General features: G+C 35.3%; 2 protein-coding genes across 4 annotated transcripts; both read right to left on the bottom strand.

Moving 5' to 3' along the window:
- Positions 1-2783: 2783 nt before the first annotated feature.
- LOC131160359 (uncharacterized) lies at positions 2784-40000 on the bottom strand. Of its 2 annotated transcripts, XM_058115980.1 has the most exons (13): positions 39241-40000; positions 39012-39058; positions 38628-38698; positions 33206-33319; positions 32905-33080; positions 32704-32792; positions 24330-24447; positions 24009-24082; positions 23806-23853; positions 13489-13657; positions 4379-4504; positions 3893-3988; positions 2784-3297 (listed from the first exon to the last, which is right to left on the bottom strand). In XM_058115980.1, the coding sequence occupies exons 1-13, from the start codon at positions 39322-39324 to the stop codon at positions 3112-3114; spliced, it is 1398 nt and encodes a 465-aa protein (XP_057971963.1). In that variant the 5' UTR covers positions 39325-40000; the 3' UTR covers positions 2784-3111. The 2 variants fall into 2 exon arrangements, with proteins under 2 accessions (XP_057971963.1, XP_057971964.1); XM_058115981.1 differs by lacking the exon at positions 2784-3297 and having other exon boundaries at positions 3912-4019; positions 39241-39994.
- A 3492-nt stretch (positions 40001-43492) lies between these two features.
- Positions 43493-109844, bottom strand: LOC131159990 (protein CTR9 homolog). Of its 2 annotated transcripts, none has more exons than XM_058115252.1 (24): positions 109538-109844; positions 106972-107038; positions 106574-106768; positions 102894-102994; positions 80959-81012; positions 80649-80765; positions 80484-80547; positions 80124-80338; positions 76421-76505; positions 71163-71263; positions 70949-71041; positions 65478-65546; positions 61210-61302; positions 60771-61037; positions 50749-50829; positions 50486-50644; positions 49223-49318; positions 48680-48781; positions 48493-48600; positions 48164-48388; positions 45633-45899; positions 45436-45507; positions 44460-44780; positions 43493-44007 (listed from the first exon to the last, which is right to left on the bottom strand). In XM_058115252.1, the coding sequence occupies exons 1-24, from the start codon at positions 109676-109678 to the stop codon at positions 43816-43818; spliced, it is 3285 nt and encodes a 1094-aa protein (XP_057971235.1). In that variant the 5' UTR covers positions 109679-109844; the 3' UTR covers positions 43493-43815. The 2 variants fall into 2 exon arrangements, with proteins under 2 accessions (XP_057971235.1, XP_057971236.1); XM_058115253.1 differs by having other exon boundaries at positions 106972-107048; positions 109538-109755.
- Positions 109845-144179: the final 34335 nt, after the last annotated feature.

A 144179-nucleotide genomic window follows, 5' to 3' on the forward strand; every position in this document is an offset into this window, starting at 1 on the left:
GATGCAAACACAAACAATTCAAAATTCTATCCAGAAATTTGAAACTTAGGGGGGGACAATTGATATGCCCATAACAAATCACACTAATAAGGGCAGGTCAACGTCTGTCTCTCACTTTCTCCAGGTCTGACTTTCTGACGAGTGATTAGCTCCGATCTAAAGAGGAGGAGAGATCCACACCAACACCCATAATAACTAGTAATAGGTGCACGTACTTATGACAAGAGAGCGATTCACTCCCCCGTGCAATAAATCCAATCCAACCGGCGGTCAACTCAAGCCCCTATAAGAAGGGATTTGGAGTACAGGCAAAGGTAAGTGATACAACACTACTCTACTGTTGCATTTAGCCTCCCTAAAAGCCTTCCTCTTACTTAGGCATCGGAGAGATCCCCCGGAGTACACCCCGGGTCCTCCAAGCCTTTCTTCTCTTCCTTTTTCAGGTCAACGAGAGTCGAAGGAGCATCCCAACTACTTTTTACCCCGCAACACCAAATATAAAAATTAGGATTCTTTTGTATTTTTCTTTCTTTTTTCTAATATTTTTTGAGTTCCAAATGGAACCTAAATCTTCTTAAGTTGCCCCTGATCTTGTGTTGATAAGGGTTATCATATTCGAAACTAAAGCTAAAACAAAACCTTTTATATGCAATGAATTACGTGAAAATATTGTAAATGTCAAGTTATTTGATGATACTTTACACCCTCAATAAGGGATGAAGTCAATGGATGGGAACTAAGATGAGAATACCTTGTACTAACTAAATTTTTAATTTCATTTATCAAATTTATCATTTTATTATGAAAAAAATTATATTTTCACATATACATAACGTTAACTAATACGGTCAACTAGCGGAAGGTTCATTCTTTCAATAAATTTAAATCTCAAGAAGTAGTTAAATTGAACAATATTGGACCAATTTTGATGATTTCAAACATTGTGGTTAAAAGTTTTTAGTTTGAATCTAAAAAGTTGCCCAAATACAAAAGTCTTCTCTAGAGCCCCAAAAAAAAAATTTGTTTTTTTAAGAGAATGCATAAAATCTACTGACAGCCAATGAATTTTTTGAAAATGAAAACTTCATATAATAAAAACATCCAAGTGTGGGCCTCAGTTGCTCAGCTATTTAGTCAATAAAATGACCCTTTAAATTTAAATATACTACCGAAATATATTACATTACCATAATAAATTAAGATATAAATGTAATAATATGAAAGATATACCAAAAGGTAAGCAAACGAAACCTTGATCAGGAATTGAAACATGCACGAAACTCAAAAGCACCTAAATAATTTATTGTTTTATTGAGCTACTTAATAGTTTATGAATCAATACATTAATTAATTAATAGTTTACAAACAATAAATAGTATTAAAAAACGCATAAGATTTTGCATTTAAAGTTAAATTTTATTTTTTATAAAAAACAAAAGGTTACTGAGAAAGTGTCACGGTTTCACATCAAAGTGTACTAGGAAAATCTTAAGCTTATAAAGATGATTTGGACTCCAATTATGTGAGTTGTCTTTTATAGAATAAACCCATGAGACGAGTGGGCTAAAACGAACAATAGCTCACAGGAGTTGGGCTTAAGATCATTAAAATTGGTACCAAAGTTATCCAAAGAGTATTATCATGTGGTGGATCTTACACAAAGATGAAAGTCACTCTAACGACAGAGTCAGATATTAGATGGGAGAACGTGTTAGGGTCCCACATCAAATGTGTATTAGGAAAACCTTTGACTTTTAAAAATGATTTGAACTCCAACTATATGAGACGTCTTTTATAGGGCAAACTCATGGGGATAGTAGATCAAAGTGAATAATGCTTTATTAGAGTTGAACCAAAATCATTACTAAAAGACTTCTTAAGAAGTATAAACATTGGTAGTAAGGGGCAAGAAGAGGAGAAGAATATTCTTGTCCAAGGGTTTCCAATACCAAGCCATCTACTTGCTTGCATCTCCCCAATCTATCTACTCCTCTAGAAATACAATACTTCAGAGAGAGGGAATAGGAACCAAGTGGCAGCCGATAAATCAATACGCTTTTTTCATTAAAATTGTGTTACTTAAATGGCACACGTTTAGTAGAAGACACACCAAACTCACTGGGGTACAAGTCTTTTTCCCCAATGCACATGAGAGAGAGAGAGGCTAAAACCATAAAAACACTCATTGAATTCATTAAATAAAACAAATGGAAAAAATAATACGATTTAAACTCATAAATACACTATACCATTTGGCGATACCTAATAAAAATACTTATACCACTTACCACTTAGATTTGTTTTACTGTTTTTCGGCATGTTTTCAAAAAAGTATAATTGAACGTGTTAGAAGATTGCTTTCAACTTAAAAGTGGGCATTATTCAAGCATGATGGGAGTTTTGTAATATTAGAGTTAGCAGAACTTACAATAATATGTTATTTTATCATGTATTACGGTATATTAACAAGCAGACGATAACAATGGTAAATTTTATAAATTAGAAGATTTAAAATTTCTCAGTATATTAACATAAAAATTAACAATCATTTTTATTGCATAGAACCAGGACAAACTCAAACTAAGAATAAAGATAAAGCAAGTACAGGGCCAGTCAAGCTCGGGCAGTCTACGGGCAAAATTGACTCGCACTATAATGTAATATGCTTTATGATAATACGAGCCAAATAATAATTACTTAATTTTAAAATTTTACATAAATTTTTGCAATTCCTGTCTTATTATATGATTAGACAATGCCTCTATTAGTTTTAGTTAAAACTATTGCATGGAATGGTCAAAATTTTGGATATTGAAATAATATAGGATCTCATGCATTGTGATAACATGGATTTTTTTTCTAACTGTACAACAAAACCAAAAATAAAAATGATACCTAACAGCTCAATTTTTTAACAAAAAATAAAATAAACTTGGGAGGGAAACAAAGAAGGCTGGGAATCTTGCTTGACTGGTTATTGTGCTCGGTTGCTCCTTGTGTAACTCTCTGCCCATTTGACAAAAGGCATGCTGGGAGGTCCTCTTCACAATTGTTTCGGATTCGGCAAAGAACTTGATTGATGGCTCTTTATTACTGTGGTTAAGATTTGCATCACCAGTTGCTCATTTGCTTCTGGATCTTGGAATTGTGAGAGGACCTACCACCCTTGTCCTTGTATGAATTTCTGGAGGTTGGGGTTTTATGTCCCCGTTGGACTGCGGCTACAGCTCGACGTCTTTGCTTGTTCAGACGCTTCATTAGTACAGCAGTATCTTCACTCGGAGTCTGGTTATCCTCCTGGAGTGAAAAAAAAAAAAAAAAACAAAAATTTGTTAGGGCACTCCATTGAAAGAGAATAATCCTTAAACCTAAAAAAGAAAAAAATGATGCTCCACTGTTTGGGAAAAATGGCAGTGTAAGACCGTGAATGAATTTCCTAATATAGTTCTGGCTGACAAACAAATTTTCCAAACCAAAAATGGAATTCCATTTTTATTTCAAAGGCTAAAAAAATTATAGGACTAATATTGTTGCATTTCTCATCATCAAATGGCCTTTCCATAAAATCACCCATCCAAAGCATTTGCTATTCACAGCCACAATAATTGCAATTATATACTGGACATTTTAACTAATTTGAATGCATTGACATGAAGTCCCACCAAATTTTCGTCCACTGTCACTGAATAAGAAACAGCAGAACAGAAACCAGTTGCCCAGTAAAAATGCCCAAGTGGTCCAAGGTAATTAAACGCTGGATCCACAAGCTTGATACCAGTAGCCAGTGACTAATTCAGGCTTGCACAGACCTACCTGCATGTCTGAAGAACCGCCATATCTAACCAAGTATGAAAAATTTAAAATTCTCTTTTAAGTGTGCTGTGTAACTCACTTTTTTTATTTCATGTCCACTGCATTGACCGGCTTCATGATGTGGTTGATTCCCATCTACATCACTTCCCTCGTCACATTTCAGAGTTTGCTTTTTCTGAATTATGATAGCACCCAAAATAATTATACTGAAATGCAAGAGTGCACAAAACAGAAACATCTCATAATAGTGAAAGCCTAGTTGCAATGCCAAAGGCAAATCCAGAAATATCCTCAGCAAAGTTCAGAACACAAGTGTGCAACCCAGTTTTAGTCTTGTTTGACATCAAACCTTTAACCAAAGTGATGACAACACTATCCCACCTAGGATCCATCCCTCAAGCATGGACCAACCCAAACGATCATTCATATCATTAGTACTAGTCCATGCTATAACAAGGGTTTATAACATCAATGAAGTTGACGAAGCCATGGTTTCGAACAAACAATAAAAGAATCACAAGTACTACAATAACTGATGCTAAGGCAAGGCTACTAAAGAAACTACCTGCTCCAGCAAGCAGAGAGAATTAAAATGCACAATGTTTGCATCATTATTTTCATCAGACATGTCTCCATCTAGACTTTCTTCATCATCTGAAGCTTGATCTGCCTCAATTTCTCCTTCAATGAACTGCATACAACAGCAATATTGAAGAAATATCAATACTTCAACATGAATTGCATCTCCTGATTCTTATTGCAAATTCCGTCTAAAAATAAGTCTTGTCAAAAAAACCATACTCCTAACAACAGCCACAACTGGAACAGCAAATCCTAGTAGGAACAACCAAAACTAGTGACAATTCATTAATAATTCTAAGTTTCTAAAATCCATTAAATGCACTGCAACTACATCCTACACATGCATATAATATCAATGTACATGCATACATATATGCCTCTGAACTGGTTTTGCTAAGAAGGTGCCACATTCATAAAATCATAAATATGTTGCCATGCTGGCAAACTCAGTATGGTGGAAGCTCTTCAATGTTTTTGTTGAAAAGTCACATATGCTAAAATATATTCAATGCTTTCGCTCAAAAGTGAAGTTGCAAACAGTGAACAACCAACTTTTGTCTTCCAACAGCAACGCTTTGTCTTGCTTTTGCCACAAAACTCTAGACATTCTACATACAAGGTGTAGAAGTCCTTTTCCTCTCCCAATTTGTCCTATATCTATTATCTACAGATGAAGTCCCTCTCCTTTCATCATCTCATCCCCTACATATCTCCAATTACATTTCTTGCATTTAAAGGTATGTGGCTTTTCCTTATACCATAACATTCCTTTCTTTTAATAGGCACCATGAAAAATCCAATTACAGAGTTTGATTCTTAAATAAAAAAAGAAGCTATTTACAATTTTTTTTTTAAAAAAAATTCTCTTTCAAATTAACAATGCAGAAAGTTGACAATTTATATGATTGTAGAATATCTTCTCATTTGGAAGAAAATTTTATGAAATGGCAGCAAGACCAGCCATGTTATATCATATATTGATTAGAATACCAGGAAAATAACAAAAAAGCATGTTCGAAGAATAAGCAGAACTGAAATGCGAAGAACGAGTAGCAACAACTGAAGATAAGATGGGAGCACAACATTTGTGATGGTTTGGGCATGTGCAGCAACAACAATGAGATGCAACAATAAGGACATGAACTATGGCAGTCAAAAAGAAACGAAGAATTTTATTCAACAAAAAGAATGGTATTAAATCTAATGCATGGAGAAAAAGGACCCCCAAATAGCTAAGATTGAGGCCTAGTAGATGTATTCTCCTCATACTTACATGTTAATGTTTATGCATAGTTAGCATGTCATATTATTTTCAGTGAGGTAGGCTTTGGTCTCTTTCTATGTTCCTCGTCCATCTGTTGCCATTTTTTAATCTTTTATGAAAGTTTTAGTCCTCATACTTGCATGTTAGCATGTCATTTATTTTCAGTGAGGTAGGCTTTGGTCTCTTTCTCTGTTCCTTGTGCATCCGTAGCCATTTTTCATTTTTTAACATATGTTTCCGTTAGTTAAAGTGAGCTTTTGAGTTTATGCTATTGCAGTTGTATGAGATTGCTATGGTTTTTGAGTTTAAATTTGTACGGGCATGTGGTTCAGATTGAATCGGAGATTTTTTTTTTCTTACATCATCAATCCTATTAAGTGAATGAAAGAGGAGGGTAAGATGTCCTCAGCCTAAACGAAGACTAAACTTACAAAAAATGGCCTGATAAAAAATTCTAAGCAATAATATGTGGATGTAATAATATGTGGATAACTTTTTCCTACCATTCTAGGAGATCTCTGCAGCTCTTCCATGAATTGAATGGAAGAAATCTAACTTGAAGTATGATTTTGTTTTCGTTTTTTCTTCTTTTCCCTTGCTTAACCTAAGCTTAGCACTGGGAATTTTCTATCCTAGGTGACATACTTGCTCGGGAGCTGCAAGTTTACACTTTTTATGCCAAATTTTATATAACTTGCTATTTATTTTCAAAATGAAAATACATTAGCGATCTTAATTACCAAGAAAAGCACTTTATAAATATGAACTACAATTTCACATCCTTACTCATATTGTTAATTTTTTCTTTCCACAAGTGGACTTATCTTTTTGGCCCTTTCATTTAATTCATAACTCTAGAGAGAGAGCAAGAGAGAGAGAGAGAGATTAATGATCTTGTTTTTATGAAAATATATGATATTCAATGAGCTAAGGGAAATCTGCAAATGCACGCCAAAGAGAATCTGCTGATCACCATTGCAACTTTTGAAAGTATCAAGTGAAAATTTGGCTTATGAATTGCAGTTATAAAGATGAATCCCGATTAAGGAAAAATTTCACAAATGCTTACCTGAAAAGAAGAAGTGGTGGAAAAGGCAATTGGGGTGCAGGAAATTAGAGGAGAAAATGACAACCACTTCAGATTTCTAGTAATTTGAAAAGGAAAGCGCAGCTGCTTGAACTCTTGGATAGGTAAAAAGGAGCTCCTAAGGAGTGGTACCCAGATGTGCGAACCATTAAAGATAGCAGCTTGCACGTTGGTGAGAAATACCCAATCTTCACACTGAGAATCCCTTTCACTATGGTGCTTATCAGCTTGCAGTTTCATACGAACTTGAGCTGCAACAAGATTTTCCTTGAGTAAACTTTATGGAGGAATGATAAGTGGTATTATACCACCATGCAGTCCATGGAGCCATCACACTCAATCCTTTAGTTTGTTGCTAGCAAAGCAACAAAGATGAGTCTCTAAGCACCTATTAACAACTTCACTTTGCCCATCTGATTGTGGATGATATGCAGTGCTCATATCCAATTGTGTTACTTGCAAATGGAAAAGCTCCTTCCTAAAGTTGCTAATAAAGACAATCACAATCACTAACAATAGATTGAGCAATTCCATGCAATTTTTTGAGACGGTCCACAACAACAACAAAAATGGTCAAGTTACCATGAGAAGATTGTAGTCCTGCAATGAAATCCATGGAGATATCAGTCAAAGCTTCTTCTGGAATAGGAAGAGGTTGTAGAAATCCTAAACTCACCATGGTTTCCCCTTTCTGTCATTGACAAACATCACATTCTACCACAACCTTCTTGATTTCACCCTTCATCCCCTTCCAATAAAATTCTTAAGAAACGCGCTTATAGGTTCTAAGAAAACCAGAGTGACCTGCAGCCGATGCTAAGTGTAATTCTTGCAATATCGTTACGATTGTGCGCTGAATTAGGCACTAATGAAATCCTCCCTTTATACAAAAGTAAGGAGGGGCTGAAGTTGGCTCTTTTTGTAGCTTTTGGATATTACCTATAGCCTTCAGATTTTGTCATCACTCCTTCCTAATTTGTTTAGAAGCAGTACATGCAGGTACAGAAATAGCTACAAGTTCAACTTGTTCAGAAAATCGTGTGAGTGCATTTGCCACCATACTCTCGGTCCCTTTATTGTAAATAATCTTATAGTCATAGCCCAACAACTTAGGGGTTGTTTGGTATTGCTGCCAAAAATTATAGAAACGAAAACCAAAACCAAAAACAGAAACAGAAAACTACAAACCAGCAACCTGTTTGGTTACCATTTATAAAACAAGTAAAAATTTAAATTTTACTTAAAAAATGCTCATTTTCATTTTAAATCAAGTACTATCATAAAAATATAATTAAAATAATAAAATTACAAATAATAAAATTACAAATAATATACATTAAAAAAATTACAATAATTAAAATAAAATTTCTTATAATAGTTTTACTTAATTGTTCTAGTCTCAAAATTTATTTTACAATAAAAATTTTATTGTACATAACAATTGAAAAATAATAAAAGTATTTTGTAATTGGCTTTATTATTTTTGATTTGAAATTTATTTATATTTTCATTTAATTATATTCAAATTCTATGATCATTTAATTTTGATTTTAATTTAAAAGTGTATAAAATGAATAATTTAATCAAAAAACACTATTTCTTGATATTAAAATTTCTGGCAAGAGGTTGCCAAAACTAAAAACCATAAAATTTGGTTTTCAATTTTTTGAAAAATAACTGAAAACCGACAACAGAAACAGAAAACTGACAACATAAACAAATGCATTTTTATAATCTATTTCTTTACTGTAGAGAAATAGAGACAGAAAACAGAAAATAGCAATGGTACCAAACAGGCCCTTAGTGACCCACTTTTGTTGTTCCATGGAAGAGATTCATTGCTACAAAAAAAAAAAATACTCCATCCCTAACTTCTGAACATAGTATTAGAGTGTTAAACTCCACTAAATTTGATTTATCTGAGTTGTTTTTAGACACTCTGACTTTCATTCTTTTCCTCTTATCTTCCCTTAAATCAGTTCTCAAATCTGATCTTAAATCAAATCTCAAATCAGTTCTCATCACTCCTCAGTGACCTCCTATCCTCTCATTATTCAAGAAGATGATTGGTGGGGGGTTTGAGAAGGATGGCATGTATTAATTTCAAATTTTCAATGGTGGTGCGGTAGATCAAGTTCTTATCATTCAACTTCTTCAATTTCCACACATGGACTCTTGATGTATTTACTCAGTTCTACGAAGAAATAAAAACTCGATTTCGCATTATTGCTTGATCAAAGGAACTATTCATCAAACATCATGCGTACATACTTGAATGGAGTAGCTGAAGGGAAAAATAGGCATTTACCTGACAGAACATGGTCTATTTTGTTTCTATACATGTTCCTAAAACCCTTTAGACTGATTACAACATTTTTTCTACTTAATAGGATGTCATCCAGTGTTCTACAAGGACCAATTCCATTCTCTATTGTCTACCCATAAACATCCATGTTCTCTCTTGTGCCCTGTGTCTTTGGGTGCACATGTTTTGTTCATGCTCCACATAAAAGTCGAGACAAGTCCTCTCCTCGTGTTGTGAAATGTGCCTTTGTTGGGTATTTGAGAAGACAAAAAGGATACAGATGTTATGATCCCCACATTGAAAGGACATGACCTTTTTCTTAGGGGGCACCTTACTTCTCTAGTGTTGAGACCTCCTTGAATGAATACATTTTTAGTCCATCAATAATTATTGGTTCCTCATGCTAATCCTCATGTCCAACCCTTATCCCTTTAAAGAAAACTTATGCTCCTCTTTCAAACCCATTGACACAAATAAAGAATTGAATATTTATGAATTACCAAAAACATGTACAGACATCACTACTGCCATGCAGCTGCCTCTTCTACCCTTTGCTGCTTCGGCATCTGGATCCATCCTAGCATGACTTGAATTTTCCAACTGCATACAGGAAAGGTATCCAAGCAAGTAGTTGGCAGTCTTAGTTGCATATCCTATTGCTCATTTTGTTTCTTTTTTTTCACCTTCCATGTTCTATGTTTTCTTTTGCCTTATCTATGCCTTTTGTCTCTATCCCTTCCTCACATGTTGAAGCAGGTGCTAACCCTGGGTGAAAGCATGCAATGGATGTAGAAATTGATGCCTTGACCACTAGGTGAACATGTGATTTTTCTCCTTGCAAGAAGTTAGTTAGGTGCTCTCCATCAAATATCTTTGTGAAGGCTGTATTGAATGGCTTTAGGCTACATTGATTGCCAAAGGATACACTCAAAACATATGGTATTGATTATTTTAAGACTTCCTCTCTTGTTGCTGGACTAAACTCCATTCATATTAATCTTGCTGGCAGTTAATTTGATTAGCCCTTATACTAAGAATTTGAAGAATGCCTTGTAAGGAGATTTGTAGGAAGAGGTATTATATGGAGCAACCTCATTGTTGTGAAGGGGGGAGAATCGTAAGGCATTTAGGTTGTATAAGGCCATCAATGGTCCAAGTTAGACATTGAACATCGTGATTTCTGCCATTTTTTTTTTTTATTTCTATCCTGAGCATTTGGTTTTTGTCCACCTAAACTAGACATGAGAATACTTCTAGTAGTTTATGTTGATGACATCATCATTGCAGCGACCAAAGCGAGATTGCACATCATGCAATGACTTCAAGAAAAATTTCAAATCAAAGATTTGAGCACTCTGGGTTACATTCTTGATATTGAGACTATGCATTGTAAGAAAGATTTTAATCTACTCTATAACATACCGGACTTGCAAAGTGAGACTCGCATGTTAGGAGATAAACAGGTTAATACTCCTAAGGATCCAAATGTAACACTGTCAAGGTACGTTAAACCTGATTTTGAAGAGAAACACCAATATAAGGAGTTGGTTAGCACATTGATCTAGTTGACTATCCCTAGACCTGACTTGTGGGATGTTGAGTCAGTTTATAAAAAATCCCAAACAACCACACTAAGATGTTATTTGTAACAGATTCTAAAGTGTTTCAAAGGCTCTCCTTGTAGACATTTGGTATATAAGTGTAACAGAAACTGTGAGATCATGGGATACTCTTATGCATATTGGGTTGGCCTGATTGATGATTGAAGGTCCACTACTGGATAATGTATATTTGTGAGAGGTAATATTGTCACCTAGTGTAACAAGAAACAAACTACTGCACCAAGATCTATAGCTGAAGCAGAATACTGAGTTCTGGCATATACTATAATTCGGTGCATCTGATTGAGGTCTCTTATGTCAGAGATGGGATTCTAGGTTACTAAGCTGATATGTTTTGTGATAATCAAGTTTTCATTTATATTGCTAGCAATCCAATGTTTCATGAGTCATGAGAGGACAAAGATACCAAATGTAACGGCCTTTGCCCAACTACAATAAGGCATTGTCCGCTTTGGACCACTGGTTTATCTAAATCACTCTTCCTTTTTTAAAAAAGCCGATTGTATTGGAGAAATCAGTTCGTCCAACATCCCTTTTATCCCATTACCCAAAATATTGGTAAACTTTATAACTCAAATTACAGAGACTTAAGGGTCTAAACTGAGACTCATGGGTCTAAACTGACTTACAATATTTGCATTCTGTCCCTTTGGGATTAGGGCAATGTTTGTATGATACATTTCTCTAAGAAAGCTTCCCATACCTAAAAAAACTTTGAAACATTTTCCCAGGTCTTTTCCCACCATAACCCAATAATGTTTGAAATAATATACCGAACATACCATCCGGGCCAGGAGCTTACAGGGGATGCAAAGACATCATCATATTCCAAATTTCAGATTCCTCTGGAATTGCACTCATCATGGTTTTGTCTCTTGGGTAATAGAGGGAATCATTAGATGCTCTAGATATCGAGGCAACACAAGTCTGGATTGCCTGAAACCATTATTTTCTATCTTACAGAATGTGCCTTTGTTTGGCTTGGAGGCTAAAATCCCTTCTAAGATTAAAGTCATTAGCTTGGATTGTGGTCCTTAATAGAGTTGACATCAATAGTTTGCAGCTGAGTAGGAAGACATCATCATATTCCAAATTTCTGACTCCTCTGGAATTACACTCATCATGGTTTTGTCCCTTGGGTAATAGAGGGAATCATTAGATGCTCTAGATATTGAGGCAACACAAGTCTGGATTGCCTGAAACCATTATTTTTCTATATTACAGAATGTGCATTTGTTTGGCTTGGAGGCTAAAATCCTTTCTAATATTAAAGCCATTAGCTTGGATTGCTGTCCATAATAGAGTTGACATCAATAGTTTGCAGCTGAGTAGGAGGCTTTCTAAAGCTTCATCCCCAATTGTGTGCTCTTTGTGAGGCAGTAGCTCGAACGACCCCCATTTGTTTCTACACTGTTCATTTGCTTGGGATTCGTAGAATACATCTTTTTTTGGAGTACTTTGTGAAGTTTGGAGCATCCGAAATCAGGACTTTAGAGTATTTCTTTTGTTGGTTTGGGGAAGCGTAAGAATGTTGGGAGATTGTGTAGGACTGCTCTGTTTGCTTCTTTATGAGAAATTTAGTTACGTTGTATAGGACTGCTCTTTTTTCCCGTTTTCAGGGGAACTTGTTTGGAATGGAATGCTCAAATATTTTCTGGCAACAGATTGTCTCTAGATTTACCCTAGGGCAAAGCAGAGTATCAAGCATCTCTTTGGGTTTTTAATGCAAGTTGTTTCAAGGGCTGTTGCTTTGAGGAAATCAACCAATTGGGTGTCATTATTAAGCAAGGGCTCGCTTAGTTGTGGGAAAAAAAATTTCATTTTTCATTTTTCATTATTAGTTTAGTTTTACAAAAAGTTAGCTAAGCTTCAACTTCAAAACATTTGTATTAAAAATTAAAAACCAAAAAAAAACTTGACACTATTCGCTTGTGGAAATTCATTTATTTCCAATTTCAAAATTTTCAAATAATTACAAAAATGCCACATTGTTTTTATTTTCTAAACTTATATAGGCAACTTGGAATAACATCTTTTTATTATTTTCTAGATTTCTGATTTCTTACCCCATGTTTGGGAGCAAGGAACTTGGATTTGGATTCATGCGAATTTAGAAAGAATAACAACAACAACAACAACAAAACCAAGCCTTAATCCTACTAAGTGGGGTTGGCTATATGAATTTTTTTCCGCCACTTTATGCGATCATGGACCATTTCTCGGATTTAGACAGAATATAGAATAAAAATAGTATTCAGTGTTTTTCAAATCCAAATCCAGCCCCACAATCCACAAGTTCCCAAACACGGCCCCATATATAATTCTTGGAAAATTGAAAAGAAGTTGTATTTTTTGTTATTATTTTAAGATCTAGAAAAAAAAAATAAAAATTGTTTTGCATGACTAAATTAACCTGATATTTTCTACCATTTTAATACGAATTTTGAAAAACAAAAAGGTAAGCTGAGATTTTTATAATTCTTTAGAAAACTTAGGAAAATGGAAACAACTTTCCAATTCTAAATAGATCCAAAACTTCATTTTTTACCAAATCTTTTTAAAAAAAATTAATAATCTTTGGAATGAATGAGGTAACACCCTTTTCCATTTTCTAGCAGGTTTAAGTGTTTAATATTTGTCTCCAGCAGTGCTTTTATTGTTGTTTAAGGAACTGGACAACCCAGCCACTGCACCACAACCGAGTTGATTTAAATCCAGTTTACCATACCACATGACCCACACAAGGCTGTGCGCACACATAAAAAATTTATTTGTTGTACAAGAAAAAAACACATAATACATATATTCATGGTACCTTCACAATATCATCCTGGTCCTTTCGAGTAAACCCACTGGCAGCAAGTTCCTTATCTAGAGAATTAGCAGCTTTCACAATTGAAGAAAAGCAAGGCCTCCCATTCTCATCCATATCTACCTCTGAACCATCAAATTCTTCTGAATTTTCTTGAAAAGACAGGTTGAACCTGAGTAACAGAAACATTCTCCTTAGAAATAAGATCGTGCAAGCAATGATACAAAACCTTTAACACTATAACACGACAATCCATAGCAGAAGCAAGCTAAAATAAAGATTTACATTCTCTAGTAAGTTCCAAGAAATGAACTACTGATTTGGATAACAGGGGGAAAAAAGATTTAATATATAATTATAAAACAAATTTGAAAAGGTATAGAGAAGGCTCTCTGACACAGGAATGTGCTCAAAGAAATCTAGTGTATTTGGCTTGTTCAAAGGTGACTTAATGATGCAAACAAATTCAGTTCTTGAAGTTGTGGACCTGTTTTGTCCCAATTCTTAGCCAATTTTAAAAAAAAAAAAAAAAAATTCTAGAGAGTGGTGAACTTTATCCTTTAAACTCTGTATCTCTAACATAGTGAGTTACATTATCTTTAGAGTGGTGCCTTTTCTTGCATCTATATCGCTTTCGTGAATTCTGGTGGATTCCATCGAGTAATGAGCAAAGCTACCTTTGTGTGTTGAGAGTGTGTGTGTGTGTGTGATCTAGTTCCTCATTTTTAGCAACCCAATATCACTCTCACCCTATAATCTAAAATTTATTGAAACCTGGTAACTACTAACCTTTTAAGATGTCCTCCACTCAAAAAGGAGCCCCAGTGCACTAGAAACTATAATGGTAGCATCCTTAAAATTGAACCTCATTCATTTTTCTATTTTGTTCCTTCTTTTCGATAAGCAACACATTTTATTTTTGTGGAGATTCTCCATTTACACCTAAGCACCACCAGTTCAAGTCATGGAAACAGCATCTGTGCATGCAGGGCACCTGCATACATGGTACCACCCACCCTAGAACCCGCATCATAACTCCAAAGCTTCAAATCATACAGATCATGATTTGTGTGCAGTAACACTAATGACAACTGCATACAATCTTGAAGTTGAAAAGCACTAGCTGATCTAGTGGAGTCACCAGCAAGAAAGAAGGCTCAACCATCTTTTGACAAAGTAACAAGTCACTCTAAACAAAAAACTAATTTAATATCCAAATCTAATGGCAAATAAAATAAATATACAATTGATCCGTATTCAAAAATGATAGGAAAATCTTCACCAGATTTGTTTAAAAAACGTGCAGACAAAAAGAAGTCCTGCGATGGATTGCTCCAGGCATATGAACCTTTCCCAAACATTAGCAAGCAATTATAGGCAGCAAAACCGTCCTTCAAACCTCAGAAGAAAACCCTCAAATCCCTTATCTAAGCCACAATGACCAGACCATAAAAATAAAAAAAAAATTTAAATATTTTTTTTTTTAAAAAAGGATTATGTAACACACATTGAACTTCTTACTAGCTCAAAACCAGAGAATTTTTATGATATCCTAAAATTTTATGATTCAAACCGAACCCCAGTCCAATTTATCAAAATCATACGCTTTTCCATCAGCTTTAAAAGAATGATGAAAACCCACAACAAAGGGAGGGAGAAAAGGGAGACAGGGTAAAACAGAATAAGTGCAGAACAGAAGTTAGAAATAGGAAAGGAATTCAGAGCTCAGAAACAATGAGAGAGGAAAACAGCACAGAAGAAAAAAGGGGGGAAAGGGAAAAAAGAAAAGGAAAAAGAAGAAGAAGAAGAAGAAAATAAGGGAGGAAGATATATGAAGGAAAAAGAGAGGTAGGCTGCATCACATCAAAAGGTTCTCGGAATCACTCATGGGAAGTTTAGAGATAAATTTATATTTAAGTGCTGGACATGCAAGTGGATATACAGTTATTGTTTGAATCAGTATTTGTACTTATGTCTTTAATTGGGCCATAGTGGTTTAAGTGCTGGACATGCAAGTGGATGTGGATGTACAGTTATTCTTTGACTCAGATTGCAGCTTTAGTTGGGTTGGGTCATAGTCGTTTAACAGTTGTTGTGAATGAGATTCTTTGTACTTTTTCAGTGATTTCGTGAATGTACAATTATTGTTTGAATCAGATTGCAGTTTGCAATTTCACTCACTCCATGGTGGTCTAACAATTGTTTGAAGTGCTGGACATGCAAGTGGATGTACAGTTATTGTTTGAATCAGATTGCCGTTTCCCTCTCCATCTCTCACCTCCTCCTCCTCCTCCTCTTCTTCTTCTTTGGCACACATATTGTAGGCGTAGGCTTAAGAAGGTTTAGGTAATATGTGTATGGAGGACCTCTTTGTACTTTTTCAGTGACTTCGTGGATGTATAGTTATTGTTTGAATCAGATTGCAGTTTTTGTTGGGTTGGGTCATAGTAGTTTAACAATTGTTTGAATGAGATTCTTTGTACCATTTCAGTGATTTCATGGATGTACACTTATTGTTTGAATCAGATTGCAGTTCGCAGTATCACTCACTCACTCCATAGTGGTTTAACAGTTGTTTGAATGCGATTCTTGGTGCTTTTCCAGTGATCTCATGGATGTACAGAAATTGTGTCTCTCTGTCTCTCTCTTCTTCTTCTTCTTCTTTGGCACATGTATTTTAGGCGTAAGCTTAAGAAGGTTTAGGAAATATGTGTATGGAGGACCTCTTTGTACTTTTTTAGTGACTTCGTGGATGTACAGTTATTGTTTGAATCAAATTGCAGCTTTAATAATTGCATAATTCCGAAATTTTATTACCCTTTAAAAAAAGAAAGGGAAAAAAATCTGCCCTCTGTCATGTAAATTCCCCTAGTTAACTCATCATTGCATCCTTGTTCATACTCATACCTAGTCATTCCACGTTGCCATGTCATGTGAGAGAGTGAGACCATATCCATTCATATGCATTATGTTCTCTAGCTTCATGCATGTCAATTGCCGTAATTTTAGAATTCATATCATTACTAGTCAAGTTTAGTCTTCCTTAGCAACATTGCACCATATTGCATTAACCATGGTTACCAACAAAACCATTGACCCCAATCCCATTGAACTTAAACCAAATGATACCCAATCCTTGCCTATCCAATTAGACACTCTTCAGGAGCCTGTGGACCAAAGGTTTGAGCACCTCACATGACAGTTTGACCAAATCTTGAAGATATTAGGTAAACGTCATGTTGTAGAAGACAAAGAGCCATTAATTAGGCACCCTAACAACTCCCCATATTCAGCAGGGTCAGCCCAGGATATCTTTCCTGCTCCAAGGGTTCCTTTAGCACCTAACAACACAAGTCAAACTCCAATGCAGACCAGTAGGCCACACCAACCTCAGGTCAATCTAGAGTCTAGATTTGAGGAAGGTAACCTTGTGAGTCTAATTATATGTAGCGTACCAAGCTAACCCTAGGCATACTCCACATTCCCCAAGGCAAGGTTGGATTGACTATGAAGATGTTACAAAATAGGTCAAGGAGGATGTGCATGCAAAGAAGGATTGGCAAACTATGCAACAAACCCCTAAAACAGTTGGATGGACCTCCTATTACCCGATGAAAAGCCATGAGACTAACAATTGAAAGAAAAGTACATCCCTCCTTCCTTTAAGAGTCAGTTGTTTAGTGAGCTTTTAAACCATAAAAAGACCACTACTGCAGCCAGCTACATTGATTGATTTGAGGAGCTTATGCTTAGGAGTTAAGAGTGATAATGTGAAGGTCACACCTCACACTGTGGCTAGGCTTGTGAAAGTCTTAAGGAGGATGTCAGACGAGATGTTGAGTTGTTCTCTCCAGAGTTTTTAGAGACAGCCAGCTCTAAACATCAAAAAGTACCTCATGAGCTCCCATAGGTCTTCATCTCAAGTGAGTGAGTCATGTCATTTCAAATCCTTTCCTCAACCTAACCCTACCATCCCACAGTGTACCCTTAAAGAGAGTTCTAAGAAGCAAATAGAGACACATCATGTTGTTCACTCTAGTGGACCTAGTATTCCTTGAGCTAGCATCTCATCCATGTAGTGTCATCTTTGCCACACTAGAGGTCATATTGTGGCCCATTGTCCCCAATGAGCCTTAGCTTTAGAGCATGAGACTAATGATTTTCTTGATTGTGAGGATCAAATTGCAAATGTTTTTGAGTACTCTAGAGATGAGGGTGAGCTTGTAGGATTTTGAGGAAGACCGTCATGTTATTGTGGTTAGGTGCGTCTTATCCATTACCATGGAGAGAGAGAGGTGGAAACAGACCACTATTTTCTACACTTCCATTCGTTGTAGAGATGGGAAATGTGAGCTAGTTATTGATAAGGTGAATAAGATCTCCAAGGCTGCTCTCAGCCTTTAAAGGTGAACTGGGTAAATAGGGCAAATCTACCAGTTATCAAGGGGTGTCTCATACCCATCCAGATGGGAGATTATATGGATAGGGTTAGTTATGACATACCCCTTATGGATGTGGCAATTGTCTTGTTAGGGTGACCATGGTTATTTGATCATGATGTAACAAATCATGATAAGAATATTATTTTGACCCTTAGCAAGCCCTCCTAAAGATCCTAATTTGAGGAACAAGGTAGTCCCAGTTCAAAGAAACATTCACTTGCTTGATCATAGGTCTTTTGAGTGAGAAAGCATATAAAAAAACAGGTGCATTTTAGCAATCAACGCCCAAGAGGTTCCTTCTAAGGATCGATAGTTTTCATGAGTACCCACTTGAGGTAGGAGAGTTGTGAGTTGAGTTCTCTGTTGTTGTGCCCAGTGACTTGCCTAGCAAACTACCACCTACGCGAGAGATTCAAAATGCCATAGATCTCATTCCAAGTTCACAATGATGAACCCTAAAGGACGTAGTGTATTGAATAAGCACGTAGGAGATCTCCTTAATAGGAGCTTTGTGAGACGTAGCTTTAGTCCCTATGTTGTACCAGCTCTGCTAACTCCGAAAAAGGATGGATATTAGAGGATACGTGTGGATAGTAGAGCCATAAAAAAATCACCATCAGGTGTAGGTTCCCTATCCCTAGACTTGAGGATATGATTAACATGTTAGCTAGATCTAGTTGGCACTCCAAGATTGACCTATGTAGCAGGTATCATCAAATTACAATTAAACCAACTGATGAATGGAAAACGGCCCTTTAGACCCAAGATGATTTATTTGAGTGGCTAGTCATGCCCTTTGAACTTTCTAATGCCCCCAACACTTTTATGAGGGTTCTGACACATGTTGTACAGCCATTCATAGGATAGTTACTAGTGGCTTACTATTAGGACCTTGAGTAGCTTGACAAGATTGCTTATGGTGGCTGGGTTGGGTTGACATGGTTGGATGGTTAACTTGGTTATGTCAAGTACCTAATTGACATATGGTGTTGTTGGCACGTGGTGTAAGTCATGATTAAGGCAAAACCATGCTTGGCATAAAGTGTTGACTCATTGGTAGCAAGTAATGTCAATGTCAAGGACTACTATTTGAATTTTAAACTATCAAAATACTCAATAGTAGGGCATAAAAATGAATACTATAACACAAATTTTCAATAATATGCAATGTTCATGCCATAAGTTCCACAAAATAAAAGCGGCAATAGGCAGCAGGAAGTTAAAATAAAAAATAAAAAATAAAACAGCAAAAGCGGCAGCAGTGCAGCACTGACTAATGCCAGAAGTTCCAGGGGAAAAAATCTCACTTTCCCAATAAAATTGCAAAATAAACAAGAAAAAAAACCATAAATGAGGTGGCACAGAGCAGCAGAGCAGTTCATAAGAAGAAGAAAAAAACTGAGCAGCAGCAGTGCAGAGATTGCAGGAAAAAAAACAGAAATTTCAAAAGGGAAAAAAAAGGACAGCAAAAGAAAAAGAAAATTAAAAGGGGACTCGCAGCTTTGACTGAGAGCAGCACAGCAGGCCAAAAGAATAAGAAGAAAAGAAGAAAGAGATTTGAAAGCAGCAGAGTATATATGTCAGAAAAAAGTAGCACAAATTCCATAGAAACAGCAAAAAAGAAAGAAAGAAAAAAAAAGAAATAAAACAGATGCTTGAAATCAAAAGAGAAGGAAAAAAAAAAGTATAATCTGAACATTTGTGAGGTGTGCCTCACGCCTCAGTGCCCCTCTTAGAGGTCTCCTCGCCTCAGCCCCTGTGAGGCACAAGCCTCATCGCCTCAGTAGGCCCCACACCTAGGCACACCTCAGGCGCACTTTTGACTACCATGTGGGTGATGCTAAGTTATGGTGGCATACATGGACAAAGGATGATGCAAATGCAACTAGACCTCGAAATTGAGACGTGAGAGATCTTCAAGGAGTTGAATATTCCTTCCTTGCAACACAGCTTGGGTGTCAAGGGATGCCCTTAAAAGATTGAAGCAGACCATAACCGTGCAGGATTGTGTCAAGGATTAAGTTCCTTGATGTTGTACAAAAAGAATATGTCAAAGATAAGTTGCTCAACTTCCTTTCCGGTCTACAACCGTGGACATAGATGGAACTATGTAGGCAAGGAGTGAAAATCTCCCTGCAGCCATTGCAATAACAGATGGCTTGGTTGATTTTTGAATCAACACTAAGACCAAGGATCCTAAGATCAATAGAAAGAAAGTAAATGATAAGGATAAGGATAACGCTAAGACGAAGGAAGAGAAAGGGGAGAAGAAGGATAAACATGAGAAGCCTAAGGTGAACGCCATAACCAGAACAAAGGGAAGGATGCTTCCCAAATTTCCCAAAAGTCTAGTTGTTTCATCTGCAACGGTCCTCACCGTGCCCGTGATTGTCCTAAGAGGGATAAGTTGAATGCATTGGCAGCCTCAGATTTGAAATATTGTAATTCAGATGAAGAGGGGCCTTCACATGTAAACCCACTGCAATTGATGAATGCTATCACTGCTGCGAAACCCTTTTCTCAGAAAGGCCTAATGTACATTCAAGCAGTATTGAAGTTGATGCTATTGTAGATTCCTTGGCCATCCACAACTTTATTTCAGAGAAGGAGATGACAAAGTTTGGCCTCAAACTCACTCAAAATTCAAGTCAGATCAAGGCTGAAAATTCATAAGCAAGGTGTATTCTGGGAAAATGGCCACTGCTGTCCTAACAATGGGATCATGGGAAGGAAAATGCAGTTTAATGATGGTGCCCTTAGATGATTTTGACGTCATACTTGGCATGGAATTTTTTAAGACTAAAGTGATGCTAATGTCTCAAATTGCTAGAATCCTAATCTTCGATGAGAAGGCATCTTGCTTTATTCCTGTAGTGTATAAGGATCCAAGCAAGAAGTGCGGTAAGTAGAAGATAGGTGCCATCTCAATCATGCAATTGAACGATGAATTGAAGAAAGGGAATTCCACATTCTTAGCTGCCCTCGTGGAGATCAAACTAAACCAGAAGGTGCATGTTCCTGATGTGGTTGGAGAACTTTTGGGAAAATTTTTTGATGTCATGCCCATAGAACTCCCAAAATCACTCCCACCTAGATGTGCAACTAACATTCATTGGAAAAATTGAGAAAGCAGTTGGATGAGTTGCTTAGTGCAGGGCTTATTCAACCCTCCAAGGCTCATTATGGTGCTCCAGTGTTGTTCCAAGAAAAAAAACAAGCATGATGGTTCACTCCGTAGGGTTAGCTGGTCACTTGGGGAGGGATAAAACCATTGCCTTAGTTGAGGATAGATTTTATTGGACTTCGTTAAAGAGAGTTGCTAGGATATTGTCTCTGTTGCACTTGTTTGTTAGTAAAATCTAAGAGACACAACAATGGCCTTTATACCCCTTTGCCACTGCCACATATGCCTTGAAGAGACCTAAGTATGGAATTTGTTCTGGGACTCCCCAAAACAGCCCAAAGACATGACTCCCTATTTGTCGTTGTTGAATATCAAGTTCTCCAACTACTTTTGGAAGACACTTAAGAAAATGTGTGGGACTCGCTATTTGATGTCCTGAGTAGAATGCTACATGGCTTGCTTGCTTCTTCTTCTTCTTCTTCTTGTTGCTTTGGAAAACACTTTGGAAAAATGTGTGGGACTTGCTGTTTGTCAACTTGAGTCATATGCCACATGGCTTCCTTCTTCTTCTTCTTCTTGCTGTTTGTTGTCCCGAGTTAGATGCACTACATGGCTTTTCTTCTTCTTCTTCTTCTTCTTTCTTTGTAAGACAATTGGAAAAATGTGTGGCTCACTTGCTGTTTGCCGTCCCGAATCAGATGCAACCATGCTTCTTCTTCTTCTTCTTCTTCCTGATAGGGATGTCAAAGTTCTCCAGCTACTTTTGGAAGACACTTTGAAAATGTGTAGGACTCACTTGTTGTTTGTCATCCCAAGTCAGATGCTACATGGCTTGCTTCTTCTTCTTCTTCTTCCTCCTACTTTGGAAGACACTTGGGCAAAATGTGTGTGACCTTCTTCTTCTTCTTTTCTGTCATCCCAAGTCAAATGCTACTAGCTACTTTTGGAAGACACTTCGGGAAAATGTGTGGGACTCGCTGTTTGTCATCCCAAGTCAGATGCTACATTCTTATCCTTCTAATTCTCTCCAGTCTATATATATAAATTTCCATACATGTCCTACATCATAAAGCATATTGAAGTTGATTGTTATTTTGTGCGGGATGCTGTGATGGAAGGTTTTGATGGCACCATTAATTTCATGAAGGCTTTGTTTAAAATTCGTCTTGTCTAATTATTGTAACAAACTGGGATTATTTTAACAAACTGGAGGTGATATTTATACACCTCCAGCCCAAGGGAGGGTGCTGGACAGGAATATATTGACTTAGTACTAAAATAGTATGCGAGTATTCATGTACTGCACATCTTTCTGTTATTAATATAAGGAGGCTGACCACCTGTGTACAACTGTTTTTCCTATATCTAGCCATCGCTCATCTTTGTCCGTTCTAGGATACTCTCTACCATCAAATTTTCAGGTTCACAAAATAAACAGAGGAAAATTATTTACAGGTAAATAGGATGCTAATTGAAGAAAATCGAAAAATTATAGAATCAAAACCTAAAAGGGCGTCCCCGCTTCACAAGAGTAAGGGGAGGGTTGTCACAGTGTACACAACCTTACCCCTACTTTTATGTAAGGAGGTTGTTTCCTTGGACTCGAACCCTAACCAACCGGTCACAAAAGAACGACCTTACCATTGATTAGAGGCCTACCCTCAAAACCTAAAGCCAAAAATAAAATAATTCAAAATCAGAAATACTTTATAATGCTTATACAAACAATATTACAAAGAAGATAAACCCCTAAACCTTACTGATGTTTGATTTAGCCCTTATTTATAACCAATCTAGGCAATCCATTCATAACATAAAAAAAAGCACTGGACGCAAGGGGAGTTGTTTCATGCATTTTCAGTAGCTTATATAAATATAGAAGAAAAAAAAGACACTAATACTTCGGATGTCGGATAAACCCAGCAACAATACTACTCTACATAATAGGAACAACATAATGTGAACAAACCAATGAGCCACCACACCCAAAGTACTTTTTTACCCTTTCTTCAAATTCGAACAGAATTGCTCCCACAGCATAGACACTCTCAAAGAATCAAATGAGTGGGAAGCATATTAGAAGTGTTAAGGGCCTTAAGGCTTAATATACATTGTTGGCCCACAACATAACAACTTAAGCTTTAAGGTAGAGTGGTAATTTAACATGATATCAGAACTAAGGTCACTAAGAGGTCCTGGGTTCTAGTTTTGTTGCCTGCATTTATTGTAAGATTATTAAGAAATATTATCGTGTTCCAAGTATGGGTGGTCATTTGTTGTTTGTTTATCTCTCCACGTGCAATCAGGCTGCACGTATGGGGGAGTGTTAAACCTTGATGTACTCTGGCCCAACACCTAACATCTTAAACTTTTAAAGAAAGTGGTAATGTCACAAGAAGAATTATTTTTACGTGGGGAGTGCACTCCACAGATTAGTTCCTTTATGCTACACATATTCTTCTTAATTCTGAAGAAAACTAGAGAACGCTGGTTCAAGTTATTGCATGTGTTATCCATATCTTGTTTGCAAAATAGTAATAGGTTAATGATATTTACTTCAAGAATCATAGTATCGTCAGTGGCAAGGACCCCATTCCAGATTTATCCATCTTATAAGATGGAAGAACGTCCTCCATGTTCCCCAACAAAGTATATTTAAGAGTTGAAAAAACAAAATGACAGAAGGAACAAATAAGCATCTTGGGAACACATTTCTTGGAAAAAGCATGAACTCTTGGCAAATCAAGAACTGACCTCTTGCTGAAGAACTTAAAGATGCAATCAACATCACGGTCAAAGTACCTGAACATGGATATTACTAAGAAATGAGAGAATAATATAAAAGATGTATAATAAAATATTGTTGATTGATAAGAGTGGAGTTCTAAAATAACAGCCTACTATAAGAAGAGGGATGAAGAGCACAAAAAGTTGATAAAGCATCAAAAGAGGCATACATCTGTGCATTACGATGAGCTACAGATACCATTTGAGGAAAATCAATCATCGTGACTTTCTCATCATCATCAATCTACAACCAAAATGAAATTCAAAAACCAGTTTACAAATACAACAACACAAGCAAGTGAAAATATTCAGCAAGAGTGTGAAGACTTCTAAATTAGCAGAACTGCACAAATTTTATATGGTGGAAATAGTAGTAAAATGGGAACAAAAATTCATGCAATAGTCCAACCTAATGAGAACACAACTTCAAAGTTCTAAACAGCAAATAATAAGACTTGGTAAAAATAAAATAAAGAAGGCTGAATGCAAACCATTATGTTGAACTCGTTGAAATCGCAGTGAATAAGACCATATTCTGCCAGACGAACAACAAGTCCAATGATTGTTTCAAAAACAGTGTCCGGATTTTGCAATTGCTTCACTTGTACACTGCGTCAAACAAAACTGATTGATCATAACCTGTTACAAATTAATACAAATATTTGCAACAGAATTTAGCAATCAAACACAATAAGCTCTTCATTTCATTGGGTGGCAGGGGAGGGGGTTTGGACAGAATAAAAATGGGAAAAAGAAAAATGACTCAAAAACACATAAATAAAGAAAACTTACAAACATGGTTTTTTTCATCTGAAAAGATAAAATTTGTTATGAAGAGGCATCAAGGGGATGCCACCCAAGTACAAGGAAACAACAAGAGAGAAACATCCCTTGCTGAAAGAGAATCAAGAATCAAGGTTTAGAAAGAGTCCCTCCCAACCAGCTAGAGATCGTAGCAATCTAGCAGTCCATGACAGGATTGACAGCCTGAATGGGAGCATTAGTTCCTTTGAAAAAAGTCTTCTGTTCAATTTTCTCCACACAGCCCAAAAAATAGCAAGCACAATTGGGCGGGGGGGGGGGGGGGGGATCTGATCCCTTTCCAAGCCCAACGTTCACCTTCCACCGTAACTGTATTGACCCACTACTGTTTGACCATAGAGATGGCTAAGTTCCCCAATTTCTTGCTCCATGAACAATGCAGGAGGATGTGATAAACTGTTTTCTCCTGCTCCAAGCATAAAAAGCATCTATCGACAAGAGTTTGAAGATAGTCCATGGTAATTATCTTTCCAAGAGTAGCCTCCCATGTGAAAAAAGCAATGTTAGTAGGGGCTGCCATTTTCCAAAAATGTTCTTTCGGGAAGTTGGTGCTGCTCTGAGCCAGGGAGCTAAGGTGTTTGTGGAAAGAGCTGGCCATGAACTTCCCATCCTTGCACAAAACCCATTTAGGCACATCAGAATTCGCCTAACACTGAAGCTTAAAGAGATTGCTGAAAAAATCTGTAGAAACACAAATCTCCCAACCGAAAGCATTCCAAGTCAGGAATATCCCAAACAATCCCCAAATTGGTAAACTCCATGAATTGGCTAATGAGACATTTTTTCACAAGCTGGCCTAACAATGGAAGGGAAAGAGGAGCTGAATTGACCACACAAGATGTCATGTCAAAAGAACACATCCTCTCCATTCTCCACATGAAAGAACAAGGGGGAGAATAATTTCTTCCCTTCTCTTATGATAATCTCCAAACACCAGTATTGTGACCTTCCTTCGAACTTTTTGAGGTCCAACCACTATGATGCAGACCACACTTGATAGCAAAGACATTTCTTTAGAAAGGATATTTGAAAAGGGCTTATTTTAAAGATAATAAGGGATTTGAGGTCAAGACTGCCCTTTTGCAAGGGTTGTCAACAAACCCCCATTCAACAAGGTGACATTTGAAAACCTCGCCCATGTTCCCCCAAATGAATCTTCTTTGGATACCCTCCAAGCATTTGGAAACTGTGCTAGGATAAGGAAAAGAGACATGAAGTGAACTAGGAGATTGGATAGGATACTTCTGATGAGAGTGAGTCTACCACCTTTTGACAAAAAGTTCCTTTTCCCAAGGAGTTTCTTTTTGATCCTACCAACAACACGAACCCAAATACCCTTATCCTTAAACTTGGCTCCAAAGGGGAAGCCAAGGTAGGTATTAGTGAAGGATCTAAGCTTGCAGCCCAAAATTGAAAGCAAAGGTCAAAGATCACAAGTAACCATCAGAACAGTTTCACTTTTGCCCAAATTCATTTTTAAGCCTGAAGTTGCTTCAAAAATGAGGAGGATGCATCTAAGATTAAGAATTTTCTCAAGCTCATCCTCACAAAAGATGATTGTGCCATCTACAACAAAGGAGATGGGTGATTTCCATTTAGTCATTGTTCCTTCTAATGCTAAGACCCTTGAGTAGGTCGTGTTCATTTGCAATAGTTATCATAAGACTCAGAACTTCCATAACCATGATAAATAAAAAGGAGAATGGGGGTCAGCTTGCCTCAGATCATGAGATTACATGAAGAAATCAATAGGGCATCCATTTACCAAAACCCAGAAAGATGGGGTAGAGATACACCAATGGATCTATCTACATCAAGATTCCCCAAATCTCATTCTTCAAAGAATGGATAGCATAAAATTCCAATTTACATGGTCAAATGCCTTCTCCATACCCAGCTGCAGACGACTCCTATTTTCCCACCCTTAATATAGGCATTCACAACTTCATTGGCAATTAGAGCAGCACGCATGATTTGCCTACTTACAATGAAGGCATGCTAGTGCTTCTCGATAACTTCTGAAACGGCGTGTTTGAACCTAGCTACAAGGACTTTGGATAGGATTTTGTACAAACTGCCAACCAAGCTAGTTGGGCAAAAGTCCATAATGTTACAACTACTTACAAGCCCCCAAATTCCTACGAATCAAAGAGGAAAAGGTTGAGTTGATAATGGGCACAAACTTTCCAATTCAATGGAACTCTTCAAACTTCAAAGACCCAAATGATATCCTACTTGAGAAGGTTTCAATTTCTTTGGAAGAAAGCCATATTGAAAAAGGCCTCTCAAGCCACCAAGTTGTGGAGAGGCTCAGGTTTCTAAACATAATACCATCAACTATTAATCTCCACAACTGTAGCTCAATATACAAAGCTTTGAAAAAATTCCAGTTTTTTTTTTATTTCCCCCTCATCCACCAACATCTCTTCCTTCACTTCAACTTAGGGTATCATATTAGATCTACAGTGCACATTAGCTGCTCAAAGAAAGAAAGCAGTGTTTCTATCCCCCTCCTTCAACCAAAGAGCCCTATATTTTTGCCTCCAAGAAATTTCCTCTGAGGTGATAATTGGGGCAAGATCTTTTTTGATAGCAAGCCTTCTAGGCCTATTCTCCACATTTAGATCCTCACTAATTTTCTTTTCACCTAGATCCTAAACCTTATAAAAAAAAACTCCTTTTCCTCGAAGTAATGGTGCCGAAAACATTTTTCTTCCACCATTTCAATTTTTTTGAGCAATTTAAGGGAAGAAGTTAAACTTGTTGCGAGTCTGGGAAAGGATTCACTACTTCGCACTGTGGTACGTTGGTTTTGGGTATTTCAAACTTTCAATGGAGTGAGTTCTTTGGATGTTCAGTGAGATCGGCGCAACCTAATAGCCTTTCGTGGGAGTTGTGGTTTTGCTTGTTTATTTTTTCCTCCTTTTGTTTTTTTTTTTTTTTACTTTCTTTTTGGTTTCTCCCAAATTTTAAAAGGATATTTCTTATTCTCCCTTGTGTAAATTCTTAATCTCTTAACAAATCTTCTTTTTATATCAAAAATAAATAATGACACCCAATCCCGGATAACATTTTGAAAACAGCAATCCATAAACAGCCTGAACTATAAGCCAAAGAGATGCCAAATACCAAATTTTGTCCCAAAGGAGACCACTTGACATCTTCTTTCAAGAAAATATTCTAGCATTCGTTTCCCACAAAGTCCCAAGAGAGAGCACACCTCCACAGCTTCCCAACATACTGTTGATTAACTCTATGTATCATGTCCACTTTTATTAATATCTTGATTATCAAGTACAATCTTATTTCCTATACTCCTTTCATCATTGCATTGCATTTCATATATTATATCTAATTTCTACTTATCCTAAATCTTTAAACTCTAATGTGATTCTCCAGAGTTCTAACTTAGATTCCACTTCACAACTACCTTCATCAATCAAGACAATATCATATGCAAACAAAAAGTCAAAGGGATCTCGTTTTGGATATTCTTAGCCAATTCATGAATCACTAAAGCAAAAAGATAAGGACTCAAAGTAGATCCTTCATTTACACCTATTGTGATTGGAAATTTTCTCTAGACTCCCCTCCTATAGTCCTAACACTAGTAGTTACTCTCTCATACATATCCTTAATGATCTCCATATATTTACGGCACACTCCCTTCTTTTCTAAAGCCTACCAAGTTCCCTAGGTACTCTATCATAGGCTTTCTCTAGGTCAATAAAAACCATATGCAAATCCATCTTCTTTTTCCTAAACTTTTCCATTAATCTTCTTAAAAGATAAATAGCTTCTGGTGTCAATCCCTCAAGCATAAAACAAAATTGATTCTCTAAAACCCCTGTTTCTAGTCTTATTCTTCGTTCAATTACCCTTTCCCACAATTTCATTGTATGACTCATAATCCCGCAATAGTTATTACAATTTTATGCCTTTGCTTTTGTATAAAGGTAACAATGCGTTTTTCCTCCATTCCTCTAGCATTTTCTTGGAATTTGTTATAGTGTTAAATAGATTAGCTAACCACATACTTCCTTTATCTCCTAAACATTTCCAAATTTCAATTGGTATGTTATTTGGTCCTACAGATCTCCTATTAATCCTTTTTAAAGCCATCTTGGTTTCAAAGACTCTAGTTTTGCGAATAAATCTCCTATTTTTAGTCTTTTCCTCATTTCTCACTTCCAAGTTCAAACTTTTAGTTTGGTTTTCATTAAATAGCTTATCAAAGTATCTCCATCAGCTCTCTTTTATGTCTTCTTCTTTAGTTAAGACGTTATTATTCTCATCCTTTATACATTTTACATTGTCTAAATCTTCTATATTTAGCTTCACCAACAGCCTTTCTTGCATTTTCTTCTTGCCTCATTATACTTTTCAAGCATTTCTATATCCCTATAACTTTTTTTATGTTTCATACCAATTCCAAACAATGTTTGCAACTACCTCCCTTGTTGCCAATCACACTCATTGATCATTTTGTCTTTGAATTCTTCTATATTTTCTCCCTTCAATCTCCACCACCTAGTCCTCTTACGTTGATTTATGTTGTGTAGTCAAATTTTCACCAAGGATACTTTACAATCCTTACACGATAGACAATCCCCTTTCTAGTTAAAAGAATTCTATTTGGTTTTTATTAGCCCACTCTTGAAGAAGTGTTCTCCTCTTTTCAAAAACAAGTATCAATATAACCAAATCGTAGGACATGGCAAAATCTAAAATCATCTCACCGGCCTCATTTTTATCTCCATATCCATGGCCTCTATGTATCCTCTTATAAGCTACATTGTCCTTACCAATGTGTCCATTCAAAACAGCTCCTATGAATATCTTTTCAAAACCCAATATACCTTGTAAAATACAATCCATATCTTCCAAAATTGTCTTTTAAGGTTTTCTGCTAAGCCTAGTTAGATACACACTAATGACATTTACTATCTCTAGGCCTAGAGCTATCTTAATTTTTATGATCCTATGCCCTATTCTTTTAGCATCAAGATAAATTATCTTTTAGGCTTTTGTCTACAATATTAGCCCCCTCCTGTCTAGAATGACTATATCTAGTCCACCCTTGTCCATTTTTCACTGCACCCGAGTGGTATATGTGCAACGTGTGGCCTATAGGGGATGCCCCAATTAATTTTCTATAAGGATTCATATTATAAAGATTTGACAAGCTTTACATTGGCTATCAACTACCTAATGCAACCCTACTCCTTTATCCGAGCTTGGGATTATCTGGGTGTAAAGATTTAAAGCAATTCGTGTTACACATGTGAACTAAGTAAAAACCGTTTTGTTATTGATGAAAGTGAAAAAAAAAAATTCTTGAAAAATGTAAAGTGTTTTCATAAGATCAGCAAAACAAAAACAGAAAACAAAAAACCCACACAGCCTACCTATGTAATCTAAACTAATTAGTCTGCTAATTACTCTTTAAGTTTTTCTAACTTGGCAAAGGGAAATTACCTCCACGAGAAAACACCACAACCAGGTGTTTTTAGATACCAAAGGACTAAGACCAAACCTTCTTTCCCTCATTGACCTACACACCACCTCCAACTTAATTAAATAATCTCTCCTTATCCCCTTTACAGTGAATAATGTACAAGATAAAAAATAAAAAAAAGTAACAAAAAAATATTCACAACTTCATCAATATCAGTATTGTACAAATATTACATTTACAAGAAGTTTATCCATCTGTCAGTGTTTACTACTAGTAATTCCATACCCTCGAGTGACTCCTACTCTTTTCCCACCAAAAAATTGAAAATATGAAAAGATGAATTAAGATTGATTGTTTTTTTTCCCTTTCTTTGTTAGTCCTAATTCCTGCACACACCCAAAGTTACTTATAAGCTGTCTCCGTTGAATCACACCACTGCATCATGCCGTCATCATGCTCAAAGCATCCTGGCATGGAAAGCAACTTGGATTCTTGAAAATAGAAGCTAGTTCTGCAAGGAGTTGGAAACTGTTCAGCACTTATTCCTCATTGCTTGTGGGTTGATAGTCTTCCATATCATTCTCAAGAATTTAAGAGTGTTTACACAGACACACAGTCAATATTTCTAGATGTGTATATATATATATATATAAAGTTGAAAATACACACACAAATTAGTTTAAAATATTCCTTTCCATTCTTCCTTTGTCTCGCTCTATCACTCAATCATCTCCTTTAATTTTCAACTTAATGCTTGCTCACATTTGGTTGAAAAAAAAATATGCACACAAGCATATTTGGAACACATTAATTGCATCAATTATAGTTCAACTGAAACTTTTCATATCAATTTAACTATTTTATTCTTAATTAAAATTTTAATCGAATCACACAGCCCCACTCAACACCTTTTTTGTATTTGTTTGATTTGTTTGACTAGTAAAATTTATTGAGCATGTTTTGTTGGGGAAAACAATTTTCATTTTTCATTTTACTTTTTTAAAAAACTACAAAAAAAAATTAGCCAATTTTTCATTTTTACAACATTTGTATGAAATAAATTATCAAGAATAAAAAGTTTTGGCACAATTTGATTGTGGAAATAGTTTTATTTTCCATTTCTACTTTTTCAAATAATTACAAGAATGCCACCTAATATCTAAATTTATATAGAGAAATTGGAAAACACCTTTTTATATTTTCCAGATTTGAAGCACTCTTATCTTGTGTATGGGAGCATAGAATTTGAATCTTGACCTATGATTTGGGTAATTATGAATAGAGTTTCTTCCAATCTACACAAATCCAAATTAAAGCCCAAATCTATGATCCCATATATTTCCTTGTATAATTTTTAAGAAAACTGAAAAACAAGTTGTTTTTTTTCAATTATTTTGAAATATAGAAATAAAAAATAAAAAGCTATTTTGAACATTTAAACAAACTCTTTATTTTCTATCTTTGAATAGGAATCTTGGAAAACAAAATTTTTTATAATTCTTTGAAAAACTAAAAAAATGGAATACAGAAAATGTTCTCCAGAGCCAAAGGGGCACATAAGTTTTAAAAAAATTTTGTTTTGATAGTTTCACTGATAGAATAGGAATTTACAAACAAGAGAATAAGGCATCTCTTTTCAAAACTCTTGGTTACCAGAAGAAGTAAAAAGGGAAAACCAAAAACTATCACTAGAAACAACCCAAAATAATCAGCATGCCCTATCAATTCAACAAGGAAAGCCAATCACATTCTGAAAACCGCATCCCCTTAAAGTTAGCATTACCCACACACCAAAGAGAAGCCACATAGTGAATCTTCTCCCATGCCAGCAAAAATGGCAACTTCTTCCCTTCAAACATGCACGCGTTTTAAAAATATTTTGTTAACAATAAGGTGGTAAAAGAAATTATCTTAGTTGGGGATTAGCTAATCAGTTAGTATGATCATTTTGTATACACATGCACACCGATACCTATAGTTAATGTCATGAATCCAACCATTATCTGACCCACCAGCCTATTGATTCAGCCTCACTGGGCTGATCACCAGTCCAGGTCATAGATTTTTGTTTATATTAAATAAGAAACTGACAAAAAAAAGAATAACTAATATACTCAACTATTACAAACTCTCAATGCCCCCCCCCCCCCCCAAACCTCTCTCATTGTCCCCCCAAGAACAAATTGACACGCTGCATTCAAGCCTCAAGTTGCTCATAATAAATCTTAACATACTTATGATGAACACTTAAACTCCTCTTCAATTGGCAACAAACAGAGCAAGTTATAGAATAAAGTTAGAAGTGACGCTTGGCATCATGAAACCATAATTGCATCAACGAATTTATTCCATTTTTTGTAATTTTAGAATTCAACTAATCAACTTCCATTCTTCATCATGGCATGAACAAAAATCTCCATAATTAACTACTTTTATGAAAGAACTACCAAAGAACTTAAGTTTCATAGGGAAAGAATCAACCATAATTGCTTAGAAGCCAACAAGCAAATAGAAGATGCATTAAAAATTCAATCAGGAAGTATTAAACACAAATACATTCAGAAAAAGTAGAGAAGAACTCTTACAGTGGATAACCTTGGACAAGCGACATAACCACACAATGCCTATTACAATCTACAGCATTTGGGACTGGGAAACCATGTTCTCCTAAAGCCTACACAAGCAGACATAAGTGTCATCTGCCAGCTGCCAGCTGCCAACACAGTGTAACAAAGCATTCGCCTCATATAATTACATCAAAAGGGAAACGAAAGAATGAAAGAAACCTTCATAAAAGCAAACTCTTTAACCGCAGCAAGCCGCGACAAATAAAGCCAATTATAACTACTGCGATGCCTCAAATAATCACGCTTAGATTTTACAGCCCTAAAAGAAATTCTACCCAGCCTGTGCAGCTTCATTGCCAGAACTGCACCGTCTTCAGTCGCAACTTCAAAGATATCTTAAATAAAACAACATAATTGAAATCCCATAATTATAATACATAACAAGATAGAAAAAAAATAAAAAGTGAAAAATAAAAAATGATGATATCTATTGATTACTCAAAAAAAAAAAAAAAGATACCTGACTCTTTTCCCACGCCAATTTGACGACCAACAGCCATAAATACTCCACGATTAACCATGGTCTTAATAGCAAGAAAATCATAACCAAGGTAGGTGAGGCGAAAACCATCATCTAGATACACACAAAAAAAAAAAAAAACAAGGTTTAATACTCTTAGTTTTTGGGAAAATGATAAGAGTGCATTGCTTGGATAGAATATCAGAAATTTTTTTACATTGAAGAAAAAAAAACCTTGTTACATAGTAGAAGAAGAAAAATATACAGAAAAAGAAAAAAAGGAGAACAAGTAATTTGCAATCAAAAGAAAAAAGATAATAAAATTTCATCATCTTATGAAGCACTCTGGTCTCCGATGATATCCTGACAGCACCCGCTTAAAACAGCCAGCACAATAAGCCCAAAGAGAAGCCAGATATCAAAACTTATCCCAAATAAATCCCACTCAAGATCTATTTCCTAAAAAATTCTAGCATTACTTTCCGGAAAAATTCCCCACAACACAAGTACAAAGAAAGAGCACATATCCACAACCTTTCAGCATCCTCACCCTTTCCAAGCAAAAGAAATAGCCAACAGATCTTCCACTGATTTTGGACAAACCCTCATTTCTCCCAGCACCCCGAAATGTTGAGTCCACAAATTCCAACCAAAAGAACAATGAATAAACCATTGAGACACATCTCTTGAACTGTTTCCACACATGAGACACATGCAGAAACAGAGCATAATTACGTACTTCTCAAAACTGAATTGCATACATAGACATCGGAACATATTAACTAGTAAAAAATGCCCACGCTTTGCGGCAGGATAATAGAATAAAAAAAGAAAGGTCAAATACATATGAGGTAAGTTAAAAAAGAAAGATTAGAAGCTTGAATTATAAGTAAGTGACATTGGAATGATTAAGTTTGTCTTTAGGAGAATAAAAATTGCCTAAGGATAACAAACGAATTTAAATTTTGAATTTTGATAATGAACATTGATTATGAGAGAACCCAAATATTAAGATCAATCCTAACAATATAAAATTGCAATGATACTTCATTTTAGCATGAAACTTGAATGTAAATACAACCTCAATTATTAATAAAGGTGCATAAGAAAAGCATATTCGGAATATACTATTTCATTAAACATTACCTTTAAAACACATAATACAAATAATATTTAGGTATAACTTTTTTGTGTGTTTTTAGTGAGATTAATTGTCATATATATGTATTTTGATGTTAGTTTTATCAATAATATCATAATTTAACACATTATTTTTATATTATTTGTTCAACATAATTGACAAATAATGATAAATTCGTATGAATAATACAATATTTATAAAAATTGCATGTAGTAGGTAAAACTTTAAAAATATTATGGACATGTACATATCATATAAATTTATTTGGGGCGGATCAATAATAAAATAGAGATATAAACCATAATAATATTGAATGAGGATTTAAAATGTAAAATTTGAGTAAAATTTAAATATTTTATTTTATAATACATGGAAAGTAGAACAATTATTAAATTACATGCATTTATGTATTTATATATAAATATATATATTTATATATAATTATACTGTTTTGATATTAGATCTTTTTGGTGGAAGGCAAGTGAGAAAACAATCACTTATTGTAATTTTAATGTATATAATATATGTAAACAAAAATGTGACACAGTATATATATTTCTTCACGGTATATATATTTCTATATTTTTTAATAATATTAAAAATTAATTTTATAATTTTACATATATATATATATATATATAAATATACTGTGAAGAAATATATATACCGTGTCGCATTTCTGTTTACATATAGTATATACATTAAAATTAGAATAAGTGATTGTTTTCTCATTTGCCTTCCACCAAAAAGATCTAATATCAAAACAGTATAATTATATATAAATATATATATTTATATATAAATACATAAATGCATGTAATTTAATAATTGTTCTACTTTCCATGTATTATAAAATAAAATATTTAAATTTTACTCAGATTTTACATTTTAAATCCTCATTCAATATTATTATGGTTTATATTTCCATATTTTTTAATAATATTAATTAAAATTAATTTTATAATTTTAGTGGAGAAAAATTGTATTGTACTGTATATATTATATTGAATATTTTAAAAATATTTTCAATTATTTATGCGAATTTTAATGTATATAATGTATGTAAAAAAAAATGTAACACGGTACGTATATTTCAATATTTTCAAACAATATAAATTAAATTTAATTCTATACTTTAAGTAGATGTAAATATAAACAAATGATAAAGAAAGTAGGAAGTAAATTAAGTAATAATTGGAATTAATTTTATAATATAAAAGTATTGACAAAGAAAGTGATGAAAAATTGTTGAGTTGGGGCCACGTTGGATCAAAGAGAAAGAGAAGATTTTAAAAATTAAATTTAAATTGATTTTTAAAATTAGTGGGGCCCATGTGAGGCCCCATCTATCTCTGCGGAGAGAGGAGGGGGAAATTCAGAATGATAAACAAAAAATTGTGGGGCCCGCATGGGTCCTCCATCTGCCATAGAGAGAGAGAGTTCACTTTTTAAAAACAGTGGGAGCACATGGGGCCCCCTCTGCTGTATAAAAGACAGAAGCCAAAAATTTGGATAAAAAAAGAACTAAAAAAAAACCAGCGCCACATGTCAGCACTGGATTGAGTGCTAACATTCAGAAATTATATATATCGATTACATAATTACGCAATTACATAGTTCAAATTCAAATCTAGAGGCGAGTCAACAAAATAATTATGTATGCTTCTAAATAGAACCAATTACGTTATTACGTACATACAAATTAGTTAGTTTCGATAATCAAATCAAGTACATATGAACATAATTACATTATTCCATATTTCCATGCATATTTGAAATTGTCCATAAATTATTACGTAGTTTAGCTTAGAGGCATAGTCAATACTATAATTACATACATATCCTAACCAAAATGTACATAGTTACGTGATTACATACATAAATATCTGCATTATAGTATTAATTATGGAATTAATTTTGTAATTACATAATTTAGTTTCAACTGAGAGATGTAATCAATACGATAATTATTACATAATTGCGAACATATCTTAACCAAATCAATTACATGATGTTGTACATATAATTGCTTCAGATAACTCATCCAAAGCAATCATGAAAACACAAAATTACGGAATTACATGTATATTCAAACTAAACTGTACATAACTACGTAATCAAATAATTATATGCATAGATATCCAAATTTTAGAATTAACTTAATTACCTAATTAAGCTTAAATGGGAGGTATCAATATCATAATTACATACATATACAAGATGAACTATCCATAATTACTGAATTACAGACAGGTATCCAAATTATAGTATTATTGTGTAATTACATAATTCAATAGATAAGTTTCAAATAAGAGGTACAAACAATATCATAATTACATACATACATAATCACGTACATATTTTAATTGAACCAGTTATGTTATTATGTACGTGCATATTAATTCATTCTCATAATCTAGCCAGATCAATGATGTACATAAATAATTAAGTAATTACATACATATTTAGAACGAGCTCTCCATAACTACGTAATTGTGTCCTATATGAATTACAGTGTTAATCACGTAATCATAGTTCAACTTCAAAGACTGGGTGCATTAATCAATTACTATTACAAGTTGACCATGCAAGAAAGTAAAATGGGTTGATGGGTCAACACAATACCACCCCCTCTCACCCATTTAGTTTATGGGTCTAGATGGGTCATCCATTTATGACCTTATTGGCAAACCCTAAGCCATTTATTTATAGTGGTCATGGGTGAATTACGAACTTGGGTCATACTAGAACCTTTATGTTTAATTTTAACCAACCAAAAAATGATTTGAGATACCCAATTACCAAAACCCAACCCACATTCTTCCGAAGGCCCACACAGCGACTCCCACCACCAAATGATCTCTCCTCTCTCACACACCTAACTAAAGGAAATCCCTCAAAACCGTCCATCTCTTTTGAGACACCCCTCAGATCCTAAAATCAGAGGAAAAAATACTGCAGAATGGTAGAAGCGCTCGTTTAAATATGAGTAATTGTACCATCTAAAGGAAACAAAGCTCCTATCCAACCATCCAATGGCTTTGCAACCTTAAACCAAGGAATCCCAAAAAGGCAAATGAATAAAGCTTAACACCCAAAGGAACTCCTAAACAAATCAAAGTCAATCTTAAACACCACACCCAGGCACCCAGCTAGGGAGGTCAATTCCCAAAACCCTCTCAAGATTAACATTAATTTGCCCAACATCACTCTTCCCATATTAATTCTAAGACCAAAAAGACTCAAAGATCTAAAAAATACTGAAACATTGCAATAATGCAATCTAAGAAAATAAAGGGATCATCTTTGCTGCAAATGGGGCACTGCAATCTCCTCCTTACCCCACCTTAAAACCTCTCCAACATCAATTCCCACCCCCATCTACAACCCTATCCAACATTCTTCTCGATACATCCAGAAGAAGAAAAACAATCTTTAAACACAATGTCACTCTACTTCCTATATCAAACGTACTTTCTAATATATTTTAAATCAAAAATAGTAATATTTTAAAATTTTCTAATTAACAATTTAATTAATAGTTAAAATTAGAAAACTGTTTAATGCAATACACAAATACAGTTCCTTATACACCAACATTACGAATAAAACAAATAATTACAAAATAAACTAAAATTACTTAAAATACACAAAATAACCCTAAATTAACTAAACTTCTAAAGAACCAGAATTTTTTTCTAAGCTGAAATAAAAATCCTATTTTCTAAAGCTAAAGCAATATAAGCATCTAAAGTTTTGCACTGGTGGTCCTCCATCACATCCCCAAGATCAACCAAAGTGAACAAAAGCACCATCTCCAATTTTATACCATGTGCAAAGAAAAGATATGGAACCTAAGAAAGTTCCAAGGACTTGCGTAGCACAAACACCCACAACAGCTCCCACCCATCTCTATGCAACCTACTAACCCTTTATAACCTTGTGCTAGAGAAGTTTGTTATAAAGGAAACCAGGACAACCATTTCCATCGCAAGAGAAATGTTCTTAGAAACCAAATCCCCTTTATATCTAACGCCCTACCAACCACATTCCAACCAACCAAATGGTCCCTTTGAATATTACCAACCAGACAGTAAAAAAAAAAAAAAAATCCTCATCAATTTCTCTAACCTCTCTGTCACCTCAAAGAAACAATTTTTGCCGACTGAAATACCCAAACACCAAAAAAAAGTATAAGTATTTTTCTGAAGCATTTACAGGGAGACAAATGGAGGCTAAGAATTAATGTTTGTTCAAGAACTTATATTATAGACAACTTACATTTGGAAGAGTCGTGGTGCAGCAGCTTGTGCTTGAGCAAATTCTTCAACACCTTGTACGTTCCTCCATGCCTCCAAGCATATGCATATAATAGCCAATCAATATTAATAGAAACCACAATAAACACAACAATTGATAAAATATTTACCAAAAAAATGCAATAACTAACACAGTACCTTTACAAAGGAAAAAAAAAATGATTTAAGGAGTGAGGGCATGAGAGGAAATCCATAATTAATTGAAAGGAATAAGTATTCAAAGAAGATCAAAAAATGAAAACAGAGGTGGTAGATATAAGTGTTAGATATATGTAATAGATTTAAAGCAATGGATAATTATTTAGCATATGAATTTAAATCTTAAGCAAAAAGAAAAAAAAATTACTTGAGAGCTGCAATCCGGTCCACAAGTTCTGAAGGCACAATTTCATGCTGAAAGTATGCAGGTGGCAGAAGAAGAAATCATTAGCAACCACTAAACACGTATATGTAATTAAAAGGAAAGGTAGTCCAGAGATTAAACAATAAGAAATTCAATAATCAGTAGAATCCATGAGGCAAAACAAAAGCTGAAACAAATTTGGATATAAAGGGGCAAGGAGGGGAGTACACACATTCCTCATTCCCATTTCAACGGCTGTGAGAACCCTAAAATCATCTTTAGACAAGTATCTCAACACGTCAACATCCAGCTTCATCCTGTTTCGTGCTACTACTGACCAGTGCTGCGAAGATGAAATTAAGCAAATATGTTGCACTCAAAGAAAGACGGAAGGAGACGATTAAGCGAATGACATCGCAAAAAAATTTGTCAGTTTTGGGGGGCCCTTCAATCCTCTTTTCTATGTCGTTCCTCTCTCGTGCGAAGCGACTTCCCTCTCTCGAATCTCCCTATGGCTTTGAATGTAGCAGGTGATGTCCAGTTCACGATTCAGATCGAGAGGACGACCTTCGATTTGAATGCGGACTAGGGGAGAGATATTCAGTTTCTGTTCGTGCCCGAGCCCGAGAAAAATCCCGCTCAGAATAGGTGGATTAAACTTCCGAAAGAGGCAGTTCTCTGGTTTGCCAATGGTCTTCCAGATTTTGTTCCGTTGGTTAGGGGTTCTCGAAAGGTCTGTATGGGAAATATGCTGTTCTGGTTGTCGATTATGTGGACTAGGGTGGGGAAATTTTTGGAGTCAGGGTTGGATTGGAATGGTAAGATGTTCTCTGTTCTGGAGTTCTGCGAATTAGCCGAAGTTAGGGTTCAATCACGAGGCGCAGGTACCGGTAGGCTTTCAGCTCCGGCTAAGGCGGCTAGGGTTACAGTAGGGAAAGAGGAGAAAGGGGCCTCGTCTCTAACACTATAAAATGCTACAAAGGAATAAGTGGTAGACAAGTACTGACAATTAGTGTTGAACTAAAAAAATAATGAAAGTTATTAATATTTTTAAGTAATACTTTCGTTAATAATTATTTTAGTATTTTCAATTAAAATATAGATGTTTTCTATTTTATAAAATAATTAAGATCATTTATCTTGAATTAATAATAACCTTATTATTAATGTATATTTATAACATAATACTATCATATTAATTTATGATAAAAATAATACTATTAAGCATATTAAAATTTTTAATTTATTTAATATCAATTTAAATTGGTAGATAGTTCTTGTTCAATTTAGGGTTGAATTATAATAACTAACTTATCATAATACATAGTAAAATTATATATAATTATTTTTAAATATATTTTAAATAAAAATATTAATATCTAATAATTAAATTTTTAAATGATAATTATATTAACTTTATAATTAAAATTTAAGAATTTTATTAATTAAAATAATATAATCTTGTTATTAATGTATATTTATAATATATGATTATCATATTAATTTATGTTCAAAATAATATTAGCAACTAAATTAAAACTTTTAATTAATTGATGTTAATTTAAATTTATAGATGGATATTTTTATTCATTCAAAATTTTAATTATATTTTATGTTATAACATATAATAAAATAATATATGATTGTTTATATATTATATTATAAATTAAAAATAGAATATTTTTAACTAACAATTTAATTAATAATTATGTTAATTTTTATTTTTAATTAAAGTTCAAATATTTTTATTAAGTGAAAATAATATAACATTAATTTTTGATTGACAATAATCTTGTTCTTAATGTATATTGATAACATATGATTATCATATTAATTTATGTTAAAATAATATTATTAACTAAATTAGCATTTCTAGTATTTTTTAAGATTAATTTAAATTAATAGATGGTTCTTTTTCATTTTAAAATTGATTTTTTTATGAAAAATTATTGTGTTATAATATATAATTATCTTCTAAAATAATTTTTTAATTACAAATAGCCACTAAATTTTCTTTTATAAATGATTCTTGAAAAGAAAATTTTATAACAAGTGTTTGTTGAAATAAAAGTTAAGTGTCATTTTTTTTTCTTGTAAAAAGTAATTATTTATGTGTGCCTAAACGAAGGGAATTACTTTAATTTTTGAGTTTTTGAGATTGAAAGAGATGAATGAAAATAAGTAAGGTAAGTGAATAATATAATTAGGGATAAAAGACATTCACCTTTCTTGAAGTTTGTCAAAAAGATAAATATCTGTTTGAATTCTTAAAGATGCCACAAACCTCATCGAGGTTTCAAAAATGTCATAAACATTTCTTGAAGTTTGCTAAAAGGAGACAGACATTCCCTTTAAAAACTTGTCTTTTTGTAAGATATAATGGGAGGTTTGTGTTATTTTGGCAAATATACAGAGATGTCTTTGGAATTTTTGAAACCTTAAGGAAAGTCCTTGGAGATTTTGAAACGTTAAGGGAGGTCATTGTCTTGAAAATGTCAATGTCTTTTGCGTTATTATAAGTGAGAAGGTAAAAAAGTTAAATAGGGTGTCCATATTGCTTTATGAAATGAAAGAACTATTTTTGAAGAGGGTGTTCCACCTCTTACTTGGCTTTGTGTCTCTCAATTAGTTTGCATTCTACGATATTTTAATTATTAAAAAATAATTGCGAAGGATTGTTCATGGAACTATTATGGAGATTCTTTAAAACCATGGTTAGGCCTTCAACACTTTCTAGGCTAGGGTAGGAATCTCTAGGAATTCCTTTTTGATGGAGAGATCACCCCTACTCAAATAGAAAATTTTCTATTTTCTAATGATTCTTCCACATGCTATGTTGTAACCTTTTTGGGAAGCCAATGGTTAAATTCTAAAATTCACCTACCCTTAGTTGTTGTATCGAGGGAAGGAGAGCTTGCTTTCTTTTCTTTTTTTTGAATATCGCCGGGTGTCCACGTGCGTTTTACGCTTTATGACTATTCCCACGTCCTGTGGAATTAACCCCACAACACCACTAGGAAGGTAAATTCAGGAGCTCAGGGGTGAGAATCGAACCCGAGAGGCTTTTTACAAGCTGACCGTCAAGCGGCACTCCCAGGAAACGCCTTACCACCTGAACAATGCCCTGGGGGGCGTGAGCGCTTGCTTTCTTCAAGAAACTTGAGAGGGGCTACTCTAAAGATAGGGAAATGAATAATATTAAAGCACTAGCATGGTTAAATAAAGAAAACATGAATCCTTTTAAATATGATTAACATAAAAATATAGATACGAATGAGCAAACGATGTCAAACCAAGAACACCTTCAAATGACGAATAAAAAAAATTTATAATTGATCATGTCCTTCAAATCACAACGTATCTCTTTTTATTTCATTAAATTTTTGCAATATATCGGTTACCAATAATGTACTTTTACCTTAGCGTCTTCTGCTAGAGAGAGAGAGAGAGTTCGAGGGGGGATGTTCTTCATAAAAAAGGGGATGCTCTGCTATTTGTATAGTTGGGTTTGAATGTGGCAGCAGGTAACAGTACAGCCCTTGCTCTCTTTGCTACTTTTTCCTTCCATAGTCGCAATTAGTGGTGGTTTTTCAGCATCAATTCAAACGTTTAGGATTTCATTTCTCTTGAAATTAAATTTATATTTAAATGAATATCCAAAGTAGGAATTGTTGCAATGCCTGTCCTAATTAGTTAGTTTTTTTAATTGAATTCCTAGTTGTAAAAAAGAAATCTAGCCATCATTACGAGTTCAGTCATGATCTCAAAGATACATCTTTGCTAATAAAAAATATATCTTACTTAGATTACAATTGAATGTTTCAATCAGTACTGATCATGGTTCGACTAACCCAATTTGTTATAACATGCAAATCAAAATCGAACCATTTCAAGTGGTTAATCAAAATTTAATTACCATTTTTTCGGCCAATATCAATGATTCACCGAAACGGACCGAACCATCGAAGTGACTATTAATAAACATAGTTTATAAATAAAATGTAAATTTCAAAATCAAGCATTAATATAATTTATAAACTTTGAAGTAACTTCAGCATAAGCTTACAAACATCCAACCATGATTTGAACATAAACAAATTTTGTAATCCAAGATCTAATTCTTGAAAAATAAAAAAACAATTCAAGTTCTAAATTGTTGAAAGTTCTATTTAAATTATTAGATATTAATATATAACTATATATATATATATATATATATATATATATATATATTTATATGCCCTTTATCCATATGGAAAGCAGATATAATCATAATTGTTCATGATGATGATCATTCGTCTAATTCTGAAAGTCATTCTAACACAATTTTTTTTTTGGGTCTAATTCATTCGTCTAATTCATGTGTCATGCATAACATAGAACAACTATGTTCCTCAAAAGTCAAAACTCTATACAATGGGCTCCGCACTGACTTTAGTCAAACCCTACACAATGGGCGTGAAAGTTGCCCTCATTAAAGTGAATTTCAAAATAAGAAAACATAAATTACATTACGTATAACAGGATTCAGAGACGCGCAAACAGCATCACTGAACAATGTTATCAAGTTTAAGGCTTCAAAAATTTGATATTCTCAGACTACAGTGAAGCCTCCAATAATTTCTACAGCCATGATGTAACTTTAATTTTCTATTCATCAATATGTGGAAAATATTTACAATTTTTCTTACCAGATGTACTTCCCTCTTCTCCTCTCTCCATGGAAGAAATGAAGGGAAAAACTGAGGGATTGGGAATGCAGTTGTATATAGTTGGCTTTGAAAGGATTCATAAAGATTATTTGACCTCAATCATCATCAGAGGTAGCAGCATCCCCGTTCAGCTTGTCCCCGTTGTTTCTAACTTCTCCGTCACTTTCTTGCAGCTCGGCAGAGTTCTCTCTAATAGGACTCGCCACTTGTTGCCTGTCTAATATCTCATCATCATCAGAATCTGACCATGTCTGTTTCCGTCGACTTGCGTTCGATGGAGGTGCGGCCTTCACCAGAAAGTTACAAAAACATCACTAAAAAAAGGGAAATCTTAAGAAATTGCTGACGAAAAAGCAATCCTAATCACCCTTGTAAGAATATGACGTTACACCAGACCAGTTAGAAAACAATAATGGAATGACAATTGTTATTTTATTATTCCTAGGAATGAAGAAACTGACCAACATGCACCAGCAAGGGCAGGCTGCCAGTCAAATTAGAAACATAGATTTTCCTAACGACCAAGATGCGCAATCACATACGATAACTGGGAAAAACATATTATTCTGCCTAGTTATAAAGGAGAAGTCTTTGATTATTAATTCATTAAAGATCCAGAAGTATATGCAGCTACTTCTGAAAGACCCATTCATTCCCCAAATCCCCATGGAAAAGAAGAGTTCCTGTTTTGAGACATGTGGAGTCCAAGCCACATGCATCTTCAGCCAAAGAAACTTACCATGTCATCATCAGCATCTGAATCTTCAAGCCCAGCTGCTGCAAGAAGATCCTGAGCATTGTCTTGAGCATCATTATCCTGATCATTCATCTGATTAGAGGGCTCCCTATAGGTCATATTGACTTCATCATCTTCCATTTCTTCCTGATCTTCCATCATAGCTTCTGCATCCGCTGTCTCATAACGTGATCCTGTGTTCTTGTCCTTCTTTCTCCTCTTTCCACCTTTTCTCTTCCTCTTCTCACCATGCCCACCTTCCTCATCTTCAATCTGGGACCTCTCCTTCCGCTTAGAGGCAGGAGTGCTACTTTTCCATTGCTCCTGAAGCCAAAAACAAATTAGAAAGCAGATGTAAGAATTAAGGACGGATATGCTGGAAGTGTAAGCCGATTAACAGATTAGAATTTTTTCTTTAAAAAAAAAAAAAAGTAATTATAATAATGAATGGTACACATAAGTCCAAAACCACCCAAGAATGGCACTACAAGAATAGGATGCGAAAAATTTAAATGCAAAAACACATCACTCTATGCCATAGCAGTTAAATCTTCAGATGCTCCAAAGAAATTCCTTCTCTGAAACACTCCCACTACTCAGCCAGCCCCTCACCCCCATCCCAGAGAATAAAAATGTAAGAAGGGTTACCTCAGTTGAAATCAAAACATGTTAAATTCATCAAATACCATCATAAGTCCAAAAATGCTTGACAAACAACTTGAAACAAATTGTACATCCTGATATATGCATTCATAATCATATTAATAATTCAGATGTATTTTCAAAACCATAAAGTGAAGATGGAAACTAAAATAAATGTGGACATAAATAACAGTCCTTATAACTGAATCAGTACAGTAAGAGTATACCTCCCAACATGTGTAATCTTAGCCCAAAATTTGTAATAATATTTTAAAACCCCTGATTTAATGCCAGCAACTGAACACAGAATGCTGCATAAAACAAAATTAAGTCATACCTTTACACGTTCAAAATGTTCCTCCTGTTGCATCACCCGTTTCAGCTCGTCCTCCTGTTTTCTCCTCTCCAACTGTTTACCCAAAGTAAGACGAAGGACACAATGTTAGACATGATTTCAATATGGGGAAAAAAAAGAATTAGAAGAGACTGTTCAATTGCATATGTATGACAAGAAGAACTTTTATGACAGCCAACCTGAAATTTCTTCTGTTCTTCAGCTTTACGACGGGCTTCCTCAGCCAATGAGACCTGACGAGCAAGTTCAAGTCTCTGTCGGTTCTGCTGCTCCTCACGCTCAGCTGCTTCACAATGAACTTTTGCAGCTTCTAGCAAGTGCTTGCAATACCCCACATGAGTGTCAATTTTCTTCTCATCAAACCCATGAAAGTGAAGGTTGGAAGCTGCCGATAACTGACTAAATATGCGGACAGCATTCTTTAGCTCCGCAACTGTTGAACGCACCTATCAAATAACAGTAAAAAAAAATTCATATTGAGAGAGCATTTAACTCTTAAACTCGATGTGGTTTCTGACAGAGGAACTCACAAATGAGATTCTTGTGAGTTGTGATCACAATTTGTAAACGATGCCTATAAAGCAACTAAACCTACAAAGCATTTTAGCTTGGGGTGGAAAAAACTGCAATAAATAATTTGTTTAGAACAAACTAAACAGCCAGTTCAAATCAAAATAATTAAAGGTGAAACTCACATAACAGAATTATAAAACACTTCCTCTATAAGACTATAGCCCAAATTTTTATTGAGGTTTGTTTACAGTATTCTACAGAATAACTATACATAACACATTGTGTCCAGGAATAACAAAATATCAATCTCAGCATTACCGGCATCATGTCACAGTAATCATAGCAGGTATCTCCCATTAACAAATACCGTGTCAACTACAAATATATGGATTCCACAGTAACTAAAACCCAAAGGAACTATGATGTGCAAATGAAAATTATAGAACACAGCCTAATCCCAACAATTTAGGACCATCCATACAAATCTTTCTTTACCATTTGGTTCTATGTGCATCCATATCTTCCACTAACCCAAGCATCCTCTCCTCAAACTAAATCACCCTCATTAATAATTCCTCAAATGGCAATATCTACAGCTTTTTGTACCTAATATCATTCCTAGAAACTACTCCAACCATCTCTTGTTCTCCTGTCAATTCCCCAACAAGGGCTGCAAATGAATAGAGGTGGTCACAAATAGCTCAAGCTCGGCTCAGTTAGCTTTGTTCAATTTCAAATGACAGCAAGCTCAAACTAACCAGAAGCTCTACTTTAGGCCCCTCAATAGCTTGGATGAGCTTAGATATATGTATGTGTGTACTTAAAATAACACAATATAATATTTAAAATTTATGCTCAAATTGAGAGTTGAGACTGAGTTCGAGCTCAAGTTCATGAATTTTTATCCAAGCCCAGGCTCGAATACCCAAAAGATTGACTTAGCTCGACTCATTTGCAGATCCTTGGACCAGCAAAAAACACATTGCTTATCCCTAAAAATATGTTTCAATGCAATTCAATCTCTTACAACTGCACAATACTCCATAATCATTTCTCCTCCTAAAATAAGTCCACTTCAATCCAATAACCAATGTCATGTTTAGCATACCCCCACCACGAAGATCAATCAAAGATATTGAAAAGGATCATTCCTACGCATATCCAAGCAACCTGAATTCACTAGTTCATGCCTGCAGACTGATGTAAAGAAACTCTCATTCATAGAAAATATATATGACTAATTTCAAACTTCCAAGCAGTGATGTCACAACAGGCAAAAAGCAAGGAAACAAATAACTTACAAAATTCTTTACAAAATTAGTCTTGTTAACAGAAAAGACGCTTATGGAAAAAACTGTAAAAAGAAAATTTATAATATTAGATTAAGATTAAAATTGTTAACTTCCTCAAGATAAAATGAAAAGAAAAACCCAGGTTTTTGTCAGTTGGCCTCATCGGCAGTTTTCAAAGAATTGAGCTAGAAGTTTAACTGTATGTTTGTGTATGATATGAATATTTAAAAAGATAAAATGTAATATAATTTTGCACACATTTAAGACCCAGTTGAGACTAGCTCAAGCTCAAGCTCATGTCTTTTTAACCAAATCAGCTAAAACACCCAAAAGCTTGGATCAGCTAAATTTATTTGCAGCTGTAAAAGAGCATAGTTATATATACTAAAAATAAAATCACAAAATCATTCAATCGCTCTTCCAATCACAAAATACTCCATAATCACTTCTCCTGTCCAATCAACCATGCTTTAATCCTATAAGTAATGTCATCTTCATTAAGACCCTTACTATGAAAATCAATCAAAAATAGTGGAAAGGATTGCTCCATGACACACAAGCAACCAATTCACTAATTAATCATAATCCAGAGTACTGAACAGAAACCCAAAACCCAAAATCCACCGAAATATGTAGGCCTAATTTTAAATTTTGCAACCAGCCCTGTCACAACAGACACAAAGCAAGGAAATAAGTTTTATGGTCCTGGAAGATATGAAAAGTAAGAACAGTAACTATAATATCAGATTAAAAGTTAATTTCCTCAAGATAAAATATGAAGAGAATTGCAAGCAGGCCTGTCACAACAGGCACAAAGCAAGGAAATAAATTATATGGTCCTGGAAAATACAAAAAGTAAGAACAGTCACTATATCAGATTAAAAGTTAAGTTCTCATCAATTGACCTCATCAGCAGTCCTCTTTGTCTTTTGTAGTGTTGAAGCAGAGAACTTTTGCATTGTCACACCAGCATTAAATCTTAGGGTGTAGTTTGAAGGTGCCAAGTGGGTTGCTCTCAGTAAAGTTTTTTTACAATCCTGCCACTGTTCAGCTTCATACTGAGTACGAGCTTGATAAAGAAGAACTTGAGCATCCGCATTATGAAAGAATTTCCGCAAGCAATTTTGGTACTGAAAAAGAAGAAACACAATCAGGACATGCATGCAATACTTCAAGAAAAAAATTATAAACAAGAAGCAGAAGGGTGAGAGAAGAAAAGATCTGGTAGACTAACCATTTTGACAGCCAATGAGAAATTGCCTTGAGCATAATAAACATGTGCCAAATTTATCCACACGTCTGGCATCTGGACAAATATGCTTCCACTTGCAGCTTCTTGAACCTATCATTAGATTATGGCTAAATAGAACTCCAGCAGACACAAAATTTTCAATTTAACTGAAACAACAAATTCAGCTAACCTGTGCAAAGATATCTTTTGAAACATCAAATTGGCCTTTTTCTGCCAAAATCAATCCTGCACCATTGGCAGCATATAAATTCGAATTATGCTGCACCAGAACCTATATGGAAAATTAAAATTTGTATGTCAATGATCATGAATGTTTTGAAAGACCAGCGCATTAAGGAAAAGGACTGAACCTGAAAATGAGACTCAAAAAAACTCAATGAAAGAAGCACACGACTGATTAAATTCCTAGCCAAACTGTCCAATTGGGATGAATCACAGTTTGAAAAAAGGCGATGGTAGTCGATTAACATTGAATCTAGGTTAACCTTATAAAGCCAACAAAATTAAATGAAATTCAGTATTTCTCCTGAAGAACCTTGATTGCTTTTTTCTTTCCAAATCTACTCAGATATCAAAATGTTACTCCTCTCTGAAAAATTGAGAACATAAAGCATTCAAACTTCTGAAACAAAAGCTTCAAACAATAAGCATGTCACTAGTGTAAGACACCACCAGAAAGGAAAAATTAGAGATAAAAGATAAAGCATCATACTTTTGTGTAGAGTTCCTTAGCTTTTTCAAGATGGGTTGCTTCCAACTTGGGAGCTTTTTTTTCAGAGCGGACTGCAGCAAAGTAATTCCAGTTCCCCTTACCAATGCCAAATAGAAAGTATAAGATGCTTGTAGTAGTAATAATGACGACAAATTATGACAAGGAGAACAAGAGCAAAAATAACAAGCGAACAATAACTACCAATAAAATGCAACTTCCATCACAAGAAATGTATCTTCAGTAGGAATCTAAAACTCTCTCTGTTAACACACACACACACACACACACAAGTATATAACAAAGGGCACAACAGTAAGTTAGCAAGCTATTCTGAGCACCATAGTAATTCCGCACATTTCACCAGGTAAAACAAGCTACAAAACCTTAGGGTGGCCCTAAGCAGTCATTTACATCAAGCCAGATTCAAAACAGGAACCTATGGCCCTGTTCATTTAAGGGTTCATAAACAATGTATCATGTATTTTTTATGCTCAAGAACATATTTGGTTAAATGCTTTTGAAATTGTTTCTGGAAATGAAAATAGTGGAACTATGTCTGGTTAAGGTTGATCCAAGTGGCAATTTATCAATAAATAATAATTATTACTATTGGTATTATTGTCATATTACCATTTTACCTAAAAGCTTAAGCTATTAGGTTGCACACCAACAATTAACGTCAAGCTTTAAGACTTTCCTGCACGTGCAGCCCGACAGCGCGTGGAGAGATAAACGAGAGATAAATAACATCCATTACAAGGAAATAATAATTTTTAATCACTAGACAATAAACATGGTCAACAAGACTAGAAGCCAAAACCTCCGGGTAACCAGCTCTGATTTTATGTTAGATTACCACTTTACCTAAACGCTTAAAGTAGTAGGTTTTGCACCAACAATGTAGATCAAGCTTTAACAATTATTATTATCAATATTACTACTATTATTTTAAAGACTGGTTATACCCCACACCCATGTCCTCATTGCATCCAGGAAAATACGTCTGAAAACACCACAAACACCTTAAAATTGTTTCCTCAAAACCTTTTTTTTAGTGATGTTTTCAGATATGTTTCTGAAAATGATTTTTTGGAAACACTTAAACCAAATGGCCCTATGCCTTTCAAGATACTATCCTAGTTCTTCCCACTATGGGCTGCCCCATGGGGTTTCAAATTCAAGGAACTCAGCACCTATCACATTAATATCAAGATACCAATATACCATACAAAAAGGAAATTGAATATACAACAATGTACCCACCAAAGAAAGAGTAGCATAAGAATCCTTTCCATCAGACGCTTCCCGAGCAGCACGGAAGGTATCCTTTGCCTTAACCCAGTCATCGTTCTTAAGTTCCAGCTCACCAAGCATGGATAATGCATCTGGACACTTGTCATTCACCTTCAGGGCTTCACCAACCTACAACAAAAAACATCTTCTTATATGATACGCCACATATGCACACATTACACAAAAGTAGAAGAAGAAGAAGACGAGGTTGATGACATTGGAACAATAATAACCAGTTCAATGCTTAATTGAATATTATTTCGAGCTTTGGCAATGGCAGCCAGCCTCAGATAGGCATCTATATAGTCTGGATACTGTCAAGGAAAAACAAAGAGGTCAGACAAAATGCTCAGTCCTAGCTGAAATAATAAGAACCAAGCCACAAAACACTAAACAACATTCATGAAAAATTATGGAGCAATTTGATAAATAATGTGAAGCTTCCATCAATAGGGAAAATTATAATCAAGAATACTTCACATGATTTAAAACAAAACAATTTTTTTGTTTTAACTTCAGGTTTGTACTTGTACTGATGAATGATAACTTCAAAGTTGTTTTATCAGAAAAAAACTTGAAAAATAGTGAAAAATTAAGACATCTTTAGAAAATATTTTCATAGCAAAAGAAAACATAATAGCTTGTTGCAGCCTGAAGTACAAGAAAACTACATTGCATAATTTCATTAGAACTAAAAAGGCTGGGAGTTGGGACAGGTGCAATATGCCAAAAACTTTCAAAATTTTGCTTAGATATTGGTTGTGATTACTGCGTTTTATTATGATATTAAAACACAAATACAACTATTCAAAACAAAAGTTCAAGTGAACTAACTCACTTTGCATGTATAACTCAGACAAGGGGCATCTACAACTGAATAATATTGATATCTCACTAAGCATTTTTTTTTCTTCGAAGTCTGATCCAAAAAGAAGGTGCAACCCAGATTTTGGTTTCTGCGAGGACAGACTAATCCTTGTACTCCAATTGAGATACCTAACTCTGACCTTTTCTTTTCTTCAAATTGTTCTCCTTTTGTTGCTAATCCTCTATCCAAAATTGAATTGGCAGGAGCTCCAAAGATGGTTGTAAAACCTAATGTTGGTATTCTACCTTCTCTAGAATGAGTCTATTTACCTGAAGGTATATCTAAATTCCACGGGGATTCAAGTGAAAAGGCAATTTCATGAGTATTGAAATTCTTAAGGTTACATTTGGTTCTGCAATGCCTATTCCTAGGAATAGAATAGTTATAAGGGAAGAATCTAAGTTTGTATAAAAATAAATTATTACCAAAATAAAAATGGCAATCTAAATTTTTTTATGTATTTCAAGGAATACATAGACAAATCAACATTCCCAAATTTCACCATAGGAATGTCCAAATTTCTCATTTTTTTTCCCATATATATATATATATATAGCAAACCAAATGTGGCCTGTGGTTGGAAGGATTCAACGGAGCCATAAGCATTGTTAGGCGACTAGGGTATTAAATTGGTTTGTCCATCTGGTCAAGAGGTCCAAGTGGTGGTTTCCCCGGGGTTGAGGGAGGCGAAGAAAAAGTGAAGATGGAATTGCAGAGCATAAGCTCCGTCAACTATCGGGACAGTAATGGGATAGTAGGGGAAATAAAGCTACAGGTACCAAATTCTTAAAATAAAGATTTGGATTGGAATATCAGGAGTCTATGCTATCTTAGGAAGCACCTTAAGATTAAGCAGGTGGTTAGGAGTATTTGGGAGTTTACATTAAAAAATTCGGTTGCTCTATCTACTAGTAGTTCAAGGAGTATTTTTATTGTGTAAGATATTAGGGTAGGAGCAAGGTCTTAAATTTCGATTTCGACTCAAATTTCGAAGCTCCAAAAGTACGGAAATTTCAACGGAAATTTCGACGGAAATTTCGATTTCGATGTCAATTTCGATTTCGATTTGAAAAAATAACAAAAACTAGTAGTAAAGCATGGAATTTTTTGTGAAACTTTAGAAATGGTTAACAAACATAAAAATATAAGTTTTAAGACTAATATATTACAAATTAAATACATCTATGTTTTGTATGAGGTGGAAAAGTTGTAAAATAGTATGTGTATCAAACATGTTTGTAAGATAATGTACATTAAACATATTTAGTTAATGGAAACGAAATTCATAAATCATTTAAATATTATTTATTATACAAATATTGATAATTTAGACATGAATGGTTAAATAAAATATTACTATAAGTTTATTTTTTCATATAATTTAAAAAGCATTTGTGAAAACCTTTTGTTTCAATCAAATAAATAAAATAATTTAAAAGAGAAATTTCACTTCCCTCTCGAGATTTTGATAAATTTTGACAAATTTCGCAAAAATTTCGGGGTTCCAATAAATTTCGGATGATTCGTTGAGATTTCGACGGAAATTATGCAAGACGGAAATCGACTGCCATTTTGATTTCGAAGGTGACAGAAATCGGAAATTTCGACATTTTCGTGGAAATTTAAAACCATGGGTAGGAGTTACTGTTGATGGGCTTGTTGGATCTTTTTCTTTGCCCATTCATTTAGAAGTTAGGGGTGAGGTTGTTGGGGGTTCAAGTCTGTTTATGGGCCTAATTGTCCTGTTTTAGGTGTTGTCGTGGGAGTAACAGTCGGATTTTTTTATTTTTGTTCTCCTTTTTGGGTTGTGGAAATGATGTTAATGTTACTATATTTTCATATGAAAAGTTAGGGAGTCAAGGATAATTGCTAGTATAAGGGAATTTTATGAGTTTATCATGGATTGTGATTTAAGAGGCCACAGCTACAAATATTGATGGATTTTAGGCCTATTATTTGGGATTTTCAGCCTATTAGTGCATGATTTAAGCTAAAGCATTGGTGAATAGATTAAGTGAGGTTCGAAATGGAACCATTGGTTCTTAAAAGAGTTCCTTTGGTTACCGGGTTTTGGATGCAGCTTTAGTAGTTAATGACATTGTGGGAGATGTTAAGGGTAGTAAAAGCGAGTGGTTATCTTCAAGCTTGATTTGGAAAGGTTTATGAGAGGGTGTGCTGGAGATTTTTGGAGAAAGTGGATTAAGATTTGCCTCTTCTTCGTTGTTTCTGTACTGATTGTTACTAGTGAGCCAAAATGGTTTAATTCTTTGAGATGGTTCATTAAACTGATTTGTTGTTTCCTTCTCTACTCACTATTGTCATAGATGTTCTTAGTACGACAATTAGACATGGTCTTTATATGAGTGTGATGGAGGGTCTTAGGGTGGGGCTTGAGTAGGTGACTACTTCTCATTTATAGCTGTTGATGACACTATTTTCTCACTTACACAATTTAGATTGTTTTGTTAATATGTTCACTCTTTTGCAAGTCTTTGAAAAAATGCCAAGTATCATAGACGTGGAGTTCTCAATGGCCAAAAAGAAATCACCCTTGCCAAAATCCTCCTAAAGTGTCAAGCAGCCTCACTCGTGTGGTGGCAAGACTACACCAAGTCTAGCCTAGCTGTACTCATCCTTATCCAAAGAAACACTCAAGTATCCCGCCCAATAGTCAAGTCTCACAGTTCAACAGCCATTGAATCAAGGTCATCATTAATAAACTCAAACTTGAAAGGTAAGGAAAATAACTCACCTTCACCAATAATAAGGGTAACTCTCATCCCCTTAGCACAATTGAGGCCTAAATGATACCACCCAACTATATAGCTGACGGCTAAGTGCGTACACTCAAACCTCTAGAGTGAGAGTACCGTGCAATCTCATTCTCAAATGGATTGTCTCTGGGGATTCCAATCCCACACAGAAGCCTAGAACACCCCTCGAGGACGTCAAGAGCTCACCCCTGAGTGCTCCTTAGGACGCTTACTTACTACCAATCAGGATACCGAGTGAGGTAGGCTGCTCAGCTGGTGTACCCCATAAAGTACAAGTATCCGACGTATTCTTGGTCATATACGAGTAACCACCAAGGATCTAATGATCATACATCTTCAATTCAAGAACACCACCATCAGAACAAACTGGACCAACCACGTCATCGATACATATCGAAACCATACCCGTGACAATTACACAATTGCATCTAGGTTAGCCAACTTTTCCTCCAAGTCAATAAATACACCAAAACACCATGTGTTAGGGTCGTAAAACTCTTAAGACCCTAACATTTTCCCTCACTTTGTCCATCAATGTCCTCGTTTATAAACATACACAAAGCAAGTTTCAACAATATTAGCAGAACTCCAACATAGGAGGTTCCAACCAACCACAAACCGAAATGCTTCATAGTAGCCAATCTTGTCTCTAATCCCATTGTGACTGACACAGAGCCGTGCTCATGGCTCGAGGACATCTATCCAAGGTGCTCACAATTCATTCTTCCCTATAGATTTAAGGATGTCACCTCTCTCTATAAGTGCGAACTTCTCAAGTTCTGTAAAGACACCTTTAGGCAAACTCCTCTAACCATCCACTTCCACCAAATCTAAGAGTATCACCTCTGCTTGTGGAAGGAGAACACCACAATGTCGCAACAAATAACCCATTCGAGCTCCAATGCCACCCACAATAGGACGACTCACAAAGTGTGCCAACAATACCCGACTCAAAGTCGCAAGGTATCTCATCTTAGTTCCCATCCATTAACCCTTATCCTTTGTAAAAGGTATAAAGCACCATTAAGTATCTAGACATTCACAAGACATTCATTGAAGACCAGCATTCATTTCATTTACCAACCACAGGTTACCTGACAAGTAGGTTGCACAGGACAAGAACCTACTCAAAGATAACTTGCTCCTCCCCCTACTTAATGTCACAAATTGGATACCCACCATCGATTTGATGCCAACGGTTTCAATCTTAATCTCATTTGATCTGAGAGATACACTCTGATACCAATTATCACATACGTGGAGTTATCAATGGCCTCCTAAAATGTCAAGGAGTCACGCTCGTGTGGTGACAAGAATACACCAAGTCCAGCCCACCTATCCTCATCCAAGGAAACACTCAAGTGTCTAACCCAATGGTCAAGTCTCACAGCTTGAAAACCCTTGAACCAACTAAGATCATCACTATTGAACCCAAAATTTGAACAGTAATGAAAATAACTCACCTTCCACTAGTACTAAGGGTAATTATTTTCCCCTCAACAGAACAGGGGTCTAAGATAATACCACCCAACTATATAAAAAGACAACTAATAAGGACGTACACCCAAACTTTTGGAGCGAGAGTACTACACGATCTCATTCCCAAATGGATCATTCATGGGGCTTCTAACCCTATATGGAAGCCCACTACAACCCTCAAGGATGTCAAGAGCCCACCCTTAAGCGCTGCTTAGGGTGCTTATTTAGTACCCATCAGGATACTAGGGAAGGTAGGCCATTCACCTGGTGTACTCGCAAAAGTACAAGTCTTTGAAGTATTCTTGGTTCCACATGAGTAACCACCAGGGATCTAATGATCATACATCTTAGATTCAGGAACACCACTATCAGAATTATCTAGACCAACCACAACATCATTGAGACTACCTAAACCATCCCCGTGACAATTGAATAGTCGCATCTAGGTTAACTGACCTTTCCTTCAAGTCAATAATCATACACCAAAACCATGTGTTAGGGTCACAAAACTCTAAGACCCTAACACCTAGCTTAAACATTATCTTTCTTAAGAGTGGCCCGGTGGGTATTAGTAGGGTGTCTTATTCATAGCTAGCACAGTTCTTATGCATGTGTTCCTTTAGGTTGAATCCTAGGGTTGTGTCCTTCTGGAGTTGTTTGTCAAAAAGGCATCTAGGAAATTCAATGCACACAGAGAATCATTTTGTTATTATAGGAGTGTGTATTATTTAGTCACCTTTGACTCCTATTCCTCATTAGTTCTTATCTCTCTTCAAGCCCAAGACGTGTTGATCTTAAATCATTTTTTTAATATATATTTTAAATTTTATTTATTTATTTATTTTGTAGTTGGTGGTGAGGGTAAAAGGAATTAACTGGTTAGTTGGGATAGGGTTTGAAAGCCAAAGGGCGAGGGTAGTTTATGTTGGCAAATCTAGTTTCCAAGAGCATTGCCTCACTAGGTAAATTGTAATGGTGTTTTCCCTTGGAGCCTAGATACTTATTGCATAGGCTCATTCACAACAAATAATGAGAACCATCATAATTAGTGGAATGCTATAGTTAGTATTAATGCTTCACTCATACGAGTTTGCCAAGGTTATTTCTCAAATTTTTCTTTTCCTTTTTTTTTACCTTCCTTAGGCTATACTCCATTTTCATAAATGAGAGAGTTCATTTCTAGGAAGACCTTAAGATAGATAGATCCTTTTAGGATTGTGTATCCTCCCTCACCTTGATCGTCTTTCAAATTTCCACAGAGCTCCAAAATCTATATTCTTTGTTTTCATTTGGGCTAATGTTTCTTTACTTTTTTATTAAAAAGGAACTAGATTAAAAGGGAAGTTGTTGAGCTTGTCCTTTCATAGTGATTAATTCTTTTAGTTGTCCTTCATGTTGCGATTGTCGAGTTTGGATTTTGAATGGTTTTAGGGTGTTTTCTTGCCAAATCTTATATATATCACCTTCGATTCAATTGGTTCTCATTTTTCTTTATAACACATGATTAGGAAAGCTAAGGCTGCTTTTGTGCTTGAAAATGCATTTGGTTAAGCGTATTCAAAACTGTTTCAAAATGGGGTGATGGAAGGGGATATGGTGTTTTAACACCCCAACTCCTGAGTTTTTATTGTATCCAGGAATTTGTATCTAAAAGCATGGGAAACGCCTCCACGTCATTTCTTGAAAACCTGTACTTTTTAGTAGTGCTCTTGGATACATTTTGAAAAAGATTTTTTTGAAAACAAGTAAATTTTATTGATAGAAAAAGAAATTCATTGATAGATTAAGAATATACAATCAAGAGAAGAGACATCTCCTTATCAAACACTGGGAAACCCCAAAGGAAACAGAAAAAGAAAATCCGAAAGGCACAAAAACAATACAGGAAAATCAGCACGCCCTAATAAGTCAACATAGAACGCCAATCGCACTCAATATCATCCCTTGAAGCTTCCATTAACCACACCAAAGAGAAGCCAAATAATGAACCTTCTCCTATACTGTCAAAAACTATATCTTCTTCCCTGAAAAAAATCCCTTCCACAGACCCAAAATACTGCAACTACAACACAGTTCCATGAGGCTGTTACTTCCATATTACCACCAAAAACAACAAAATCACTGAATAGCTGAAATAAATGAATAGCACTGTCTCTGGGCAAACTCAACTTTCCTCCAAATAACTGAATAGTTTGTTCCAAACCCTCCATGCAAAATCACAATGCAAGAAAAGATGCAGGGCGGATTCTGAGCAATTAAAAAAAAGTGCAAAAATATCCAGAGAGAGAGCCTTTAAAGACCTCCTAATCTGCAGCAAATTATTAGTGTTGATCCTATGAAACAAATTATTAGTGTTGAAAACACATAATCAAATGTATATTCTTTGTATGCTGCATGCATGAATACTGTGTCCACAACCTAACCAAATGCACCCTAAAATTCTGTCCAAAATAAGGGCTTCTATTTGGTCTACTGATCTCAATAGGATCAATACCATTAAAATTAAAAGGAAAGTTCTATAGGATGGCTATAATACCTGCCATGTTATATGGTTCGGAATGCTAGGCAACTAAGAAACAACATATTCAAAAAGTTAGTTTCCAAAATGCAAATGCTAAGATGGATGAGTGGTACACCATTGAAGGATAAATTAAGGAATGAACATATTTGCAACAAATAAGGTATAGCACCGATAGAAGATAAGGGAGGGGAGGCTTAGATGATTTAGGCATTTGAAATGCAGGACAAGTAGGGCACCAATGAGGTACAAGCTAGTTACCGTCAATGGTGCTACAAGACGTATGGATAGACCTAAATTAACTTGAAATGAGGTAGTGAGGAAGGACTTAATAGCTCTTAAGTTAGTTGAGGAAAATGTCCTCGATCGTGTGAATTGGCAAAAAAAGATTCATCCCAAATAGTTGGACTTAAGGCTGGATGCTAGTGCTGATCACAATAGGATCAAATACTTATGATTGCTTTCACGTTAAATTACAAAATCCTCGCATTTCAATGGTTGTCACTTTAGTTACTTTGCTTTAGAGAAAAGTAGTGTTCCTTGCCTTCTCTTTGGTGCTACACATTTTTTTTCTAGGTGCTTTCAATTGATATGCAAACGGATTTGAGAGCTTTGCCTCATAGTTACATGAAGTTGTCTAGTTCTCTTGTTTGTTTTTCATTTTTTTCTTCTTGGCTAGCATATGCCTTGTTCTCCTTTTCTTATGTTCATATCTTTGTGTTTATATATTAAAAAAGGAAAAAAAAAAAACTGAATAGGAACCATTATATCTTGGGGAAGGAGATGATTAGGAGAAAGGAAGTCACTTACGGGGTGAAAACTAAACAGTTCAATGAATGATGATTTCTAATCTTTCAAAGAAAAATTGTTTAGATAAAAAAGAAAAAAGTAGAAAAGTGCTAACATAATCCTACATTCTATTTTGCCCCATTGAAGCAAAGACTTCAAAAACTTTGCTTCAACTAAGTATCTTCCTCTAGTTATCTGCATACCTTCTTTCATGAAGTGGAGTGATCTGGTGTAAAAATTGGTCGCAATTTTGATGAGTTTGTAGCATTCAAATTTTTGAATAAAACAAGTTACTCTTTTATCAAAACTGAACACATCACAGAATTGATTGTTAAACCTATATTTGTTTTAAAAGATAAAGAAGAAGTAGCATCAGAAGAAAATAGGAACTGTAATGAATCAAAGGACAAGCTGTATCCCAGGAAACAAGCCAAAATATAAGCACCATAAAGAAATCGAAAAAAAAAAAAAAAAAAAAACACCTACATGGCTACACCATACCAATCTGAAGCCATCATCCTTCCCTTAAAATTATAGAATTTCCCAACCAATATACCACACAACAGCAAAGTCGCACACCTTCAAAGCATTTTTTATTATGATCTCCAAAACCTTTAGGATAGTGTTTGGTGATATTTCTGGGAATCTCAGGAACAGGATGCTGGCTTCATGGGAACATTTTTGTTTGGTATGCATTACAAAACTCTCAAGAATGTACACATGATGCCCATGTTAGCATGTTAGTGTGTGGTTTAATATGGGAATTCTGGCAGGCATTGAAAAAAGATTACCATCATACTTTCAAATGTGTACAAATAATATATGAAGAGTAATTATATTTCTAGCACAAAAACCTATTATGAAAATCTACCAAATTAAATCCATAATCCAGAAATTTCAAACATGACAAAGAAAAAATTCAACGCATAATGATCCAATTAACCACAATAATGGAGGTCAGTATGATTTCTTTATTTTAACTACTATGTTATATCATTTTGTAATATTAATAATACTACTTTTAGCTTTTTCTTTATTAATATTTTTGTCAATTTATTATTATAAGTACTATTATAACTTGCAAAGTACTATAATACTATTTATGGGGGCATAATTTTACAACAAGCCAAAATAGTGGGGACAATTTAGTCCAAAACATAAGATTATCTTGGGAATAGAATTTCCATGATCTATGAGGATCTTTCACTCCTAAGGAATTTGAGATTCACAAGACATCAGATTTCAGCCCCAAAATTAATGTGAAAATGCAATGCACTGACATCACATTCCCAAGAATGTTGAAAGATGGTATGAACCAAATGCTCCCTTAAAGCTTCGTTTAGCTCACAGAATGAAATAATGTGGGAATAGAACAGAAATTGTATCGAGATATAATAATTTACCAGAAAGTTACTCATGCCAAAAAAAAAAAACCATCAAACATGCAATTGGATAGGAAGAGACATTTCAAGGGTAAACTTTGAGAATACTTATTCCTTGTCTATTCAATATGACGGATTGATAAAAGTTTTGCATTTCATGTGCTTTATGATGACAACAATTTATATTGTCTAAATCTCTGAAGAAAAATCCTTCCAAAGAAGAAGGGCACACTTGATTCTCTGCAAACAAACCAAAGCTCCAAGTATCCAAATAAAAGAACAATGCAAAAAAGTACATTCCTATTGCTGCTTTCCAATGTTTCCATTCCCCATGGCAACAGTAAAACCCTCTAGTAAAACAATGAAAAGGCTTGCTTTTCAATTCCTAAAATAGAACTAGCTAAATTTATTGGCATCAGTTATAACAACTAAAATAAACACATACCTTGAACAAGATCAGCTGATACAATATGCTTGCAGTTCCAGTGTTATGTAACTGCTCAAGCAATCTGGCCAGGTTAAATATTGCAGTGATTTTATTCCAACGTAGTTCCACAAAAACACCATCTTCCTCAAGTTGATGAAATATCTGCATGTTCTTGTATTGATGAATAGAAGCACTTGCATCAATTGCATGGGAATGTGCCTTACCATCAAGCCACATGTGCCAAATGCCATCACCTAAAGCCTCCTTAAAAGTTTGCTCAGCGAGCTGAAAAATAAGAAGACGCCAAGGCCAACAACACACTCAAATAATAGTTAGTTTCCAGAAAGAAGTCTAAAGAAATACAATGAGACTGGATGCACAAAAGTTACAATAAAGGTCAATTCTTTCATGCAATTCATTATAATGCAGCACTTAAAAAGTTAACAAATTAACAAACCTCAAATTCCCCCCTTTCGAAATGAAGAACCCCAATATTGTTGAGCAATTCTATAGGAACTTCTTCACTCCCTTTCTTTAGAAGACCATGTGCCTAAGAAAACACATGAAGTCTAAATTATAAAAAAGGATCAAAACCAAAGCAGCATTAGTGGAAATAAAACATATGATCTCTACTAAAGGGTAATTTGTGGATGCGAGAGCAATCTCCAATGGCTATTTGGTCACAAGTAGACCTGAGAAAACGGATCGGGTCGGATAATCCATGGTGGATTAGGCAGATTATCTGAGAAGGAAATTACAATCCATATCTGACTCAATTAAGTGGTGGATTTATAGTGGTTCAGATCGGATAATCTGTGGCAGATAGCAAATAATCTGTCATTCCCATCCCAAGTACAATTTTTTTTACCATCCAATAAACAATTTATTTTGTATCATAACAACATGAAGTTATTTTTAAAATTATAATTTGGTAAATTGCTAAACATTCAATAACCAATCACAAAATTATATATATATTTTTATTTTTTAAAATCATGAATTTAAGGCTTTTGTTTTGGTCATGAGAATTGGGTATTTGGACTTGAGTTTAAGTGGGGACGTGGGACAGACTTGAAGGCACATACAGTAGTGCTAGTGCAAGAGTTGGGAATGTGGGGTTGGACTTGAGCCAATTGGGCTTATATTGACTTGGTTGATATCTAATAAGCATCGGCATATGAAATTATCTATGGATTTTGGTTTTAGTTGTTAATGGATTGATGGATATCTATTAGATTAAACTTGGAATCCACCAACCGACTCGTTTACGAGCAGAATCAAAATTTTAAAACCATATCTAACTCATTTAATGTGTGGATCAATTATAAGTCAATTTAAGCGAGCCTGATTCAGTTTGGATAAACGAATATTTATCCGTTTTGCCAAGTCTAGCCACAAGGGCCACATGCAAAAATATACTAACTTCGAATATAAAGCTAGAAGAAAGAAATCTATACAATCTAAAGGCCCAAATATCATAAAATTAGCTCAAGTGTCTAGACATTCTCGGAGGGGCCATTTGGTACCACTATAAAAAATTACGAAAACAAAAACCATTTTTTTCTTAAACCTGATTAAACAAATGCTCATTTTTGTCCTTGAATAAAATAACAATTAAAAAATATGAATAAAATAATAAAAGTACAAAATAATACATGTTGAAGATATTGTAATAAAAAGAAAAATTATTATAACAATTTTACTTAATTATTATATTTCAAAGTTGATTTTAGAAGAACAATCTTATTGTACATGACAATTAAAAAATAGTAAAAATACTTTTGAAAATCACTTAAATTTTTAAAAAAAATTATGGAAATTTTATTTTAATTATAATTTTGATTCATATGATCATTTTATTTTTATTTTAATTTAAAATATGTATAAAATGAATGATTTAATCCAAAAAAGTTAATTTGAACATTAACAATAGGTTGCAAAACAACTAAAAACCATAAGATTTGACTTTCCTTCTTTTTTTTTTTTTGCAAATAGTTGAAAATTGACAACAGAAATAGAAAACCAACAATCTAAACAAGTTTTTTTATAGTCTATTTCTTTATTTTACAAAAACGATACCAAACAGGTTCTAAAGTTATCTTTCGTTAACAGGAAAGATAGGGAAAGCCTAAATAACAATAAAATTATAAAACCTATTGATTAAAACCTATAGAAAAAATATGTACAATTTTGTGCACATGGCAAGCTCTAAACACCCATCTAGGCTTGCCTGTGATAAAGATGTCCTTATTTTTCAGTACTTGGAGCTCGCTAATCATGGGGTCTTATGGAATGTTCCTTTGAGTAGAAATGTTTTTGATAGGGAGATTGATAATTTGATACAACAAAAACACAAAAAACAACAAAACCAAGCCTTAGTCCCACTAAGTGGGGTCGGCTATATGAATCATTTTCCGCCAATTTATGCAATCATGGACCATTTCTTTTGATAGATTCAAGGATATTAAATCCTTACTCACTATCTCCTCCCAAGTTATTTTAGGTCTACCCCTACCCCTTCTATTGCCCCCCACAGTAACTATGTCACTCTTCCTCATAGGTGCACTATAAGGCCTATGTTGCAAGTGTCCATACCATCTGAGTCATCCCTCCCTTATCTTATCTTCTATAGGAGCTACACCTAACTTACCACGAATATGTTCATTCCTTAATTTATCTTTCAATGTTATACCACTCATCCATCTAAGCATCCTCATCTCGGCAACTTTTACTTTCTGGATATTATGTTTCTTCGTCGCCCAACATTCTGATCCATATAGCATAGCTGGTCTTATACCTATCCTATAAACTTCCCTTTCAATTTTAAGGGTATTCTACAATCACATAGAACACTTGAAGCACTTCTCTATTTTACACAACCTGCTTTTACTCTATGCATTACATCATCTTCAATTTCTCCTTCAGCTTGCATAATAGATCCAAGGTATCGAAATCTACAAGTACTATTTATTTCTTCATCATCAAGTTTAACTGTCTCCAATATTCCTCCTATCATTACTAAAATTACATTTCATATATTCTGTTTTATTTCTATTTATCTTAAAGCCTCTAGATTCCAAAGCTTCTCTCCATAATTCTAACTCAGCTTCTACTCCATCCCTAGTTTCGTCACTTAATACAATATCATCTGCAAACAACATACACCATGGAACCTCCTTTTGAATACTCTTAGTCAATTGGTCCATCACTAAAGCAAAAAGATAAGGACTTAAAGCAGATCCTTGATGTACACCTATGGTAATTGGAAATTCTCTAGTTTCTCCATCTATAGTCTTTACACTAGTCATTACTCCATACTCTTCACAAATTTATACAATAGCCTTGGAAAAATTCAGTGCCAGGCCACCTCCAATAAGCCCAAGTGGTCTTTGAAGGAGGATTGAATTTTCACAACCAGATCTTATTAGAAACACCTTAGCAGCCAGTGGAGTACATCAACAATTTTCCTTGAAAGCCATCTGGAGAACAGCAGCCCTCTCGAATGTTGTTTTTTTTTTTTTTTTTTCACGTGGAGGCTACACTCTGGAAGATCCTCGCGAGACTCGCGATAATCTTTAGAAGAAGGCCTTGTCTCTTGTGAATAGGTGTTTTTTGTGCCTTGAGAGGGCTGGACGGAAGAAGCACATCCTTCTGCACTATTCTTGGAAGGAAACTTCTAGAGCTTTGGCCATTTCCATGGTCAAACAGAAGGTCACCCCAGCTTCAGTAGAGGGTGAGATTTGGGCTTGGGAAGGGATCTGCTCCAATAAGTTCAAAAGGGGCTTCTTCCCTCATTCCCTTTGTTAGTTTTTGGGCAGTTCGGAGAGAAAGGAATAGAAGGGCTTTTGATTGAATGGTTTCATCTTTGCAGGCTGTCATGGACAATTGGATATTTATGATCTCTATTAGGCAAACTGGGCTTCCTAGGAGGGACATTTGTATAATCCTTGACTCCTTAATGCCAGTGATGATTGTATTGTTTTTTTGTTGTACTTGACAGACATCCCCTTGATGCCCCGGTCCCTTTTTAATAATACATATCTTTGCTGATCAAAAAAGGGGGAAAAAGAAAAGAAAAAAAATGAGATAAAACTTAGATAAAAAAAAATTCTACATCAGAAATGCAGTTTATCCCAGCCATCAAACATTGATGTTTATGCATAGGTCTTTCTCATGGATGATATGGAACAAGTTATTTGGTATTTATTGAAAACAGGATTTGTCCAGACTGGCAACTCAGCAAAGGGTATGCTGGACATTTCACTTTTAGGTTTTGGCAGGCGTAAAGACAGGTTAGCCTTATGGAGATGTGGATTATATGCTGTATGGTGTGGGTATTTGGATGGAAAGGAACAGTTGCAACTCCTCATTTTTTGCTTTGGGATATATTTGGCTTCTTTATGGCTGTTGCAGCCGGTTGTTTCAAGGGGATGTGTTTTGTAAATGTACAGCATGATTGGTGGCTGCATTATTTTGACTGTTATTTTCTGTTTTATTCTTTATCTTATTTTCTGCGGGGGATTCCTTATCATCCTCATGTTTACATTCTTTCTTCCTTATTAATGTTTCTTCTTCTTCATCTATTAATATATATATATATATATATATGTAAACATTCTGCATTCATCCGCAAGGTAGTGAGAATGTAAGATACAAATTCTCTTCAATATAAAATAAAAATATATCAACTAGAAAAGAATCTATAGAAAAATGCAAAGTCCTTACTGTCTTGAAAGCATCTAAAGCAGCCCCTTCATCAGTTGAAATTAACAAATCCCCCAGATCCAGAAATGCCTGTATAGTCAAATAAGGAAACATATGTGAAACCAACAGTTGTATAACCAACAGATCGCCATAAAATTTAGTTCCTTGTTGAGAAGAAATCATGCATACTGGAGGATCAGATTATTGTGATTAAATTCTTAGAAAAATTATACAAATATATTACTAGACCAAAGGCACATGGTCACCAGGTGACAATGTAAGGGGATAACAGCGGAGATAATGACCCTACAAGTTACTCTCCAAGGATTTGCATTGTAAATTTAAACTCATTGAGTAAAAGAATGTACAGTTGCCTTGTTTGAATGGCATAAGTAGACCCTTCCATACATGTCTACTGTGATGCTTCTCTATTGCGTGTAACGTGTGCTGTTGTGGAATACCTTTTTGTTATGTGTATAACCCTTACCCTTATGTGCTAATGGTTGCATATGATATTACCCTTGCTATCATTGTGGCCTGGTTGCATATGGTATTACTCTTGCTATCATTGTGGCCCAAATGATTTATGTGATGATCGTGCATGCAGGCTGGAACATGTAAACATTGGGTAGGAACAAGCACAAAATGAAACACATAAGTGGAAAGAAACTTGAGAGTCCATGACACAAAGCAATTCTCGTGTCAAAAATGACAAACTGGTGGTATGAAATGAAAAGATAAAACAAAAAAGGGAAAGGGCCTCGACAAGTTAACACATTGAAGAAAGTAAGCCTCGTCATCTTAGATTAAACTACAAATTTTCATTTTGTGATGCCGCTCTATACTATATAAACAAATAATCGAAATCTATATGCATATATATATATATATATATATAGCAAAACTTTGCCAAAAAGTCAACCGATGCAAGACAAATGCACAACAACTTTAATTTTCAATTCAAGACTCCTTAAAACTAATATGTAGGGGCTTTTTATAGCCTAACAGATTCTTAGGCAATAACTATTTTCAGAAAAATAATAAAACCCTAGAATCTTAAAAATATAATCATAATAAAATAAAATAAAAAACTTTAAATAAAAAAATGAAGATACAATAAATAAATAAAAAAAGGTAGTTTTTCCTTGCATGCTGCATCATTATCCCCCAACCAAAAGAATTCAACCTTAAACTTTGAAAATCCAATACATGAACTCACATCATGATCAAGCTTCAAGGAAACCAACATAAGTGCTGGCTTCAAAATAAAATAGGACTGTATGACAGAAGAGTCCATGGAGGTGTAGCTGACAAGATTACTAGGAATGATGAATCCACCAGCTTGAGTCTCAAGCTCCCAATAAAGTGGTTCTTCAATCATAATAGTAGTTTCCCCAGCTAACTCTTCCTTATTGAGTGGAAAGGAAGGCCTCTCTTCGAATTATCTCAATGATTAGGATCAACAAATGATACATGAATGTAAAGCATAGAATGAAACTTTTTCAAAGCCAAGCTAATCACCATTTTTTTTTTTTAATATTATGTTCTTTTCTAAAAATTAGCTGTTTCACAACTTCAGTCTGGTGCAATCCGGTCCAGATTGACTGAACTAGTTCAGGTTGGACTGGTATGACTGTACTGAGGCCAACCGAAGTCATCCTGTTTTAAATTGCTTCTTTGTATGAAATTAGGGCCAGATTCATTGATCATGGTGAGGTTCAAGCTACTATAGTTATGCTTAAAGCTTGTACAGATCTGGCAGCAACAGAAACATCATGGAAACAGCTGCAATCAATGTAGCAGGCAGAACTCCGAGGAGACTGCAAGGTTTCAAGCTGCAATGTTATTCATGACGAGTACTTGACGATGGCAAGAACACTTAGTCAACGATGGAGGTTTTGTTGTCATTGAACCCCAACTCAATTTGGAAATCTAATAGAACTTGGGATTGAGCATTGATTCAACTTGGATTTGGCAGCTAATTGGACGAGGTGTAGGTCTGATTGGGCCTATAAAAAATTAACTTCAAGATTCCAATTAGAGAACACGAGGCTACTGCAAGCCTGCAACAAACAATTTCAGGGTAGAGGCAATATGGGCTGAAGTTTCATGCTCGGGATGATTTTTGTTACAACTTAAACTTTGGCTCGAAAGATTTTTTTTTCTTTTTTAATATTCCTACAACTATGATTAATAGATAGGCTAGAGAAAAGAGGAGAGCTGGAGGCAGCACAAGGCAATTCAAGATGAAATCACAAACTCTACGAGTATGAATTTCTAAACTCGCAAGCACCTCTCTCAAACACTGACAGGTTAAAATCAATGTCAAAAAATTCAACTAATGTAGCAAATCAAAGTCTTCTATAATACCCCTTGATGCAGGACCAATGTCTGACAGCCTGAACAATTCCAGTCCAAATAAAAATTAATATAGGAGCCATTTATAGGCTCGCAATGCTGGAAAAAATGAGGAAACTGTTTTTAGCAACCTAATAAATTAAAATAACAATATCCTAACTAATAATACCCAAGAATCTTGGTTCCTAAAGATATGATATAATAAAATTAGAAATTAAAATAGCTCTTGTCAGCATGTAACATCATTCTCACCCAACTAGAGACCCCAAACTCTAAGAATCCGAAGTAAAAACCAAATGATGACCAGGCTTGAAGGAGATCAAACGTAATGTGCTGACTTCAAAATGAAATATGATTGTATGATGAAAGAAATCACGGAGGTGTCGGTGGCAAGGTTACTTCAAATGATGAATTCAACAGGTTGGGGCTTGGGCTCCAGTTGCAATGGTTCTTCAATCTCAGGAGTAGCTACCACTACTAACTCTTCTTGCGGGGCTACCTCTTCATTAATGGGTGGCAAGGAAGACCGCCCTTCCAATTCACAAGAATTGGGATCAACCAATCAAGGATCAATATAAGAATGAAAGGCATAGAATGAAGCTTGCTTACCCTAGAATCAAACTTTTTCAAAGCTGAGTCAATGACTATTTTTCATTTTTTCCTGTTTGATTTTTCTCTAACAAGAATCTGCTCTCTGGTCGATTCAGTGTGCTTAAGACTGAACCAGTGCAGGTTGGATCAGTTTGACTGAACTGGTTCAAGTCTAAACTGAACCTGTTTTAAAGGTGCTTCTTTGAATGAAAGTAGGGCTGCTTCTGCAATTAAAGTGAATTTCCAGCAACTACTCTTTCTTTGCTTCAAGTCTCCACAGATCGGATAGCAATGCCCCATCAAGATGAACAACAACAATCAACAGTGGAGAATGGAACCTCTAGGGCATTGCAGGGTTTGGCAATCAATGAGCTCCAGCGAAGTGATGCAATATCATTTGCAATAAACCTTTGGATGCAGGACAAATGTCCAACAACTTTAATCCTCAATTCCATTCTTCATAAAACTAACACATAGGGGCCTTTACAATCTATGGAAGAAAAGGAAACCAATCAACGATTTCTTTAAGAAATCTAAAAAAAAACTAAAATTAAAGTTCTTAAATAATAATACCCTAGAATCTTCATTCCTAAATAGTAATACCCAAAAATTTTGAAGATATGATCTCAATAAAAATATCCTAAATCAGAAAAGGAAAATACAACAGAATTAGAAGAGTAAAATAGCTTTCACTTGCGTGCTGCATCATCAATAAACCAGGATAGATCCCTTGAGTCAAAGATAGGAAGTGGATTTCAATGGACTAAAAACCAAAAATCAACAACCTCCTTAGCTAATATTTTTAAGACAAAAAAAAAAAAGTAAAATTTGATTCAATAAAAGCTCTTTTTGTCCTAAATCAAATAAGAAACAAAAAATATATGATTAAATAATAAAGTAGAAATTAATAAAAAATTATAAATACAATACAACAATAACAAACCAAGCTTTAAGTCTCACTAGGTGGGGTCAGCAACATGAATCCTTTTCTGCTAATTTCTTTGACCATGGACAATTTTCCCAACAAATTCAGGGCTATTAAATCCTTAATCATTATTTCATTCTAAGATTTAAAATACTATAATAAAAGTAAATTTTTAAATAATTTTACTTAATTATTATGTTTCAAAAGTTACTTTACAAAAGTAATTGTATTGTACATGACAATTGGAAAATAGTAAAAATATTTTGTAAATGGCTTTTATGATGATTTTAATTTTTTTTGAAAATTTATGGACATTTATATTTTAAGGGTATTTAAATTCATGCGATTATTTTATTTTTATTTTAATTAAAAAGTATTTATAAAAAAAATATTAAATAAAAAAGTTAATTTTGGATATTAAAATATTTTGGCAATAGGTTGCCAAAACAATTGAATACCATAAAACCTAGTTTTCAATTTTTTTTACAAACAGCTGAAAACCGACAATTGAAATAGAAAATTAGCAACGTAAACAACCATGTTTTCATAATCCATGTTTCCACTGTTGAGAAAATAGAAAACAACAATTATACCAGTTAGACTGTTAGATTTTAGAAAATTTATGTTGTCCAAAGTTAGCAATAACAGTTCTCTCTCTCTCTCTCTCTCTCTCTCTCTCTCTCTCTCTCTCTCTCTCTCTCTCTCTCTCACACACACACATACACAACCCCCTGTATCTTTCTTATTCCTCTCTTCTACTTCTCCTTCTTCATCCATACCTTCTCTTTCCTCCCTTCCTTTCTGTTTTTATTTCCCTTTCTTCTGTCTCTTCCTTCTCTTCTCTCTTCACTGTCCTAAATCCCCATGGCTCAGACTCCATCTCCCAAATGTATTATAATTTCATTTACACTTTCACTACCAAAAAAATACAAAATATATATATATATATATATATATATTTAATTAAGCAGACAATTGCTGCTGAAATGCTTGGAGAGGCACAACTTCTTAGCACAGATAGACCTCAAAATTATAATTTCAAAAGCAGAAGTATTTTACAAATTGCTGCAGTCGCAAAATTATAAATTACTATTCATGAAAAAGTTCAACCCTTCAGTCTCACATTTTCAGCAATAATGCACTTCCTAAATGATTTTTTTGCTCTCAAAAATATTTTCAATATACCAGAGCGTATTTGGTTCCAGAATAAGAAATTTGCAATCATTAACATAGCTTTCCCTTAAATGATTTAACTGTAATATAGAAAAATTCATTGTCATATTATGCAACAGTGATTGAATGGATGTTAGTGCAAAACAATTTACATGAGCAGTACGCAGTCTATCAAGAAGAAATGCAGCTCAAGTGGAGTAAGGCAGGCATTTTGACATAAAGGGTGGGTCAACAAAATAAAGACAGGACAGATTCACAGTGAATTGCCCAGCATCTGGGCATCAGTTGGTTTCAAAGGCTTTTTATGTTCCTAGGTTATACTAGTACAGATGGGAATGACTGGAGATTGTTCCTTCAGCAAGCAGTCCCTATCCCTGTGCTGGGCCACAGTTATCTGATTTTATACATATAACCAAGCAAAGAATAAACTGACAGGATAAATTACCTCTGCATCACGTGGGTCAATTTTTGTAGCCTTCCTAAGGAATTCCACAGCCTTCTCAGTCTGTCCAAGTTGAACATAGATATGCCCAAGAGCCTATACCATGGGGGGGGGGGGGGGGGGAAATAAAACAATTCAAATAAAGTTGATAGAACTCCTCAGAACATAGATGATTAGATAGAAAACTAACTCTGTCTTCCTTATAATTTTAACTCACTTTTAATGCTTCACAACTTTCAGGGTAAACTTCCAAGACCTTTTCAAAGTTTGAAAGGGAACTTCTAAAATCTCCCAATTTCAGTTGTACTTGTCCCAGGCCTATTGCAAAACAAACACAGTTATGAAAAGAACAGAAAAAAAAAATTGGATCACGAGGAAAAAAAAGCATTAAATCCATGTCATAAAACTTCTATAATAGCATTGCCATAGAAAGTAACAGCAAAGACTAAGTTTAAACACAATAACAGAATGGTAGCCATGAAAGATAATGGGCTTGCATGTGTCTAGTGTTACTGGTTGACAATGTAAGGGGGTAACCAGGGGAAGATGATGACCCTATGTGTTACTCTCCAAGGATGTGTGCCCCTAATGTTCCCTCCAGGAATTTGCATTGCTGTTGCCTAAATGAATGATACAAGTACACCCTTTCAAATATGAGTATTGTGATGCTTGTTTGCTGTGTGCGCTATTGTGCGATGGTTATTTGCTATGTTGGTAACTCTCACCGCTTTTGCGCTATTGGATGTGTGATATTACTCTCTTGCTATCATTATTGCTCAGTGACTTATTGATGCTCGTGCATGCATGCTTGCTCGTGTAAATATTGGCTAACCTGGTTAGAAAGAATTCTCGACAAGTGTCACACAAATCAGATGAGAAGGATGAAACTTGGTTCCACGACAGTCAAAGCACGAGTCAGTCAACATGAATGCTCACATAAGAGCCGCGAAGTTAGCAAAGATAGAGCATATAGAGATATTCGAGGCAAGACTCGAGAGTGGCTGAACTTGAAACAGTGGAGACAATATTTGTTTAACTCTAAAAAATTGTGGCAAAGTTTTTCAACTTTGCCAACAGAGCTTGAGGCCACCAATGAGGACAATGGAGGAATCCTGAAGATGCTAATGCTCATGTGAAGGACTCCACAGATGCCACTGATGTGAGATTTGATGCAATAAGAGAAACTATAATGGAATCTAGCAAGATCAAGGACACCATGGCCCAATTGCAAAGCCAGATGCAAGAATGAATGCAACAATGAATGTGGCCATACAAAGTGTTAGCTGATATGGAATCAACTTTGTTGCTGCAAGATGCTACAGGGTCATTTGCTATACTGTCAAAAGTTATGAAAAAAAAAAAAAACTCGAAACAAAAACTAAGAACCAGAAATAAAACCTATAAAACCTCAAACAAGTAAAACAAAACAAATTAAAAACTTGATTGAAAAAATACTCTTGTCCTTGAATCAAATAGCAATTAAAAAATAAGATTATAAAAACAAAAATAAAAAAAATATACATTAAAATATCATAATAAGAATATAAATTATTACGATTACTTAATTACATATTTCAAAACTGAATTTTAAGTGCTACAAGAACAATGCTATTGAAATGACAATTGAAAAGTAGTAAAAATAACTTTTTAAATAACTTCTATTAACATTGTGTATAAAATGAATACTTAATGTATTTTGTTAACAAGTTGCCAAAATAATTGAAAACATAAAATCTGGTTTTTTTTTTTTTTCGAAAACAACAGATAACTAGTAATGTAAACAGACACATTATCATAATCTGTTTCTTCAATGTACAAAAATGAAAACAAAAAAAGATACCGAATAGGCCCTAAAGAATTGGCCAATTTTTTTTTTTGACCTGGAGCAGTACTTTAAAGCCTCTCAAATTGATTCATAGGAGACAAAAGTCATTGTAGTGACTATGCATCTCGTCAATGATGCAAAGTTCTAATGAAGAAAAAAATAAGGATACCCATTGTTGCACCATTGGCACATGGGAGGACTTGAAGTAGGCACTAGAGACCCAGTTTTATCCATAAAATGTGGAATACCTAGCTTGTCATAAATATATAATTTGAAATAAAATAGATCAATTCGGGATACATACAATAATTCCTTGTTGTGATGCTCAATGTCGAAGATATGACAGATAATGAAAAATTATTCCATTTCCTCAAATACTAAAAACCTGGCCAAAAAATGAAATAAGATGACAAGGGATCTGAGATCAATCTTTGGCCCTCGTCACTACTAAATGACCAGATGATTACACAAATAGTCCTTTAAAAAGTAAGAACTAAACTCCCAAAAACAATGAGTCAATGCCTAATAAAATGAAAAGCCTAAAAATTGGAAATGAGAGCATTAATTTTGGGAGAGAAAGAAGGCTCTTCTATTTTAGAGAAAAAGGCAGTCAAGAGGGTACCTCGATAGTTGAACCCCCCCCCCTCCCCTATTGTCAGTGTCCTTTGCAAGAGAATGCTCCAAAGGCATTGAGTGAGGAAAAGGAAGCCATAGCAGGATCTGATAGAAAATTAGAACATGGTGGGAGCTTTGAAATCTCTAGGAACACTGGAATGCCAATATGCCAGAACAAGACCCAAGAAAAGAGTCTCAAATGCATTGAATTATTTTTTAACGGCAACAGCAAGAAAGCTATGGGTCCAAAGGGCTCGTCGGTGGCTGGAGTTCCCACGTCATCGAAAAAAAAAAAAAAAAACAGCAAGAAAGCTATGAGCGACACTAGTGTTACCTACAACTTCATTGTCGATTCTTAAGCTTGCTAGTTAAAATTACAAGTCAATAAGTATTCAAGGAAACTCAAAGCAATCAATTTTGAAGCCTTGCCTGCAACAGGAGCTGCTTCAAGGGTATCATGTCAAATGGGACCTTAGGATAGGATCCTAGATTTCACAATAGCACCCCTACATGACTTTGATGTGGCATTATTAGGGATGGATTTTTCAAGCTTACTTGCACTACCCAATTCCTGCAGGAAATTGCCTCTTAATACTACATCGACTCTTCAACAATCGAGAGTTCAAGCCTCCAAAGTCCAGGCCCTCCACGGCTCCACCCTCCAGAGATCAGCCATCACTGGCTTGCTGTGACCGTCGCTTGAGCACTCTCAGACTCAAAGTCTTAGGTAGTTAGGTTGTTAAAAGTCATTAGATTTGAGATTTAAGCCATTTCGGCATTCTGTACAATTAATCTTTGTTGCATATGAATAACCTAAGAACTAGTAGTTGTGATTTGTGAATTTTGTGCTGATATTTTGTTTCTAGCTGCTTTAATATTTGTTATCCTGGATTCCTGGTTTGGTGATAACATTAAATTCATCTCTGAGTGAGGAATTGTTTATTTGATGTTCCATTCTCTGCTCAAACACATCACACATGAATCCCGTGCATGGTCTCATCTGCCTGTGTGTTTGTGTCAAGCTGTCAGCTAGTTTGCAAAAATGGTGTTGTAGAAACAGAGCTATTTTCCAAGAACAGCTTTGTAGCATTCAGTATTAAGCTGCAGAAACTTAAAATCCCTTTCCAAGTACATTGATCAAGATGACATAAATTTGAAATTGTGAAGAATTGTCTTTTCCATAGATGATAAAATTCATTAACACAACTGATAAAAAGAAGACTATTCAGCAATCAAAAGGGATAACAGGAATATGCAGAAAATTGAATACTAAAGCTTTAACTGCTACCAGACATTACTAACTTGGATAAGTGGTACAGCAATGACTCTTTATGCTTCTACTAGTCAGATTTTGTTTTTTTCGTTTTTTGCCCATTGAAGATCCTACTTATACGGTTACACCAATCCTTGAAGACAAAGATGGCACTCATTTTTCTCATCCCTGCAGCCTTTGAACTTAAAAGAAGAGAAACAGAGGACTCAGGATTGCAGGCGTAAACTCTGAATATCTTATTATCAAGAACATGTTAGCACCATGACTGTGGAATCACTTTGCAGTTATATAGGCTTGGAAAACCAGACCCGAATCACAATCCATTATATATAGCAAATCATATACTTTAACAAATGCAGGAATGCAAGTGTATGCTACTGAAAGAAACTGTAGATTGGTCTTTAAGCTTAGTTCCAAAACTTTTTTCCCAGAGATTGATCTTCTCTCGCTCTCTCTCTCTCTCTCTCTCTAGAAATGATTTTCAGAGACATAGCACAGTGCATGGGGTCAGGTTTCATTTGGATTTTCACCTTGACTAATAAATCAAGGTTTTTGTATGAATTGTCATTCTTATTGAGGTAAAAAATCTACCGTGAACTAAAAGGACTTAGTGCAGCTAAGTCAATTTGAATTTGTTTTAACCCATTTGAGAGTTCTTATTTATGATTGCACTTTACCTTTTCTTTTTCAGATATTAAAGTAAAAATGAGCAATGACTTGCCTATGGAGGTGAAGGTGTTGGAGGATGCAAAAACTACGCAAGTGGCTTCCCAACATCAACCTTCAAATCCAAGCATGACAAGTGAGAGTGGTACTAATCATCCCACTGAATCTCATAAAAAAAACGAGGAAGAGAATGAGACCAAGATCTGAAGTGTAGGATCATTTCACTAAATTTGTGACTTGAGTCCGGTGAAACTAAGGGTAAGTGTCATTATTGTCATATTGATTACTGTGCTGATCCTAAAAAGAATGGTACGGGCACATTTAGATATCAAATGGTTAGATGTCTACAAAATCCATATTTTGAAGAAACAAAACAGACACAACTAAATTATCAACCAGCCTCAAAAAATGTAGAGGGCCAAGAGGCAACTCTTACAAATTGGAAGTTTGACCAAGAAGCAATTCGAAAGGCATTATCTTATATGGTTATTGTTGATGAATTGCCATTTATATTTGTAGAGAAAATAGCATGCCCTCGTTTTTGAATTCCATCAAAATGGACAATTTCTAGGGATTATTATGACCTTTACATGGAAGAGAGGTTAAAGTTGAAATTTCTTTTGAAACCTCCTCTCAAAGGGTTAGTTTCACAACTGACACATGGACTTCCTTGCAAAAGGTGAATTATATGTATTTGACCACACACTTTATAGATGATGACTGGAAATTAAACAAAAAGATCCTTAACTTTTGTCCAATTTCTAGTCATAGAGGTGAGGAGACAGGTATGGCCATTGACAGGTGTTTTCTTGATTGGGGAGTTGACAATGTGTTTACTATGATAGTAGATAATGCAAGTTCAAATGATGGTGGAGTTGCCTAAATAAAAGGAAAATTTTCAAATTGGAGAAAGGACATTCTAGGGGGTAAATTCATTCACATGAGATGCATTGCACATATAAATTATATAATTAACATAGTTGTGCAAGCTGGTTTGAAAGAAATGGGGGATTCAATTGCTCGTGTTAGAGATGCAGTCAAATATGTTAGGCATTTGATCCAAGGCCCACCCTCAAAACTGAGATAAACTACTAACCATAATAAGGCAATATAAAATCACGAGGTTTACGGATTTCCTTGACAGATGCCATGTAATACAACCCAGCTTTTTCATAGTCTCCCTACAATCAAAATAAAAAATAGCGTCACATCAGCAGCAAATCCAAAGAAGCCAAATTTTATGGGGCCACACATGTTACACTCCTAACAGCTAAGTAGCATGAGCCACACAAAGTTAACATGATCATACCCAAGTTATCTATGATTATCAAGAGTATACTTAGTTGCACAATTAGAATTACTGTAACACACTTGGCCATAAAACATAAGTTATACCAGAAATGGTAATATATAAGAAATAGAATCACTTATAAGACGTCATCAGCAATGAGTTTTCTGCAAGGTCAACCAACAGATAAATGGGATAAAGGAAAAGGTTGTGACCACTGGCCAGCCTCATGTAAGATGACTGATAAGAACAGCCAAAAGGGGAAACTACTTTTTCTGAAAATAGTATTTGTCTTGAAAAGTCACAAGTATTGTTTGGTTGTGTATAAAAAAGTAGACTAAAGTATTTGGGTACTCACTTTTATATTATAGCATTGTGTGAACATAGACTATTATAATGTGAACATATTATTACATTTCAACATAGAATTAATATATTATAATACATAAAAAAATAATATTAAATTATTACATTACATTAAAATTTTTAATTAAAAACTTATATGTTGACATTTTCAATTAAAATTTTGAATTAAAAAATATAAAAAAAATTTGAAATATTTTCTAACTATTAAATTGTGTTAACAGTTTTAATTAATATTTTCTAATTAATATTAGTAATTAAACTTTTTTAAAAATTTTAAAATATAAAATTTAATTAATATTATGTTAATTTTTAATTTACATTTTAAAATTATCTAATTTTTTAAAAAATAATAAATTTTAAATATTTTTTAATTAGAAATTAATTCATATTTCAATTAATATATTCTAGGTAATAATTATTTTAATTAAAATTTTTCATTGACATTTTTAATATTCAGTTAACAAACTAATTAAAATTTATAAATAATTATTAAAATTAAAATTTTAGTATTGATTAATTGATAAATTAATTAAATTTTTAATTAAAATTTTATAATTAATATCTTTAATTAACATTTTAATATTTTCTAATTAAAAAATAATTCATATTTATCTAAATTTAATATTCAAACTTTAAATATTTTCTATTAACTAAAACAAATATATGATTACTATTTTCTAACTCAATATAATATTATTAACAATAATTTTTTATAATATTTTTATTTTAATAATATTTTTCAAATTGTCATTAATAATTTATTAACAAAATGACTGTCATGCTTGTAAATTGTTTAAATTTACAAGCATACACCACTTAGGAACAGCAACTACAGTAACTACTTATAAGCGGCCAAAACTAATCCCTAATTATTTCTATAAAAGTATTCATGTTTGCTCCAAAAAAGTGGTTTGAAAAGTACTTTTTGCAATAAATACTTATTTGAGTGCAAGCCAAATAGTACTTTTTTTACACAAGCACTTATTTTAAATACTATTTGTAGTAAGAACTTATTTTTTAAGTAGTTCCAAATGAGGACTAAATCCTCTCCTGCATTCCTAATTAGGACAACATCCTCCCAAAGTTGGAAATATTTTTTAGTTAGTACAATCTCAATCCAAGGCAATATATGTGTACCCCTCTTGACTCCTACTGCAACATCAACTAGCTCAGCCCTAACAGGTGTTATTCAGCATATGTTGCAAGTGCCGAAACAATCTTTATTGCCCTTCCCTTATATTTTGCAAGTGTTCAGGGCTACGTGTAACTTACCATGAATGCATTTATTCTTTAAATTACCTTTTAAAGCCATTCAGTCATCCACCATAACATTCTCATTTTAGCAACTTTTATATTTTGGATATGTTGCTTCTTAATTGCCCAACATTCTTATCCATATAACATAGCCCATCTATAGTTATCCTATATACTTTTCCTATTTAATTTTATTGATATTCTATGAGCACACAAGACATCAAAAGCATTTCTCCATTTTACCCAACCTACTTTAACTCTATGTATTACACCTTCAATTTCTCCTTCAACTAGCATAATATATCCAATGCACCGAAATCTACTAGCAATAAGAATTTCTTGACCATCAAATTTAATATTTTATCCAACATTCCTTCTAAAAAGACTACAGTCAAAATTCATGCATTATGTCTTATTCTAGCTATCTTAAAACCTCCATATTCTAAAGATTCCCTCCATGATTCCAACTTAGATTCTATTCCAGCTAGTTTCATTGATTAATACAATATCATCTTCAAATAACATGCATCATGGAACCTTGTTCTTGATCTTCCTAGTAAGTCCATCCATTACTAAAGCAAAAATATGAGGACTCATAGTCACCCTTGATATACACCTATCCTATGGGAAATTCCCTACTCTCTCCTCTTGTAGCTATAGCACTAGTCTCACTTCCCCAATCTTGTAAGTCTTTAATGACATCTATTTACCTACTGCACGCCCACTTTATTTCCATGACCCTCCATAGAACTTCCATACGTATCCTAGTTCTCTCAATCAATAAAATCGCAAGTCCCTCTTCTTTTCCTTAAACTCTTCTTTGATCTTCTTAATAAATATATAACTTCTGGAGTTGATCTCCTACACGTAAAACGAAATTGATTTTCTAAAACCTTGTTTCAAGACTTGGTCTTCGTTCAATTACCCCAACGGTCTACCCAAGCCCAAAAATTTAATTACACAATATTTACTATAATTTTGAAGATCTCCTTTATTTCTATAAAAGTATCTTTGTGTGTTTCCTCTATTTTATCCAGCATTTTCTTAGTCCTTATAAATTTGTTAATTGATTAGTCAACCGTTATCTCCTAAGAATTTTTTACTTCAACTGAGATGTCACCCATTTTAATAGCTTCACCATTTTTCTTCTTTTTAATGCATACTAAACTTCATTCCATTATCTCCCAAGAATTTTTCACTTCAATTGGGATGTCATCCGGCCCAACAACTTTTCCATTTTTGTTCTTCTTTAATGCATTCTAAACTTCATTCATTCTAATTTTTTTGGAAAAATCTCAAATTTTTAGCATTATCCTCATTCATCAGTTCTACGTTTAAGCCTTTGTACTTGATTTTCATAAAAATAGCTTACTAAACTAAGTTTGCCATCTTTCTTACATCTTTTTCCTAACTAAAACACTATCATCCTCATTTTATGAAAAATAAATAAATCATATAAGAGAAAAAAAAAAACCCCTTAATTCCCATATCCCTTCCCCTATTTTTTTCAATCCATCATAATAAAAGATAAATCCACATACAGACACATACAAACACACAGAAAAAGAGGGGATATTCTTCAAGTCATGGGCTAATAATATATATTTGAATCAAAACCACCACTTTCCAATGTGCAAGTGTTGCACATGGAGATGCAGAAACAAACAATAAAGACAACAGAGGACAAGTCGAGACCAAAAGGATTAAACATAAGAAGACATAGATCTTCTAACATGTTAAACTATCACTTAGCCCTAAAAGCATAAATTATTAGGGAATGAGCAACAAATAAAGGTGTATATGAGGCTAAAACTTCCGACATCGTGAAGCAGTTGACATGCTACATTAGAATGTTAGAAAGAAGAGGGAAAAAAGGGATGATGTTTCAAACCTTGCTATGGTAAGATCGTGCTAAATTGTAGTAAGAATGTGACTTTGTTGGTCCATGATTGGTAACATAGAGGGCAGTTTCAGTCAGTTGCTCAACCAAAAAATGCTGGCCAGTGAAGAAAAAGTGATTTGCAAGATAATTCAGTGACATTGCACTGTAGGGATATATATCAAAAGCTCTTTGCATTTTTTCCATTCCTTTTCTAATTCCAGCAGCTGTCCAGAAATAAAACAGGCATCAGAAATATAAAATTAGCATCACATTCTTCTCAGGATGCAAAATCAATAAAAACAGAATAAATAATTATAAAACTCAATGTGTTCACAATAAGAACAAGAGTTACATGCACAGACAACCCACCTTCATTTGTTTGTAGATCCATAATACCAAGTGCCACGAGAGCCTCAACATTTTCAGGATCCAGCTATAATTACAAAATCACATAGCAGATAAGCAATGACGTCAGCAGGCAGCACGTGCTGCAAAATTAATAATGCAAAATCAAGTAGTTACTAAACAACTTGCCTGCAGAACACGCTGGAAGCCCTTCCGAGCCTTTTCAAGCTTGCCCAGTTTGTAGTAACAGAGACTTAAGCCAAGCCTGACAGCTCCAGTACAACTCGGATACACTTGCAAGGCCCTCTTACCAAAGCTCATTCATTACAGATAAAGACAAACATCAAACCACCGTGCACGAATAAGATAATATCTAATAAATTACAATTTTATGCTGGCTGTTGGTTCAATTAGGACCCCTACCATATTTAATTACAACACAAGCTAAGAAAGTTTACATTACTTAATATCAACAAAAAAAAAAAACCACCTAACATACCTTATACAACTCCAAGGAATCAGCATAGCGCCCACGATTAAAATGAACACATGCCTACAGTAATACAGGGTTTCTTAGTTAAAGACAACATGTACAGCAGAAATGATAGAGAGCTTGGAAAACCCCTGCATAAAAATATATGCAGCATTGTACACATCCACAAGCAAACAAAATCACATATTTGCATAATTTGCAAAAAATCAATAGAGCATATTCTAATTTCTGAGACATCATAACAGACAGTAGAGTGATCAGAAATTCTTCTATGTTGTAAGCCACAAAATTAAAAAAACAAAAAATTTGTGGAATTTTTTTTTTTTTTTTGTAAACAAAGAATTTTATCAAGAGAAGGAATAAAGATATGTGGAGGACAAGCCATCCTTCCATGATCCATCAACCAAGGTAGCAAACAAAAAAAGAAAATGGGAGCCAAAAAATGGATGCCTCTAAAAGTCATATACTGAACAGCGAAGCAGTGCAAGAAAACCCACTCTACTCCAAATCAAAGTAGGAGAAGTAGCCAAAGTCTTGAAGATTCTAGCATTTCTCTCCAATCATATTGATGGAATTCTTCTTATGGATAATTCTACCACAATCATACACTAAAAGATGAGACTAAGGATTTTTCTTCATGTAATAAATCTGATATTTTAGGAATTTTAATTAATTTAATGTTGCTTTAGATATTTTAGTTATATTGCGGTTATATGTTGATATTTAATTATAATTATCACAACTATTTTATAATTTTTTATTGGTTTGGGTTATTTTGTACTGTTTGATTGTTTACTTTTCTTGGTTGTCTATAAATATAGGCTTATAATGTACTGGTCACCTATATAAATATATCCAATGAATTGATTTGGATGATTTGCCCTGGAGTTCTATCTCTTTCTTTCTCCTCGGCTTCTTTGCTTTTGCATTCGATTCTCCTCTAACTCATTATTCTCTCTCCATAGGTCTCTCTCTGACGTGCCTATTTCGCCATATCTTCTCTTTCTCCTTTGCTGTCCTACATCAATTGGTATCAGAGCCTCACTTCAATCTACCAACCCTCCACCATGGCCATCAGCCCATCACTGCTGCCTTTCAGCTTAACTGCTACAAGCCAAAACCCAAATCCTTTTGCCACCTTCAGCAACATCCCCAAATCTCAAAACCCTTTGATTTAAAAACAAATAAATAAATAATAGTTTTAAAAAAACACCTTGTTGCTACTGTGAAGAGGGTGGACCTTGGATCAACGGTAAGGTTGCTCCTTTGTGACTGGGTTGGTCATGGGTTCGAGTCCAAGGAAACAGTCTCTCTGCATAAAAGTAAGAGTAAGGCTGCGTACACTGTTACGACCCTCCCCTTACCCGTGCAATGTGGGGGCCTTATGGCCCAGAGACACCCTTTTTCAAGGGGAGCTTAGGCACAATGGTAAGGTTATTGCTGTGTGACCTGGAGGTCACAGGTTTAAGACGTGAAAACTGCCTATTGCAAAAATTCAAGGTCAGGCTGCGTACTATAGACCCATTGTGGTCTGCCCCTTCCCTGGACCCCGCATACGCAAGAGCTTTGTGCACCAGGCTGCCCCCCCTTTTTTTTTTCTACTGTGAAGCACTGAAAAAAAAAAAAAAAAGAAGCAGAAGGCAGCAAGAAAAACAAAAGAGGAAACCCCCCCCCCCCCCCGGGGCGGGGCAGAAAAGAAAAGAAGAAAAAAATTATTCCTGCCATTAAGCAAAGGTTCCAGGAAAAAAGGGCAAAACAAAAATGTGGCTGCCAGTCTGAAATCCAAAGTGAGCCCCAGCAGCAACCAAAAAAATAATAATAAGTTATGCTGCTTTGAAGCTCGTTGCAGGGAAAGGAACTTTTTTGACAGACCTCCACCAAAAATTTCTTGGACCTAAATCAGATTTTCTTGTTGCCAGAATCTCCTCCAGAACACTTTGCTGTGAGAAGCCCTTCTTCCATTGTTGCAACCCCTTAGTTGTTTCCTCCTATTGCTCCTATCGTAGAATCATCATCACAGCCCTAAGCACTCTTCGATTGTAAGTCTGCTTGAGACAGAACTGATTTGTGAGAGATTTTGTGTGAGAGAACTGATCTGTGAGAGATTCCTCTAAAAGCTCCCATCCCATTAGATTCCAAATAACCCAGCCAAGTTATTTGGACGAGAGAACAAAGATCTTGACTCCACCCTCGAGAGATTGAAACACCAGAGAAATTGATATTAGCCCATGACATATTGATTCTGGTCATGATAAATTGAACAATTGAAGCGAGACTTTCAGAATGCTTACAATAATTTGATCCTGCCAGCATCTGTTCCAAATTTGAAAAGGCTGAGGTGGAACCAAATGCATGATTGAAGGGAAGGTAAACAGGAGATACAGTAGCAGTTTGAGATATTGAGATTCTTTGTGTAGAATTCAGTCTCCATTAGCAACTTAAGGCCACTTTGTACACTACTTGGAGCTCCTAGAATTGCAAGAAAATTCAACGGTCCGTTCAGTTTTGGAAAACAGTTTCCATTTTCCAATTTAGTTTTCCAAAAATAATATTTTACTACATTTGTATGAAACAAATGAACAACAATAAACAATTTTCACACTATTTGCTTGTTGTAAAAATAGTATTGTTTTTCATTTGTAATTTTTCAAATAATTACAAAAAATGCCACCTTATTTTCCAATTTACAAATTTATATAGAAAAGTAGGAAAACATACTTTTTCTCTCCCATAAAGGGATCATGGAATTCGGATGTTAGACTTCAATTTGTGTAGACTGTATAAAATTTCTTCTAAATCCATATAAATCCAAATTCAAGCCCCAAAATCCATAATTCTAAGTATTACATTATTGCCTTATATAAATTTTGGAAAATTGGAAAACAAGTTGTCTTTTTGTGATTATTTTGAAATCTAGAAATTACAAAAAAAAATTCACATTTAAACAAACTCTATATTTTCTATCTTTTTAATATGAATACTGAAAAATTAAAAAATAAGCTAAAATTTTTATAATTCTTTGGAAAACTAAGAATTGAAAAACGGAAAATGTTTTACAAATCTAAACAGGCCCTTAAGTGTTTTTTTTATCAGCAAAGAGAATTTTTTTTAAATAGAGGCACCAAAGGGATGCCACCCAAATACAAATGAAACAACAATAGAGATACATCCCTTAATGAAAAGTATCAAGGATTACGAACGGAGTCCCTTCCAACCAGCCCTGTATTCCAGTTAGAGATCATAGAAATCAAACAGTCGATGATAGACTAAAAGGTAGAAACAGTTACTTTGAAGGCTCTTTTGTTCCTTTCCGTCCACACCACTCAAAATATAGCAAGGAAATGAGGGGAAGAGACTTTCTTCCTTGTTTGATCTGATCCCCTTCCGAGCCCACAGCTCCCCCTCCACTGGAGTTGCAGTGACCCACTTCTGCTTGACCATGAAAATGGCTCAAGTTCCACATTTTTCTCCAAACAATGTAAAAGGATGAGATCAACCATTTCCTCCTACTCCAAGCATAAAAAGCATCTATCAACAAGAGGTAAGTCCTTTTTTCTAAAGATTGTCCATGGTAAGGATCCTCTCAAGACTTGCTTCCCATGTGGGGAAAAAAAAAAAATCAACCTTGGAAGGGGCTGCCATTTACCATATTCATTTCCAAGGGAAGTTGGTGCCGCTCTCAGCTGGGGAGCTAAGGTGTTTATAGAATGATCTGACCGTGAAGTTTCCATCCTTGCTCAAAGCCCATTTGGGTTCATTAGAAGATGCATGACATTAGATCTTATAGAGATGTAAAAATATGTTATAGTATCAAGCTCCCAATCAAAAGCATTCCTATTCATGGGAATATTCCAACCCATCCCCTGATTGGTGAACTCTAAGTGTCTGCAAATGAGAGCATCTTTGTCATGGGCTAGCGTGAATATGGAGGGGAAAGAAGTGCTAAGTTGGTATTTACCACACCAGATATAATGCCAGAAGAACAAATACTCTATATTCCCCTCATGAAAGTAAATGAGGGAGAATTTCACCCATTCTCTCCTAATGTGTCTCCAAACACCTATACCATGAGCTTCCTTCAATTCTTTAAAGGCACAACCATCATAATGGTCTCCATACTTGGTACCAATGACATCCCTCCCGAAGTGACTTTTCTCTATCATGAATCTACGACACCATTTCCCCAAAATGGCCTTACTAAAGATAAGAAGGGACCTAAGGCCTAGACTACCCTTCTACAAAGGTTGTTTAACCACCTCCTACTTAACAAGATAATATTTAAAAACCTCGGGCGTGTTCCCACAAAAGAATCTTCTTCGGTACCTTCCAATCTATTGGCTACCACACTAGGAATAGGATAGGGAAAAAGAGAGATAAAGTAAACTAGGAAACTGGAGAAAGTACTTTTAATAAGCGTGAGTTTGCACCTTTTGACAAAAAGTTCATTTTCCAACCATCAAGTTTCTTTTCAAAGTGGCTAACAATGGGGTCGCAAACACCCCTATCCTTGAACTTGGCTCCTAAGGGGATACCAAGATAGGTAACAGTAAATGCTCAAAGCTTGCAGCATAAAAGACCTGCAAGCAAAGGCCCACAATCGCAAGTCCCCATCGAAATGATTTCACTTTTCCCACATTCACTTTTAAGCCTAATACCCAATTCAAAATCGAGAAGTATGCATCTAAGATTAAGAATTTTCTCAGGGTCATCCTTTCAAAATATGATAGTGTCATCTAAAAAAAGGGGATGGGAAATTTCCATTGAGTCATTGTTCCTTCTGATGCTAAGCCCCTAGAACAGGCGACCTTCATTGGCTTTAGTCATCATAAAACTCAAAACTTTCATCACCATGATAAACAAAAGGGGGGAGCGGGGATCACCTTGTCTCAAGCCACAAGACGATTTAAAGAAATCAATAAGCCAACCATTTACCAATACCCAGAAAGATGGGGTTGAGATACACTGATGGATTCGGCTGCACCAAGATTCCTCAAAATCTATTCTCTAGGAGTACACAATAGAAAATTCCAATTTACATGGTCAAATGCCTTCACCATATCCAGCCCACCCTTAATGCAAGCATCCACAATTTCATTGGCAACCATAGTAGCATCCATGATCTGTCTACTTGCAATGATGGCTTGCTGGTGCTTTTCAGAAACTTCTGAAATTGTGTATTTGACGCTAGTTGAACAATTTCAGAAAGGATTGCACAAACTGCCAAACAAGATGATTAGATGAAAGTCTTGAGGTTACAAACCCCTAGCCCATTGGTTTTTTAGGAATCAAGGAAAGGTTGAGTTGATACTAGACACAAAATTGCCAGTTCTATGTAGATCTTCAGAAACTCCAATGATATCATGCTTGAGAAGATCCCAGTTCCTCAGGAAGAAAACTATGATATCATACTTGAGAAGATCCCAGTTCATCAAGAATAAAACTATGTTAAAGCCATCAAGATCAAGAGCTTTGTCCCCGATGCAACTCTTTAGTGCTTGGACAATTTCCTCTTCCCCAAATAGCCTCTCAAGCCACTAAGCTATGGAGAGGTTCAATTTTCTAAACATATTGCTATCAACTGTTGGTCCCCAAGACACTAGTTTGGTATACAAGGTTTAAAGAAGTTGCAAATTCCCCTTCTGATTTTCTCTTCATCCACCAAAATCTCTCCCTCCACTCCCCACCAACTTCAACCAAAGAGCCCTGAATTTTTTCCTCCAAGCAATTTATCTGAGGAGATGACTTCAACAAGATCTTTTTTGACAGCAAGCTTTCTAGACCTGTTCTCAACATTTAGTCCCTCTCTAATTTCCTTATCTTCCAACTCCTTAATGTTGTCAAGAAACTCCTTTTTTCCTCAAAGTGATGCCGCCAAAAACATTTTTTTTCCATCTCTTCAATTTTTCTATCAGCATTTTCAGCTTTGAAGCAACCACGAAGCTAGCCGTCCCTTCACTTGAGTCACCAGTTCTTGATCACCTTTCATGTTTAAACCACATGTTCTCAAAGCATGAAGGGTTGGCCCCCCACTTGATTCCACTAGAAGCAATGGGGAAAGGAAAGTGATCTAAGATTGGGCAAGGGAGCAAGGATTGCATAACCCTCAAGAAGTGTTACTCCCAATCAAAGTAAACTAAGAATTTGTCAATTCTTAAGTGTGACATGTCTCCCTCGAGTTTGGCTACAATGGACCACCAATGAGGGGGAGGGCAATGAGAGCATAAGCATTCATGAAATGATGAGCTCTTGCATGCTAATAGACTTCAAGGATCTCCTAGTCTTTTCATCACGATATAAGATTTGTCAAATTCACCCTCAATAACCCATCCCATTTGTCTTTAATCTCCGTAAGCTCATTCCACAAAAGATGTCTGAAAGGCCCTTCACCAGGTCACCTAGACCATAAACCCCAGTGAAGTTCCAAACAAAATTGTCTTTCAGACTCTTGAACAAACAAAAGACCACGAAGGGATCAATTGAATGGTCCATCAATTCCACAATCAAATCATTCCACATAATAAGAATCCTCCCACATTATCTGCTGCATTCAACACACAATCCATTTACAATTCTTAATTCACCATAAACTGTTGACCAACCAGCTGTCAATGGAATTCACTTTTGTTTCTGGAAAACAGATGAAATCTCCTTTCCAGAAATCGAGCAACGACCTGATTACAGAAATTTTTCTGTCGTTAAGTCCCATCACACACTGCGAGATTAGTTTCCTCAACATAAGATCAACTCACCAAACCAGATGCTTCTAGGCCTCTCCCAAGTCAGAGAACCCTCCCATCTTGTCATAATTCAATGAGTATTCCGATCTCTTCAACTCCCTACTTGTGCCTTTCTTACGGCTGCTGCCTTGAGATTTTTTTTTCCCAGAAGTTGTGCCTTCTTCCCTTCTTTTCTTCTCAATTTCCTCAAATAACCACATCATTCTTTCCTCAAAGCCTTCAAAAGAGACCCCAATAGTCTTACTAACCAAGTTCATTTGCAAAGAAACCAATTCGACACTGCAGTTTAAAGTTGATACTATCAAGTTCCAGCTCATTAAACACCCTTAAAGACAAAGAGGGCAGGCAGTCTTCAGCATTCAGCATGCCTGTGATGACAGCAGGCATAATTGCCAGATTTACCACCACAGAAACTGGTTACAGAGGCTCCCCAATAGCCTGCTCCTCAGCCAAAACAGAGTATGCCTGGTCAATCTGGACTTGCTGGACCTGCTATAAGACGGAAGTTTCAAAATGAACCAGAGAGTCCATGAAAACAGAAGGCCCACAACTGAAAGGGAAGGGGGTGAAGGCAGCAGGCAATCCCAAGATGTTAAAGATATCTTAGTAAGGCCACATTGGCCTCAGTATGTGCTTGCACTCCCTTGAAGTCTAATTAATGTTTCTTATCTAATTCATAAGCTTGTGGATTTGCACTAGGCCCACAATTTTGTATGTTCCTTATTCTTAAAAAGAAAAATGGAAAAGAAAATAATTGTCTTGCTCCTTTGCATCAAGTCTTAATTTTGTTTCTTTTTTTTCCTCCCAAGAAAAATGAGCCAGCTTGACATATTTGGTTATCAAGTAGTTAATGATTCTCAACAAATAAATGAACCTAGGTACCCTTTTGATTTTGATGGTTGTGCAGACCCTCACTCTTCTTTGATTGTTTAGTCAATTTAGCAAGCTATTTTTATTGGTATGCGTTTTCTGATTGCTAGTGCCTCCAATTTGATAAATCCAGACTTATTGAATTGACTAGCAAATCTGTGAATATCAGCAAAAGACTGAAAACTACATAGGGCATAATTATCTAGACTGAAATAACCTTTTTAAAAGATAAGTATGTCCTGTGTTTTTTCCGGACCCAACTAGTAGACCAATTGTATAACCTTAAGCAGTTGTCATCTAGTGTGTCTTAATCTTTTTGCTAAATTTTACTGATTTTACGTTTAGGTATGATATGGATGAGAGAATAAAAGATTGCCCACATTCTCAAAAAAAAGGGTTAGACAAGAAAATTTTTTATAAGAAAAATAAGTACATTAACAGCAGAACCAGATGAACCTATGAAGAAAAAAAAAATGTCATCCCAAGAAGAGTGTGAAATACAGCCAAAAAATTACAAATAAAGCTAAAAGATATCAATAATCAAATTCCTTCAAAATTCAAAGAATCTATCACTTTGTCTGAAGTTTATCACATGCCTTTGGAAAATGCAGGATATCACAAGTTATCCAATCACAAAAGCATTAACTCTATAAGGAAGTTTCATCACACTAGCAAGTTCTAAGTGCTTTATAGTTGTCAAATTTGAGATTCAAATCATGAATCGAAATTCCAATTTTGGGAATCAAGCATTGAATTGAATTGTAAGACTCTGTTCAAATATCCAAAATCAATTATAAATGACATGCATACATTGATATACAAACAAGAAGCAAAATAGCATAAATTTAAATTTTGACAAAAACATATTTCATGTGTATGCTTTCCCTAAACAAATGAAAAGCACAGGAATGACTCAAGATATATTAATAGAAAAATGAACTTTATGCTGTTGAAGGGAAGGAATCAAGAAAAAAATAACAAAAAAGCTGAACTTCGGCATTTATCAACAATTGAAAAAAAATAATATTTCATGCATATTTTTTCTTGAGTTAAAAATAAAAAAAAAATAATTAACTTTCAAAAAATGATGATGATTGAACAAACTACTAAAAAAATAAAATCTTAACAAAAAAATGGAACATGAGTACCACCTTAGCCAATGAGTGTGAAGGTAACATAGGACCTAAAGTTCTATTTTCTTCTCTTAGCACAAAACTATTGTAGACAAGGAACGGAAGGTAGTCGTGAAAGAATAAAAGCAATTAAAAGAAAGAAAAAAACACTGTTTTTGGGGGTTTTAAACGAGTCCAATCTATCAAGATATGATAAGTCTAGAATCATCTGAATCAATGGATTCATATCAATTCTTTAGATTCAAAAGGTGAATCGATAGATTCGGCAATGATTCAATTAGTTTCAATCACTATTAAGATTCGAATTGATTCCGTGTGGAATTCATACGGATCATATGAATCGAATCATGAAACGTAAGATTCAAACAACCATGTCACTCAAAAGACAGCCATAAAATTGTCCAAATGTTCAAGAAAGGACTCAACTTGTCAGACAACGACTCCACATTCAAGTCCGCGCATAAATTATTGCACAGTGCACCCTTAGTATCATGATTACAATAATTATTTACTTCATGTTCGTGCACAATTTCCCAACCCTTCAATGGACACAAGATTTCTCATTACAATGAGTTCTTAGATTTGTCTTTAGTGACCCTAGACCCAGTTGATGCTTCTTCAAGGCTAGGCATTGACCATGGCTGCTAGGGCTGCAAACGAGTCGAGCCAAGCTTCAGCCTATTCAAAGCTAAGTTGAAAGAGGTAGATGTAGGCTTGGGCTCGAGCTCAACTCGATGCAAAATAAAAAAAATCGGGCTCAAGCTCGGCTTGGAATGTAAATAAACGGCTCGACCTCAGCTTGAGCTCGGCTCAATTTTAGGATAAACAAAAAACCGATTAAAGCAAATTAACACAATTTCTTACCTTTAAATAAAAAATCAAAATTTTTAAATTATACTCAAGCCCATCATTAGGACTTAGAAGAAATAAAACTAAACAAGCCCATTAGGACTTAAAGGAGCCTGCAAAGATGCTTGCCCACAAGGGAAGGCAAGAGGGCACAGTGGCTGGGAATATCCTTCTCATCGTGTGGGTATTGCTTTTGTAAGCAATAAAGGGACTAACCATTATATTGTTTTTTTTATGTGGGGCAACTATGCTCCTAGCAGCTTCCTAGCCTCTCTCCGCCACTTTTACCTCTTAAATTCCATTTCCCACATCAAAAGATGGAAATCTTCTTGGGTCTCCCTTCTTTCTATATAAGTTGAGCCCGCTTCCGCCAATGTGTTTAATTGACCAATATTATTACTCATGTGTTAGCTTGCTATTTTACAAATTCGTGAATGAAATCAATAGCTAAGTTAACTACTTGAATAAATAAAACATTTTTTAAGTACCAAAATTTAATTTGAGCCCACTACCAAGCTTAGTCGAGCTTGTTCACAAGCTCAAAACAAGCCAAGCCCTTACATGTTCAAGCTCGGCTTATTTTACAAACCTAAAAACTAGGTTTAGGAACCACTCATTTAAATAATAAACAAGCTCTTACTGAGTCAAGCCCCTGAGCCGCTCATGAGCAGCTTGGTTCATTTGTAGCCCTATTGGCTAGTCTACCATACTTAGCTATTGAGCATTCCAATGAGATTAAAGATGAGTTGCCAATCACAAGGACTGAAATTCTTGTCAATGACTCAACTTCTAAACTACAATTGCCCACTCCTAAGACAAGGAATGAGCCACAATTGGTTTCTCTAGAATTTATTGAAGAATACTTAGTTATTGAAACAGTTATTGAGAAATTAGAATACCCTTGAGAAGAGTTCTTCTCTATACATTGAATATGCACTCCCATCAACTAAATTTTTCCCTCCACATGTTCTTTAACCAAATCTAGCAAAACTTTTCCTATCATACTTGAATATGTGCCAAGTGCATATTGAATTGATTTGCATTTAGGTTTGAATGTTAAATTAATTTCTTGTTTGGACAGCATTTTACCATGTAGAAGGATTTTGGAGCCTTCTATGCTTGTAGGTGACTTCACTAGATCAGACAGTGCTTCTCAAGCTCAAAATTTTACGATACCGACATCAGTATCATCACAAACAGAACAATGATTTAAAGCTTTCAAGTGATGAGTCTTTATTCAAAGGACCCACTTGCTACTTTCCCATGCCAATTAATGATTCCATGAGCTCATGCTAGTTCCTCAGTTGTTGCTTGGTTGAAGTTGTTTGAGGCTATTAAGGTGTTGCTACGATACCATTTCAAAACTCAAGATCAAATTTTCTCTCCTTAAAATTCAAAAAAAAAAAAGTAAATAAATATATATATCAAAATTACGAATTTTTCTTTGTTTAGGAAATTTGATACAATAGGAATTTCAATTAATTCAAGGTTCATTTGAATATTTTAATTTTTTTTAGGCATTTATTTTGATATTTTAATTATTCAGGGCTATTTTATAATTTTCCTCTGAAACACTCACTCTCATCAAAAGCACCCTCTCCAACCTCCTAGCTTACTTCATGTCCTTCTTCCACATTCCTTGTATTATGACCAAAAGTTTGGAAGACATTCAAAAATGATTTCTTTGGGGAAACACATGAAAGGTTTTTAAACTCCATTTGGTCAGATGAGATGTTGTCCAACAACCAATCCCAAGAGGCAGTATGAGTCTCAAATCTCTCTCTCTTAAGAAAGGCCCTCTTGGGCAAGTGGATGTCGAGATCCATGAACGAGGAGTTACTTTGGGAAAATATTATTGCTTTAACATACAGCCTCAATTACAACATATGAATTTCCCATGAGCCCAAGCAGTGCTATAGGGTCAGTGGTTGGAAATGCATTAGAAAGGTGTTAGGGATCATTTGGAACCACTTGTGCAGAAGTACTTTTTAGAAGAAGTACTGAATTTAATAAGTGCTGATAATAATTAATAAGTGTTGAACTAGAAAAGTGCTGAAAGTTATAAGTGGTGTTTGTTTGTGTTTAAAATAAGTGGTATTTGGACAATTACTTTTATTATAGGGTACTATAAGATTATTTTTAAACATATTTTAAATTACAAATATTAATATTCTTCAATTAACAATTTCATTAATAATTATTTATAATTAAAATATAAATATTTTCTATTAAAAATAATATAAGATTATTATTTTTAATTAATAATAATATTGCCATTAATGTATATTTATAACATATTACTATCATATTAAATAATGATAAAAATAATATTATTAATTAAATTTAAAATCTTAATTTATTAAATGTTAATTTAAATTAATAAATAATTCTTGTTCAATCCAGAATTGAATTATAATAACTACTATGTATTTTTAAATATGTTTTTAACAAATATTAACATTTTTATGATTAAAAATTTAAATGCTAATTATATTATTTTTCTAATTAAAATTTAAATATTTTCTATTAACTAAAATAATATAATATTATTTATGAATTAACAATAATTTTTTTATGAATGTATATTTATAACATATGATTATTACATTAATTTATGTTAAAATAGTATTAATAACTAAATTAAAGCTCTTAATTTATTTAATATTGATTTAAATTTATAGATGGTTCTTTTATTCATTCTAGAATTTAATTATATTTTATCAATAATTAATATATTATAATGCATAATAAAATAATATATGATTAATTTTTAAACAACAATTTAATCAATAATTATTTTAACTATTATTTTTAATTAATATTTAAATTTTTTTATTAAGTAAAAAAAATATTCTTTTTTTGATTAATAATAATCTTGTTCTTAATATATATTTACAACATATGATTATCATATTAATTTATGTTAAAATAATATTATTAACTAAATTAGTATTTTTATTTTTAATATTAATTTAAATTAATAGATGGTTTTTCTTTTTTGTTCCAAAATTTAATTATGTTTCATTAATAATTAATATATTATAATGCATAATAAAATAATATATGATTATCTTCTAATGTATTTTTTAAAATATAAAATGGTAACTAAATTTTCTTATATTTACAAAATTGACCCCACCTATGAACAGTATCACTAATAAGTAGCCAAAAGCTATCCTGTATTGCTTCTCAAAATTCACTTAAATAGTTCTCAAAAAAGTGGTTCTAAAAAAGCCTTATTGCAATAAGTGTTTGTTGTCCTGCAAGTCAAATGTCATTCTTCTGTAAAAGTACTTATTTTAAGTGATAAGTGCTATAAACAGTTTTTTGTTAAGTGCTCTCAAACGGGGCAGTCCAGATGGTGGGACTTGTTCACTCTCATCCACTTTCATATTGGAAATAGGAACAACACCTTCTTTTGGCATAACTGCTCGTGCAGCACATCTCCCTTTAACTCTCAATTCCCTGGACTCTTCAACCTCACATTTTACAATGACACGCCAGTGAGGAGTTATGTTGACCATTCCACCAACAGGGCAACTTGGAACATCTCTTTTGTTCGAAGGGCCCATGATTGGTAGCTTGATGCTTTCGCTGATTTTTAACGTCACCTGGAGTTACCAGAAAACATAACACCATAGCCAACCACGTATTGGTACAAATGTTCCAGCACATGGTATATTTTCCTTTTGGAACACTAATTCTAACGATCCAAAATTTTAATTCAATATTTTTCACATAGGATATTTTTTTTACTAGTTAGAATGGAGAATTATTGCATTATAACTCCATTCTCAGTCTTTAATAATCTATTTCACCCAAAAAATAAATCTCTTATAGCTTTTGAAATGCTTCAACATCCTCCCCAAAATATACAATTGTCATTACATATTTCTCACCAATATATCTACATAAATATACTCCTAATGTTCCATCTTTTAGAGAATGTGCATACCACAACCCTTTCCTGTTCCATGGAACTTGAACATTACACATTCTAGGTAACATTGTGGCTATCTCTATAGAAATGTCCCCAGTAGGACAATTATGGATGTGCCCCCTTGGAAGATCAACAAAAATTGTTACTTCACGGTCAGCTCCTTCTAGAGGCGGCTGGAAAGACACTCTTGAGGCTAGACCTTATTTCCCTTGGAAAGACATTTAGAAAACCCTTGCACCAACCACAGTTGCTTTTTTTGCTTGGAGGCAGCTTTGGTGAAGATTCTTAGACTATTATCTTCAGAGTAGGGGTTTCACTTTGGATAACAAATGCTTTCTTTGTAAAGTTGATGCTGAAACTGTTGATCACCTTCTGCTCCACTGCCCCTGGACCAAAGCTTTGTGGAATCCGGCCACACTGTTTTGGGACAGCAATGGGCCACTGCTAAATCTGTAGGAAAGGAAATCTGAGCTTGGAAGGTATTTCTATTTCTGCAAATATACAAGGGGAAAAAGCCTTGATCCCTCCCACCATCTTTTGGGTTACGTGGAGAAAAAGAAATGCTAGAGTTCATGAAGGAACTTCTACTTCTCTCACAATCCTCAAAGATAGATGAATCTACAGGCTTTTCTCTTGGTTCAACGGACAGTACATGCCGGAGACTACCTAATATTCAATTTTTTTAATATATTGTCACACAGTTAATTGTTGTCCTTTGCTTTCTCTCTCCTCTCCTGCTTGTAAAAATGGACCTTTTATTGCATTCTCTTTTTGCCAATCAAAAAAAATTGTTGATGACTTCCAGTTGGTGAGATTAAGGGTTTTGAAAAAAATAAAAAAGGGAGAGCTTTATGGACATGTGCAGCATATGCTATCCTTTGGATTTTGTGGCTTGAGCGAGAAACAAGAGTTCTTGAGTCTCAAACAATTTTTATCCATTTGCTGTGGGATAGAGTTGTCTTTCTTGCTTCTTTTTGGGCAAATTCTTTGGGATTTTTTTTAGGGGATTTTGTAGCCCAATCTTCAACGGGTTTGGTAGGCAGCCTTATTGAAGTGCTTTTAGTTTTAGTTGATTCCTGGAAGGTGTCTTGTCCTCAGAATATTGTACTAGTGCTTTGTTTTATTTAATGGGACTTCATTTTGAAAAAAATATATATATTTATCAACCGTGTATTGTTACCATGTCATATCCCATGTTTTTAGGATTTGCCATGTCCTTGTATCTGTTTAGTGGCGTACCCTGCCCTGTGTTATTATTCTGTGTGTGTGTGTGTTAGTGGGTGTGTGTATTAAAAGTATACGTGCATATATGAATATTACAAACGTAATAACTATCATGATTAACTTATCTTCTATACTAATTAATTGTACATCTCCTCCATGTCATATCTTTTGCTTTTAGGATATGTCATGCCCTCTAATCCACATGTGTTGTACACTTATACCATGACCTGTATCCACACCATGCTTCATGGCACAATTTTTTAAGCATTTCATTTGATGAAACCTCTAAACCTTTCTTTATCCTTTTTTATTACTAAATATTATCAAGAGAGGAACATTTCGCTCCACCTGACTAGAAAACTTACAAACCTTCTTGCTGCATCAGTCTAATTTTTGCACTATTCTCGGATCTTCATCTAGCTCCACTTTCATGCAGCTACAATCAAATTCCTAGACTTCAACCAAAAGCTGGTCCTGTGGCTAAGACATATATCTGTTCCTAATGAAACGAAGCAGAAAGAGAAGAAGGATGTTCCTAATGAAAAGGAAATTATTAAAGTTCCAAGATAAGACATTTCGTTCAAATTTCTCATAACTGGGCCTCATATCACTTGGATCAGATCTGAGAAAATTAGAGAAGTAACCTCTGAGCTCCACATATGCCAAAGATCAGATCAGCTTTGTTGGCATATCAAAGCAATAGGGGAAAAAACGAGAAAATGGTAAATTCCTTTCTTTTTTTTTCGATCGGTAAAGAGAAATTTTTATTAGCTGGGCATCAAGGGGATGCGACCCCGCGGTACAAACCATGAACCACTCTGTTGAGTGTCACAAACATCAAGAATTACATTATTGTTGTGATATGGATGGGATAAATACTAAGCACAACAGAATAAATACAACAAGTAAATACAACACAATCAGAAAAATGATAAACAACAAGAACAACAACAAGATTTACGTGGTTCAGCAAAGCCTACATCCACGGAAGCAATGGCACACAAATTTCACTATGGAAATTTCAAAGTACACAATACACTTCTCAAAATGATCACACCCACTCAATACATGCCCAGAATGACATATATAACAGTGTTCCGAAGGTTTCCCTCCGATTACCCAACCAACCCAATGCCCAAATTCAAAATTCAAAAACTGCTCGCAGCCCAGAACTTCTCGTCGATGAGAAAAGAGGATTCGTCGACGAGACCAAGAAGGACACTCGTTGAGGAGAACAGGGCATTCGTCCACGAGCCCATTTTCTGCTCTCGGTATCTCAGGATCTCTGAATTTTTCTTGCTCTCTGGATCTCCTCGTCGACGAATACAAGACACTCATCGACGAATCTTCTGCAGCCACTTAGGAACACTTCAAAACTCATGTTTTTCTTCCTTTGTTTGTGAATCCCACTAAGTATAAGAGTCACACACAAATATAACAATCTCCACCTTGGCGATTATACGCCCCTTAGGAGAATCCCGAAAAAATATATCTAACTGCACCACCTTGAACTTGAACTGCTCGGTTGGGTTTGCTCCCTTCTATCAATTGGAGACATGGAGTAAGTCCAAGCAATGCTTGAACTCCTCAAAATAACAGATTTCGTCAGAATATCCGCTGCATTTTCAGACGTGTGAACTTTGTCCAACACAAGCTCACCCGAAGCAATCAATTCCCGAACCCTATGGAACCTCACATCAATGTGCTTAGTTCTAGCATGGTATATCTGATTTTTCACCAAATAAATGGCACTCTGACTATCACAATGCAGCACCACTCCAACTTGCTGTAACCCCAGCTCTCTATCTAAACCAATAAGCCATAAGGCTTCCTTTGCAGTTTCGGAAACTGCCATATATTCCGCCTCAATCGTGGATAATGCTACCAGAGACTGTACCATGGGTCTCCAACATACCGGTCCTCCTACAAGAGTAAACAAATATCCCGTTGTAGACCTTCTGTCATCCATATCTCCAACATAATCAACATCTACAAACCCCATAACTGAAGGACAACCCTGTTGCTTGCCGAACATGATGCCATATCCCGATGCACCCCGTAAATATCTAAGTATCCATTTGACGGCTTCTCAATGCTACCCTCCTGGATTAAAGAGAAACTTACTTACCACATTCACCGCATAAGCCAAAGCTGGTCTCATACATACCATGACATACATTAAACTTCCCACAGCACTAGCATAGGGGACCTTTGACATGTCCAGGATTTCCTCATCCGTACTTGGGCAATCTATAGTAGACAACTTAAAATGATTTGCTAGAGGTGTACTAACCAGTCTTGCATCAGTCATGCTAAACCTCTCCAACACCTTATGCACATAACCGCCATGAGATAGCCATAATCTCCCTACAGTTCTATCGCGGTGAATCTCCATCCCAAGTATTTTCTTGGCCGAGTCAAGATCTTTCATGTCAAATTCCGTATACAACAGGTCCTCTAACTGATTCACCTCAGTTAAATCTTTTGCAGCTATCAACATGTCATCGACATACAATAACAAGAAAATAAGAGAATTATCCTCAAGTTTGCTCACATATACACAGCAGTCATACTCACACCTTTTGTAGCCAATCTTGATCATGTAAGAATCAAACCGTTTATACCATTGCCTTGGAGACTATTTCAGCCCATAAAGAGATTTCTTCAACCTACAAACAAAATTTTCTTTTCTCGGCTCAATGAATCCCTCCGGCTATACCATGTAGATTTGTTCCTCCAAGTCATCGTGAAGAAATGCCGTCTTCACGTCCATTTGTTCCAAATGAAGATTATAATAGGCTACCAACCCCAACACAATTCTGATAGAAGTATGTTGGACCACCGGAGGAAAGATCTCATCATAATCTATACCTTTTTTCTGTGAGTATCCTTTTGCCACCAACCGTGCCTTGAACTTTTCTCTTTCCTTTTCTAAAATTGCTTTCTTCCTCCTATATACCCATTTGCAACGTATCGGTGGCTTCCCATCAGGAAGCTCCACAAAATCCCAAGTTTAGTTCTTATGTAGTGATTCCATCTCCTCAATCATCGCATTCATCCACCTATCTTTCTCCTGACCGTGCACTGCCTCTTGAAATGTAGTTGGATCGTTGCAACTAGTAAAGAAAGCATAAGATACTAACTCTTCAAATTCATACATTGGTGGAGGCCTGATATTGCGTCTGTATCTCCGTATAGGAATATTGTCGACTTGCTGATTTCCTGATCTAGAACTCTCTGCAACCATAGGACCATGATCATTGTCGTTGCCCTGAGCTTCCAATTCCACTTGCACAACACATTCATCACTGCCCCATCTTTCTGACTCTTGTTTTTGTTCATCACACTCTAGAGCACGCTTCACCATAGTCTTCTCATCAAAGACTACATCTCTACTGATCACCACCTTATTTGTCACTGAGTCTCATAGCTTATACCCCTTCACACCCTCTGGATATCCCAAAAAAATGCAACGACGAGACTTTGAGTCAAACTTAGACCTCTCCTCACTAGATATGTGAACATAGGCTAGACACCCGAATACCTTCAATCCGGAGTAGTCTACTGCATTTCCCGTCCAAACCTCTTCTGCCACTTTACCCTCTAGCGATGTCCTTGGTGATCGGTTTATCAGAAAACAAGTCATACTCACTGCCTCGGCCTAGAAGTTCTTCGGTAGCCCTGCATTTAATCTGAGACACCGAGGCCTTTCAGAAAGAGTCTGGTTCATCCATTTTGCCACACCATTTTGTTGAAGTGTCCGGTGAACTGTAAAGTGTCTCTTGATGTCCTGCTCCGCACAAAACTCCATAAACCGAGAATCAGCATACTCGGTCCCAATCTTCCAAATCTTAAACTTGGCAAACGTATCTGATTTGTGACGCGTGAAGTAAACCCAGACCTCCCGTGAGTAATCATCAATGAAACTCACATAATACACATGTCCACCCTTTTATGCAACTCTAACCGGACCCCAAACATTTGAATGCACATAATCAAGAATACCCTTTGTCTTGTGTATAGCTTATGTGAACCTTGCCCTGTTATATTTTCCAAGAACACAAATCCTACAAATTTCCAGCTGACATGATTTCAAGCCCTTCAACAATTTCCTCGTGTAGTTCTTTCATGTCGTGTTCCCCCATATGCCCAAGGCGCATATGCCACAAGACAGTCTCATTTGATTTAGCATCTATGGCTGCAGCTCCACCTACAATGGTAGTTCCCTGTGATGTGTAAATATTCCCATCTAGTTTCTGCCCTTTCATTACAGTCAGATTACATTTCCATATCGTCAAAGCTCCACCTTTAGACTTATAATTAAAGTCATTAAAATCCAAAGTTCCAAATAATATCAAACTCTTTCTCAACTCTCGTATATGTCTTACATTACACAACATTCTTACAGCACCATCAAACATTTTTATCTTTACATTTCCTATGCCAATGATTTTGCAAGAAGCATCATTACCCATAAGAACTAATCCAGAATTCACTAACCTGTAAGTGTTGAACCACTCCTTGTTCGGAATCATGTGATAAGAACATACAGAGTCAAGTATCCAAGAGTCCGTTAGATTATCCGACCCCGCTGAAACTAATAGAATATCACCATTACTACACGCTGAACCTCCTTCTTGAACAACATTCACAAATTTTGAAGTACCTTCATGTTTCTCAAAATTTCGCTTCTTCCAATCCGGACACTCCGGTTTCACATGCCCCTTTTTACCGCATTTATAAAACCGGATTTCTTTCTTCTTCTTGGATTGATTTCGAAATTTCTTACTTGATCAATGTTTGGACTTTCCTTTGCCTCGCTCATTATTACCCTTTACCACAAGTCCTTCTCCTTCATCACATATTTTCAATCTTTGATGAAAATTTAGCAAACCACTTGTTACCTCTTCAAGATCAAGAGTTTCTTTTCCCCACGTAAGAGTGATCACAAGATTTTCATAGGTATGAGTCGAGGGCAAAGAGTTTAACAACATCAAAGCTTTGTCATCCTCATCAAACTTAACATCAACTCTCATCAAATCACTAATAATTTGATTAAAAACATTAATGTGTTGATCTAAGTTTGATCCTTTGACCATCTTAAGCCAATACAAACGTTACTTAAGAAAAAGTTTATTATTGAGAGATTTGGAGATGTACTGGCTCTCTAACTTTCACCATATAGCGGCTGGAGAATCCTCCTCCATCACCCAATACAGTACTTCGTCGACCAAACACAAGCGTATTGCAGAAGCGGCCTTTGCTTGCAATTCTCCCCATGTTGCCTCATTCATTCCATCCGATTGAACACCAAGTAATGCCTTTTCCATTCCTTGTTGTGCAAGAATGTCTTTCACTTTCCTCTACCATAAACCAAAGTTTCCGATTCCATCAAACTTGACAATGTCAAATCTTACAGAAGACGATCCCAATGCCATAACAACAATCTCTCTGATACCAATTTGTTGTTATATGGATGGGATAAATACTAAGTACAGCGGAATAAATACAACAACTAAATGCAACACAACCAGAAAAATGATAAACAACAAGAACAACAACAAGATTTATGTGGTTCGGCAAAGCCTACATCCACGAAAGCAATGACACACAAATTTCACTATGAAAATCTCAAAGTACATAATACACTTCTCAAAATGATCACACCCACTCAATACATGCCCAAAATGACATATACAAAAGTGTTTCGGAGGTTTCCCTCCAATTACCCAACCACCCCAATGTTCAAATTTAAAATTCAAAAAACTACTTGCAGCCCAGAACTTCTCGTCAATGAGAAAAGATGATTCGTCGACAAGACCAAGAAGGACACTCATCGACAAAAACAGGGCATTCGTCGACGAGCCCATGTTCTGCTCTCGGTATTTCAAGATCTCTGAATTTTTCTCGCTCTCTAGATCTCCTCGTCAACGAGTACATGCCACTCATCAACAAGTCTTCTACTGCCACTTAGGAACACTTCAAAACTCATGTTTTTCTTCCTTTGTTTGTGAATCCCACTAAGTATAAGAGCCACACACATATATAACAATTATGATCATTCACAATCTGGGAATATAGAATATAGTAAATTCATCAAGGGGTTATTTGATATCACTGTCCAAAATTATGAAAATGAAAACTAAAAACTAGAAACAAAAACTAAAAACCAGCAATATGTTTGGTTAATATTTGTTAAACTAAAACAAATTAAAAACTTGATTAAACAAATGCTCATTTTATTCTTGAATCAAATAACAATTACAAAATATGATTAAAATAATAAAAAATATATAATTAAAAATACTATAATAAAAACTATTATAATTATTTTACTTCATTAGCATATTTCAAAATCCACTTTACAAGAACAATCTTATTGTATATGACAATTGAATTATAGTACAAATATCTTGTAAATGACCTATTATTATTCAGTTTTTTTTTTAAAAAAAAAAATGGGAATTTTTATTTTATTTGATTTTTAAATTCATATAATCATTTTATTTTTATTTTAATTAAAAGTATGGATAATTATTTAATCCAAAAAATTTAATTCTGGATAGTAAAATATTCTAGTTACAAGTTGCCAAAACAACCGAAAACCATAAATTTTGGTTTTCAATTTTCTTGCGAACAGCTGAAAACCATCAACATAAACAAGCATGTTTTCATAATCTGTTTCTTCACTAGAAAGAAACGAAAACCAAAAACTGAAAACATAAACCATACTAAACGAGTTGAATTGAATTCTAATATCAAGTGATTTCACAGATACAGGGCTACCCAAAATGAATTTGACAACTTTGTTCCAATCTTACCCCTACACTGACTATATAGAGAAGGAGCCAATTTATTTGGTGATATTTTCACCTTTTTATAGCAAAAAAAATTATTATAGAGAAATGAAGAAATAAAGCCTTATATTCTCCTCTAGGAAAGGTTGCTCCCAACTTCCATGCAATCTTGTGGTCTCAAAGTTGGGATATTCACAAATTTCCCAGATGACATTCCACCAACATATTTTATCAATTCACCAATGATCATCACAACAGGCCATTACGACTAAAAAATTACAATTGATATGAAGTAATCTTTCCAATTATTAATATATTCTGCACAAGCATCATCTGCAACACCTTATAATTGAAATAAATTTGTTCAATGCAAGCAGGGCAATTGAAATACCTGACCAAGTAGGGCAGGAATATTATCATGATCTCCATCCAAAACAATCTTAAATGCAGCAAATGCCTGTTCTATTTCACCCTTAGCCAGTAAAAGCTGACCTGTTAGGAGCAAACACAAGTTGAAGGATCACATATTTCCACAATGCATAATCAATGGCATACTTATTAAATCACAATGTCTGCTATGGTTATATGGTAACATAGACACACCCCAAAACAAATCTGTGCAGGTTTTGACTCCCCAGTCCAACTGAAATCACCCACTTTTCCAAAAGGGCTGCTTGGACACCCTGAATGAAACAATTTAAAACATGACAAGATACACTTTCAAAATAGAACATAGAAAACTGAATTTCTGGTGAGCTTTGGAACAGAAACCTACTCACCAAGTACAATACGTACGCACTACACTGAGTATGGTGAAAAAATACTAGAATAGCAGACAGATAGACACCTTAAAAGGATTGCTTTGAAATTTCAAATTTGAAATTGGCCAAGTTAAGAACCAGGTAAAGAAAAAGTACTAAAGTTCAAGCTATACCCAATCCCCACAGAAGGCACGTAACAAAAATCCAAGAGACAGAACAACTCAATAAAACTATGAGGAAATCCCCACCAATTCCATCAATTCATCTTGACAATTCACAATCTAATTCTAAATTAAGAAAAGCAATCTACTAAATAATTCAATGGGCATACTGGTTAAACAATCAACCACTAATGATTGGCGCAACATCTACTGCACAAAGCTCCCACAATTCCACACTTATCAAGGGTCTAGAGACAATGATGTATGCAACCTTACCTGCAATTAGAGAGGCTTTTTCCATGCCTTAAAACTATTAGTCTGAGAGTTAACACCCTTATCATTGGACCGAGGCTTGTCCCTAGATGACCACTCATATTCCCATAATCGAATATATTTCAAATCAACTCCAAATAAGAGGAATGGTACGAAATAACTTCTTTAGACGATGTGGTCAAGAGAAATACTTGCAAGAAATGATACAGCAGTAGTAGGAGACAAATCTAGCAAATGTTCAATCCAGACCAGAGGGCATTCCTAGTTCTCAATGGGTCCGCCTATTGAATAAGCCCATAACCAGCTTGAAGTGGTTTTGTGTTTGGGTCAATTACATCATCAGGCCCACCATCTTACTGATAGAGTTAGCATCCAAGGGGGGCCCAAATCTCAAGTCAGACTGCCCAGGAGGCGCCTGTAAATAGTCAGGCACAGGGTTCACATGATAAATGTTATAGGCAGCCTGGGGACTCTACGAAGCAGACTTTAGCATCAACTCCGCAATGTACATCTTAGAAGCAGATTCATGAAGTCTGATAGGATATTTCCACTTCACAAGAAAGAAACAACAGTCCCGGATGGTTTAAAGGAAAGAGGTGACAAAAGACAGGTTCAGCTCAAACAACTCTGGGGGGTTAGGTTGATGATTCTGTCCTTTTAGTGGGAAAGAAAATTCACGTAGAGAAAAGAACTTCCAGTGGGCCTTCTGCAGTTAATGAAAAAGGGAGGGTTCTTGTTAAGAACCAAAAGTCTCATGAGAATGAAATTCAGGGCAAAAGTGTGATTTTGTGGGGGAAATCTACTGATAAGAAAGCTATCTCTGATACTTTTAGGGGCTGTGAGGCCTATACTAGTATAGAAGTAATGCATGTGGGTGTTAAAATGAAGAAAAAGTCTGAATAAAAGTGAGTTACATCTCATGAGGAAACAGAACATTTTCTGAGAGATAATGGAGGAAGTTATGTTCAGTGGAAGAGTCGTGACTTTGATAGTGATTGGGGTTTGCTTTTAGACAAAATTTGAGCACACTATGATTATGTTTCTAAATCTTTTGATTTGCTTGGGGATTTTATGTTTTGTGCTGCCACCTCCAATGGAAGGATTAAAGGGGACTAGTATTTTTTAAAATGATGGTATGGTAAAAACCAAACATGTGAGGATAGAATTTTGCCCACCTCCTTGGAGGAGATTTCTGCGAAGGATATAGAAGCTTGGCATTTGATAGAAAATTTTGGTTTATGGATATGTAATTCTCGAAGAATGAAATTCAGCTAGAAGGTAGTAAAGCTAAGGTGAAGAAGGATCAAAGAGAACTAGAAAATTTGAAGTGTTAGGTGAATTAAGGAGGAAAGGGTTTACAGAGGAGATTCAGTGGTTAGTTATTGTAATTTGTTCTTTTACTCACGTAGAGGAAAGAACTTCCGATGGGCCTTCTGCAGTCAATGAAAAAGGGAGGGTTCTTTTTAAGAACCAAAAGTCTTGTGAGCATGAAATTCAGGGGAAAAGTATGATTTTGAGGGGGAAATCTACTGATAAGAAAGCTATCTCTGATACTTTTAGGGGCTGTGAGGCCTATACTTGTATGGAAGTGATGCATATGGGTGTTAAAATGAGGAAAAAGTCTGAATAAAAGTGAGTTACATCTCATGAGGAAACAGAACATTTTCTGAGAGATAAAGGAGGAAGTTTATGTTCAGTGGAAGAGTCGTGACATTGATAGTGATTGGGGTTTGCTTTTAGACAAGATTTGGGCACACTATGATTATGTTTCTGAATCTTTTGATTTGCTTGGGGATTTTATGTTATGTGCTGCCACCTCCAATGGAAGGATTGAAGGGGACTAGTAATTTTTAAAATGATGGTATGGTAAAAACCAAACATGTAAGGATAGAATTTTGCCCACCTCCATGGAGGAGATTTCTGCAAAGGATATAGAAGCTTGGCATTTGATAGAAAATTTTGGTTTAAGGATATGTAATTCTCGAAGAATGAAATTCGGCTAGATGGTGGTAATGCTAAGGTGAAGAAGGATCAAAGGGAACTAGAAATTTTAAAGTGTTCAGTGAATTAAGGAGGAAAGGGTTTAGGAGATTCCATGGTTAGTTATTGTTATTTGTTCTTTTATTCACATTTTGTTTTTTCATTTCAATTTTTTTTAGGATTTTTAATGCTTGCCTGGGATGTAATTTCTCTCTGTCTTATTAAATCTTCTTTTTTTATTCAAAAAGAAAAAAGAATACTTTCAAGGAATGGCTCCTCAATGTAAAATTTGGAACTCATCAACGACATAATGTTATTAATGTTTAGACCCACTTAAGTGATGTGAGAACCACATCATTGGAACACACATCAACGAATACCTCTCACTCATATGGGTTCAAATACTAACATAGCATGTGATAGGTAGGTTCCAAATCTTGCCTGGAGGAGCCATTCCTTACAAGTCTCTCTCTGTGGTAGAAAGCAGCATGATGAGCTGTGGATTCTTGCAACTATCATTTTCTATTTTATATAAGAATGAATGTGTACTTGGTTCTACATCTTTCATTCTATTAACTAAGGCCCCAATTTTGGAAGACTTATAGCATGTAACTACCCGCCTCTAAATTATATTTCTTCCCTACCTCCATCAAGAAAGAGAATCGACTAACCCAAAGTCAAGATCAAGTAACTCTGCCACTAGTCTAGAACACATGGAAACAGGCCTTCATTTTGCACTATCACCAACACAAAAAGAAAAGACCTAGAAAAAAAAAGTTGACTGCCAATTTGAACCATGACAAAAATTTGGGTATTATGAGCTTTTTGGATTACTATGAACAGATTCACAAGTTCAGGATAGACGTTTCAAACACAAGTTGCATAATGATGTTCACCTTTCCCAACCCAAGTAGAAGGCTCATGCATGTCAATTCTTGACGCTTTGTTGTAGTATTGTGTCGCCTGAATAAAATGTTCTTCCTTTTCTCTCTGTTTAGTCTCGATTTTACCAAGGTAGCTATAATAGGCCCCCAAAGCATTCAGGATAGCAATCCTCTCATATCTTACATCAGCATAGTATTCATCAATTTCTGCATCCAAAATATGATAAATTTCAGGTGATACATATAATAGTATTTCAAAAGGACAACTTCATCCCAAAGATAAACTTATATAACTGATGACGAGCATCATTGTGTGCACCCCTCCCTCCCCCTTCCCCCAAAAAATAAATAAATAAATAATCACTATACACGAAAAATAATAGTGCAAAAAAGTGGTAGAGAAGAATTACCAGGGCTAGACCCTTCCTCCAAAATCTGGCGAAACTGTTCAATCTTCCCTTGTTTGAAGTACTCCCTCTTTGTCAAAATGAAAAATACATGCCAGGAAAAATATCTGATATTAGAAATATAACCCCAAACATAAAGTACTCTTTAAGTCCATCTAAAATGGAAAAACATAAATGAGAGACAATCAAACAAAATGAAAAAGTAAGAAATTTGGAGGAATCTCTGACAAGTAGTTATTGAACCAGGAAAACCAGAGAAAATGAAAATGTAACCAAAAACATTTGGCAATTAACAAGAGTTCTTCCAACTAAGGGTTAAGGGAACATGGTTTCACTCAACGTTGATTTTGATGTTAATACTCAGGATCATCCAATGCATAGTAATAAAGAAAAATAATATAGTAATGTTCAACTGAAAATTTTAAAATCTTTCCCAAGGAAGAATGCAAATAGTCCAACAATCAAAAAAATAATGGGAACATATTTTACCAAATAGCATACAGTACTTAACATCATAGCTGGATAATAAATAATTAGTGAAAGTTATGGGGCCATTTGGTATGACTGTCCAAAATTATAGAAACAAGAACCTAAATGAAAATTAAAAACCAAAAACAAAAACTAAAAATTAAAAATAGCAACCCGTTTGGTTCATATTTCCAAAACCAAAACAAATTAAAGAACTCGTGTCAAATTCGTCCTTGAAACAAATAATAATTTTAAATAAGATTAAAATAATGAAAAATGTAAAAGAATACAAATTACAAAAATAAAATAATAAAAGTATAAGTCAATTATTATTATTTTAATTAACCATAATATTTTAAATTTATTTCTATATGCTCCAAAAAGAATCTTGTTGTACATGACAATTGGAAAATGTTAAAAATGTTTTTTGAATGAAATTTATTTTTACAAAATTTAGAAATTTTATGGATATTTTATTTTATGTTTCAAATTCACTTGCTCACTTTATTTTATATTTTAATTAAGAATTGTGCATAAAATGAACTATTCAGTCCACAAGAGTGAATTTTGGATATTAAATTACTGTAGCAATAGAAGCAATTAAACAGTTGCAAACCGACAGTAGAAATTGAAAACTAGTAACATAAAAAACAAGTGCATTCTCATAATCTTCCTTCACTTTATAAATGACAACAGAAACAAAAAAATTGAAGCATAATTGAACCTTGTCATCACCTGTTTCTTCACAGCAATGCAGCAAAAATAGAAACAGAATATAGAAACAATACAAGCAAGCCCTAACCAAATTCATATAATTAACACACTTGGAGAAATCTAATATGCTAAGGCAATTTTAAAAATTTATTTGGTCATTGACTTGCATCATGTTCCTTGATTAAATCCCCTAGCAACCACACATGTTATGTGGTTGATATCCCATTTGCCTAAAACCTTGTGAGCATGCAAGGTGCAGGGAAGTGCTAGTAAAACTCACAAAATTATGATTCCAGATAAAATGTTATGAACTGCTTATGCATAGGTTATATATTTTAAAGCACTTTCGCCAACAGTAAGATTTAGAGAATGTACTTCAAAAAATATGTAGTTGCAAAATGCAGATTAACCCAAATAATGCAGAAGAGTAACTAAGTGAATTTCTTCATTCAAAATCATGGATAAACACGCTCTTGTGTTCTAAATTGGGAATGCTCTTTGTTGAGGGAGCAGAAGAAACAGGGCTAGGTGATCAGGGGAAAGGAAGCACAAGTCAAAAGAAATTGAGGATGCAGTATCATCTAGAAGCAGCACGTCTGCAGGTGATTTAGAAGCAGCATGTCTAAAGGTGATCTAGAAGCAGCATGACTGAAGGCTGTCCTCTGTCGTATGATTAATTGAGTGAGCTTTTCTTTTCAAAAGTGCAAAGCAACTTGGAAAAAAAAAAAAAAAAACAGTGTGCGTCTACTTGGCCACCACCTCACCACTAAAATGCATCTATAAAATCGAATGCATACATTCCACAACAAGATCTTTCAATGCACACAATGCCAGCACAATGGCAGAATCTGAGCAACAAATAACGAAAAAGTCAAATCTTCTTCATATTATCTGTTTTTATCTCAAATTCCATTAGGAATGAAGTTTTACCCAAACTTGATTGAAAATTAAGGTGGTGAGAGGTTAAATGCGTGTAAAATAAAAACCATGTTCATAGATTTACTAAATGTTTAATTTTCACTCATTTTCCTTGACAACCAAACAAGCAAAAAAAAAAAAAAAGATTCCTACAAATTTTGTTGTCCTCCCTTCCACGATTTTTAAGTTCCAAATAAGCTTCCTTCACTGTTGAGATATTAATTTCTAATCTCCATGATTGTTCATGCAAACACAAGTATATTATCCTATATAAGAAATTAAGAATTAAGGTGCAACTTATGCAAAAGACACGAATGCAACAACATAAAAACAAATTCCCACATAAATTGGGATTCACACAGCCAAGTTTCTTTTTTGCTTGTGAATGTGTGCTTGTGCATCCGCAACCTGTATATACAGCCAATATTAGAGAGAGAGAGAGAGAGAGAGAGAGAGAGAGAGAGAGTACAGCAATGATGAGCCAAAGATCAAGAGGGGCTTGTTCGGCCTTGAGGATATCAAGAATATCAGAAGCATCCCTGGGAAGCTGGTCGAGTGCAACCCTGACCTCTTCCTCTGAGTTTTGCACCGGAATATACACACTCGCCATTGATGCCGACTAGCAGCGGCAATTCGTCCCTGGAGGGAGAAGCCTTAACCCTAATATGAAAATGCCAAAAACATGAGACACAGAATTTTGGGCCGGGATGCTTGGTTTTCGTTGTGTACCTGGGCCAGGTAATTGCAAAAGGAGGAGCTTCATTTTTAACAAAGCCGAGCCAATAAATTAGAGTTTTTTCTTTTTTGGTTTGTCTTTATATAAAAATATTTAATAAATATATGGGAACTTTAATTCCACTGAAATAAAACTTGCTAGATAATCCAGTATCTTTTAAGCAAAAGATGATGGACCATCCAACGTTTTTTCAACAAGAAAAGCTACTCGCTGGTTGATGCATGGCAGCCAAAAGGCGTTGGACCATCTAACATTTTTTGCACTGCTTGAAAATTATATTTTTTTTATTATAATTATTTGGATCAATAGACTTCCATTTTCAATTAATTTTATTAATCAAAAGAAAATTTGAATAAAAACTTTTATCACTTAATTTTTAACTTTTCGGAAATATATTAGCCAATAAATTAATAGTTGTTGTTCTTGTTTCTTTAATACCTTTAGTGGTCCATATACCCATTATGTTCCTTTGATTATTTACAAACGGTAATCAAACTCTTATTTTTGTAATTTTAGCTACAACTTATATAGACGAATCTATGGAGTTGACTCGTTTTTGTTTTTAAAGTAGTCTCTTTTTATTTTTTTTAGTTTAACCCAACGCAATGTATGTGCAATTCAAAATAATGTACTTAGGTAATATAAATATACAAATACAAAGGGGTCTTTACAATCTAAAATAATAGCAACAAAGATAAAAAATGAAAGAGATCTAAAAAAGTTGGCCGAGTACACATTCACAGTACATTGAACTACTGTAAAAATTTCAACAGAGTCTCCTCTTAAAATCGAGTATTTCTATCCATATTTGAACATGTTCAAAGAAAACAATTTTTATCGGCAATCGATACCAATATTTTCACAACTTTCATACACCAATGTTAACAATCACACTACATTGAATTAATGTAAAAATTTTGGCAATCAATAACAGTATTTCACAACTTTCATACACAACTGCATACATTGAGACTATGCAAGCGGTAGCTTCCAAATACATATACATATTAGGGAACAACAAATAAATATCTCTAGTTATGTAGAAATAATGCAATGAGGCTATACAAATGAAATCAAAAGAATCGAGGCTATAAAAATAAAATCAAAAGAATCAGACTACTATACAACACAATATAGGGGTAAAGTACATATACAACAAATGTCTATTTAAGTGCCACGTGCAGGTGGTCTCTAGTGTCGGGGTGGCTACCATCTGCGTATGCCCTCTCCTTGTTGGTCATCTCCATCCGGTCTCCTGCCTCGTCCTCGTCGTGTATGTCTATCATCTCCATCCTGAGGTACTGCATCATCATCCATATGAAGCAGATGGGGAGATAACTCATATAATGATGCTAGACGGGAGCAAGGTGGCATGACTGGTGCATCCACGTCCTTCGCATCTAGACTATCGTTCAATAGGAATGACATAGATGGGGTGGTAAGAGAGTCGGATGGGGTACTTAAACTTGAAGGCCTGGAGGATGAAGGAACATCTGCAACATACGGCCTGCTACTGGACGGCTCCGCAATATCAAGTCCCGTCGAACATACATAGGGTGCTGACAGGCCAAACATGTACTCAATCTGTACAACAGACAGCTCACCAGAGCAGCTTCGTGAATCACTATCCACACGCGGAGCATGTCCTCCTCATACTGGAGCTCCTCGACCTCCTTGTGTAGGCGGCTCAAGTTGAGGTACATTGGCCTGTCCCCATGGACAATCATCAATCCAGCTCTCACCAATCCCTGTGCAGTAGGATCTTGAGAGATCGGATTTACCTCCAACAGTATGTTAGCCTACAGTATAGAACAATATTTAGTTAGTACATTCACATAATAAAATCTACATTTTTAAGCGTCCCACCTGGGAGTATATAGTCCAAGAGGGAACGTGAATGGACTCTTTTCGCGGAATACATATTTTCTCTACAAAATAAAATACTTGGCAAGAATGCAAGCGATTATATCACAATAAAATTAAATCAAGCACAAGATAAGTAAATTAAATTGTGAAGGGAGAGAAGAATCAACACCGATATTTTTACATAGTTCGGCACCAAACCTACTTCCATGCCTTGAGACCAACCCAAGGATTCCACTATACGATCTACTTCACCGGCGAAGAAGCCTTACAACTCGAGAACAAATCTCTACCACGCTCACCAAGAGCCTTCACCAAGCGGATCACTAAGAACCTTCACAATGGTTCATAAAGAACCTTTACAAGAAAAAGATGATATACAAAGAAATGCTCCTCAAATGAGCCAATATGAAACACAATCAAATCCTTACTCTTATCTCTCAAGGAATGATTCACACAAGATCATTGACTAAGAGATGATTAAGCACTTTGGGAATGAACAACTAAAATGCAAATGCAAAGTGATAGGTTTCGGATTCAAAGATATTTTTTACAAATATGATCAACAATAATAAAAAACCTTGCTAAACAAGTCTATGAAGTTGTATATATAGCAAAAAAACCCTTTATAGTCGTTAACTAGCCGTTGGAAGCAACTCCCAAACAAAACTAGCCATTTTCTACGCATTATTGCGCTATTCACGAAACCGCTGGTCAACCATTCCCCTGTACTGGTCGACCAGTCACCTGGTCTGCAAGAAGAAATTAGCTACTAGTTAAGTTGGTCGACCATTCCCCTGCACTAGTTGACCATACCCCTGAATCAGAAAAAGTCATCGATATAAAAGATGTGTGATTTTGTCTTAACTTTCCTTAGACACCAAGATCGTATTTTTTGGACATTTCTAGCAAAAGTTATGCCCCAAAAATCGAAAGGTGTTAAGGACTCGAGATTGTAGTATGTTAGTCGATGATTGCTTTATTTTTCCTTATCAAAAAACCTTTTAAGGACTTAAAACATTATTGGACAAAAGTATATGAAATATATTAAGTCTAATAAAGTTGAATACTTGTCCAAATGAGTTTCCCTTTGAATATAAGATATCTTGATTAATAAAACACATTTGAAAACTCATTTTGATATCTTATATGCTTAGTATGTCCTTTTATAAATATACTTGACTTTCTTTGAACCTTTAGGACATAAAATTTGTTTTAACACAATCGGGACTAAGTATGAAGAAGTTTATAAAACCAAGATGTTTGAAAACTTGTCCTTTTAGAAAACATATTTTGAGTTTAGGATTCTTTTGACAAACTCTTTATTTTAACTTTGAAAATTATGAACGTGAGTTTGTGACTTTAGGTGAAATCCTATAAACTTGTGTGTCATAGTATGCATGCATTGCTAAACTCTTGCTTAGAAATCATGCAAGAAACAAAACACAAGAGTTGCAAAATGAACTACCACACATAACCGTTATTACAAATAATTCAACAATAATCTTCCCTTGGTTGTTCTTTGGTCCTTTCAGAGTACGTGTCCATGTGATCTTTCCTTTTCGACGTCTACTTAGTCCAATGTTTGCCTTCGATCCAGTATTTCATGAATTTGTCACTGGAACATATACTAAACATGATCTGCAAATATAGGAAAAACTAGGAATATCATATAAGTTAATATCATCAAAACATATAAACCAAGATAGTGTAGTCACTAAGGCTAACATTCTTCCCTTTTTTGATGATGTCTAACTTATTAAGAATCTACTTAATCTTTGCATTTGTGTTTACACTTACTATAACTTGATATGCAAAGATAAGCTTACCTAGAACCACTAATGAATTGTTATCATCAAAACAAGACAATTAAACTCACGTAACCTCTAAGACTAACATACATAACAAAAGTACAATGTGTGGGTTAATGTCTACTTACGAGGCTCATATATACAATGACAGTCTTGTCCATGAAGTGTCGCGTGATAGACCTATACCACCTCAAGTGTGGGTCATATGGACACAAAGGACCATCCTTTAACTCCATTGGGATTATATGCTCTCTCTAATGATGTCATGCATCCACATACATCCCATGGAAAGTCATCTAGTTGGTCACCCCTCGACCACATCTGTCAACAGCATGGAGGTCATACACATGTAGATATACCCCCGATGTCGAGATGGGTCGGGAATGCCCTAGTGATAGTCAAACTGTCGCATAACTCGGTTAGGGAGATACCACTCGACAATATGAAAGCATATGAGTGGCACTCATGCTACCCACAAATCACTCCCGACGTGATAATCGGCGATTAAGTCGGCTATAACATCATCGGTGTACGACCTTTATACGAATTGCACATAAACAAAAAAAAATTAAGTGGACTATACATATCTCCTACAGAAAAAAAAAACTATAATTTGTTAAAGTTGAATACCTCCTGCTCCCAGTGCATGTTCAACTTGAGCCTGTACTAGGGCATTGTATTCTATGCAACTGAAGGTGCCCTCATGCTGTCCCTCTACCTGTATAAAATGAGAACTTAAATATTAGAATATAACGAGGAGTAAGTACTACGAAGTAGTACTTAAAGTACAACTCCATTGTAAGAGATGTTGTTACTAATCGATATGCCAGTTATACTTGGTTAACTGGATGACTGTCTGCATCCCTTGGAATCTGTAGCATACCCCAGCGCGAAGGAGCTAGGGAGGGCATCTCACCCATGCCCAGATCTGTAGTAAACATAGAGGACCAAAGATCTCCCACCTCGATGGGTGTATCGTGGCACATCTCTCTGTACAACCACGCCAAAGTCGCAGATCCCCAACTATATGAGTGAATCTACGTTAGGTCCTCCAACAGTGGCAAAAACATCAGATGGGCAAAACTGCATGACAAATCGCAAAATAATGTCCCGCATATCAACCGCAAAATGTGGGCTTGTGCAAAGCATATTGCAGTCTCAGCATCCATATCTACCGATAAATGACTAATCTACTCCTCTAGATAGTGCATACGGATGCAAGCACTGTGTATTGAGATATCAGATGGCACATACGACGCAATGCCACTCGTCCTTGCCGGTCTACATCACCGTTTGCTGGTCCACACGTATGACCAATGAAAGTTAAGGTGTAGTCCCAAAAGGGAGATGACTTGGGTTATTAAAATTTTCTTTATAAACAATTTATGAATTCACAACTTTTTTGTTAATTTAGGAATCACACAATAATGCTTAGGTGTTTAACAAATCCACAAACCACACTCAATATCAACACAAGCAAACAACAAACAAATAATCCAAATAAACACAACAGACAAGCTACAGCACTTTGTTGATTTTAAATACTCAAAGTAGAGTTTGGATGTAGCCCTATGGATATTTGATTCAAGCCTTGTTAAGAATGAAATTTGTTTGCTTTCTTTCAACTAAGATTTTCGCAAACGATCAACGTACTCCCTTTAAGGTTTCCGCAAAAGATCAATGAACTTTCTTAAGTCACGAGTCTTCTCAATCTCAAATTTGGCTTCCTACACTTTGAATACACCCCACACAATTTATATATGTAGAAAATAAAGAGAAAGGTTAAGAGTGAGACTGAGATTTTTACGAGGTTTGGCTTATCCCCAGCCTATGTCCTTGCCTTAAGCCAATACCACCTAAGGTTTCCACTATACTATTCCTTTCCAGGCGGAACCAACGATCAAAACAACCTTGAATCGTTAAAAACTATAAGAAGAAAATTCAAATATGTGTGTACAAAGAATGCTCTCAGATAGAGTTGGTTAGTACAATATGAAATCACTAATATACTTCAATCAAAATATCAAAAGAACGAAGAATGAAGCTCAAGAATTATTTCACCGATATTCTTCCCTTGATAAGATTTAGAACTCAGAACTTTTGCTCAAAGAAGAAATCAGTAACTCAAAATAATCTCAGCTGATTTGCAGCAATTCAGTAGGTAAGAAAGCTTTAAGAGCAAGAGAGCTTTGAGAGATGATGTCCAATTCTTGTTAAGTTTTGATTTCATAAACCATGTATTTATAGGCTTAAAATAAGTCTAATTCGTGCTACCCGAGATTACTTGGAGTGTCCCCCGAGTTTTTAGAAAGTTTGGGGTGCAAGAAATTTAAATTTGAAATCAAAAAATTTAAAAAATAAGTCATTGTCAAGGTTCAGTCGCTTAAGCCTTTAGCCCACTATTTTATTTTTCTGTTGAAAAAGGGTTAGGCGCCAGAGGTCCAACTTCAGTCGCCTGAGGCTACACTACCTCTTCAAAATTCTTTCAGGAAAATCTTTAGGCGTCTATACTTAATCTTCAGTTGCCTGAGGAAATTCTTCAGGCGCCTGAACTTTGACTTCAATCGCCTCAATAGACAAAATTCTTGTTTTTCTGTTCAGTTTTCAAAACCCTTGACTTTCTTGCTTTCTTACATTTAAAATATATTTTTTTGGGTTTTTTTTTTTTTTTAATAAAGGTCTCTAAGTTCATTTTATCCCCTAATGAGCTTCATCTCATCCAAAATGATATTTAGAGTTGAAGTACTTACATGAAGTTTCCTAAAACTTAAAAACCCTTTTGTTCTTTGAAGTCTTCATGAATATCCTTTCTTTTTCCCTGAACTTGATCATTCTTTGAGCTGCATTTGCTTTAACTATCTTGAGTCTCCTTGAGCTTTCACTTGGTCACTTTGTAAATGTAGTTTGATTTTACGCACTTGGTGATCTTTGGTCATTCTTTCTTGATCTTTTTGAACTTGTCATTTTAAAGTTCCTGAAATCTCATCACTTGAACACAAATTAGTTAAACCATCCTTTATTTGTTACCATCAAAAGAAGATGTGAAAGCCTTGTTAGGCCAACAATCTCCCTCTTTTTGATGATGACAAAGAAGGAGCAAAAATGAGAAAGCCTTGAAAAGACTCCCCCTTACAATAAGCATACTTTTTAATAATATCAACGTGATGATTTCATATAAGTTAAAATTTTTTTTAAAAAAATCATATGAATCATAACATCATGTCATTTCATATCCTCATTGTATTTTCTCTCCCCCATACTATGTGTCATATGCTTTCTCTCCCCCATACTATAGGGCATACACTTTTATGTTTATAGGTCATATCATATGCTTTTATGTTTTAGTCTTACATTTTCATATTCTCATATTTGCTCTCTAGAATATCTCTTCCCCTTTGACATCAATCAAAAAGAGATAAAAACCAATAATACAAAGAGCTATAACATAAAAAGCATAAGCATATGCATATATAGATAGGCATCAAGGTCCAACAAGTCATAAGTATTTAAGGTTACAGACCAAACTTAACACATAAAGTAAACAAAGTAGTATAAGACAAAATGAAAACATAGAGCTGTTTTGGAATACAAAAAAAATGCTAAGCTAATCATTAGCATTATCATCATTTCCTTCATCAGCATCATCATCATCCTCAGCCTCTTCTTCTTCATCATCTCCTTCATCACTTCCTTCGTCAGATGCTGCATCTGAGGAATCGTCACTACAAGGAATAGAGCTAGTGTCCATAGGCTCACCAAGAGATGAACTAGCCCTAGCTTGCTCAATACGCGTAAGATGCTGGTCCAGTGAAGAGTAATTATCCTGAAGGGACTGGAGACCTACATAGATATCATGGCTGAATGATGTGAACTCAGTGTAGAAAGGTACGAACCATGTAGAGGTTTTAGCTGCAAGGCCTTGGTGTTGATCCTAAGGAGGAGGAGGAGGAGGAAGTACAACTGGTGGCCTTCGTGGTCTCCCTCCTTTCAAGAGCCAACCCTCATCATGTTTTTCATAACCCATTTGTTTGAGGGTTGTGGAGGTAAAAAAGTCGTACCGAATCCTTTTGATGAACAGTTCTGAAGGAGTGGAAACACTAAGATTTGCAAAGAAAATATTAAGAGCACCACCATATGGAGTGATGACTCGATTTGTTTGCAACTTAGCCCACATAAATTTCAGGATTAGGCTAGCTAAATCAAGCTTCTTTCCTTTCTGCAAGCACCAAACACAAAGCAATCTACGTAAGAAATTTGATCATATGAACTGGTGTGTGGTAGGATGTTATTAGTGATTATCTTGTGAAGTATTTGTGCTTTCAAGTTTAGTTGCTTGTACATAGGGGGATGCCCAAAGTAAATAGGTTCATTTACGATAATTAGCGGTAGAAATTCTTTGGGTGCGAAGCCTTGTTCGAGAATCCAATATTGAGCAAAGGCTGGACATTCAAATTCACCCAGAGTAATATAGAGAATGGGAATTAAAGTTTGAGGGGTTAGAACTATCTTCTTGCCCCTAACTTCGATAGTCAAAACATGCTCCCCATGAACCATGTTAGCATAAAATATTTTGATGAGGTTGGGAAATAAGCCTTTGGCTTGATAAACAACAAAATTTTTCCAACCGATATTCCGAAATAAAGGGAAGATTTCTGGGAATTCAAAATCAAAGAAGTGTGTATCAATAACTTTACTAAAGATTGGTTCTATGGAGCGAAGACGAGTTCGATAAATATGCTTTGAATGCGAAGTGACCAACCATTGTTCGATGTTGGTGTCATCTTTTCTCGAAGAGGAACCCCGATTTGCTGTTGTCTTTGTAAAAGGCATCGTCAAGATCAGAGAGCAAATAAACAACCAAATTTGAAACCCTAGAAAGAGTGGGAAAAATGTAGGATCGTGTTTGTGAGGCTTTGATTCGGAGGATTTTGAGTGAGAAGTTGAGGGAAATTAAGGATAGGAGCTTCGGGTGAGTAGAGGAGCAAGGTCCAGGAACCTGGAATCTAAAAAATTAGGGTTTCACATTAAAATATATAAAGTACCCACGACTTCAGGCGCCTAAAGAATAAGCTCAGTTACCTGAAAATTTTCTAAAGGTAATTATCAACAGGCAGTAGCACTTCAGTCGCCTGAGGTATGAAGTTCAGGCTCTTGAGCCTCTGTGTAGGCGCCTGAACTATAAGTGCAGTCCCTTTAAGTCCTCAAACTTTTGAAGTTCTCTTTTTTCTTAACCTGAAACCATCCTAACTCACTTCTCTACTATGTAACAACCCAAGCTCTCTTATGATGGATATAAATCTTTCTTCAGAGAGAGATTTTGTAAAGATATCAGCCCATTGATCATTTGTGTTTATAAATTCAAGTGATAAGTTTTCTTTTTGAACACAATCTTTTAAAAAATGGTGTCTTATATCAATGTGTTTTGTTCTTGAATGTGATATTGGATTATTGGAAATGTTTATTGCACTTGTGTTATCACATTTGATTAGGATGATGGAGTATTCTAAGTTATAGTCTTTTAGTTGTTGTTTCATGTATAAGGTTTGTGCACAACAACTCCCAATTGCAACATACTCAACCTTAGCTGTGGATAAGGCTACGAAGTTTTGTTTCTTAGAAAACCAAGATACTAGGGATCGTTCTAGAAAGAGACAAGTCCCTCTAGTACTTTTGCTATCTATATTACACCCTGCGTAGTCAGCATCCGGATAGCTAATCATTTCGAATTCGGTGTCCTTAGGATACTAAAGACCTAAGTCCATTGTCCCTATTAAATATCTTAGAATTCTTTTAACAGCTATTTGATGTCATTCTTTAGTTGCTAATTGAAAATGTGCACACATGCAAACTAAACATTATATCGAGCTTACTTACCATTAGATATAGTAAACTTCCTATCATACCTTTAAAGTATTTCATATCTACTGATTTCCCTTTTTCATCTTTGTCTAGGCTCATTGAAGTACTCATGGGTGTCCCTATGGGCTTACTACTTTCCATATCGAATTTCTTAAGTATGTCTTTATATATTTGGATTGACTTATGAAAGTTCCCTTTTTAGATTGTTTGATTTGTAATCCTAGGAAGTAGTTCAACGCACCCATCATGCTCATTTCAAATTCTTCTTGCATACATTTGACAAATTCTATACATAGATTATCATTTGTTGCACAAAAAAAAATATCATCTACATAAATTTGGATTATGAGCATGTCATCTTTCTTAGATTTAATAAACAAGGTACTATCAACCTTACCTCTAGAAAACCCTTTATCTAGTAGGAATGCACTAAGTCTTTCATACCAAGCCTTGGGGGCTTGTTTCAAACCATATAGGGTCTTAGTTAGTTTGTATACATATTCAAGTTTTTGTATATCTTCAAATTTCTGTGGTTGTTTTACATATACTTCTTCATTAATATAACTATTTAGAAATGCACTCTTTACATCCATTTGATATAATTTAAATTCTTTATGAGATGCATAAGCTAAGAGCATCCTTATTGCTTCCATTCTAGCTATGGGAGCAAATGTTTCATCATAGCCTATCCCTTCTTATTGGTTATATCCTTTAGCTACAAGTTTAACTTTATTTCTAACTACTATTCCATTTTCATCCTTTTTGTTTCAGAATACCCATTTAGTTCCTATAATTGAATGATTTTTCGCTTTGGGAACTAATGTCCATATTTTCCTTATTTAAAATTGATTCAACTCTTCTTGCATGACAATTATCCATGAATCATCACTTAAAGCTTCTTCTACATTCTTTGGTTCATCTTGAGATAAGAAGGCATAGTGATTGCATAAATTTTTCAAAGAAGATCTTGTAGTTATTCCTCTTGATGGTTTTCCTATTATTTGTTCTTTTGGGTATTTTCTTATATATTCATTCTTTTGTTAATTCAGTATTTTCAATAACATTGTTATTCGATTTTTCTTCATTTTGTTCTTCTTTTGCTTCAAAAATTTCTATGTCTTCTAATTTTTGAGTATTTTGAACTTCTTCAGCTTTTGTTGTTTTATTGAAAGGATTTTCTTCATCGAATGTTATATGAATTGATTCAACAATAGTAAGGGTCTTTTTATTGTATATTCTAAATGCTTTGCTTTTTAATGAATATCCTAAGAATATTCTTTCATCGACTTTTGCATCAAATTTTCCTAACTCATCTTTATCATTTAATACAAAGCATTTGCATCCAAACACATAAAAGTATGAAATGTTAGGCCTTTTGTCTTTCTAAAGTTCATATGGTGTTTTATTTAATTTTGATCTTATTGATAGTCTATTGATTACATAGCATGTGATATTCACTGCTTCAGCCCAAAAATATTTTGGTAAATTGTGTTTATTTAACATTGTTCTTGCCATATCTTGAAGTGTTCTATTCTTTCTTTCAACAACTCCATTTTGCTGTGGAGTTTTAGGTGCTGAAAAATTATAACTAATTCCATGTTCATTACAAAATTTATCAATATCTTTGTTGTTGAATTCTCTTCCTTGATCACTTCTTATGTTTGAAACATCATATCCTTTTTTCATTTTGAATTTTCTTGCATAGATTTATCAACATATTACAAGCTTCATCCTTGGAGGCTAAAAACAACACCTAAGTGAACCTAGAATATTCATCAACTATTACAAAGGCATATTGCTTACCTCCTAAATTTTGAGTTCTAATACGACCAAACAAATCCAAATGTATAAGTTCTAAGGGTCTACTAGTTGATATATGTTTCTTCTTTTCAAAGCTTGTCTTGATTTGTTTTCCAAGTTGACAAGTATCACAAATTTTATCTTTAATGAACTTTGTGTTTGGTAAACCTTTAACTAAGTTCTTTCTAAATCAGTTTGATAATAAGCCCATGTTTACATGTCTTCGCCTTCTATGCCAAAGCCAACTAGCTTCATTTATGGCAGCCAAACATGTTACATCTCGAGAGACTAAGTTTTCAAGGTTTATATAATATACATTATTTACCCTATAGGCTATGAATAGAATTTCATGATTTCTAGGGTCTTGAATGACTATACACTTATCTTTCTTAAATATTATGTCATGACTTTTGTCACTAAGTTGACTTATACATAAAAGATTATGCTTTATTCCATCAACTAACAAAACATCATCGATAGTAAGTGGGGGTTCTTTACCAAATTTACCTATACCGACGATTTTACCTTTGGTATTGTCACCGAACGTCACATTTTTTGAACTAGGGACGTGAACTTTGTTCTATCTCCTGTCATATGTCTTGAACATCCGCTGTCCAAGTACCATTTTTCTTTTGATGGAGTAGTCCTAAAACATACCTACAAGGAAGGATTTATGGTGTTACTTGTGGAATCCAAACCTTCTTAATTCTTTTTAAATCATGTCTAGTTTTAGTGTTTACTTTCCACTCATTCTTAACTTTGACATATTTCTTCTTAAGTGGACAATTAAACATTATGTGTCTCTTATTTCTACACAAGTAGCAAGTAGTATGTTCATGTATATTTGTAGAGGATGTACTTGCATAGTGTTTTGCTTCTTTTATAAAATATCCCATGAATAAGTTCTTCTTTCTTTTGTTTATAATTCCATTGTATCTTATTCCTTCTTTATTACTAGTCATCCTTTGTTGTCCAATCATCTTCTCAAAATTCTCTTTTCCTCTAGTAAAGTTGTAAATGATCTTTTCTTTATCTTCAATTTTACTTTTGAGATCACTTATCTTTAGATCTTTCTTGCTATCATCATTCACTTGTAGTTTTACTAATTCTTGAGACATATTGTTAATTTTCTTCATTAGATCATTAATATGAGAATCCTTATCTTTTTTAGCCAATTTAGAACTTTCTAATTGATTTTTAAGATTCTCATTTTGTTCTTTTAAGGCTATATTTCTCTTAGATACTTTGATGAACCTATTGTGTAAGTTGAATAGTTCAGCTTGAATTTCTTTGTAAGAAGGCATATTTTCACATGAATTATTACTAGATTCTCCAAGACTCTTCCAAAGAACTATAATAAGAATTTACCTTAGCATTGTGTGCCATGAAGCACATGTTGGCCATCTCTTATTCACTTGATTCGTTCTCCGACTCACTTGAGCTTGTATCGTCCCATGTAGCTTTCATTGTGGTCTTCTTCTTCTTCTTCTTCTTCTTCTTCTTCTTTTCTTTCTTGAGCTGTGGACAGTCAGGCTTAATATGAGCAACCTTTTTACAATGATAACAAGTAGGAGGATCATTTTTATTCTTTTTTTTTTTCCTTTTTACTTGTTTCTCCTTTTTCAATTTTTGCACTTTTAAACTTTTTAGTGAACTTCTTGTTTCTTTTAAAGAATTTTCCAAGTCTTTTAGTGATAAATGCAAGTTCTTTACCATCTAATTCGCTTGTGTCATAATCTTAGTTGCTTGAGCTTTCTTTAAATGCTTTAAGGGCTATAGATTTCTTATTTTTATTTTCAGTATTCCTTTCTTTCATAGCCATCTCATAAGTGATAAAAGATCCTATGAGTTCATCTAGTGAGGTATTTTTAAGATTTCTTCCTTCCGTTATGGCTGTGACTTTTGGTTCCCAAACAGGTGTAAGTCCTCTAAGGATTTTATGTATCATCTCATAAGTGGAATAAGTTTTCCCTAAAGCATTTAAGGAGTTTATGATATGCGTAAACCTAGTATACTTGTTTGTGATGGATTCATCCTAAAGGCTTCGTATTCACTAGTCATCAATATATCTATTCTATTGTCTCTAACATCAACGGTACCTTCATAGGTTACCTCAAATTTATCCCATATTTATTTTTCCATTTTGCAAGCCATGAACCTATTAAATTCATTTATATAAAGAGCATAATAGAGGGCGTTTATAGCACTAGAGTTGACTTGTAACATTTTATGGTCAATTTCGATCATGTCTTTTTCTTCCTCAGGAACCTCTTTTCCATTTACTAGTTTTGTAGGAATTAAGTCACCATGTGTGACAACCTTCCAACCTTTCCAATCCATGGTTTGAAGATAAATTCTCATTCATTGTTTGCAAAATGTATAATTAAGTCCACAGAAGATTGGTGGTCTGGTTGAGGATTGACCCTCTCCAAAGGAAGCTACTCCTATGTGTGCCATTAAGATATTTATATAACTTCTTTTTAAGATTTGTAATAACACGACTCTGATACTAATTGAAAGTTAAGGTATAGTCCCAAGAGGAGGGGTGAATTGGGTTATTAAAATTTTCTTTATAAACAATTTATGAATTCATAGCCTTTTTGTTAATTTAGCAATCACACAATAATGCTTAGATGTTTAACCAATCCACAAACCACTCTCAATCTCAACACAAGCAAACAACAAACAAATAATCCAAATAAACACAATAGACAAGCTACAACACTTTGTTGATTTTAAATACTCAAAGTAGAGTTTGGATGTAGCCCTGTGGATATTTGATTCAAGTCCTGTTAAGAATGAAATTTGTTTGCTTTCTTTCAACTAAGGTTTCCACAAACAATCAATGTACTCCCTTTAAGGTTTCCACAAAAGATCAACATACTTTCTTAATTCAAAAGTTGTCTCAATCTCAAATTTGGCTTCCTACACTTTGAATACACACCACACAATTTATATATGCAGAAAATAAAGAGAAAGGTTAAGAGTGAGACCGAGATTTTTATGTGGCTCGGCTTATCCCTAGCCTACATCCTCACCTTAAGCCAATACCACCTAAGGTTTCCACTATACTATTCCTTTCCGGGAAACAAATCGTTACAACCTCTTTAAGAGTAAAGCCCCTTCTCCAAGCGATGCCTCACGCTTGGTCCAATGATCCAAACAACCTTGAACCGTCAAAAACTACAAGAAGAAAATTCAAATATGTGTGTACAAAGAATGCTCTCAGATAGAGCTGGTTAGTACAATATGAAATCACTAATATACTTCAATCAAAATATCAAAAGAATGAAGAATGAAGCTCAAGAATTATTTCACCGATATTCTTTCCTTGATAAGATTTAGAACTCATAACTTTTGCTTAAAGAAGAAATCAGTAACTCAGAATAATCTAAGTTGATTAGCAGCAATTCAGTAGGCAAGAAAGCTATGAGAGTAAGAGCTTTGAGAGATGATTTTCAATTCTTGGTAAGTTTTGATTTCATAAACCATGTATTTATAGGCTTAGAATGAGTCTAATTCGTGCTGCCCAAGATTACTTGGAGTGTCCCTCAAGTTTTTAGAAAGTTTGGGGTGCAAGAAATTTAAATTTGAAATCAAAACATTTAAAAAATATAGCCGTTGTCGAGGTTCGGTTGCCTGAACTAGAGGTTTAGTTGCCTGAGCCTTTAGTCCACTGTTTTATTTTTCTGTTGAAAACAGGGTCGGGCGCCTGAGGTCCAACTTTAGTCGCTTGAAACTACACTGTCTCTTCAAAATTCTTTTAGGAAAATCTTCAGGCGCCTATACTTAATCTCAGTCGCCTGAGGAAATTCTTTAGCCGCCTGAACTTTGACTTTAGTCACCTGGATAGACCAAATTCATATTTTTCTGTTCAGTTTTCAAAACTCTTGACTTTCTTGCTTTCTTACATTTAAAATATATTTTCTGGGGTTTTTTAAAATAAGGTTTCTAAGTCCATTTTATCCCCTAATGAGCTTCATCTCATCCAAAATGATATTTAAAGTTGAAGTACTTACATGAAGCTTCCTAAAACTTAAAAACTCTTTTGTTCTTTGAAGTCTTCATGAATATCCTTTCTTTTTCCCTAAACTTGATCATTCTTTGAGCTGCATTTGCTTTAACCATCTTGAGTCTCCTTGAGCTTTCATGTAGAGACACGTTGAATTATATTAATTAAATAATAGGAGGAGGAGAGAAGAAATTGTAATTGGAATTCAACAAGAGTCTCGTCAACGAATGCGCTTGATGGGATCGTTGACGTGGACATGCGTCTCATCGTCGAGAAGTTACTAAGGGGCTATTTTTTTGCTTTGAATTTCATCGATGAGGAATAAGCATTCGTTGACGAACTCCCTTCATGTCCTCATCTACGAAGTGATGTGTCTTGTCGACGAGGGCAGGTGTATAAATAGCCCTAAATCCAGATTTCAGCGCAGAAACTTGCATGCATCATTTTATCTCACTAGATTTTCGTCCTCCACTCCTTCTCTCTAAGATTTTGGGTCTATTCTTCGTCGGATCGACGATCTGAAGCCGCCACGCTACTCCTTGGGAAATCCTCTTCAAGTCTGCTAGAGTAGATTATTGGTGGGGCTAACTTGGACTCCATCCCAAGTTTAGGGTAAGACTTTAAGTTGAGTATTTGACTTTCCTATAATTATAGAAAATATAGCAATTGAAGAAATACTGAAGTTTTATTCGGGGCAATATTATTTTTAGGGTGTTGAATGGGGAACCCTGTGGGTGCAGTACTAGTTATTTTGTGGACTTTTTCATAAGTCAGGTAAAGGGATAAACTAAGTCAGATTTTTATGAAAATGTATTCACTCTTTTACAATATTTAATTTCAGATAAATATGTATATTGTAGAATTATGTTGGAAATAATGTTGTTGATAAGAAATATGGATTTCATGTATAATATCAGAAATATGATTTTAGAACAGATTTTATATACTGATTATTACCTCTTCTGTGTGGCATGAGTAATATTTACCATGTAAATTATGACATTGAAATGTTATGTTTACAAAATAAGTAAGTTGTTACTACTTTCAAAAAAATATTAAAATGATACAGGGATTTTTCAAACTAAGGAATTTATATGATATGTCGGCATAAGGGCCGAGGATTTAATATGTTATGTCGGTGTAAGTGCCAAGATTTTATATGAAATACCGGCGTAAGGGCCGAAGGTTTTTATGATATGCTATACTGGCGTAAGGGTCGTGATTTACAAAGATACAAAATGTCAGCGTAAGGGTTGTGAATTTTATATAATATGCAAAGTTTTATGAAGATATTAATATAACATATATTATTATGAAATAGTCATATATCATTATTTGGAAATATATTATATGTTATCAGAACCTAATTAGCTTGATTTAGGCTTTCATGAAGCACGGTACTGTAGCTATATGACCATGATCATGTTTATGTTAGTTCTACCGTTTGCCGTAAGGGGTAGTGAGAGATCGACAGTCGATGTGGTTTATTGTAGTGCAGGCATCCATCTGGTGTCCGAACTAGGAGGGGCAGACCCATCATACTTACAGACTTATGTAGATCTAGCGTGGTCGGCCAGCCATTGCTAAGTCCTGCCTTTGGGTTGCACAACCTAGTTATGTGGGGGTAAAATATGACACCATCAAACTATCCATCCAGGGTGTTTTCCATGTATAGTTATATGAGATGATCTATATATATAGAAACTCAGTATATTATACCATTTTATGAAAAAAAATGTTTTTCCCATATATGATATAGATAGTTTTATCAAGTATGGTTTTTGTACTATTATATGTATAACACGAAAATACTAATGTTGTCACACACTGATATTAGTTTATTTCCCTTACTGAGAGGTGTCTCACTCCAACTATATAAACATTTTAGGAGCCCCATATAGAAGAGCGGATTGAGTTCCGCAGCGTTAGGATTCAGCAGTTCTACCCTACCTAAAGGGTAAGTCATTTTGCTAGGGCCTGACAGATTTTTGGGTGGTGATCCTAGGCCACTTTTGAATATTTTGGGGTTCGTGTATGTATATGATAGTTGTAGTAAAACTATGGTATTGTGTTGGTTGGATAATTTGATATGTATATGATTTTATGTTTCCTGCTGCTTAGGTATCTATGTTGTATTTCAGGTATATCCCTGTTACCCATATGTCCAAGTTGACTATGATTTGTTAGGATTGTTATATTGGATATTACTATGGGAAAAAAAATTAGTGAACTAGGTAGATCGTTACAGTTTGGTATCAAAGCCTATGTTTCTAGGTTCTATAGACTTTAGAGTGCAGCGGAAACAATACCAGGGTATAGGGAAAGGATTTGAGGTTTTGTTCTATAGGTTAGAGATAGGACTTCCGTGATGGTTTCTAGGTATTTCCTGGGGTGACGATTTCAGGAAAGTCATAATAAACTATTGTCGGGTTGTGTTTTTATAGTGTAAGACTGAATTTTGGAATAAGATGAGGATGTCAAGATAGAGGATTATGTTAGATGCGTAAATTATAAGGAATAGGGTCTCCAAATCATGTTTTTTGTTTTTCAGGATGGACCCTGGAGGAGGTAGTGCCCATGCAAGTGGTAGTGACGGTGTAAGGCCCTCGATTGCAGGTGGGACTTATTCAAATGCAGTACTATGTAGCGTAACTCAGCTGGTTATGACTGAGATCGCTAGGAGCTCCAGAGCGCAGGGAAGCCCTTCTGCAGGCCATGGGTGCACGATAGATAAATTTACCAAGATGAATCCTCCGACATTTTTAGGAGGAGTTGATCCTACAACCGCCGAAAATTGGATGCAAGAGATTGAAAAAGTTTTGGTAGTGTTACAGTGTATGGAAGAACAGAGGGTCCTTTTCGCCACCTATAAACTGATAGGGGAGGCCGAGAGGTGGTGGACTGCGGTGAAACTTCTGGAGCAGCATAGGATGACGCCGATAGTTATGACATGGGACCGATTTAAAGAATTAGTCTTTGACAGATACTTCTTAGCCACTGTTAGGGAAGTTAAAGTGGAAGAGTTCTTGAATCTGAAGTAGAGATAGCAGTCGGTCCAGCAGTATACGGCGTGGTTTATAGAGCTTTCCCGCTTCACTCCGTATATTGTTCCTGATGAAGTAAAGAAAGGGAGACAGTTTGAAAGAGAATTGAAGCGAGACATATACAAGCAGGTGGTTGTGCTGAAGATACAAGACTTTGATGAGTTAGTCAACAGAGCAGCCTTGGCCGAGGCTAGTGAGCGTATGGACGCAGAGGAGTAGGAACAGAAGAAGAGATCTACGCCTTCAGGCTTCCATCAGGGATCTACACAGGGTCAATGGAGGAGAGGAAACTATGGTAGAGGATAGCGGCAGGAGACTGAAGGTCGTGAGATTCAGGCGATGCAAAATTTTCCTGTCTATCAAACTTATGGGAAGAGAAACTTGGGATAGTGTCGAGTAGGGAGAGCTGTTTGCTATCGCTGCGGTAAACAGGGACATCTAGTGCGAGATTGCCCTACACCATCAGATACAACTTTTTGCTCCCAGACCGCACCGGGGAGGCTATTAGGCGCCCCGTGGTGGCCAGCAGAGGAATGTAGCTAGAGTGAGAGTTTATGCTTTGACGCCTAGAGATGTTGAGACAGCCGACGATGTGGTGATAGGTATGATTAACATGTTTTCATTTAAATTTATTGTATTATTTGATTTAAAAGTCACACACTCGTTCGTGTCTATGGAGTGTACTAGATTATATGGGGCAGAAACACAGTTGTTAAATATCGAATTGTTAGTCACTGCACCGACAGGGTCAGTAGTAAGGTGTAGTAGAGTGCTCCGAGGTTGTCTAATTGATATTCAGGGGAAAGTCTTGTCAGCTGATTTGATAGTATTGGATATGCACGGGTTCGATGTAATTTTTGGTATGGACTGGTTGGCAGTCAATTATGCTAACATAGACTGTCGTTTGAAAGAAGTGATATTTAGACCTCCAGGCAGACCAAAATTCAAGTTTATAGGGTCGCGTGTGTAATCCTCACCACAGTTAGTATCAGCTCTACAGGCGAGGAGATTACTCCTCGATAGTTGTCAGGGGTTTATGGCTTTTGTAAAGTAGGTGTCAGAAAATGAATTAAAGCTGGACAGTACACTTGTGGTTAAGGAATTTCCAGACCTTTTTCCAGAAGATCTACTTGGGTTACCTTTCGACTGTGAGATAGATTTCGCTATTGATCTACTTCTCGAGACGACACCAATTTCTAAACTCCTTATAGAATGGCTCTAGTAGAGTTGGGAGAGCTAAAGGATCAGTTGCAAGATTTGCTAGATAAATGTTTTATTTGGCCCAGTGTATCACCGTGAGGAGATCCAGTGCTGTTTGTAAAGAAAAAGGATGGGTCTATAAGGATGTGTATAGATTACAGGGAAATTAATAAGGTGACGATCAAGAAAAAATATCTTCTATCCCGTATAGATGATTTATTTGATCAGTTTCAGGGTACGCTGGTCTATTCCAAGATTGACCTCAGATCAGGCTACCATCAGGTGAAAGTAAAAATAGAAAACATCTTGAAGACAGCCTTCAGGACCAAATATGGGCATTATGAATTTCTCCTTAAGTCATTTGGTATGACGAATGCTTCTACCGTATTCATGGACTTGATGAATAGAGTCTTCCACCAGTATTTGGACATGTTCGTTGTAGTTTTCATTGATGATATACTAGTTTACTCGAGGAGTTTTGTGGAGCATGAGACGCACTTACAACTGGTACTTCAGATGCTCAGGGAAAAGAAGTTGTATGCCAAGTTTAATAAATGTGAATTTTAGCTAGAGAAAGTATCGTTTCTAAGGCATGTCATTTCAGGTGATGGTATTTCAGTGGATCCTAGTAAGATTGAGATAGTGTTGAATTGGGAAATGCCGAAAAGTGTTCAAGAAATTAGGAGTTTCTTGGGACTGGTAGGTTATTACTGTTAGTTTGTTGAGGGGTTTTCAGCTTTATCAGGACCTCTCACGCAGCTAACCAGGAAGAATGTCAGGTTTGAATGGGATAAGGATTATGAGTAGAGCTTCGAGGAACTGAAATAAAGGCTTGTCATTGCACCAGTGTTGATCATTCTGTCAGGGGGTGATGGTTATGTAATTTACAGTGACGCGTCTTTAAAAGGGCTCAACTGTGTATTGATGTAGCATGGTAAGGTTGAAGCTTATATTTCCCGACAGTTGAAAGAATACGAAAAGAACTACTTTATCCACGATCTGGAATTGGCTGTAGTGGTGCACGCATTAAAAATTTGAAGACATTACTTGTATGGTGAGAGATGCGAGATATTCTCCGATCACAAAAGTTTGAAGTACTTCTTCACTCAAAAGGAGTTAAACATGAGACAGAGACGGTGGTTAGAACTTATTAAAGATTATGACTGCACTATTAGTTACCACCTAGGGAAGGCAAACGTGGTAGCTGATGCTCTGAGCAGGAAATCAATAGGACCAGCACTGGCAGCTATGGAGGTTCAGCATCTGATTCAGATGGATCTGGAGAGACTCGATGTAGAGTTGGTAGAGAGTGATCCTTGGGCATTTATTGCCAGCATGGTAGTGCAACCTACTCTATAGGAAAGGATTAAGACAACTTAGAGAGACGATGCAAAATTAGCAGAGCTGATAGCCAAGGTGCAGGACGAATGGGGAGATGAATTTAGTATTTCTGATGACAGGGGCTTGAGGTTCCGTTTCAGGTTATGCATGCCTGCAGATATGGACATCAGAAGGACGATCTTAGAAGAGGCTCATAGGTCCTTATATACGGTTCATCCAGATAGTACTAAAATGTATAGGGATCTACGAGAGTCTTACTGGTGGAGCGACATGAAGAGGGAAATTGTTGAGTTTGTACAGCATTATCTGACGTGCTAGCAGGTAAAAGCTGAGCACCAGAGACTAGCGGGCCAATGGCAGCATCTTTACATCCCATAGTGGAAGTGGGATCATGTATCCATGGATTTCATGACTGGTCTACCACCGACACCTCATGGTCAAAATGTTATTTGGGAAGTTATCGATAGATTGACGAAGACCACTTATTTCATTCCTATTAAGGTCAACTACTCCATGGACAGACTGGAGGAATTATATATTTAGGAGATTGTACGATCACATGGAGTGCCAGTATCTATTGTATCAGACCAAGACCCACGATTCACGTCACGATTTTGGAGGAGCTTTCTGAAGGCTCTAGGGTCTCAGTTATCTTTCAGCATGACGTTCCATCCTCAGACGGACGACCAGATTGAGAGGATGATTCAGATATTAGAAGATATGTTGGGGGCGTGCGTATTAGATTTTGGGGGTAGTTGGATCCAGTATATGTCGCTGGTAGAGTTTGCATATAATAATAGCTACTAGACTAGCATTGACATGACACCTTATGAGGCGCTCTATGGTAGGAGATGTCATTCTCCTTTATATTGGGATGAGATGGGTGAGTGGGAAATTGTGGGACTAGAGTTAGTATAACAAGTATATGATAAGGTTTGGCTCGTCAGAGACAGGATCAGTGCAGCTCAGAGCCGATAAAAGAGTTACGCTGATACACGCCACAGGAAATTAGAGTTTGATATTGGAGATCACGTGTTTTTGAAAATAGCTCCATTAAAGGGAGTTATGAGATTTGGAAGGAAGGGTAAGCTTAGCCCTAGGTTTATTGGCTCGTTTGAGATTTTAGAGAAAGTGGGGCCACTAGCCTACATGGTAGCTTTACCACCTGTGTTGTCAAGGATATACGACGTATTCCATGTTTCCATGTTGAGGAAATACGTCCCGGACTCTTCTCACGTAATCAATTATAGTGAATTAGAATTCAGTGATTCACTAGTTTATGAGGAGGTATCGGTACAGATTCTGGACAGAAAAGAATAGGAATTACGTAATAAAAAAATTCCTCTAGTGAAAGTTGTAAAGACCCAAAGAAATTATAATAATTAAATAATAAGGAAAAGGAGAGAGAAAGATAAATTGTAATTTGGAAATTCAAATAAGGGTCTCGTCGACGAACACAGCATGTCCATCGACGAACATGCCTGATGGGATTGTCGACGGGGACACGTGTCTCATCAACGAGAAGTTACCGATAGGCTATTTTCAACTCTGAATTTCGTCGACAAGGAATAAATATTCATCCATGAACTCCCTTGTGGCCTCGTTGACGAGTGCAGGTGTATAAATAGCCTAAACTTGATTTTCTTTACAAAAATCACGTGAAGAATCCTCTTTCTCTCTCTCTCTCTCTCTCTCTCTCTCTCTCCTATTCGTCCCCTCTCCCTTCTCTCTAAGATTTTGGGTTGGTCTCTTGCCGATTCAACGATCTGAGGCCACCGCGACACTCCTGGGATGTTTCTCTTCAAGTCTGCTAGAGTGGATCATTGGTGGGGCTAACTTGGATTCCATCCCAAATTCAAGGTAATGTTTTGTATTCAATATTTGACTTTCCTACAGTTGTAGAAAATGTAATACTCGAAGAAATACTGAAGTTTTGTTTAGGGAGATATTCTTTTCAAGGTGTTGAACAGAGAAACTTGCGGGTGTAGGACTAGTCATTGTAGGGGCTTTTCAGTAGTCAATTAAGGGAGTAAACTAAAGCAGCAATTTTTCATGAAAATCATTATTATTTAATAGCAGATTAACTTTTCAGAAAGTATGGATTATATGTGAGTATATTTGTGAAAATATATATTTGGGAAAATACTGCTATTACACAGAAATATATATTTTTAAGTATGAAATGTCAGGAAATGTGATTTCAGAACAGAATTCATGATTTTATTCAATATTGTGTGACATGAATATTATTTTACGCATATTATATTATGTTAAGTTACTTTTACAAAAAAAACATGTTCAATTATTTTCAAGAATAACATGATAATATAGTAAACTATAATTTTAGAATATATGATAAACAATACATTTATTCAGATCAGTATGTATGATATGTACGACGCAAAGCCGTGATTGATAGTCGGTATAAGGCCGTAATTATTTATGTTATTATAGAATTCAGAAATGCTATCAATCTATTTATGTTAAAACAAAATATTATCATGTACTATATATTATCAAATCCGGATGATAGTTCAAATTAGTTATAAGGACCACGGTACCGTAACTATATCGTCCAGTTCAGACTTGTGCTAACTGCCCTTGCCAGTAGAGGAGGTGGGAGATAGATAGTCAATGTGACTTTCAGTATAGAGTTGTAGACATCCATCTGGTAATCCGAACCAGGGTGTGACGAGCCCATCATACTTACAGACATTTTTGACTAGGCAGTGGTCGGCTAGCCATTGTCAGGTTCAGCCTTCGAGCTGCACAACCCATCATGGGGGTAATACATGACATCAGCTAACTATTCATTCTGAGTAAATTTTAGAATTACTAGTTATATCAGATGATTTTATGAACAGTGAAATGCAATATGTTTTAGTAACACTATGAAATTGTATGTTCACTTAGTTATGATATTATCAGTGTTTTCAAGCATGTGACATGTATTGTATATTTATTATAACACGCAAATACTCATGTTATTATACAACTGTATTTAGTTTATTTCCCTTACTAAAAGGTGTCTCACCCCAGCTTAAACCATTTTAGGGAACCTAGAAAGATAGGCGGACCGGGCTCCGTGTCGTTGAGGCAGTGTTCTACTCTACTAAAGGGGGTGAGGTTTTGAACTAGGGTCAGTAGGTTTTTGTTGTAAGATCCTAGATTTATCTTTTAATGTTTTTAGGATTGTATATTTATACAGTATATGAAGGAATGTAGGTAACTTTGGTATATTGTGTTATATGGTTGGGTGAATGAAATTTCTGTTTACTGTTGCTTAGGTTCCTACTGTGTATGATAGGTGTGTCCCCGTTACTCATGAGTTCGGATTGACTTTGTTATGTTTTAATGACTCACTCGAAAAATGAGCAGCTCGGAAGCTATCCCAAGTATAAGAGTTCTGTTGTGTAATATTAAGCCCAAGAGCTAGATCATCTCCTCAAGGAATGCGTTTAATCTCAGATTTTATGTTTCTCCAATCCAAAACAAAAATACTGAACTCTGTTCAGTTTTGAGATTCCAAGATTGCTCAATTTCACCTTTGACGAATTAAATGACACGCAATTTAAAGTCCTAAAACTAACATGTAATGAATTAAAGAATAAAAACAGGAAACCCTAATCTACTTAAGGAAACATCGAAACACGCGCTAATTAAAGATGACAACTTTGAACACGTAATTAAACATGTAGGAATGGGAACTCAATCAATCACATACGCGCGCAATAAAAACTGAACGTTTACTAAATCAAAACTCAACCCATACCAAATCTAAACACACACGCAATAAAATTCTATTACTTAAACAACTCAATAGAACCAAGTAATATATAATTTTGATCAAACCGAGCATAAAAAAAAATCAAGTTTTGAAAAGAACATTTATTCTAACTTCTTAAAAATAAAAACACCCCTTTTTTTCTTTTTGTATTTTATTTTTTTTATTATTATTTTTTCATTCAAGAACTAAATCGGACTCTAATCAGAGGAAGAAAATTACTCAAACAACATTTAAACCTAATGCTAACTTTACTTAAGAGAGAGATAAATAAATAAACTTCAAAAATAAAAGAAAACAAAATTCCTTAATTAATTATTTAAAACCCAAAATTTTCAAAGAACTTTAATAAATAAAGAAAAAGAAAAGGAGAGAGAGAGAGAGAGAGAGAGAGAGAGAGAGAGAGATGGCCGTGAGTTGCTGCTTGGGTATATGGAGGGTTGCAAAGGAACCCGATGGAGACTGCAACATGGAGAGGCCTCGGGCGCTGCTGTGGAGGAGCTGGAGGTCAGGGCTCTACTGGTATTCTGCTGCGATGCTGTGGTGGTCTACTGATGCTCCTCGGGTGTTTTTGTGCACGTGGCAGCTTGGGTGCTTTTGCTGTGGAGTTCTGGAGAGGCAATAGGGGGGTGGAGTAGAGGAAGCAGTGGCGACTGAGAGTCTTCAAGGAGGCTGGTGGTGTTGTGATGGAGTTCTTGGCAGCAGATTGCCGCTGGTGTGGTGGCTTAAAGCAGCTGTTGCAGCGGTAGCTGGGAGAAGAAATAGAGGGACGGGGAGAATTGCAGAGGAGGACAGGGGAAGAGGGAGCAAAGAGAGAGACAACTGAGGGAGAAAGAGACCAAGGAAGAGGAAAGAGACTAGAGAAAAAAGAAAGGGAAGAGATAGAAGAGAAGAAGGGGGAAGCCCTCGGGCTGCCTGCGGGAAAGAAGAAGAAGAGGAAAATATAAAGGGGAGGGGGATGCGCTGCCCTAGGATCCATGAAGCCACGACCCGACCCGGCTGCATGGCCGGGTCACATCAACACTTGATTATTAATTTTTTTCTTTTTTTTTTCTCATTTTTTCATTCTCTGTTCACCACTAAATTTGATTCTTATGGAACTCGTTTCTCACAAAACTCAAAACACAAAAGTTGTAGATAATCCTTTCCTCTTTCTCCAGAAATTTGAATCGTTTCGATCGGAGCTCAAACAGAAAAGTTATGCACGAAATACGAACAGGTGTTGGTTTTGGTTCCCGAGAATTTTCCTGCGATAAAAAATTACCAAAAATTCATAAATGGTGTAATAAAACTCAAAAATGATAATTTTGACACTTTATTAAAATATTGGATGTAATTGGACATTTAATTAAAAGTATAAGCCGTAAAACCCGGATTAAAGTGCCAAATTACGGAGTTTTGACGCGTAATCATTTAAGTTATTTATAATTAATATGGTGGAATATGTAGTAAATTAAGCAGATCATTACAAAAGTCTTATGGAGAAATCACACAATAGAATAAGCTTCTTAGGAGCTCGAGGAACTGATATGGCGAAATTATCCGCATTTATTCAGTGGAGTTCAATTATAATCAGAAAAGTGTAAATGGTTATGAAATGTTTCTTTTGTAGGTTAGTGAGTATATGTAATAGTTTAGTTAGTAAGTAATATTTTAATTTTGAGAGAATTTTATTTTATATATGTAATCTCCCAGAACTCTAAATTTAACCACGGTATTCATCCGCCATAAGTGAGGGTAAGTAATAAAATAAGTAGACTGTTTGCCTTTAAGGGATGGTGAATCATATGGATAGTAAATTTCGAGGACCAAATTTTTATAAGGAGAGAAGAATGTTGAGACCCAGTGAATTATATTAATTAAATAATAGGGGGACGAGAGAAAAGAAACTGTAATTGGAATTCAATAGGAGCGCGTTCGTCGACGAACATGCTTTATGCAATCGTAGACGTGGACACGTATCTCGTCGATGAGAAGTTACTAAGGGGCTATTTTTTAGCTCTAAATTTCGTCGACGAGGAATAAGCATTCGTCGACGAACTCCCTTCATGTCCTCATCTACGAAGTGACGTGTCTCGTCGACGAGGGCAGGTGTATAAATAGCCCTAAATCCAGATTTCAGCGCAGACACTTGCATGCATCATTTTCTCTCACTAGATTTTCGTCCTCCACTCCTTCTCTTTAAGATTTTGGGTTCGTTCCTCGTTAGATCGACGATCTGAAGCTGCCACGCTACTCTTGGGGAAGTTCTCTTCAAGTATACTGAAGTAGATCGTTGGTGAGGCTAACTTGGACTCCATCCCAAGTTTAGGGTAAGACTTTATGTTGAGTATTTGACATTCCTACAATTATAGAAAAGGTAGCAATTGAAGAAATACTGAAGTTTTGTTCGGAGCAATATTGTTTTCAAGGTGTTGAATGGGGAATCCTGCGGGTGTAGGACTAGTTATTTTGTGGGCTTTTTTCGTAAGTCAGGTAAGGGAATAAACTAAGTCAGGTTTTTATGAAAATGTATTCACTATTTTACAACATTTAATTTAAGATAAATATGTATATTGTAAAATTATATTGGAAATAATGTTTTTGATCAGAAATATGAATTTTATGTATAATGTCAGAAATATGATTTTAGAACAGATTTTATTTTCTAATTATTACCTCTTCTACGTGGCATGAGTAATATTTACCATGAAAATTATGATGTTGAAATATTATGTTTACAAAATAAGTAAGTTATTACTGCTTTCGGGAAAATATTAAAATTATATAGGGATTTTTCAAATTAAGGAATTTATATGATATGTATATGTTATGCCGACATAAGGTCCGAGGTTTTATATGAAATACCGGCATAAGGGCTGAAGGTTTTTATGATATGCTATACCAACATAAAGGCTGTGATTTACAAAGATACAAAATGTCGGTGTAAGGGCCATGAATTTTATATGATATGTTATGCAAAGTTTTGTGAAGATATTAACATGACAGATATTATTATGAAATAGTCATGTATCATTATTTGGAAATATATTATATGTTATTAGAACTTGGTTGGCTTGGTTTAGGCTTTCACAAAACACGGTATCGTATGATCACGATCATGTTTATATTAGTGCTATCGTTTGCCGTAAGGGGCAGTGAAAGATCGGCAGTCGATGTGATTTATTGTAGTGCAGGCATCCCTCAGGTGTCCTGACTAGGAGGGGTAGACCCATCATACTTAAAGACTTATGTAGATCTAGCGTGGTTGGCCAGCCATTGCTAGGTCTTACCTTCGGGCCGCACAACCCAGTGATGTGGGGGTAAAACATGACACCAGCCAGCTATCCATCTAGGGTGTTTTCCATGTACAGTTATGAGATGATCTATATGTATAGAAATTCAGTATGTTATACCATGTTATGAAAAAATATGTTTTTCTCATATATGATACAAATAGTTTTATCAAGTATGGTTTTTGTACTGTTATATGTATAATACGAAAATACTTATGTTATCACACATTGATATTAGTTTATTTCTCTTACTGAGAGGTGTTTCACCACAACTATATAAACATTTTAGAAGTCCTAGATAGAAGAGCGGATAGAGCTCCGCAGCATTAGGATTTAGTTGTTCAACCTTATCTGAAGGGTAAGTTATTTTGTTAGGGTCTGACAGATTTTTGGGTGGTGATCCTAGGCCACTTTTGGATATTTTGGGATTCATGTATGTATATGACAGTTGTAGTAAAACTCTGGTATTGTGTTGGTTGGATAATTTGATATGTCTATGATTTTACGTTTCCTACTGCTTAGGTATCTGTATTGTATTTCAGGTATATCCCTATTACCCATGGATCCAGGTTGATTATGATTTGTCATGATTGTTATATTGAATATTACTATGGGGAAAAAAAAGTGGTAAACTAGGTAGGTCGTTACATTTGACTTGGTCACTTTGTAAATGTAATATGATTTATGTACTTGGTGATCTTTGGTCATTCTTTCTTGATTTTTTGAACTTGTTATTTTAGAGTTCCTAAAATCTCATCACTTGAATACAAATTAGTTAAACCATCCTTTATTTGTTACCATCAAAACAAGATGTGAAAGCCTTGTTAAGCCAATAACCACTGACGGGCTTTTGTTAATGGGTAAGTCAAACAATATTGCGATATCCTATAACGTGATTGTCGCCTCACCATGGGATAGGTGGAGCGTATGTGTCCCTAGCACCTATCGCTCCATGAAGCCCGTTACTAAATGCCAATCCAACTAGATATGACCAATACGATAAATACCATGGAATCCTTCCTCCTAGATCAATGCAATGATGTGGTCATCTGCATCAAATAAGTGCTCCAAGAATTGTGTGACCCCTCGGCAGTACAAGAGCTCTATGTGTAACGACCAGAAGAATAATGATATTTAAATAATAAAGAGAGAGGAAAATGGAAACAAAAAATTCACAGAAACTCTCTCTCTCTCTCTCTCTCTCCTCTTTGTACGGTTATTGTAACGATCCGGAAAATAATGGTATTTAAATAATAAAGAGAGAGGGAAATGGAAACAAAAATGGAAGGAGGCAGCATGTTTCGTCGACGAATGCGAAGCATTCGTTGATGACATTACATTTTGGATGAAATAACCTGGAAGTAATACACAGGGCCTCATCAACGAACACAGGAAGTTCATCGACAAGCACATAAGGAGACCTCGTTGACGAAACTATGTCTCGTCGATGAGAAAATATCGAGAAGAGTTTTTGGGATAGTCTGAAATTCGTCGACGAGGGAGGAAGTTTGTTGACGAAATTATTAAAGGACTTGTCGATGAGATGACGTGTCTCGTCGACGAATTTGGCTATATAAATAGTGAAAACCTGGATTTTAGATGAAATTTCAACGCAGGAAATCCTCCTCTCTCTCTATACGTCTCTCTCTCCTTCTCTCTTTGATTTCGAGCCTTTTTCTCACCGAATCGAAGATCTGAGGCTACCACGATGCTCCTAACGAAGTTCTCTGTAAGTCTGCCAGAGCTGATCGTTGGAGAAGTTGGTTTGGATTTCATCCCAATCTCAGGGTAAGACATTTTATTCAATATTTGTCTTTCCTTCAGTTTTAAGAAATACAATACACGAAAAAATTCTAATGTTTTGTTCTGGGGGATGTGGTTTTCAAGGTGTTGAGTGGAGAGCCTTGCGGGTATAGGGTTAGAGTACAGTAGGGGCTTTTCAGAGATAAGGTAAGGGAAATATGCTATGCTAGGAATTTTTATAATGTTATTAAAGATTTTACACATATGTACATACCAGTTTATTACCTAGTTTTACAGAATTTGAGCTTTAAATACTTGTGTGGTATGAGTAGATATTTATGTGATGAAAAACTTATATAATTTTTACAATATATCATACTATACTGATTACACAGATATAGACAGTATATTACAGATATTTTATCTAGAACAGTATATTACAGTTTTACTTAGATCAGAATATATTACAGCTTTATATAGAACAATGTATACGGTATTTATAGTTTGTCATGTTTCTTATTACCATAACATTCAGAGCATATAGACAGAGAATATAGACATATTATACCGATAGATATACAGAGATAGCATCAAGGTGCTATAAATATATGATACAGAGATTACAGGATTTATAATATAGAAAGATAGCGTTATGGTAATTTTGGAAACACGATGAAAACAGTAAAAGAGCATATATATATATATATATATATATATGTATATATATAGTATCAGATCCCCGAGGAATAATTACAGACAGATACAGATAAAGAATATAGAACACGGTACCATTGCTAGATATAGATAGAGTGCAACCACATATCTCAGATAGTGTGTATGTACCGTCAGTCGTGCTTGGAGAGTATGCAGCTCCTTAGTTTGCTAGGTTGAGGGGGTCAGTTTGACGAGGTAGCAGCCAATCCCGCGCCTAGGAGAGTATACAGTTTGGCTGGGCTGAGGTAGTGTAGAGTATAGTGACTTCCTCGAGGGCCGATCAAGTTAAGTCCCACCTACAGACCGCACAACCCTGTCATGAGGGGTTAAATCATGACATACAGAGTCTTAGGGAAAGAATACAATTATGTATATGTATACAATTTTACAGCTTTTATTGTATATAGTATGACGTAGCAAAGTTCAGATGATACAAATGTTTTAAGTTATTATACATGTGTTGTACAGAATTGCCAGATTATGCAGTTTTTAAATACTATTATTATAATTTTATAACTCGATCACCACACACTAGTAATAGCATATTTCCACTTACTGAGCGTCGACTTACCCCATTACTTTACCATTTTTTAGGTGAGACAGCTAGGCGAGCAGATTAAGGTCGCAGATAGGAAGTTTACTTGATTACCCCGGTTGTAGGGTCAGTTATGACAGAGTTTTGTATTTTTGAGGTAGATGATGCTGGAGGGGTTTATTTTGTATAATATTTATATAAATGGTTATATGATTTGTGTTTCCGCTGCTTATGTATGGATGTAAATATACAAAAAAAAAAAAAATGGTAAGAATTTTGAGGATGTTACAGTCCTTCCCTCTTCTCTTTTCGATTTTGGCCCCATTAGTCGTCGGGTATATGATCTGAGGCCACCACGACACTCTTGGGGAAGTTCTCTTCAAGTCTGCCAGAGCGGATCGTCGGTGGGACGAAGTTGGATTTCATCCCAGATTTAGGGTAAAGTCTTTTTGATGAAATTTGACTTTCCAATAGTTGTAGAAAATGCTGTAGACGTACAAATAGTAATATTATGTTATGGGATATATGATTTTTAGGGTGTTGAGTGGAGAACCCTGTGGGTGTAGGACCTGTCATAATAGGGTGATTTTAGTAGGAATCAGGTAAGGGAAATATGCTATGCTGGGTAATTTTAGAATGATTTTCAGTATGAAATGTATATTTCTACCAGATTATGATTCATAGCAGAACTTTATACAGTTTATCAATTATGAATAATATGTTTTAAATTAGCGTGTGACTTGAGAATATAGATATAATACAGAAATATGTTTTACAATATTTTCAGAGTTATGTTTTACAGAATATACAGACAGTGGATATGTTTTACAGTGATTACAGAATACCATGATTATACAGTTTATAATATCATGACATACAGTTTTACAGTTCATTTTAGAAATACAGTTGATACAGATACAGTTTACCACAGCATCATGGTTAATACAGTTATTACGAAATCATGGTAAAACAAATAGTTGTATATAGAGATGTATTATATAGTATCAGACCCTGATGGACATTACAGATACATTTTACAGAGCACGATACCGTTGCTATATACATAATAGAGTGCAACCACTTATTTAGATAATACGTGGTAAGTAGGTTGATCAAATGCCCACATGTGGACAGACTCTCTATTAGATATGGGTTGAGGAGAGTTGATCAGACTGATGGAGTATAGTGGTTTATCCTGGTTGGCCAGTCACGATAGATCCCGCTTACGGGCCACACAGCCCTGTTATGAGGGGTTAAATCATGACATACAGTTATCCATTCAGGGAAGTTTTTAGCTATGTATGTACAGTTTCACAAAAACAGGGAATATATGTATATCTATATTAAAAGAATTATGTATAGAAACCTAAAATGCAGATATATTAAGCAACATGAGAAAGGTGGTGGTTATATTATTTGTACTATATTTACAGATTCAGTTATACATGATTATATAGAAACAAATCTTCATAGTATTGTAACTCATTTGTCACACACTAACAATAACATATTTCGTTTTACTGAGCATTGGCACATCTCATTACTTTAACATTTTTCAAGTGATCTAGATAGGCGAGCGGATCAGGCTCGTAGGTAGAGGGGCTTTAGTACCTCCCTGTCAGTAGAGTGAATATTTTTGGGAGTATTTATGTATAGTTGTAGCCCAGTTGAGAGTATTTTGGAAAACAGTCATATATGTATATTTTGGGGAACATTTTAACATTCTAGTATTGTATATTTTATTGATTGTGTTTATATGAATTCCGCTTCTCGCTGCTTAGGTTGATGGTTTGGTTTAATCTAGTAGGCATTAGAGCATTATAAATTTCATAATATATATACATAAAAAAAAATCAGAACTGAAAAATAAATAGCAGGTCGTTACAGTTTGGTATTAGAGCCTAAGTTGTTAGGTTCTTTAAACTTTAGAGTGCAGTGGAAGTAATACCAGAGTATAGGAAATGATTTGAGGTTTGTTCTGTGGTTTGGGTATAGGATTACCATGGTGGTTTCTATGTTTTTCCTGGGGTGACGATTTCAGGAAAACCATAGTAAACTATTGTCGGGTCGTGTGTCTAGTTGACAGAACTGGATATTGAGTTAAGGTCAAGGAAGGTAATTAATTTTGAATTGGTATAGGATAGGTCTGTGTAGGAGATACAAATGTTGTGTTGCGCAGCGTCACTCGGCAAGTGATGGCTGAGGTGGCCAGGAGCTTTAGGGAGCGTGGCTGTTCAATTGAGCAGTTTATGCGGATGAAGCCCCCATCCTTTGATGGAGGAGATGACCCGATTGTAGCTGAGAATTGGGTCCAAGACATCGAAGAGACGTTGATTGTGCTTCTTTGTTCGGATGAGCAGAAGGTAGTGTTTGCAACATTGAAACTGACAAGGGAGGCGAAGTGCTGGTGGAGATCAGCGCGATTGATAGAAGAGCAGAGGCCGGTTCCAGTACTAGTGATGTGGGACCAATTCAAGGAGCTGTTCTTCAAGCGATATTTCCTTGCTATCGTTTAGAGCGCGAATGCAGCAAAGTTTATGCATATGGTATAGGGGCGGATGACTGTATCCCAATACGCAGCTTGGTTTATCGAGTTGTCGTGTTTTGCTCCACATCTGGCACCTGATGAAGAGAAAAAAGTAAGAAAGTTTGAAGAGGGACTGAAGCAGAACTTGTTTGAGCAGGTGATTGACTTTAGAGCTCAGACATTTATGGAGGCTGTAGACAGAGCTGCGATCATTGAGAGTGGTATATAGAGGTGTATAGTGGCCTAGAGTCAGAGGAAGAGGCCTACGCCTCAGGGCTTTCAGGCTAGCTCCAGTAGGGGTCCATGGAGAGGAGGTCGCGATATGGGAGATCAGAGGCAAATGACAGGACCTCGTTAGAATCAGGGTGCGCCGATTTTCTTGGTATGTCAGACGTGCGGGAGACGTCATTTGGGAGAGATGTATGCTATCATTGTGGGAGACCCGGCCACATGACACGTGCATGCCCTGGTCAGCCATACCAGATCCCAACTCCTAGGTCCTATCGGGGAGGATATCAGGCACCTCGTGGAGGTTAATAGAAGAATGTGGTCCTGGTGAAAGTTTACACGTTGACGTCGGGCGATGTTGAGGCTACTATGGATGTGGTGACCGATACTTTTACTGTTTTATCACATTCTGTTATTGTTTTATTTGATTCAGGTGCTACTCATTCATTTGTCTCTGCATCCTACGTTAAATTATCCAGAAGTGAGACCCAATTATTAGATATGGAATTGTTAGTAGTTACACTGTCAGGGTGAGTGATATGGTGTCAGAGGGTGCTCAGAGGGTATCCTATAGAAATTTAGGGGAAAGTGCTACCAGCAGACCTGATTGTGTTTGAGATGTGTGGGTTTGATGTAATA

The sequence above is a fragment of the Malania oleifera genome, chromosome 7 (assembly GCF_029873635.1).
Source record: "Malania oleifera isolate guangnan ecotype guangnan chromosome 7, ASM2987363v1, whole genome shotgun sequence".
Taxonomy (NCBI): Eukaryota; Viridiplantae; Streptophyta; class Magnoliopsida; order Santalales; family Ximeniaceae; genus Malania; species Malania oleifera.

What these genes read in the sequence shown, in the direction of transcription:
- LOC131160359 (XM_058115980.1), bottom strand. Translation starts at nt 39,324, where the DNA reads ATGAAGCTGGATGTTGACGTGTTGAGATACTTGTCTAAAGATGATTTT. An exon ending in AAGAGTTTGCTTTTATGAAG is followed by an intron (nt 32,793 to 32,904) that starts GTTTCTTTCATT and finishes CTGCTTGTGTAG; the next exon opens with GCTTTAGGAGAACATGGTTT. An exon ending in TCAACGAGTTCAACATAATG is followed by an intron (nt 24,083 to 24,329) that starts GTTTGCATTCAG and finishes TTTTGGTTGTAG; the next exon opens with ATTGATGATGATGAGAAAGT.
- LOC131159990 (XM_058115252.1), bottom strand. Translation starts at nt 109,678, where the DNA reads ATGGCGAGTGTGTATATTCCGGTGCAAAACTCAGAGGAAGAGGTCAGG. An exon ending in GGATCTACAAACAAATGAAG is followed by an intron (nt 80,339 to 80,483) that starts GTGGGTTGTCTG and finishes ATTTCTGGACAG; the next exon opens with CTGCTGGAATTAGAAAAGGA. An exon ending in TTCAATTAAGCATTGAACTG is followed by an intron (nt 50,645 to 50,748) that starts GTTATTATTGTT and finishes TTTTTGTTGTAG; the next exon opens with GTTGGTGAAGCCCTGAAGGT.